General features: G+C 38.4%; 5 protein-coding genes across 6 annotated transcripts; 2 read left to right on the forward strand and 3 right to left on the reverse strand.

Moving 5' to 3' along the window:
• Positions 1-1555: 1555 nt before the first annotated feature.
• On the forward strand, positions 1556-10817 carry slc7a6os (solute carrier family 7 member 6 opposite strand). The gene is made up of 5 exons (XM_041792209.1): positions 1556-1808; positions 4389-4718; positions 5367-5570; positions 8131-8263; positions 9641-10817. Exons 1-5 carry the CDS (start codon positions 1620-1622, stop codon positions 9775-9777), a joined length of 993 nt encoding a protein of 330 aa, XP_041648143.1. The 5' UTR covers positions 1556-1619; the 3' UTR covers positions 9778-10817.
• Positions 10818-14041: 3224 nt separating this feature from the next.
• slc7a6 (solute carrier family 7 member 6) lies at positions 14042-28991 on the reverse strand. The gene is made up of 10 exons (XM_041793571.1): positions 28885-28991; positions 22237-22808; positions 21533-21658; positions 21126-21270; positions 18881-19004; positions 18695-18798; positions 18481-18577; positions 18085-18234; positions 15224-15407; positions 14042-15110 (listed from the first exon to the last, which is right to left on the reverse strand). Exons 2-10 carry the CDS (start codon positions 22724-22726, stop codon positions 15043-15045), a joined length of 1488 nt encoding a protein of 495 aa, XP_041649505.1. The 5' UTR covers positions 22727-22808; positions 28885-28991; the 3' UTR covers positions 14042-15042.
• A 3215-nt stretch (positions 28992-32206) lies between these two features.
• Positions 32207-62681, reverse strand: adgrg1 (adhesion G protein-coupled receptor G1). 2 transcript variants are annotated; one of them, XM_041793633.1, is made up of 15 exons: positions 62323-62681; positions 50350-50422; positions 46691-46950; positions 46150-46336; positions 45936-45981; positions 45069-45147; positions 42221-42343; positions 41974-42087; positions 40105-40147; positions 39955-40001; positions 39277-39392; positions 38924-39186; positions 38736-38835; positions 36026-36300; positions 32207-35458 (listed from the first exon to the last, which is right to left on the reverse strand). In XM_041793633.1, the coding sequence occupies exons 2-15, from the start codon at positions 50411-50413 to the stop codon at positions 35331-35333; spliced, it is 1845 nt and encodes a 614-aa protein (XP_041649567.1). In that variant the 5' UTR covers positions 50414-50422; positions 62323-62681; the 3' UTR covers positions 32207-35330. The 2 variants fall into 2 exon arrangements, with proteins under 2 accessions (XP_041649567.1, XP_041649560.1); XM_041793626.1 differs by having other exon boundaries at positions 39895-40001.
• Positions 62682-76636: 13955 nt separating this feature from the next.
• Positions 76637-89882, reverse strand: syap1 (synapse associated protein 1). Its single transcript, XM_041791161.1, has 9 exons — positions 89591-89882; positions 85186-85304; positions 81646-81712; positions 80257-80330; positions 79996-80135; positions 79764-79915; positions 78701-78750; positions 78448-78604; positions 76637-77411 (listed from the first exon to the last, which is right to left on the reverse strand). The coding sequence occupies exons 1-9, from the start codon at positions 89790-89792 to the stop codon at positions 77281-77283; spliced, it is 1092 nt and encodes a 363-aa protein (XP_041647095.1). The 5' UTR covers positions 89793-89882; the 3' UTR covers positions 76637-77280.
• A 1918-nt stretch (positions 89883-91800) lies between these two features.
• On the forward strand, positions 91801-97892 carry phospho2 (phosphatase, orphan 2). The gene is made up of 4 exons (XM_041795302.1): positions 91801-91846; positions 92215-92292; positions 92539-92633; positions 93807-97892. Exons 2-4 carry the CDS (start codon positions 92222-92224, stop codon positions 94364-94366), a joined length of 726 nt encoding a protein of 241 aa, XP_041651236.1. The 5' UTR covers positions 91801-91846; positions 92215-92221; the 3' UTR covers positions 94367-97892.
• Positions 97893-144179: the final 46287 nt, after the last annotated feature.

Below are 144179 nucleotides of genomic sequence, written 5' to 3' on the forward strand. Positions count from 1 at the left end.
AGTTAGGTAGGGGGCATAGAACACACTACCATGTATGGTACCATACTGCAACTAAAATTAAAAATAAGTAGCTGTCAAAATGAATGCTGCTGATTCGACTACAAGATGGTGTGTTGTAGCTGCTTGCCAGGAGGCAATGTCCATTTAATCTGCCTGCACCTCACTCTAGGTGCACTTTGCTCCCACCAAAGGCAAGTGGCCTGGGAAGCATGTCTGGAGCGCTGCACAGCGCATCCCTGAGTATCTTGATTCTCGAGACTTCCATCAATGGGCTTCAAAACCACAATTTAGAAATGGTAGGTGTTATTGTTGGGACTATGGCCATGTTTTATACAGTCTGGTCATAGACATACAAAGAGAGGCCAGCGGGGGCAGAGCCAGGTTGAGAAGAAGGTTGAGTGGAGTTAAACATGTTGGATCAAATTTATTCAAAGAATCCATTAAAGCCGCAGCAAAATCCCTGTTGTGCACTTCATGCAAGGTTTTTTTTTTTTAACGTCAGGGTTGTTTACTAAGCACTGCATTACACTGTGCTTTTATCACACACTGTGCAAATGATAGGGTTCAGCTTGGGATGATGCCACAGAGCACCATCTTTTAAACAACATGCCACTTTTGTCACCTCCCTCTAAATGCTGTCAGTCTTGCTCAGTATGGGACTGTGCTGTTATGAGAGCTGACTGAGGTGCTGTCGCCTGTGTCTCCCATGCTGAGAAACCAGCTGGGATGCTCAGATGACTCACAGCAGTCAAAAAGGAGCTGATACGAAGGACTACAGCACCTTCATCTGGTACAAACAGAAACAACTGAGTTATGACATTGCAAAAAATGGTTTGCATTTGCCATACAGGGTTAACTCAGGGATGTTTTTTCATAACTCAAAGTGGATCTTAGTGATTGAGCAGATGAACTCTACTTAAGGGAGATACTGATGCAGTGCCGTACATGGTAGATGCAAAATGTTTATATATGTAAAAATAAATGATAGACAGTCACAGAATAATGGTGAAGAGAAATGTCAATCGTGTTGGATTTTGAATTTAGTCTCTGCTAGTAAAGGATTCTTGGATCAGATTAGTCAGACCTTTCCTGCCCAAACCCCTGAAGTATACGCAGTGATAACTGGTTGTAGAACTAGGCTATTGTTTGTAGACACCATATAGGAATGTAGTGCAAGTGCTAACGGTAGGCTATAACAGACAGTGGAGAACAGACTGTCCAGAGAGAAGTTAGGCATGAAGAGTCATCTACAAAGGCAAGATGAAGCTCTTAGCTTTCCTAGCAATGGTGATAAACCGCGCTGGTGAAACTGAAAGAAAACCAGAAGGTACTAAAATTATTGTTGATGCTATGCAACGGAAATTGTTATTAATACAATTAGTTTTATCCCTTCCTTTATTTTTATTCAATTTTCACAGAGTCAAAACAGGTCAGGAGATTGTAGGGTTGTTTGAAGCCACTGGTAGGCGGTATTGTAATATTTTGGATGCCAACCGCCTCTAGTTACCATCGAAGAAGACGACGTTCGCTGTATCCGGAAATAAATGCGGAGTGAGCCCTCTGTCATTTTTCTCCTCCCCCTGCCAGACAGACCAGACAAACTCAGACAGAGGGATAACATGGATCCAAACACGACGATTCTTCGAGTCAAGAGGAAAAGGGGAACTGACCCCGCCGATGCCTTGCTGCTGGCGTGTAAGCGTATCCGTCCAGAGTCATCCCAGAGCCCAGGGGAGACTGTACCGGAGCCAAAAGAGGCCGAAATAGAAAACTCAGTCTTCAAACTCGTGGCGACCGTAGCGACACAGGTGAGAGGCCTGCGGCAACAGAGCGGCTAACTGGCCGAGAAGAGCAGGCTAACGGCTACGCATGTGGCTGGGGAAAAATATACGTTATTTGACTCCACGATACACATATAATGATTATAACCACCCGATAACAACTTGAATTTGACATTTTAGATAATTTGAACGATATTCATTACCTATCATGCTAGTTGCTTTTAGCTTAGCATTCAGGCTAGGCTACGATGTTGGCAAACATTAGCATTAGCATACGTTAGCTTTTATATTGACTATAGAGAGTCAGTGACGTGTGTGTAGGCCTCAGGAACTGGCACTGCTTCCCTCTAAAATTGTTCTTAAATTTAGAAGCATAATGTGTTTTACTACATAGTATAAAACGCGTAAATGAACATAAAAGTACAGTGTATTCTCCCCATATCACGGAAGCTAATTAGGTTAACCCGTAGTCATGATTTAGTTGACCGTAACCAGGATACGAGCCAATGACGTTATGTTTTTGTTTTGATTTAGCCGAGCCATTTTATTTGTTGTTATTCACTCTGTACCATGTTAGTAACAGGCAGTTAATGGTACCGAATAATGGAGACATTTTGGGTAAGTTGGTGTATGTCATCGATGCATTTAAGATGCGTGTTTATTTCATTATGAGGTGCATCTCAGTATTAGCATATCTATACATACACTGCCAAAGTCTTGGCTAATGGTAATACACACTGGAAGATAATGATAATTTATGAAGCTAAGAATTCTGACTAAGCGCTATGCACATTTTCACTGCTGATTGGAGAAGTGGTGTAATTTCCATACCTTTACTCTATTTTGATGAAGCCAGATGTAACTTAAAGCCCCTGTAAAGTGATAAAGAAAATCTTTATTTTAGGAGTGATGTATGACTGGCCACTGTGTTAAGAACCACCAGACCAAATTTCCATCAAATAAAACATCCCTAAGTTTATAAATTAAAGTTTCAGAGTGAGGCAGTAAAATCAGCTCTTGGATGGCGTGGATGTGTCAATTAAATGAGCTGAAGCCACGCCCACTCAAGAAATATGATCCTCTCAAATTAGAAAAGAAAATGCTTGTGATCGGGGCAGTTGCCTGGCAGTGTGCCAGAGCAGAGAGACAAAAGTTGTCAATTAAAATTACTGTTTTCTGGTACAAATCTCTCTGTTATGATGCTTTTAATAACCTGTAGGCCACTGAGGCTGATAGATTTGGGAAATTTACCACACAGTGAACAAAAACGGCATTTAGCTGGCTCCTCATTTTCAGTGAAGACATTGACATCAACTAACATCAGACTGTACTCAGATGAACTGGTCAGGTATAATATATTGTTGTATTGGTGGTGGATGGGGTAATTCCCCATAAAGACCAGTGGTACTCAGATATTTGCCCTGCTGAAATAAAACCAAGCCCGGAAATAGGTGAACAACTTCTAACAGTCTAAATGAAAAAATCAGTTACACTTTCAGCTGCCCTCACATTTATTGGTCCTATTTAAGTGTTAAAAGATTAGCACTTCTGAATTTTGATGACTTCAGGAGCAACATGTTGTACACACGGGGTTTGTAACTCACCTCTGCTCAACCAAGGAGCCAAAAAAAATTGCCATTGCAAGATCCACAATCCAATAATTATGAAAAATAGATACATTTTAATTTAGAGCATGCAAGGAGCTTGCTTTTAACTTCCATTTCCATCTCTTGTCTTTTTTTTATTATCAATATATAAATTCATTTGGGTTTAAAAGCTGGTTTAAGATATCACTTCTAATCCCCATTGTCAACTCTGTCAGATTATGGTTTTCTTAATTTTACAAAAATGAATTCCTCTGTTTGTCTTATTCTGCTTATTTGTTAAAATTCCAGCTGATCTATATGAATTAATAAGTCAGTTATTTAGCTTAAAGTTAGTTGGATTAATAAGATTAGTTTGATGTGGTCAGTTTTAAAGAAGAAGTTAGAAAATCACGGCAATCTGAGATGAGATACTTCAGATGAGTGGATAAAAAGGGAATACAAGAAAATATTGCATTTTATTATTTTATGTTTTTACTGAATACCAGTGTTGTATAACTAAAGACTTAACAATCATCTTAAATAAAAAAGATAAAATGTAAATACATTTTAGTGTTAATGGAAGTCGTATTTTGGCAAAAAAAAAATGTTGGATTAAAAATCTGTTACACACACCTTCTACTTTAGATCTCAACCTATGTAAATATCCACTTCAAATTGTTATTTTTTAAAAAGTACAAAATCATGTTTGAAAAATGTTTTAACCTCTTTCTCAAGAAACAGAGATTTATCTGGCATGTTCTCTCTTGCACACATCCGATGGAAATATACAGACAAAAATAAAGGTTGAAAAACTAAATTTGACATCTAAAGCCTACTGTTTAAGTGTAAACATCCTGATTGATGTGACTTGCAATGGATCATTTATTAGGTCTGAAGAATTTAACTTTTTAAGGTTTCATGGGCAGTCATTTTTCCAAGAAAGACTTCAAGTGCCACAAGTTGTCACAGAAAAATCGCATGTTGGTTGATGGTTTTCTCATAAGTGTCATCTCTCCTCCAGGATGCTCCTGTTCAGACCCAGGTCCGCCAGGCTCTTCATCGACCTCGCATAGCCCACCCGCTGCGCCCCTCAACTAACAGCAAGCAGCGGATAGTTGGGGACCTTCGGAGCACAAAGTGGAGCACACGGAGAGAGGAACGCTACAGAATACTGTCAAACCTTCGCACAGGGGTGTCGAGCCAAAATGAGCAGCAAACCCCCAAGACAGATACATCTGAGGGTGCACAGGAGAGTGGAAAGGAGCATCAGAAATGTTTGGGTCTTGGTGAGATCCAGGTGGTCGATCTTGTGCATGAGGATGTAGAGGAACAGGACAAGTCCTCTGGCAAGGTGAGTGGAGCATTAGTTGTAAATGATTCTAGGAATGATACCTAAACAAGATCAAGTGAGAGTTATCTATACTTTTGCATAGGGGTTTTGCATGATGCTGGATTTCTGCAGATTTTTCCAAATGCACTAGGGATTGACAACATTGACCATTCCCATCATATCTCAATAATTTTGAGCTTAAAAGTTTTGTGCTCTTTTAAAGATGATTAAGTATAGAATAAAAACTTTGAAAATGGGGAGGAAAAATGAATTGGTGTGGAAATTTTTGCCAGGGCACATCAAAATCATGTTCTGGATATTTTCCAACAGCAGCATGTCAGATAGCTGAATTAAATCCAAAATAGTTTGGCAGACTTGTTTTTTTATTTTTCTTTCTTTTCATTTATTTTAAGTGCAAAGCTGGGTTTCATTATAGACCAACTCTGAGGATGATAATGATTTAATTAATGGTATAAGTATTAGACTTTAGGGGTTGCCCAGTCATAACAGTAAGTGTCAGTTAAATTTCTGTCCAGAAACATGCCAAGATAATGTGTAGGCTTTACTGTTGTCTTTATGCTGATTAAGAAAGAGAATTAAAAAAAAAGATGATACAAATTCTTCCTTATGAGTGAAAATATTTTATTATTTCATTCTTTTTTATCAAAGATGCTGTCAGATCCAGAAGTGATCCTGTGCAATAACACCAAGATGCTGCGGGAGAGTCTGAGCTTATCTGAAGAGAGGCTCGGAGAGGAGCATCGAGAGCAGGATGCCGACTATGTCTACGACCTTTACTACCAGGAGACCGTTACGCCAGGCTGGATCCAGGACATCCTGTCTGTCAGGGCCTACGTCGATGAGGGAGAACTGGTGTGTGTTGATGGATGGACGGACAGATGAATGAATGCTGAACTCTGAGTGAGTGAATGAAGACGTGGGTGGAGTCGAGGGTAGACCTGGGAAAACAAGGTGTCCAAAACTTGAGATATTATGTTACTAAAAGTAACCATACTGCTAGTTTACATATTGCCGAGGTTGGGCCAAAGCCTTGTATCTCCTAAATCACCACTTTTCAGGGGATGAAATAAAGCTGTTTTAAAAGATAATTGAACATTAAAAGGTCATGGTCAGCATCTTTGTGACACTTTTTCACTTTAAAATTTATTGAACCCCACTAACAGGTGCAAAGGATGACCAGTAGCACTAATTTGTGAAAAAAATTAAAATAATGAAAACTGGATTAACAAGGTTTTGGCCTGAAACCAGTGATATGCTCATTTACCACAATGACACTTAGTCGTCACTTAATCAGCTCCAATTTAGACTGGTCACTGCAATACTTGTTCCGCTTTGGATGTAGTAGTGAAAACACCTCATCAAAAACCTGTATGTAGCTTTGGATTATTACTGAAGTTTATTCAGAATAATATCCTTGAAAGGGTTATATTTCAGCATTCTTTTTGTTTTAGGGAAAAATGGCAGGAGCCTTTATAAAATGTGTCCTGCATACTTGAAATTATTCTGGATAGTGGAACAGATTGATTAACCTTTAGGATTAAGATGTTATTCATTGTTTATGGTTACTCTAAATCACATGGTACTTTGCCTTTTCTCCACTTGATCTCTCCTTGTCTGCATGTATCATGCATGTTTCAGCTGTTGTATGCAGTGTTATCTCACAGCCTGCTGTAGCTGCTGTTTGGTTAAATAAGCCAAACATACAGCACTGTGCTCAGTCTGAAAGTGAAGATTTATAGTCATGCTCCCAGCTTGTTTTGACTGACACCCATGATAAACATAATGCAGGTGGAGGCAGTGGCACACATCAGCTAAATGAATGGTCTATATTGTAGTGTTTCACGGTATACCAAAATTTCTGTATGTTTCGGTACTTTTTATTTCAAACGGTACCAGAATTTTCCAGTGTTCGGTACCATTCATTGGTCAAAGACAATAAAGTAAAATATAAAACAACAAAATATATTTTAATGTTTGTAATGTTGCTGTACATGGTTTGCAGTAACAATTAGACTATTGTTATTGTAATGATGCAGCTTTTAAGTTTCTATTTTTTCTTTAAAAGATTTAGTTAAGGGCTTCATGCCTTTATTGAGTAAGGACAGTTGATGAAATCAAAGACTAGAGAGTGAGAAGGAAAAGGCATGCATGAAAAGGGCCATAGGCCAGATTTGGACCTTTTGAGGACAATAGCCACTGTACATGAGCTTAAGGATATAACAGCTAGGCTACCGGGGCCCCAAATAATGCAACTTTATAGATTCAAGGCTGTTTTGCATAATTTTTAAAGCAATATGTCAAAGAAGAGGGAGATGTCTTTAATTTAACTTCTTGTGATGTTATTGTTGGAATTTTAAAAATGAGCACAGCCCAAGCTGTAGAATCTGACCTGACAAACCAGATAGAATGTTTCATATATCCATTGCATGGGATATATGTCACAGCCATATCAGAAACCTCCTTTACAAAGCATTTGAACAGGGCAGGACCGAAAAAAAGTTCTTGGAAGTTGATTGGATGAACTCTCTGTCACATTAATTACAGGCCAATCAGAGCTACAAGACAAAATGAATTGGTAGGTATGTGCAATTTAATAAGTACCCTGAACTCAGCAGGCAGGTGCTATTGTAGGTTACCAGCAGTGGAGCTTTGGTGGATAAAACTCTTGCCAAGACCGTTTGGGAGAAATGCAAAAACTTCTTCCCTGCCAAGAAAAGCTTTCAGTGTGGTCCTTCACTCTTGATTTGATAAAGAAATGTGACCCAATTTTAAAAAACTGCTGCTATTCTTAAGCTACATCAGAGATAATCGTTATACTGGCGACAGCCATTGAACATTTGAACATTGAGCTTTTGGTACAACTCAAACCTGCCTGTAACGTCTTGTCACAGCAGGTTGGGAGGAGAGCTAGAACATCTCTTGCGTCATGAAAAGCTTTCAGTACTTTTCTTTGCTCTTTATTTTGCTAAAAAAATGAGGTCCAGCTCTGATAAAACTTCCTGCTCTACCATAGCTACATCCGAGCTCAACGCTACACCAGTGGCAGCTATTGTTCTCTAAACTAAATGTCGCCTGTAGCTACTGCCTCATTCCCCTTCAGTGACCCTAATTAGTCAGGGCCACTTTTACACCTGGTACAGTTGTTTCAGATTGGAGACTTGCCAAGATGGCTCTGCCTGATGGCAGACATGAAAGCTGGCCAATCCAGCTGCTTTGCAGGGTTAATTTGATTTATGTGTTTAAGGTGTAAATTATGAGTAATGGCTAGCAGAGGAGTTGAAAAGTAGTAAACATCTGATCTGTTGACAAAAATCAGATCTGAAGCATGAGATTTATGGTCAGTTGCACCCTTAAACAAACAATGACTAAAAAATAAGGCTTCTATATATAAATGCTTGTGTGTTTTTCTAAGGTTCCAGATGTTGTGGTTCATGAGGAAGAGGTGTATGAAGATGAAGATGACGAGAATGAGGAAGGCAACTGGAGGAATGACTATCCAGATGAAGAGAGTGGCACAGACAGTGACAGAGAGGAGCGCTATGGTGGTATGTATGGATGCAGCAGAGACTCACGCTAAAAGTGGAACTTAAGATTTTAAATTGTATACTGGATGAATAGGCTACTTGTTCAAAGCTTCAGCTGCTGGAATTCTTTTTAAAGACCATATACTTTAAAATGCAAATCAAAGTGTCAAAATGTGCTTAATAAACAGTAAAGTAGATTTTAAACACAGATGAAGACACATAATAACTCTAAAGTGAAGCAGAAAATTTAGGAATTGGTTCCAGAAGACAGAATAGATCAGAATGCAGGAAAATAAATGTTTGGAACTTTAATATTGTGGAATAAGACCTCTACATACATCTATATACATACACACACACAGACACACACATACATATAATGCGTTGGCCAACAGGATGGTGCGGAAGAAATAGAGAAAAATCAGAGAAAAGGTTGTTTTTTTCTGGTCACTAACTTGCCAATTTGTCTTAGAAATTTAATTTAAAAAATCATGATAAAATCGAGCTTGTCATCTGGCCATAAAAAAAATCATGATGTGATTTTTTTTTTTTTTTCCCCATATCACCCACCCCTGGTTTGGGCATTAAGCAGGAATGAGATTCTTCTGGATCAATCAAGAATTCCAGATTTTCAACTTAGAAATTACTCACATGAATTAGAACTTTTGAAGAGGAAACAAACCAAACCGATTTTTTCATCCTGGGTCATGTTTTTCATTTATCATTGTTGCAGTCAAACTATACAAGGCATTCAAATCATGGTATTCCAACTCCATATTAACTGAAGAGGCTACACAGTCTGAAGGAGGAACTGGGGTGGAGGTGGGTTGCAAGAGCGGCTTGCAGAAAGAGCAACAGAGAAAAGCCAGGCAAGAGCAGGTTAAATTAGGCAGTCTGATTATGATTAGCCAATAGTGTGCTCAGAGCAAATCAGCTGTCTGTTAGCTGATGAGGGCTTATGTAAGATCAGCTGATCTCAATTATGATAGTGCCCGACTGTTTTGTCTAACTGAATTAGCGCTATATGATCGTTTTTTTTTTTGTTTGTTTGTTTGTTTTTTTAAGTCAACTGACATGATAAATCATCTTCTAAATGCGTGCAAAAGTACTGGATTTTGGCTTAAATCAATGTAATGTCAAAACAAATTATGACATTAGACGACAAAAGAATGAGACATGACATACTGGTGGACTAAAACCAGAAAGAGGCTGTTCCATCTTGACTCACTGGTTCGCGCTGATTGAGTGTAGAAAGGAAAAGTCTTGGTACAGTCAGCATGAAAACTTTTTGTTTGCTGAAAATTTCAGGAAGTTTGTGTTAGCATGAAAGAGCATCAGTGGCATGTGTGTCTAGAAGACAACATCGATTGTTTCTAATGTTTGTTTTTGTGTGTACAGGTTACTGGGAGGAGGAGCACTCGTACAGTCGGAGGAGCTGGGAGCGCTACCAAAGGGAGGTGCTGCATGAGCTTAGCTGCCAGGGTGAAGAAAATGATGACGATGACGATGATGGAGATAAATATGATTCAGATTGAGCAGTTTCCCATTCCACACCTGTTCATGTATCCTCAAAACATCCCTTTCACAAGGACCACCATGCTCTGTAGACCTCTGTGTAGGGGAGGGAGTTCATCAAGAAACAAAAACCTCCGATCTTATCAAAGTAAAGCAGAATTTGGCGAAAACAAAAATTAGTGTTTTTTTTTTCCAGCTGAACCACTGAAGGAACAGGTTTAAATTTAAAAAGTTACTACAAAGCTGTTGAGTATAAACTTGGAGGCTGCAAGCCAGAGTGCAGCTTTTTTAGCCCAAAAACTGAGTCTAATCCAGTATAGTATATTAGTTCCAACTTAAAACAGTGTTGTTACATTAAACAGTTTGAAAGTAGTCACCTGGATGTATTTTAATGCCAAGCCTGCAACTACAGGTAACTGTAAGTCTTGCTAATTGAACACAAGACAAACTGCCCATGGCCAAAATATGTTGAAATTTACTTCGAACAGCAAAGTCAGATCAGCGTGAGTAGGGAAAAATAAAGTAAAATGTTGTGTAATATTCACTGAAAATGCTACTTTAAGCTTGTACACCATACTAGAGAAAATTGAATCCACACAATTAGTCTGAGTTTTAGAGTGAAATCTGCCCCCCCCCCCTTTCCCACACAGAGTGAAAGAGCTGGTGCTCTCTCCAGTTGGATCCAGAGTGTCTTTTATTTTTTAACCGTGGTGGAGTGAACTTGTGTGTGGGTGTTGTGTTCAAAGTGAATGTGTGTTAGAAATGTTGCATATTAGTGTTAAATGCCCGGTATGCTTTGTGCTGTTAGCACTTCTGTTAGTGAGACGTCTTGAGCTGCGTGTGTTTGCATTTTGTGCATGGTAGTGCGTGTAGGTATAACTGTGTGTGTTCAGGTTTTTTTGCATAATGTGAGTGTGACACATAAGTGTTGTTGTGAGTACGTGTGGTTTAGAAATTCCTCTTTGTTTCTCTTGGATGCTTGTTGAATGAAACTTTTTTGTAAATATGTAGATGTGTATAAAAAGAAGACTTTCAAATAAACTTGAAACATCTGTGTTAATTTGTCATAAATGATATCACAAACTACACAAGGAGACATGGAAAAAATAATAACCAAAATCAAGATGGAATTTAACCAAGATATTAAGACAAATGTGAGTTTTACATCACAGCTGGAGGAGGGAAAAAGACTGAAATTGGTCGTTATATTAATGGGTGTAAATGGACCAGGTCTGTTAAAATCCTGAGACAATGGATATTGTTTTTTAAGACTGACTTAAAGGAAGCCTGTATTTTGAGACTTTTAAAGCATGTTGTGATAACACTATTGTATATGTATGCTGTACAAAGAAACACTAAGTTTGTACATTTTGAGAATATTGAAACACCACTGCTGTGCAATGAATTCTGGTCAGTGATGTCGGATGCTTACATTGTTCCAATTGTATTCACCTCAGTCTGCATTACAGTAACTTAATGTCCTCGTCACTAAAACTGCAGTCATGTGCTTCTCTGTGTAACATGTAAAAGACAACAATGTTAATCTAACAAGGTCAGTGATCTTGAAGGGTCTTTTCAAGCTTTAAAAGTCACCTGAGATCAAAATATAATTCCAGCTAGCTTCAAATCCTAAAATATGACTTTAAAAAATGTTTTGCTCTACAGTAAATCTCATAACCAATGTTTTTCTCTCAACATTATTTCCCATCTAGGATTCAGGAAATATCTATTCTGAGTTTTTTAAATACCCACAACACTCTCAATCATGGCAACAGCAGAGGAATAGTTTGAAACAGTTGATTTAAAGTAAACTTTTCATTGATATCAAGAGGTTGATTTTAATTTGCACTAAAAGCTTACTTCATATGCGAAGAAAAGTACAATTGTGTCAGCCAAGGTTAATATAGTTTGGAATTTTTCATTAGTTTTTACTTTTTGTTGTCATTTTCAGGTTAGTTTTTTATTAGTTTTAACTACTGGTTTGTTAGTTTTGTTTGTTTTAGTTTTTTTATTAGTTTAAGTGTTAGTTTTTCATAATATTGGACACTTCAACCTGGACTTTCAGGGGGAGACCCAAAAAGGGTCAGAAAAAGTAAGCATATAATTCTAAAAAGTACAATCAAACAGGCTAGTCCTCATTTTTTTATTTAATCACTCGAAATTCATCTCAACTCAAGACCTAAAATTAACCATTTTAATAAGTCTTCAGACCATTTTGCACTCTCCAGGTTTGGGTGTACATGCTTGTGAGTCTACTGCTGTCAAAGTCTAAAACTAAGGAGATTTTGTCCCTTATTTTATCTTAGTTTAGTTTTGTAAGCATATAATACAGTTTTAGTCCATTCTTTGCTAAGCTTAGTTTTCCGTTTCAGTTAACTAAAATGATTTAAATTTTATTCTTAGTTATTTAGTTTTGGTCAACCATAATAACCTTGATATCAGCTTAATATTCTTCCTCTTCAAAGCTTCAGTCCTCTAATTTAAAGCTACAACAGGTAGAGTTTTCACACTAAAATGTCATTTGTTAAAACAGTGATTCTTAACTGGCCTCAGTCACCACCACCTTGTTCTCGACAAATTGTGACCCAAATTTCTTAAAAAGTTTCAATCATTACTGAGTGTTTTCAATGGAAAATGGGGTAGTTTGGACCTGTGATGGAACAGAATGGGACAAAACAAAGAGCTGTAGAAAGATCTGTCAAAAGAACAATATTGTTATTGTGCTTCGTTTTTCACATCCCACTCTGGATTGCACCGATACTGCTGAACAGAATCCATGATCCTCTGCTCCACCACCAGCAGCCTGAACAGTCAGGCTTTACACTTCAGAGGTCCATGGTAGACAGCATCATGGCACTTCAGGTCCTCACTGAGCACTTTGAGGAATTCAGTAGAGGGCTGCTTGCAGCCTGCATTGACTTCTATAAGGCGTTTGACTCGGTGAGTAAAGATGCCCTCTAGAGGACTCTGGTGCTCTGCAGGATCCCTCATCCAGCTGATGTCTGCCTTACATTCTGGTACAGAGAGTGCTGTGGAGCTGTAGCTCCATCTCTGACTTCTTCCCAGTTGATTCTGGGTTGAGGCAGGGATGCATCTTAGCCTCTACCTGTATGGACAGGATAATAGGCTGGGTAACAGGCAGTGAACTCTGGAGTGTCATTTTGCAATACCCAGTTCTCTGATCTGGGCTTTGCTGATGATGCTGTGATCCTTGTGGAGACCGTAGATGCTCTTGTGGGGGCTTTGAACTTGCTGAGTGAGGAGGCTGAAGCATAAGGAATGCACTTCTCATAAGCCAAAACAAAGATCCAGGCATTTGGGGACGCCTTGAATGCTGCCATCGAAACTGTGTCTGTGAATGGTGAGAGCATGAAAGTTGTAGAGCAGTTCACCTACCTTGGCAACGTAATCCATCAGTTTACTGACTGCAAGGCCTAGCTCAACTGAACTTGCACTCACGCACAGGGGCTATGGGTTTGTTGAGCAAGACAGAGGCATTCCCGGTATCTGAGCATGCAGACAGTCTTAGGATACTCTTGGGAGGCCTAGTGACTGAGACAGTGACTGATGGCCAGAGGTGCCGACTGGACTCCTTTGTGACAACTTCTCTTCGGTACATTTTGGGTATCGTTGGCAAGATTGTGTGTCTAAATGCTGATGTGTTCAAGAGAGCAACGACGGGAAGGTCAGCTGCTTGATATAGGAACAGGGGTGACCATGTGTGTCATGGAGGTGTCAGCAGGGAGGATACCCTGTGAGATGAGGCAAGGGCCTGGCGCAAGCCTGGACGATGGCCATCAGAAGGCCAGGACCCAGGCCGACGTGGTGAAATGCCAAACTGGCACATTGTTAGTTTCAAAGCATAATTGCCAAAGTCATTTTTTGGCCAAATTGTGTGAGCTGCCTAATTCTACTCTCCTAACTCTGCTGATTCATTGTGCCTTAGTGCCTGAGTGCTTGTTACAGTCCATAATCACTAGACACCCAAGTCATCTATTAATTTTTATCTGTAAAGTAGCTGACAGCATTAACCAAGAAGGTCACAGCTTTTCTCCCTTCTTATTTGAAGTTCAAGTATAACACCAAAACGTTGGTTTACTGTTTAGTAAATCATTACATTGAGTTCTTTGTTGAAAATAAGGAATAAGCCATGAAAATGAACTGAGCTGAGCAGCATGTCTCTGCTGGTAACCTTTATTGTTTTGACTGAGTGCTAGCACAAGTTTACAATCTGTGTTTGAATTTCATCCAGTATAAATGATACTATCTAAATAGGTTCTGTCTGATCATATTTGTTGCATACATTTGGACAGAATCACTCAGCAAAGGCCCCATTTGTTTATATTTTTATTTCAGTGTGCTGGAAAAAGGAGATTTCTGTGAGTGTCTGCAGAGATTTATAAATTGACTTTCTGATTTATCCAAGAAAAACTAAATCTTCATGAGACATTAAAAAACAGAAAATGTGCAAATAACGAATGACAGGACTCATGGACAGATCATTTCTGCTAATACAGAAGATTCTATGGTAACCTGAGTCAGAACTGGTTTTAACTCCAGCTTCTTATACAACTTTGAGAAAACTTTAGTGCCACACAAACAGAGTGGGAAAACCTTCAAGAAAATTCACCCGCCTCAGCCAAAGTGCTTAAGACATTTACAAAAGTTGTTAAATACACCTAGTGGAAAAAAATCAACTTAAAGCAACAAAAGTTAAACTGCAGAAAAAAGAACCCTGATTAGACAAAGGTACTAAAAGTCCATGAAGGCAACACCATGAGGATGATAAATCGTCATACAGCAGCAGAGAAAATATGGATTTTATTCCCTTTCTCATCCAGAACAGAAACATGACAGATCATTTAACAAACTCACGGATGGGTTTATGCACACTCACACATACTACACACATTCTTCTATTTAAATAGTTTTTTTTTTTTCCAATAAATTGTTTTGCATCATTAGTGGGTCCCTGTGCAGCTCCTGTAAAACTTCACAGGCTCATTTTATTTACATGGCTTATATACAATTAAATGAGAAAACTAAAAGGCAAATCCTTTGAACTAGAGGTCATTCAATAACATGATGAGGACATCATACTGTATGCATTGTCTGATCACAGTTGAATTTCCAGGACAGATCTCCAAGTGTCTGTGTGCATCATGTGGCAGCATTTCAGTGTTGTAAACAGTACAATAAGAGTTTGAAATCCCTTTTCTTTCCGTGGTGATGGTTAGTTGGGAGGCAGCAAAAACTTTGGGGTAAAGGTTTCAAGTCTTCAGACTTCATTCAGTTTTGTCCAGCTCTGTGAGAACACAGAAGCAGGTGTACTGAGTGAAGTGAGTCAGAGAACCTGCAGGATGAAGAGAAAACAAAGTGTTACCTTATTAACTCAGCTCTATTTAAATGATATGGTTATTACAGTTTGTGTCCCTGTTGTCTTGTCTGGATTTTTGGTTAACTTACGGAGTAGTTTGGTGATGACTGGGGGTCGTTTGGACTCTGGCAGATAGACACCCAGGAAGTAGACAGGAACTCCAGAAAAGGCGATGCCAATACCAATCAGAGAATTGATGGTGTCACTGTAGAGAGGAACAGCCACCAGGAAGATTGTACACATACAGAAGATCACCGGGTACAACAGCGTCAGCTGCAGGAGGGAAAACAGGATAGAAACCTTTAAATGTCTATAGCCTTGTTTCCCTCAGGGGGTCTGGTTTGATTCAGTATGGTTTGGTACGCTAAACCCCAAAATAGTTTGCATTTCCACAGACACCCATGCCCTCACTTGGTTGGCGGGCTGTAAAAGATATGCATGTGAAGTCACAGTCAGCACAAGTCAGCTGGTCCAGCCGCAGTTATAAAAGGAATGAGTGACAGAAATCAGTAGGGAATAACCATTAAGCAGCTTTATTATAAGTGCTTTTTAAAAAAATAACTACATTTTAATGATGTTAACCGCTGTCAGTAAAGATCCTCAGCTGATGGAATACGTGTACAGAGACAGTTTGAGTTGTAACGCTACGTTAATATGTGAATATATCTAGTCTAGAACAGTTTATACGATAAAATATGAAAGCTTAGAGCTGTACTGACTGATTTTCTGACTCCCTTTGGAGTCGTGCGACTCAAAATTTGTGGCTTAATCACAGGAAAATCGCAGTGTACACCTGGCTTTAGGGACTGTATTGTTCTGAGGCATAGATCTAAAATTAATCAAACAGCGGTCCAGGCAAGCATTCTTGGAACAAATAAGCAACACATGCTGATATTTGAAACTTCAACACTGGTTAAAACAAACCAGTCATTCACAACATGTCTTTTCTTCTAAATGCTCTGGCTCATCCTGCAGTTTAACCAGGGTATTATACACTGCCTGTAATCTAATAAATCGAACCTTTCCGTGTGCTCTCTTGTGGACCCTCCTATAGTTTTTAGCTTAGGACTATGTATGAAATTAAACCACATTTGCAAATTTTGGCATATGCTATTAAGATGAATGTGCCCTTTCCTAATTCAGTGAATGTAATAAAATAAAACAAATAGTAAGGAGGGACATGACAGCTGAAAGCAACGCTTATATGATTCTTTACCGTACCTTGGGGAAATGTGTCTTAGTGCTGCACAAGTTTAGCCACAGTAGACTTAATAAATTAAAAGAAGTTAGCAAAAAAAAACAAAAAACAGATGAAAACCAAAAAGTAAGCCCACAAGTCCTGGTCACAAAAAGCGCAGTGTCAGGGGAAGGGAGACTCCTGTGCAATGATTTTTGCATCATATATTCTCAACCTTGTCAGGTTGACTGATCATTATAGAGTTGGCAATGAACTTGGAAAAAATATAAATGTTTATTCCAGTCAGTCCAAAAGAGCTAGTAAGTTAAAATTGTATATATTACTTTTAAAACCCTCAGTTACAAGAGTTTTACAAATAAATAAAAGCAGGCAGACAATCAAAAATAGAACATTTACACAAGTTAATCAGGGGTGTGTATGTATAGGTGAGTTGTTAAAAGCTTTCTGATGCAGATCTGATGGATTATGGGAGTTAATTCCAGAGGGGGGGGTTAAATTGCAAAAGCATGATGTTTAGTCCTGCAGTTAGAGAATGGGATAGAAAGAAGGCCAAGTTTAAGTAATTTGAGTGGACAAGCGCTGGTTAATGGAACAAGGATGTCAGAAATGAAACTAGGGTCAAGGGAATGCAGCTCTTCATATGTCAGTAACAGGATCTTGTAGTGTATTCTGAATTTTACAGGAAGCCAAACAAGAGGTACAAGAATGGGTGAGATAAGGACCAGTGGCTGGTTTTAGTTAATAATCTGGCTGCTCCATTTTGAACTGGCTTAAAACATTTTAGAGATGACCGACTGAGTCATTGGTACAGAGAACTACAGGAATACAGACAAGAGACAATGTATTTAGTTCCAGATTAAACAGGAAAGAATTTGTCCTATTTTGGTGATATTTTGCAAATGAAGGAAATGGGTTGGTGCAAACTTTGTGAAGTGGTTGTCAAAGGTCAAATGTTTGCTATAAGAAGCCAGGCTTAGGTGGTATGTTTTTTTTCCACTTTTTTGTTGTGGGGGTGGGGGATCAGGTGCAAATTGGCATATTTGTTACCCTTATGTCAGCACAAGCTATTGTGTAGCGGCCACTCTCTCTATCTATTACAGGGCCCAAAGAAAGGACTTGTTTCTGAACATATCTCTGACTTGGGCCATCTCTGAAGCCCTCAAACATTGAATAATAGACAATAACATTATTGTTTACCTGGCCCTCTCTAGTCTTGGATGCAGCTTTTTATGTTGGTATGGTTGTGTTTAAAATGTCATTATATGTCTTAGGTCTCTCTCTCTTTCACTATCATGTCTAAATTGCTGTTTTGCACCCCCACTTTTGTGTTTGCTTTTCTTTTCTCTCTTTTACTTCTGGTTAATTCTTTTTTGGTTGTTGTTAATATCGTTCTGTTATTTGACAAAAAAACCTACTCATACTGCAGTTGCATTATTATATGATACACTGAAAAAAAAACAAAAAAGAGGGGTCAAATGTTTGTCAGAGATTATTCCAAGAGTACTGCAATGGCATGATCATTGATTATGCTTGAGTCCCTTTTTGGTTAGTGGTTACTGTACAGGCTGCACTGGTTACAGATTTAATTCTCAGTCCTGACGCTATTAAGCGCATGTCATCTCCTACTCTCTCTTACCATGGTTTTTCCATAACCATCCACTCAAATAAAAGGTATAAAATCTAGTATTAAGTAAATAAATGAAGTGGGAGAGATGACAGGAATAAAAGAATACTGTGGTCAGATGGTCTCACCTTAAGTGGTCTGGGTCTGTCAGGCTCCTTCCAGCGGAGGTAGATCTGCCCAGCAATGGACAGACCCATGAAGAACCAGTAACTAAAGCTATAGTAGTTGATGAGCTGGAAGACATCCTCCACAGTGAGGTAGATCAGTGACATCACACACTGTACAGTGGAAAGAAGAGAGTAAAAACAATGATAAAACAACTAGTAGGTTTGCATTATGCCACCTCTTTGGTTTCCATTTGTTTTACTCTAGACATAAGTTTAGCTAATAAAAAGCTTAAAATGTAAAATATCAAATGGGACTCAAGACAGTCACCCATGAACGTAGCTACTGTAACTACCGTAATGTCACATTTTCTGTTTATCATTTCCATAGTTATATACTTCACTGATAAATGTCCTTACATTAAAGATGAGAGCGGGAATAGGAGTGAATCTCTGTATGTGGATCATGGACAGAGCATCTGGAAGGTGACCTTCACGCGAGCCAACAAAGAACAACCTGGATACAAAAACATTAATTAATAAGACAGAAATCAAATAACTGCTGTTTAACCCCCCTCATATGCTAGATAACCACAACTGATCAAGAGGACATTAAAATTAGGAGAATAAATACCTCGATGCAGCTATAATGGAGGCGTTGAGACCTCCGTAGCAGGACAGAGCCACAGCAATGGGGATGGTCCAGCTCATCACACCAAGAGTGTGATCTGCAAAAGTCTAAAACAGACAGAAACTGATTTACCTGCTGCCATTTCTGCTTCTTGTAGAATTTAAAGTGCTTTACAGGTTTTTGGCTCACCACTGCTACTGCATCACTGGCCAGGATGGCACTAACATCTAGAACAGCATAATAGGCCACATTGGTGAGGATGTAAATGATGGTGACGATGGGCATAGAGATGGCAATGGCCAGTGGCAGGTTCCTAAAACGACAAGACACTGAGTCATTACCAGGCTAGTTCAAGTATTCCCACATGCCTTCGCACAAACCTACTGAGCTCTAGTAGGCCTCAATGTTATCAATCATGACACATCAAAGTTACAATTTAAAATTTTTTTTTGGACTTCTAATTTTCACTGCATCTCCCTTAAATCATTTTACAAGCAGTTGTGGGTTCCAGACTAGATTTGCTGTACGTCTGTTTGCATTTTTCCATTGGTGATAGTATGCACATCTGACATCTCAGTTTGAGCATGAAGATGAATCTTACAAGACCTAAAATCTAGTTTAAACTTGCGTAAATGTTGTACCAACATCTTCAAATGATGTTTACAATTTTCAACTATTTTTGAATGCTTTTTGCTTCACAGTGGCCATATGCTTCTTTTAAACCAGTGTTAACTTTGGTGACTAAAACTATGACGTAAAAAGTTCATTGAGTACCTTTTTTTCCCATGAGAAAGATTAAACTAATGCCCTATTTCCACAGGAATAGGGACTCTGATAATTTGTAATAATCACACAGGATATCTGTGTTTTTAACCCCATGCAGATCAACCATGTCTGTAATTTACAAGGGAAAAATTCCAGGGCAAACTACCCACCATATTTCAGCCCATACAGAGGTCCACAGGCAATACAAATCCTGTGGAAATCAACATTGCTGTAATTTAGGGTAATTAACTTGTTTATGGTCCATGCAGCTTTTTCTTGCGCCTTTTTCTGATAGAAAAAATACATTTTTGACACATATTACAAATAGACCTTCATTTTAAGTTAATTTCAGCTTATGTGTAAAAATGACTTTATTTTACTTAGCTCATTTACTTAAACTCTGCTGTCCAAATGTGCATGCATGCACCTCCGCTCTCTTCATATGCATAGCACTTCTGTTCTGCTTCATTTCTCCTACATTTTCTCTTTGATCAGTTTCTCCTGATCTAATGTCTGTTATATTTAGCCATACATTTCATGTGGAACACAATTTACAATCTAAAATGTGTAGCTTAACATTCAAGGGTTAGGGCACAACACCTGATCTGTGTTAGGAGGGTTGTTGTAGATGCGTGACGATCCTAAATTTATAGAGCACAGAATAATCTCAACAGCATCACCTGTATAAAAACTGTTTGAAGTAACAGGAGAGGCTCATATTTAGCGGGGTGTCATGATATGGGGGATACAGCAAGACAAGGCAAAGCAACACCAGCTGATGACATCAGCACAGCAGAAGAGGAGCAGTTCACTGATGTCACCTCAGAATTACCGTTCAAGTACAAGACATTGTCTTCATTTTGGACTGGAGTGGAAAAGGAGTACCCACTGCTGGGCAGGAGAGCCCTGGCTACCCTCGCCTTTTGGCAACATCCTACCCGTGTGAGATTGTTTTTTCTAAAGTCACTTCAATCAAGACAAAAATGAATCAAAATTGGACATTAAATATGAACTCAGAGTGGCAGTCTCAGCAGCACCCAAGACTAGAGAAGATCTGTAGCACACAACAAGCCCACAGTAGTCACTGAAATAATTGCTGAACTGGGAGTATAAATCTCAAAAATGTTCATTAAGTTTTTATTTTCAGGGAATTGCTTTTCCTCAGAGAGTCAGATTTTTAAAACTCTGTTCAAGGTGATGGTTGCTGTTATTTCTAAATACATTTAAAGATTGTATTTTGCTGAAAATAAAAGGAATAGCATCTTGTTAGCAAAAGTCATGACTGACAGTGTGTGCATCTTTTTACATGTTGATTTGTACAGTGAGGGGTAGGGGGGGCTGTAAATATATTCACCAGTTGAAGGGGGCCCAGCAGAAAAAGTTAAAATTTAAATTTAAAAGTAAACTAAAATTAAAGGACCGTTTTGACTAAAACTGGACATAAATGTTTTTGAGTTTTTGTTGACTAAAACTAGACCAAAAATATATTGACTAAAAATGACTAAAATGTGACTAAAAGTAAAAGGGATTTTAGATGTAAAGACTAAGAGTAAGTCTAGGACTAAAATTAAAATAGTTTTCAAAACTAAGACCTATTTAAACCTCTTTTAAAAGAAAAAATGTTGGCTGCATACTTTACAGTGAAATTTGACGCAACAGGAAAAGGCACCTTTCAGGATTCCTGATCTCCTCTGTTACAAAGTTGAGGGTGTCCCAGCCAGAGTAGGAGAAGAGTGCAGAGTAGAGCGCCAAAGCGATGTCTCCAGGATCTGTAGACGATCCCTGAAAGGATGATTCAAAGTTGGCAGTATAACCTGCAATGCAGAACAAACAATGCATGAAACTAACTTTCTATAGAGCTGCTTGAGCCCATAATATATCCAAAAAGAAAACTCAGATGAGTTCACATAGTGTTTTCCTTTGAATACAAGCAATAAGTACAGTTTTTGTCAGTAAACACTTCACAAAAGACAGGAAAAAAACTGAAAAAAGAGGGAATTTTTTATGCTGCTGATGTAGTACATCTGTAATCATCATGCCCTCTTAAAAGATGAGAAATGTAGTGTCCATACTCACCCTGACACAGCTTCACAATGCCAGTGATGATGATGACGATGAGAGCTGCAACCTTGGCATAGGTGAAGATGTCCTGCACACGGGTGCCCCACTTCACATAGGCAGAGTTGATGAATGTCAGTAAGCCTGTGGGAGAGGGGAGTTCACTTATTTCACAGGGTAGTATCTACTTCTGTTAAAACAGCTACTGGGACATAGAGCACGTTGAACATAGTGGCAAAATATGGGATTTTTAAGGAAATATCATGATATTTACATATCAAGTAGCTGATTTTGAGATGTATTTTTAGCTCTCTTTGTGGATTATGCTTACATTTTCACCGACATGGCTATCCAAAGGTATTCTGCTAAAATTTTGTCAACACAAAACTCCATTTAAGAGTAAGGGATTTTTTTCATACATTAAATGTAAACTTCTGAGTGAGCAACTGTCGGCTCAGCTGTGAATCTCTGCTGCATGCGTTCCAAACAGAAATGAAAATATCTGAAACTAAATAGTCTATGTGCTATATATTCTCTACTGTACAAATTAATCAGTGACACATTTTTAAAACGGCCCCAGCTTTGATCTCTGCCTCAGATGTTTTATAAAAAGAAGTTTTCTTATTAACATACATTAAAAATAATTGTGATTGGTCCATAGCAGTCTGATAATATCCAGAACATATACTGGTCAGCAGACATCTACAGGCTCTTGTACTTACATATACAGGCTGCAGCGATTAGCCTGGCCGCAGTATACGGGGGTTCACACGTTGGGAAGAGTGGCTGCACCAGGTAGTTAGCGAAAGTGATTGCAATGACCGCCTGGCTGGTTGGCTCAATGATCAGCAAAGACGTCCACAAACGAATAAATGCGATGAAGCCTCCAAATGACTCCAGAATGTAGGCATACGATGCCCCTGATTTGGTGATTGTGGTGCCCAACTCAGCATAACAGAGGGCCCCAACCACAGAGAACAAGCCCCCAATAGCCCAGATGACCAGCGAAAGCCCATAGGAGGCACTGTAGATGAGCACACCCTTGGGAGAGACGAAAATGCCAGAGCCGATCATGTTCCCAACAATCAGGCTGACTCCATTGAGCAGCGAGATTTCCTTCTTGAGCTGCATGCTCTCTTTGGGCTGCTCCAAATGTTGGGACGAGTGACCAGTACTGCCGTTCATCTTCTTGGATTCTTCATTGCTGGCCATGATGGCTGTCTCAGGACTGCACCAGCAGGAAGCAAGGACCAGCTGTGGATGCTATGGGCCCCTGTCCCTCTCTGGTAACAACCTGCCAAACAGAGTGAGAGGTCATTTTTGGTAAAGGGGAAAGGATGTCAAAGTCAAAGAGTGAGTCAGAGCAGCATGTTAGGATCAGGGCTGTACAGTTGATGTCAATTTCCTCATTAGCACTTCATGAGCACTTGCAATGAACACAGTAGAAGTATGACTTTATAGCATTAAAAAGAGGAATTAGTCCAAGTAAAAAAAATTTTCTAACTTTGCATGTGCAGAATTCATCTATTGAATGAAGGTCTGAGATTAACAGTCATACTTTCACACACCATTTTGATACAGTCATTTAAAGCACAACCAAGGCACCAGCTCTCCCCAGAGTGATAGATGCCAATTTAGTGGTGAAAAGAAATGCTTATTTAATTTGTTCAGAATCAGGAGGGACATGTTGCAAACATAGGTATGAAATAAAATATGAAAAACAGAAGATATAAAACTGAGTTATAGTGAATATGTTCTCAATTTATTTATCTACATAATATTATGATAACAATATCTAACAATTTTATCACATGTTGCATATTTTTTCTCATGTTGTGCAGACCTATTTTAGGATACATATTTAATGTACGGACTAAATAGACGAGGGGGTAAATGAGCACTGCAACATCTTTAAAGGTCAGACAAGAACTCATCCTGGTAGCAACAGTCAGTCACAGGAAGACACACCCAAAAGACCATTACATAGCTTTAGTCTTTACTTCCTCTAAAATGAAAACATAGTTTCCCCCTAAGTTATTTAGAGGGAACAACGCTCATCTAAGGAAGCAAGCATCCTGTAGATTATTTCTTTGTTCTCACAATGCTTCAATTGGAAGACCCTTATAAATGGTGCCACATTTGTAAGGAACATGGATTTGTGGGATGAGCAGCAGAGCTGAGTATGTGGGTTGTGCCCATGAAAAATTTGCAAAATCTTCTCTGCCAATGCCAAACAGCTTATTTGTGTTGCTATTGAGCTCCTGGTTCCCCCAGACAATCACGTGCCTGATTGGCACCTGTTATGTTTAGTGATGAGTCCAGATTCTGCCTACAGCAGTTGAATCGTAGGGTCAAAGTGTCATTGGAGGCAATCTCAATACAGAGCTATCGAGATGAGATTCTGAAACCAGTGGAAATCCCTCATCTCCACAGTCTGGGATCAAACTCTCTCAAAACCCTCTAAGATGACAATGCTCGTCCCCACAGAGTGGGGTTTATCAGAGACTACCTCCAGAATTTGGGAGTGGAGAGGACAGAATGGCCTGACCTTGATCCCACTGAACACTTGTGGGATCAGCCTGGGCGTGCTGTTCATGCCAGCGTGACCAACACAACCATGCTGGCTGACTTGCGACAAATGCTGGTTGAAGAATGGGATGCCATCCCACAGCAGTGTTTGACCAGCCTGGTGGAGGAGCCAGGCTGTTGTGGCTGTGAGTGGTTCTTCCACACGCTACTGAGGCTTCTGTTTGTTAAATGAATTATTTGTTATTTGTCTGATTTCTTCAGACTTCATTCATCCAATCCACCAAACAACACCAAACAAGAGTCAGTGGCAGAATAAGCTGTTTGGTATTGGCAGAGAAGATTTGACAAATTTTTCATGAGTGCAACGGAAATACTCCGCTCTGCTGCTCATCCCACACATGCATGTTCCTTACATCATTTAAAAGGGAAATAAACAGGCTTTCCAGCAGGACAGATTTATTGCAAAGAAGCATTGTTACAAGAAAGAAATACTCTATCAAACACAAATGTCCTTACTTGTAGTGCTAAGATTATTATCAACAAAGCTCATATGAAGAGTTTTTATTTGGTTATCAACTAAACCAGCAACTTTGCTCCAACTGCCGTGTGAGTGGTGTGTGAAAGTGTACAGATATATATGAATGGGAACAGTTAAAACTGATGGCCACTTTAAATAGAAGTCTTTGCCATTAGTGTGTGAAATTGGAGTGAATGGGTGTGAACGGGGAAGTGTGACCTGTGACGTAAAAATGTTTGAGTAGTCAGACGACTAGAAAAGTGCTATGCAACCTCAAACCAATTTACTATTTTGAACTTTACAATGCCTGTAACCACAGCTTCAGAGAAGGTGCCAGACAAAGGGCACTGAAGAAACAGGCTTTGTAAAATGACTCAAGAACACTTCCTATGCATGGCAGGACAAGCTTTGTTCAAAGAAGCAGGGATGTCTAATACTGGATATTTTTCCCCAAGTATCCAATGTGCCACCAATATTTACAAAAACCTAAAACTTCAGTTCTGAAGACTTTAAGGGTCTTTTTTAAGGGTCAACAAAGAGAAAGCCTTCATCTGACGTAGGTCTGTTGGTCTTCACCACAACGCCGCATATTTATTCACACATACAGAAGAAATTTACAGCCAGGATATAAATTGTCAAGGTCAGCAGGTATTTTCATATCTGCCAATAGAGATTTTTAAAACAAGCATCTGCCGATATCATGCTGATATCATAAATCCTTGCACAGAGCAGAGGGTGCCAAAATTAACTCCAACTGAAAGATCCACACAGGAGTTTTAATGGCAATAAAGAACGCAGCCAAACATGTAACCTATCAGGACCTATCTGGCAACTGCAGGTAGTATAGTGACACCCAAAATCAAAGTCTGACGTTTATTCAACTCCAACAGAAACGATAAACATCCATGCTGAGACCAAAAACCCATGTGAAAAATGTTTAAAATTTATAGAATAAACAATAAGTTGGGTCATTTTCTCTCTGAATAACATAAAACTGGTCTTTTATTTGAAAGTGGTAGATATCAAATGTATGTTGCTTTAAAGTATCCATTACTCACTGACAGAAAAGGGTGGTAACGACTGAAAAAATGGATTGTTTGTGGAGATGGTTTTATATCGGTGAATAAACTCAGAGTAGACTCACATCAACACCGTGGGCTTTTCTCGTGATCACACATCAATCAGTGATTCAAACAACCAAACTGCTGTTATCCTAGTCTCACTGCAGAAACAGACAAACAGAGAGTAAAACAGCTACTTCCTCTGGCGTGTTCATCCATATCATCCAATCAAACTGTCAGAGGTGTGAATCTCAATGTGAGTGTGTGAACTTGGGTGTCAAACTGTGAAGTGCGTCAAGCACTATACATCTCAGCAAATCTTCCTGAAGATGTTATGTGTGATGTACAGTACACCCTGATACTTCATGATTACATGCTATAGGAGGAACTCATTTATAATATAGGACATAGGACCCTGGTGCAAGAACTTTGTTTTGATCATACAGACTGCACAGTAAATTTAAAAATCACTTAAATACTCAGTATATCCTGTTAACTGCTGCTGCAGAGGTCACAAATGTCTCAAATTTTTCATGTGGAAGTAGATTTAAAAGAGGTCGATCAACTTTGACACGATATCTCTCATCTGCTGCTAAAGTAGATAGCTGAGATAAATGAGAGTGGCAATATGTCCATTACATTTTTCGTACTGCAGAAGGTGCAGTATTTTCTTGACATGATGTGTCAAAATACCAGTTTAATACAATTTTGTGCAGAGATGTTATGCACACATCATACAAACATTTAAGTGTATTTTTTTTAAATAGTTTACACAAAATCCTACTTTCCTTGTTTTTGTGTTTTACTTAAAATGAGAAAGACTTGAAATTATCATGCCCTTGAACAGTTCATATCGAATTTACAATGAATCAAAATGATCTTAGATATTATTTACAAAATTTTAAATTGTTGAATCTACTAGCTAAACATTGTGAACATATTAAATCATAATTGCAATATGGGGGTGGGGGGTCATTTTCCCAAATCAGCCATTTTTTTTTTTTAATCCTCAAAAAATGCACTCAGCGCTCTAGTGGCCTGAACCAAAATGACTCAGTAGTCAGGAAAAGTAACTGACTGAAGATCTGGTTACCAACTGATTAATAAAATAATTTAAGGAAAAAAAAGTAGGGCTTTCAAAGGCTTATCATTTTTAATCATGATTAATCTTAGCAATTCTGTAGTTAATTGCGATTAATCACATCCCTTTTATCAAATTTTAGAATTCCATTATTTTGCATTTCAAACTCTTTCATTTCTGATTTTTCCACTGTCTTAAACTAAATTGACTTCCTGTTTGGAAACAGACCTGCTTTAATTGGTAGATCAAAAATTTTAACATGAACTTAATCATAGAAAAAGGAACTTGTTAGGGATTGAAAATTACACAAAGGAACATTAAAAAGGTTTAGATGACTTCTGACTTGTCCACTGAGCTGAGTTTTTTAGAGTGAAATAAGACATTAAGGAGCAGTGGTGGACTTATTTCATCTCACTGTAACTGCAGTGAGACGCTGGTGTGGATTAACCAAAGTGTGTTGAAAGGGTCGATAAAGCATGCAATTAACCTCGATTTAGAACAAAAACAGTGCACCAACTGTGGACCTTGAGTTTTTGCGATAAACTTGATTAATTTTGACAGCCCAAGAAAAAAACTAAAGCTGTGGGGGTATCTAATAAAGTGTATTTATAGAATTATACAGGCCATTTTCTTACAATTTATCACAGGTAATCGATCACTAGTGACAATAATTTTCGCATAAGTACATTTTTAATTTCTCTGCCAATACTGTAGCTTTCTTTAATTTCAGTGTGTGCCTGTACATATACAGCCTGTTTTTGAGTTCAATCATAATCTTCTTTGGCTGCAAGCCAGTTTACAGTTGTTATCAGCTCCAACTTTATCCAGAGACAGGTTCAGTATGAAACAAGCTGCAGCATGCAAGCATGCTAGAAAAATCATAATAGTCAAATCTAAGTTTCTACGTACTCTTTTTTCACAATCTGTCTCGCACATAAAACAGGCACCACCTGCCTGTTTAAGGACGAGTAATAATGAGCAGGGTCTTCTCTTTACAGCGCCTCTCATGAACTAAACCTCTTTATTAGAGATGTTTATTTTAAGGAGTAGTGATCAGTCTATTTTCATACGGTGGTAATACATAACGGAAGAGCCATGTATGTCATAAGAAAATAAAACCATGACCATGAACAAAGCGTTACAATTCATCTCTGTCAGCGATTTACTGATAAAAATGGCATCAAGGTACACTGCAGTACAAACCACACTTCTGTTTTACCTTTCAAAATAAGTCACAGTTGCATCCACTGATAATTTAGTCAATTTTTTTATCCCTTTCGATTTCTCTTAAATTTGGAGTCAAGGGCATTTGTGCTTATCTTACAAAAGAGGGGTTTAAAAGTAACGCAGCAGATGAAGCTATAGTCGGCGAGGGAGCCCCGGTGTTATGACTGAAAGTGTTACCGTGTAAACTGGCGACTGTCAACCGAATGAGTCTATCTTGTGTAGTTGAAACAGATGTCGAAGACGGACAATGTCCTTACATATCCGTTTTGCCTTTTCCCCGACTTACCAACCTGATGAGTATTTTTTGACATTAAAACAAACAAAATACAGAGGGATTTGTGGTGACAGTCATCCTTTAAACAGACGCATTCAGCCGTAAGTCACCAATTAACAAGGTAACTTTTTACATCCGAACATTTTACAGAAAGATTCTTACAGAAGCAAAACAATGACTAAAACACATTTTCTTTTGAAACTAGCAAATTTACAGTCAGATAACAGTCATGATGGCCTCGTAAGAACAGAAAACACACTTTCCATGAATTTAAACAAGCTCTTGTCTAGGTTTTTCGATTAGCTAGCATTTTTGTCCTTCCTACTCCTCTTTGGTTTTATTATCTGACAAACCCCTCGTCGCTCATTTGAATCCACCGAAGCAACCAAACACAGACAACTGTCTGCTTTAAACATCACCAAAATAACGGCGAAATAGCCTCTTTTTCAGTCATATACAGCATAACAAAGGAATAACTGGTATTGTAGGCTTTCATTTTGAATGTGAAGCTCCTACCCTCCGGTAGCATTTCCGCTAAGAACGGTCAACTTGCCAAAAGACAATACTGACTTGGCTTCCCTTTGTCCCGTATCTTCATATACGACTGTTTATCCCCTGACAGTCACACTTATTGTCCCGTGTTAAGAAAAAGACATTCCATATAAAATTCCCATCTCTTACCTGTCCTGGTTTATCTCCTCTCCGTGGGGGTTTGACAGCCGGCCAACTCGGCGTCCATCCACAAACGCATCAGAGGCACCAGTAAACAACGGCTGCTTGAGGGGCTGACGTCGAGTGACGTTGCAGCACGAGCATCGTGAATCTACACTATTCATCTGTTCTTGATTTATTTTATACATTTTACTGCTTTTTATTCTTATGGTTGTATTTCTGAAAACATATTTTTAATAGCACGCGAAAATAAACCAAAATTCCAAGAAAAAGATGATGTCATTATGGAAAAAGTGGTGGTGAGCGTTTACTATTTTTAAACCCTCTCTCTTTCGTCGAGTTTGATCTCTACATGCAGATAGCCTGAAAGGACATAAAGTATATTTTGTAGGGCTGTCAAGATTATTCAATTTAATTGCGACAAACAGGATTTTCAATTAGTGCACTATTTTTTCATACGACAAAGCTTGATTAATGCCATGTTTTATTGTCCCCATGGCTAGGGCACATTAGTATGTCCCTGCAGTTATAGTGATGGAACGTATCTGGTGTTTTTTTATTTCATTTTTTAGGGCTGGGAAATTAATCGCAAATTAGATTAAATGCAACATGGCCAGCTGCAATGTTCAAAACTTGAAACGTGTAAAAATGCCAGTTTAACAAATCCTTTTTTTTTTGCAGCGGCAGAGATTTTATACACATAATGCAAACATTCAAGTGTCTTTTTTCTTATAATGGTTTACAAAAATCCTCCTTTTGTGTTTCATACATGTTTTTCTCAATCAAAATGAGAGACATAAAAAAATAATGCCCTTAAACAAAGCACATGACATCATATTTGCAATACGAGCAACAATAGTAAGCTCATTCTATCTAAAACTGATGAGACCTAGCGTTACTTAATGAAAGTCATACCCCAGCTGCGATCAACTTGTAGTCAGTCTCACCTCCTCCACCCCAGCCACTTCGTATATAGCTTAAAGCTTGTTGCAACTCCATAGATTCATGCTACTCTGGATTAATTGCTTTGGGAATAATTTCATCATTTTCAATACACATGGTCTTATTTATGGAATTGTTTATTGCTTAAATTTGTCGAAATATACATAATACTAACCCAAGAATAATTGCACATTAAATCGCAATTGGGAAAAAAAAAATCACAATTAGATTATTTTTGCAAATCGTTCAGCCCTATTTTCAATCCATTACAAGTTCCTTTTCTGTGGTTAAATTTATGTTACAAGCTTCGAGCTACCAAACAGTTCTCTATCCAAACAGGAAGTCAATTACCCTAAGTTAAAGAAAGTAGGAAAAGAAGATACAGCAAGAATTAAAATGCAAAATAATATAATTCTAAAATGGGATAAAAAGGGTGCAATCAATCCTAAGTAACTAGAAATTTTAAGATTAAACACAACTAAACATTTTCATCTTTTCACAACCATACTTTCTTTCATGAGGTACATTTTATTGAGTAAATTTTGGATCAGAAAAGATTGATTTAATTCTTTGTTGCCAAAACTGAGAGCCCAAAGTTAACCGAACTTTCTGTACATTTTTAGACCCAAAGCCCTAAAGAGTCTTATCAACTAAAGATTGTCGTATTGTATAAACCTGTGGTTCTCAACTGGTGGGTCACAAAGCTGCTTCAAGGGGGTTGCGAATGTGTGTTAGGAATAAAAAAGGTGGCAACAAGTCTTTGATTCACAAAAACCCTAATAGAGGTATCCCAAAAGGGCAGCATTGATTTTTTTGTTCACTGTCAGAGGGCCAAATCAAAACAAATTCTAGGATAATCTCAATTCAACACCATTATTACTTTTTGCTCAACATAAGCAAACAATCAGCCTTTATCAGTATACACCACCTTTTTTATTCTTAAACTCAAATGCAAAGGCAAATAGTTAATCCAATGAACTAAACACAGAATATAAAGTCAATTTCGGCTACTATTTTTATGTAAAGAACGTCAAAGGTAATTTTAGTTTATTTACAAACATTTCTATTTGTAACTGTGTAACGTAAATGTGAGTACTTAAAAGTACTCACCCCCCCTTTTTTTTATATCAACCTTTTATTGATTTTATGAATCAATCATGGTAAACATAATTCAGATTTTTTTTTTTACAAAAAAACTCTATGTGAAAACATATTTTTACATAGTTATATCAATTAAATATAAAGTCAAAATAAAAGTAAATTTAAGTCTTTTTCCTTAAGATTTCATCTTATATATCTACTTTACGGGGATAGGGTAAAGATATAAGAATACAATTTATGCATTCATGCTGTTCTGTAATGATATGCATTTGTTATTCCCAAATCTTCTTCCATATGTGGTATTTCTCTTCAAAACTTTTCCCCATCTGTTGCACTCATGAAACAAAGTGATACTCACACACACATATATACACACACACACACACACAGACACACATAGACTTTCAACACCCTTAGCCTTGACTAATGCAATATGTTGCACATCTCCTATATTTTCTGTTTTGTTTCCCTGTAATGTTAAGACAGTATAGTTGAGTTTCCTCACGTTTTATTTCTTGCTCGACATCACCATATCCTGCACCATTTTGTTTCCCTAAAAAATGCTTTTGAAAAACATGTTTCTTCTGTCCTGTCTCTTTGCTCAGTCATGCTTTGTTCGTTTTAGAATCCAAACTAACTCTTCTTTGATCAAACACATTTGAGCAGTTGAACATTTTGAAGAATTTGGGTCCATTTCTTGTAAGGAGGAGGTTGGGGGTCCTGATGCTCGACAAGTTGAGAACCACTGGACTAAACTGCTTATCCTTCTTGTTGTAGGCCTGCTCTTTCCTGTTGTTTTTTAATGATACTGCACCAAAACAATACAAGAAGAATGGTCATTCACCAGAATCTTTTTTTTTCCTTTTTGTTGTTGTTGTGAATTGCATAGAAACGACCCACAACTGCAAAGAAAACCTGATGCCTTCATTGTTTCTTTTGCTCTTGGTACATTGTGAAAGATCACCTTATCACACTATAAAGATAAACAAAAATGCTACTTTATCATTAGCATTTTTATTTCACTGGCTGATGTTCCTTTTGCGCCATATTTTCTCTTCTACAACCTATTGACATAAACAATCCTATAAGGTTGCCATAAAGTGTAGTGCTGCCACTGTGTGAAGAACAGGCGTGTAATTAGAGCCGCCCTGTGAGGAGCATGGGGCAGAGGTCCTGCAGAACAGTATGTACCATGATCATGTCAGTGATGTGCAAATGTTCACACAAGCACACAGACGCACAATAAAATGGAAAAGAATTTCATATTAATAGAGGCACAGTTAAGAGGTTTATTTTTTTCCCGATGTTGTCCTTGATGGAGTGTTTCAGGGTTAATACAATTCTGGTGACATATCCGACAAAATAGTGAGTAAAATTCAAGATTAATGTCCATTTAAGATAGAAGATGCCAAGTAACAGGGATTGGGAAGACTACGAACACATACTGGTGAAGGTCACAGGGATCTCTCTGGCTCTGTGCAGTCCTTTTATGATGGAAGAAACCTTGTGATCTTCTTTTTATGGACTTGTATGACTGAATCTTCTCTGAGGCCATCTTTATAAAACTTTGACCTGGCCAGCCTGCCCTGGCTTATTGTGGATAAAAGTTGTAAAAGAGTAAAAAATGAACCCGGATGGTTTTGAGACACAATCTTCAAAGAAAGAAATGTCCATCACTGTGCTGTAGGAATAAATGCTCTGAACACAACAGAGACACTGAGAATTTTGTTGGCAAACATGCAGCCAGTGAAGAGAACAACAACTATAAACTCTCCAGGGAGGAAACACACGGTCAAAGATAAGGAGGAGGGAAGACTGAGCAGGAAAACAACAGACCTCCAGTGTGCTTACTTTGCATCCACGCAGTTGTACTCAGATCTGCAGCCATTGTTACTTTTAAAACCAAAAAGGCATTTATTTAAACTCCATTTACATAAAAAACCCATATATACACAAAATGATTTCAGTGAAAAGTCTCTTTAGAAAATAAAAAAGTGCAAATATCACAGTGTACAAAAACAACTTGAGGGTTCTGCTGCAGATGACAGAAGAGTCTTATTTAGATGAGCAGGAACATGCAGGAAATATAAATTCAAATCTTATGTTGGACCATATTTGGCAGCAGAAATGTACAGTAGATTAAAGTTACACCACTTAAAAGCATTTTGGTCCATTCTGAAGAAGAGGACTCATAGAGGTTCCTTTCTTGATACTATATAAATATATTGATATTCTAGCTTAAGGTCTTGATATTGTTTGTAAAAATGTCATCCTTGAGCAGAGGTGGACTTTACCAGTGGGCAAAAGTTGGCAATTGCCTGGGGCTCTGGACTTCTAGGGGCCCTGTGAACACATAATTAACTTAACCCTTTCTCCTGCATCTACCTGTATTCAGACAGATGCACGTACTAAATATTTCAGAATTGGGGGGGGGTAGGTAGGTTAAACATGACCAAAAACAAACAACCCAAAAAAATGGAACAAAGATCTTGTGTCATCTGTTAATGAAATACACACAGAATCTTAATATTTTCTTACTAATGACATTTGGTTACCATATGTCTATTTAGAGTCTCCAAACTGACATTTTTTGACATTTCTAGTCAAAAAACATTGCTAATAGTCATTCATGGTTGGTTTTACATCAAGTTACAAACTGGTCTTTCTCTAATAAATAAGAATTTTACAGAGGGGTGTGGGCCATGGATGTGAAGGTACACCACTGCCCTTGAGTGATCCATTATGAAACACTCAACTATTATTTTAAAATGCATACATTTTTGCATGAATTTACTCCTTTTATGCATATCAAAACAATATAAAACAAAGCTTGCTGAGGTTCTATAAGTATAAATATGAATCTAAAGTGCTATAAGACAATAGCTCTAAAACAAATTACAAGCACAATACAAAAGAAAAGCTTATCTAAGCCTCAAAGCTTCAATCATAATACCATACATGCCATACAGCAATACAAAATAATGGAAATCACAGTGCAGGAACCTGCATTTACACTCTAAACAGTATCTATATCCACAGCTTACACTTTAAATCACAAATACAGTCTTCCCTTCTTTAACTAGACCCAGTCTAGGCATTTTAGTAACCAGGCTCCTGGCCTGTATAATCAATTCCTGAGTAAGGGTGTCATTTCTTCTCTTCTCCTTAAAAAAATCTACAAGTCAAGTATCCGCTAACAACTTTTAAACTGCAAATCAGAGAAGGTCGATCAAATACTTCCAGCAAGATCAGTACCATCAGTAGCTCTGAAAATGTATGTATGATTGTAAAACATAAAGACTGCAGTCTTGTTACTCTTCCTCACGAGATGACAAATGAACATGAGAATATTAAAATACTAGAACTTAGGAGACTGCAAAGCAGGAATTATGTCCAAACAGCACTACAATGAAACAATAAATTTTCACAATCAGTGGTGCAGCATTCTTCTCCTTTTATCATTAACTTTGATAAGAAGAAGGCAGTTTTACTTGAACAGCTAGACTTCTGCAGTTTCAACCTTTTCTACTGTCTTCTTTAATCCCTTCACCCCGTGGATATCATATATGATATCCTCTGGGAACAGCAGACAACTTCTCTGTAAGTCAGCAGTTAGCATTTAGAGGCGTTTAAAAAAACGTAGACATTCTGTCTGTGCTGTATTGTTTACAATCCAATTCAAAACTTGAGAGGTATGTCAGTGAATTTACATCAAAAGCATAGCAAAATATGCCCCTGCAGGCATCTATGAGACATAACCTCCATAATTTTGGTGGTTTATGTGCCCTCAAAGAGTGAGTGTTTATCTGTTTCTTTTCAGCCTCGGTCCAACTGTGAATAGCCAGTCACATAGCAGCTTCCACCTGGCTCACTTTACTGGTGCAAGTCTAAAAGAGAAATTGACAATTTTCTTCTAATTTACATGCAACCAACAAATCTCAAGTTAGCTAAAATAACCTTATGATGCAGATTTGTAAAAAGAACTATGTCAGCTTTGCCAGATCGGTGCTCAAGAGGAGGATAATAATTTGCAGCTCGTTCTATAAATGGAAGTCAGATCAATCATTATTATCTTATGCATTTCCAGGAAGTTGTTAAAGGCTAAATGCTTACTGACTTTCACAGCACGGCATAAAGAGCAGATTTGTTGCGGATTATTTGACTGACAACCAAATGTTAGCTGCACATGCATGCAGGTTTCTATTTACAGAAATTACTAAATTGGCATCAGATAACCTCTGATGGTTGGCAGCATTTCATGTCAAACAAATCTTGTAAATAAGTGACTGAACTGTACTCCTCCAAAAACAAATACTCGCACCACAAATTACCACAAAAGGAAACCAAAACATTTCCCATACAAAAGATGATTAGTTCTGATTCTTTTTCTGTAAATGGAGATGAAAGTCCATCTAGCTCTTCTCTTGAGCCTGTAGCATGTGTTGTCTGGTAGATCCGGTGCTTGTGCTGCCAAATCCAGAGCCTCCAGTCTGTTTCCTTATCCGGTCCAGAATGAAGAACCGCAGCATCAGCAAAAATCCTGGGAAGAAAATCCAAACAAAGACTCAATCACTCATTTTTATCACAAGTCTGTGAATGTGAATCACTGCAATGATAATTTAAATAAGGGCGACCTACACAAAGTAGCCCTAAAGTTGGACCCATTTTTATTCTTAATAAATACTTTATTCTATCTTCTGTCAATATAATACTTACTTCAGCATTTTCATACAATGTATTTTAAGTATTTGCCTTCTTTTTTCCTCATAATTTTTCAGACAAGTCTAGCAAGAGATGTGTGCATTTAGTTTTTCTTTAACAAATAAGAGAGGCAAATTTTAAATAAAGAGGCAAGGAGCTCAATTGTGTTCCACCACTATTTCAATATGTAAGGCAACAATGTAGATAACACTGTCCAGAGATTGAATATTCATGATTTAACCATTGGTGAATGTTGCAGTGAAGTAGGGGAAAGAATAAACACATGCAACTGGTTATGGTTTATCTCAATGATCCCAAAGCTGAAAATAGCAATAAAATTCAAACTTCAAGTGGCAAGCTGAAGTCTAAATGTGCTCAACTGATACATCATCCCAGAAGAACAGACCTTGAAGAGAGTTGAGAATGCAGAACAGGAAGAGAACAAAGTCGGAGAGAGGTCCAAAGTCCAAGAAGGTCAGACCCCATGTTGTCCCAAAGAGACAGCTGAGGCCCCAGATGCTGAAGAAAGCCACTCGGTTCTGTCTCCATTCATCCCTGGTACGGATCTGCCTGTAGACCAGGAGCAGCATCACCAAGCCTGAGATCACCAGGATGGCCAGGATGGTCAAGTTGGTTAAGTAGTGGGCAAGCATGGCCTTGTCATTAATTTTCATCCAGCACCTAAAAACACAGAATACAGGCATTGAGGGGAAATCAAACTATTCTTAAAAAAGACATAAAAAAGCCAAATATATGGGACTATTATAACACAAGTCCTTTGGAGCAGCTGTTAAAACTCTATCACACACACACTGTGCCTGACATTTAGGAAGGATGCATGAATGGGCGCAGAAATACAAAATAATAGTTAAAAAAAAAAAAAAATTCTGCAACCTCTGTTGAAAGAAGTCTACCCAGTCAGGGTTACCTGATGAGTGAACACAACAGGGAACAGTCTGGATTGAGTAAACAGCGATATGATCCTTAATGCAGAGCTGAGCATCTCTGGTATTTACTTTTAATACAGCTGCCAGTATTTTCTTTCCTACAAGTGTGTTTGAAAATGGTACATTACAGTGACAGAATCAGCCACCAGTATATACTGAACCTCCACCTGCATGCTCTCCTTCCCATCTCTGTGCTGGCATCAGAGGTAGTAACAGAGGCATTAGAGGGGTGAGACGGGACTGATGGAGCCACCAGAGTGGAGGAGTAGCAGACCTCATTCACCAGTATCTTCCTATGTTTTTTCTTAAATTCATTGTTAACAGGATCCGAAGATAGGTTTTAGGCAGATTCACAGAGCTGTTCCTAAACTGCTGAATTGTTCGCGCCTGTGTTCTAAGACGGCTGAATCCCATGTCCTTGCAAGCTACAAGTATGTCCCCATTGGCTGAGCATGTGAGTTTCTCTCTCTCCTTTATTACATACTTTGCAAGGAGAAATGTCTCCTTTATTACCAAATTGAAATATTAAAACAACCATGCATTAGACTCAAGCATAGAAAAATCTTAAATAGTTCTAAAGGGGATGTACTGTCAACAATGATTTAAAATGTCTAAGCTTAAACATGTTTAAGTCAGTCATTGTATATGTAGCATAACATTTAAAGCCTGTGTTTATTGAAGTTATTTAAGTTATTTAATAACATGAATGTGCTTAATTAATGAAAATACAATTAAGATATCATATCAGCACTCTGATACTTAATAGAGTGCTCTGGAGTGTTCTTAGAATTTTTGTTCTTAACTAAGAACAAATCACAGAAAAAGTTTAGAGAATGTCAGAATATTCTTGAAAACTGCGTAGGAGGGTTTAAAGAAATATTACATCTTAAAATAGGTTGGTGAATGAGTGCATGTCTGACTGAGTGTATGTGGAGCTTCCTCTGTGTCAAATCATTTTTATTTAAATCAAAAGCAATTAAAATAAAGATGCAATTAATCATGATATCTCAAATAGTTATTTATGAAATGGGACTTCTGAAGTGTTACACATTGTACTTTTCACCCTTTCACAACACAGAAATGGGCTGTGATGTGGCATAAATATTACTCCACTGAAGAGACATTCTGAATGCAAAAAGGAGTAATGATAAGGGAGCTTCTTTAGGCGCTGTTGTTGTAACACCTTAAAAAGGGCAACTGTTTTCACACATGTACACAACTCCTGAAAACTTCCAGAAACTTTTGGGGTCACACTGAGCCAACTTGTGATTGCAGCAAGAAATATTCTGAAAAACACACTCAAAGGGAGTGAGAGGGGTTGATGATGTTTATATGATGTGACCTGTGTGATTTTCAGACACTCAATTAAGTTGGTACATGCTTTTTTTTTAGCTCACTAGTATCGTTCTTCCAGCCTTTCACTGAAACTCTAAATACGTCACAAACAGAATCCCCTTTCATTTTAGTGTCAGACTGTTGCTCTTCCACTGTTTAGGATTTCAGCAGCATCTTCTTCATGTTATGTCTGGCCTCACCTTCTCAATTACAGAGAAAACTGTGAATAAGCAACTCAGGAAGGATTCAGGGGCAGGCTGTCATAAAATTCTTTGGAAACTTTAAAGAGTGCATGTATGAAGCACATGTGTAAAAGGCTATTTAGTGAAGTTTAGACCTTCAGTGTGATAAAATAATCTTGACATTGTCAGGAGTTCATGTTTAGTAGGGATGCAAGATTCTCAATTGTTGCACATATGCTGATTACAGATCAACTTTAGCCGATACTGGTATTTAAATGCTGTTCAGACCTAAAACTCTGAGGATTAAAAATGAAAAAATGTCATTCCTTAAATCATACTTTAAAGTGAAAGGGATGATGATGATGATTAAAGAAAAAGACTTCAGCTAAAGTAGGCTTGTTGGTCTAGCCCAAAACTCCACTAACGTATTTGTTTGTATGCCCACTATTTACAGCTGACAGAGGCAGATTTTTATAGCCAAATTATTCACTAGAAATATCTGCAAAAAAATGTATATCTGCCACGACCGATATGTCAATGATATGGTGCATCCATAATGTTTAGAAAGAGATTTATGGTTCACTGTTCAATTTTCAGACATCTCTGCTTATGTTTCTGGACAACATGTATCTGTCCAAATAACTCTGCTTACATCTTATAAGGATCTGACAAGTCTTCACTTTGTTCCACCTTTCTCATCCCATAAATGTCTCCAACTCCAGCCAGAATGCTAATCGGGATAACAGGAAGAGCTGGAAAAGAAGAGCAAGGTTAATGTCATCTTTGCCAAAATGTTTTTCTAATTTAGGTCATATTGGAAATGTTTCTTCCCATACTCACCAAAACCGACCAGGTACCACACAAACGGCCTTGGAGAGGGGCTGAAAACCATGTAGACCAACCAGAAGGTGTGGAAAACCTCTATACCCATCCAGCTGAAAGAACTGAGCAGAGTGTAGTGGAGGGCTGCACCCACCCAGGCGCACACGCACTCCCCTCCCACATTAGCCAGGACCCCAGTGAAGAAGAAGAGCAGGTTGAGGAGGCCAAGAGAAATCGCTAAGCCCAAATGGATTGGCAGGGACTGCTCCTTACAACGCCGACTGCAGGAGAGAGTAAAGAAGTTGGTTGAGTGTTAAAGATGTGTTACTGCTTCTCTAAAACTACATAGGCTTTTCAAAAAAGGGTGTTACCTCTTCCTGCAGAGAAAAACAATGAGAGCAATGCAGCTGATCACAGACACAGCACAGCCCAGAGATGTAATTGCAGTCAGAGCCAGGAGATGGCGCACTGGTCGAGGCTCCATTTGCTGTCAGAGACAAACAGGAGAATTTACATTGTTTTATTTTGGTTTCCATGATTCCTGTATCTTTACTTAAAAAACAAAAACTGGCAGGGTTGTCTATTTCCCCCAAAACTTCCAATAAAAGTCTCCAAAATATAGAAAAAAAATGCCCAAATTTTCCATGGGAACACTTGAAAATTTCCAAGCCAGTTCTTCAGAATACTCCCCAACAAACTTATAACATTTCCGTGAAAATTCCTGAAAATTTAGTATTTTCCTACCATTTCAAGCAATTGCTAAAACTTAAATGGACACTGAGGAAAATTTTCTAAATTTTGTAATAGCAGAAATTATTCTATGTTGTAGGAAAGCCAAAATATATTGTCCTCAGATGTACATTAAGGGTCTTAGGAGGTTTAAGCCTTGCCCTACATGCAAGTTCTTAATGCTACAAACACATGCACAAACATCATGGTGCGTCCTCCCGTGCCTGTTTCTTAATTAAAATTGTAGTGCTATGCCTCACCACCAGTACAGTGAAGTAAGTCAGATGGGTACACTCGCACTCAGTTTGTTTTGCTCCAACCTCTCGGGTCTTACATCCGTTGACCACCCAGTTGACTTTTGAGGGATCTGCACAAAGAAATCACAGATGTAAGAGTCATCATCTGTTGGGGTAAATATTATTTTACAGGTGAACTGAAATTGTGTTAGCTTATTTTCTCAGGGTTCTCACCTTCCCTGGTGTCCCATGAAACACAATTCCTTGAGTGACCTTTCTGTGGAAATCAGAAAAGAAACATTTCAGCTGTGGTTATGTCACACTGAGGTCATTTATCTAAAGAGGACAAAGCTTTGGGTTATTATAAGTCTCCACTGGATGTAGTTGTGATTGAAAGAGCAGCTACTATAAAGATCTGTATTCATTAACTACATTCAACAAGCTCAGTCTGGTCTGTCTTTGCATCACCCCACAAATGAGTCAGTGTCAGATTTGTGTAGTTCAGGTATGACACTAGGCTGCAGGCTGCTTTGTGAGAAAAGAAGCCTCAGACTAAAGTGGTTTCTGTGTTCTTTGTTTTGACGAGGTGCACATCTTCAGACAGGCATTGTGTAAAGGATCTGTTTGTTTGCACAACACCATCCGTAACAAACCCACAATTAAGGGTGTCAAAATTCACAATACTCCCATGCTTTTCAATACAATCTTTGTTGTTTTGATAACTGATAGCATCACAGTGTTTAACCAAAAGCTTCTGTTAGCCACAGGGTAAATGTTTAAACTGGAAAATGCAAAATTGCGAATACATTTGGGAAATTTAGTCATTTACAACCCACTATCCAGTGCCTAGGATTTATATTTTTGTTAATGTTGTATCAAAACAGGTATCAATATTGTTCAAGTTTTACCGGTATCATAACTTATTTCAAATGTCTGGTGTTGTAGAAAGTTGAGAAAGAAAAGTTGTGTTATTTGAGATTTTAAGCACACACATGTCGGCATCACATCTTTTATTCCCATTGTGTTTTAGTTAAAGTGAAAGTCCCCAGGCTCTGCAACATTTCAGGAAAAATGTTCAACTCTTTGAAAATGCCACATTAATGTTTTAAACAGGAAATATGGGAACATTTCACTGCATCAGACATTACAATATCAAAGAAGCATCTGCCAAATACAAGATAAATGTTGTTTGTGCCATTAAAAAAAGGGGGGGGGCACAGGTGGCCAAGTGGTTAAGTTGTGCCCCATGTACACTGGCAGCCACACAGCCTGTGGCAGGAAGGCCGTGTGATGCTTTGTTAAAGCTCCACAAAAAAGTATGTGCACTAAAAGTTTGTAAATAAGTCAAAAGGCACAGCTGTGCTCATATGTAGCTATTTGGGGTAAAAAAAAACCACCCCTTTCCATGCAAACTGGCCCTACTGCGTTAAGCCTCTGATGATGAGGAAGGTAATAGCATGGCATAAATAGAGAAAGACTGGTCCATTGTCTGCAAGAGCTGATGGAAGTGCGCTGCAGTTTTTATTATGCACAAACTTTTCAGAGATTGTGCAACAATTTCACCTCTGTATGACTTTAAAATAAATGATGATAAATAGTGTGTAAGTAGTGCTGGTAAATATTACTTTGACATTGCTATTACTAAGCTATAACTAGTTGTTCGATCAGTCTGAGACTCCTAGCTGCTTCATCCATGTGTGGCACTGTTGCACATGACAAGGATGTGGCTGTTTTCTTAGGGTTTCCCTCATTCAGAGAGGAAACTTAATCAGATTGGTGCTTAAGTGAAATAAATATTGCCTTTAATCACATGCACTGTCTTTTATTCAGACTAGTTAAGAAAAGAGACCCATGGGAGCTGTCCACTGTCCTCTATCAAATAAAGGCATGAAAAGGCCCAAAAATAAATCATAAAAAAAACAAACAAAAAAAAAAAAAAAACAAAAGAAAAGAGACCCACAAAGGACGTCAGTAAATCTAATGATTGGCAGAACTCCTGCCTCTGCCCCTTGCAACGATTAAACAACTACGTATCTAAAACTAAAATATATATTTTCACACAGCTGATGCAGACATAAGCGCACAAAAAGCATGCAAACTTACAGGTATGACATCATGGTTGAAACCTATCTTTATTGGCTCAGATAGGTTTTTGATTACATCATTCCCCACTGTGATTTCCACCACATTTAGGATGCTGCCCTCAACTGGACCCTCCTGAAACACACACACGTATTTCCAGTCATGTAAAAGAGCCTCCGAAGTACCACACAGATAATCAAGAGTACTTTAGCTTCTCTGTCAGAGAGAAATGTTGCATTGGAAACAGTGCAGGTAAACTGAGCCTTACCTTGAACTTTGAGTTGTCATTAATGAAAGTGCAGACAACTTCGTTGGTACTACTTGCAGCTTTCTTTAGTGCTTTGGGGATTTGAACAGTGGTTGTGAACTCTGCAGAAACACTTGTGTCAGCCTGGGAAGCAGAATTCATACAAAGAAAATGGTGAAGACATTGTACAGATAGAAACAAAACCAGTGAACTGATGATAGCACAAAACAGCCTAAGACCCAAATAGTCAAATGTCATCTTTTTATTACTTTGTACTATAGGAACAATGATATCAAATAAATGTTTTTAGTTAGCAGTAAATCCATGACACATCTTGTATTCTTTAGGCTTCTTTACTTGATAGTGTACAGCAGCCTCACAGCCTCATGCTGTACACAGATGTAATTAGTAGATCTGTGTGTAGACTGCTGGGTTATTACACAAATTGCTCTATTTTAAGAAAAGTGAGGTGGGGAAAAACATCAGCTTTCAAAGTGTATCCTTTACTTGTCTGTAAAATACTACTATCATTCACTTTCAAGTGGTTAACCTGTCACCTATTTTCTCAGCGTAGTCACCACCACCCTTGACTTAATGGAGATGTTAACACAGTTACTCATTTACAGGCTTAAAGCTGCTTTAAACAAAACTGCTGATTAAAAATGGACACAGAAAAAGAGGAGTGAAGCAGACTCCCATTTCAAAGTTAACACATTTTTCACTCAGAATGTAGTACAACACTTAGACATCCTACTTTTGATTCACATGTGTGCATTGCTGTAATTTACTCCTATTGTTTCTGTTTTTCTTTACTGCTAAGGGAGTGCGGCTATGAGTATTTTTGCCAACAATGAACACATCTTTTAGTTCTACATTAATCCTCTTGGCCTGATTTATCTTCTAACCCGCTAAAAAATAAAAGGAAGGTAAGCCATTTCTGTCCAAGTTAGTCTTTGAGCCCAAGACTTTATACGAAGTTGATGATAAATAAATGTATTGCATTGCATGTAAACCGCAACCAATCTTTCTCTGAACATTGGCAATGCATTATTAACAATAACAAAAAAGAGCAGCTTTATGAATGATGTAAGATGCAACTGATGCCTCTGAAAAATCTTGTGTTTATCTTTCTGTTTATCTCAGAGGAAATGCAGTTTTCAGGATGACGCAAAATGTCTGCGAAGGCGAAACCATTGTGGTCACAAGTCTGCTAAGGTGGCCTGAGCAGACAGCAGTCTTGGTTAAAATGATGTGAAGTTTCATTTTTTTCCAAGTTCAGCCTGTGAAACATCACGTCAAACGTTGAAATGAAAGCCCTTCAAAACGGAACCTGGATGTGAAAGGCGTGATTGTTATACAAGTACGAGACAGAGCTCTTTGGCATAACAGTGGAAAATAAATGATTATGTCATGGCAGGGACTGCACGGCAGCACAGGGGTTAGCGCTGTTGCCTCAAAGTAAGAAGGTTGCTGGTTTGCTTCCTGGTCAGGGCCTTTCTGTGCGGAGTTTGCATGTTCTCTCCATGCATGCGTGGGTTCTCTCCAGGAACTCTGGCTTCCTCCCACCACCAAAAACATGCTCATTAGGTTAATTGGTGATGCTAAAATTGGACGTAGGTGTGAGTGTGAGTGTACCTGGTGGTCTGTCTTCAGCCCTGTGTTTGACTGGTGACCAGTCCATGGTGTACCCCACCTCTCGGCTAATGACAGCTAGGATAGGCTCCAGCCCCCCCCCCCCCCCCCCCCCCCCCCGAACGGGATAAGTGGTATAGAAAATGGTGGATGGATGTTATGGCAGTGATGGGATGGTTGCCTCTCTGGAACCTCGCTCCATCTCCACACAGGATCAAAGGATCTCTGGAGCTCAATCAGAGTGAAAATCAGGTTGAAATCAGGTCTCCCCTGGTTATCGAAAGACCAGCTCTCACAAGAGTCCTGGTTGAACCAAACTTCTTCCACTGGAGAATTATGGAGGCCATTGTGCTCTTGGGAACCTTCAGTGCAAGAGTCCTATCTCTGAGCTCTGCAGGCAGTTCCTTTGACCTCATGGTTTGGTTTTTGCTCTGATATGCATTGTCAGCTGTGAGGCCTTCAATACAGGGGTGTGTGCCTTTCTAAATCGTGTCCAACCAATTTAATTACCAAAGACATGCAAAGTTTGATCTTATGCTGAGAGTTTAGCAAAGTGTGAAGTGAGGTGTGAAGCCATCAAAAAGACAAACACTGATGTTTCGTACTTTCTCAGGTCCGAACTGCATCACTGTTTATCATATAAATTTGAGTGGTTAATCGTTATTTAAGTTTTAGTTACAGTTTTCATCATAAAGGTAGGACTGGGTTCTGAGGCTAGACCAGCTGAGAACCACTGGTCTGAAATATGAAGTAATAACAATGTTATGGTCTGAGCATTAATCAGTGATGTTACTCAAACTAAGCCTACTGTTGTGTTCAATGTGATGTCTTGAGAGTTGTTGTGTTTGTTATTTTTTTGTCTGTTTATAAATGAATCGTGTTTTTGTGACTGGGGTTTTTTTATTAATAAATGTTGTGATCATTGTGTGGAAGAGTCTAATGTGAATCTGTCCTGTGTTGGGATGAACTCTGGGAAGAAGAGCCGCTGATTGGTCAAAGCTAATGCAGATCCACATCAATGAGAAATGGAGAAAAGGTGATGTTTATTACTTCAAATTCTTTTAAGTTAATCTTTTAAGTCATTAGTAGATAGAAAGTCTTTAACTTACTCAGACAAACTTTAAAAATTGTGCACCCTGTCATATGTACAAAAGACTAAAAACAGTGGCTAAATAACCTCACACTTCTCTTTCTATGTTTTGCTGTTTGTGCGTTTCTGTGTCAGTTTTTTACTCACTGGTGATGTGATGTTGAAGCCCTGGAAATCCTTCATCATCTGAACTTTAGCAGTGCTGCCGTTCATTTTGTCCTCGATACTGCAAAAAAACATCAACACGCACCATTGAAAAAAAATGGATTAAATGGCCTTTTATACAAAAAAGCTTGAACACTGACCCAATCTCAACATTCACACTCATTGTTTTAGGGACTTTATGGCATAATTCCACAAACTGTGTGAGGGTTTTAGGCTGTATATGAAAGTGTGATTTAGACTTTTCAATGCTAAATAGCACTTTCTCAAAAGACATCCATACGTTTTAGTTTACAAAGTTGAATCAGAATATTAAATGAGAAAAAAACTGACACATGAAACTGGGCTACTGCCTCCCATAAATGTAAACAAACCAGATTAACTCTGATACTGTGATCTGTAAGCAACAACATGTGGTTGATCACTTATATGGTTAATCTGCAGAGGTATTGATGTCTTTTGTTAACAAATCAGGTCTGGATTTTCATTGGGCTTCACTTACTGTCTGCTGCTTGCTAAAATGTTTAAATGCTGTAGTTTTACAGACACACAGCATACAGGAAGTGGCTTTCTTTCACTTAAACAGTTATAAAGTTGTCCCCTTCCTCAGTTTCACACTATTTCAACTTTATCTTTTATATAATACATGACAGTAAAGTATGTGAGGGTTCATGCTCAAGCCAAGAGATTACTCTACAGCCACGGTGTAAAGAGCTTCCTGTTTGTTGTCAAATTAATTACAAATCAGAGAGCCCAGCAATCAAAAAGCAGCACATAAGAGGGGATGATGGCAAAAACATCCTGTTATGCTTCCACAGAGAATGTAAACAAATGAAAAAAAGAGGAAATTACTATGTGACTCGGGCAGATCCCAGGTTAACTTCATCATGTAATGTTTCTGCAAGAAAGGGGGAAAAAGACAATTTTGAGACCTCCTCTATTCAACAATTTACAACTGACAGAAACATATACATTTTTAAGGAAAATCTTCCTAATTTCATGCGCTGCTTAACTGTTATGCTGCTACACTCAATAAACAGACATATCAACATTTATTCTCTCTTACTGCAGGCGATGGGCGTCCCGTTGAACTTGTAGGCTGTATGCACTTTGTCGCTGATGACATCTGTTATGACTTTTCCATTCAGGATCCCATAAGTCGCTTCAGGTGATTTGGGGCCATTAGACAGCTGGGTGCAGCAGGTGCCCCACAGGCTGGCAGGCGGGCACAAAGTGATGTTTTTTCCTTTGAACTGTACAACAACATGAAAACCACATTTATCTCTTCAGACAAAGAAAGGAATTTAGCTTCTGTAGCATCAACAAATAAATACATGCTGTTAGTTCTTGTATTTCATGCTTTTCATACATCAGTACAGTGAGCGTTACTTATTTTGTTGATGTTTCATTAACACACGTCTTAGTCAAACATGGTACTATTTTGATTTTATAAGCAACACTGCTGAATTCAGCTACAATCTGTGTTTTTTTATGGACTGAATCAGCTTGGGATAGAAAAAAAAAACATATATCTTTTGTTGTTGTTGGAAAGAAAGAGGTTTTAGCGGGAAAAAATATTTTTAAAAATCCTTATCAGTCCAGTTTACCTGCAGCTTGAGCTGGTCCAGCATCGGCTCCCAGAGCAAACAGAAGTTGCTTTCCAACTCTGAGCCAGTCTGATGAAGGGGGATCACTTTAGACTGGCTGCAGAGCGCCGTGATCTGCCCATCAATGGACAGAGAGTTCTTGCTGGCTGAGATTAAGACACCCTCACACCCAGTGATCAGGTTCAGGCTCAGACTCAGGGGGCCGTTACCATGGCGCCAGGTGCCACAAAATTTCAAGTCCTCGTAAACTTCAGCTGAACCTGAAGGAGAAAAAAACAGGCCCACGTTATCCCACGCCCATAGTTATTTAAAAGAGGTAGAAGAGATGGAATTTCTAGTGGAAGGCAGTTTCAGTCCTGTCTTAAGTAGACATTTTCTTCTTTTCCTCTCTTTGATTTCTTTCGTTTGATCTTTTGTAGGTTTTAGTAGCTGTCTAGTAACATTTTTTATAACATACAGTTAAGCTAACCTTGCAAAGCAGATGGATATGCCCGTTTCCTTGTTTCTCACTGGCAAATCCATCTTGCAAAGCTCCCGTCTGAACCGTTTGGGTCCAGTTGGAAACTGACAGGACCAATCAGCGACGAGGGGCAGTACTTTCGGGTGCAGCGGAGTCATGGCATAAGCAAGCAGCAACAAGAGGCCGGTGCCGTTATGGCAGAAGACATTAGCGTGGATGCTGCTAAAGCGCCAGTTTTATCAGAACTTGACAACATTTCTTTGTTAAAAAAAGTACAAAGAACAGCAGTGAGTTGTTTTCTTTTCAAAAACAACAAAAGTCGTGTACTGACATGTCTACAGTCGCCTTGTTTTGCGTTATGCAGTTCCATATGGAGTTTATTCCTCGGTAGCTGCGCACACATACCTAAGTATTGGCGACAACGTCACGCGTTTTGTTGCTCTCATTGGCCCATAAAGATGGGACAGACAGAACAATCACCCTCCGGGATTTTTTTTTTTTTTTTCATAGGCTCTGCCTTTTCCCAAACGCTGTATATCGAAGGTTTCCCAGATAGATGTGTGAAACAAATCCATCTGGCGTGTCAGGTTACAGTTTAGCTGGTGTATTTCTTTTTCTCTTTGTGAAGATCAGGGTAAAGTCAGCTGATCCCACATAGCCCTACAGGGAAAGTTAAAGACCTTATGGTTACTTTGTTTATCAAACTTAGCATCACAATGAATATTGTGTTTGTGATTTAGAGGAAACAAGTGAATGTGGCTAGCTGTTTGCTACATCCACAGCAGAAGCATTTTTGGTCCAGCTCCCTCCCTTGTCAGTTTGATGGTGTTATATTTTACAGTATAGTAGTATTGTATAAACACTCATGTTGTTGCCACAAATCAGTTCTTACATTTCTGACATCCATCTCACTTGCTGTGTCTTGTTTACTATCACTGCCGTCGCTGTGTTTGCTGTACTTCCTCATTCGATCAGCCTGCCATCTTATTGGCTGTTATTCTGTCCCACAATCCTGTGTATGTCTATTCAGCTGCCTTCAGTTTTCCCCCAAAAAACAGGATTTCTGATTGTAAATACTGAACATTTTTGATATTTACAATTTTGAGTAGTGGCTCCTATAGTCATCAGAGAAGATTGCGGATAGAAACATCACCCTTGACACACCACAGGAAAATCCAAAAAGATAATCTTTAGAACCATTTAACAATGGGCCTTTGCTGAATTTAGCTGAAAGGAAATCAGGCTGAAAATCTGCACAATTATTGTGTTGTATGTGCTAAGCTATTATTACCTACATGATTTGTCTGAGTTATCTACTGTTGAAACCACAAATTGTACTGTTTAAAAATGTTTAGCTTTACACAGTATTTTGGCATGACTCATTAAAGTGAAAAAGATGTTAGAGTGCTGCCAGCACGAACTTGGATGGATCGTAAACTTACAATAGTTAGGGAGCTATAGTAGAAATGCTGTATGACTCTCGATTTTCATGGAACTGTTTCAGCTTTTTTAAACACACCTGTATGTTTTCTCAAAAGTTGACACTTTGGGATAAAAATGCGACTAGCAAAAGCACACTGTGTGGCCACATTAGCCGATTTAAGACAGTAATGAACAACAATCCAAACATGAATGAATTAGTGATCTAACAGAGGTTTGTTGTTGTCATTGCCCCAACACAGAACCAAGAGTCTTACTGCAAAGTTACACATGCTGAATTTACCAATGCAACATGGATGTGCAGATGAAATGTGTTGCTCTCTCTTTTTTTTAAATTAAAAAAGGGGTTTATGAACAAAAATATGCTTTAGAATGGTTTGTGAACATCTTCACAAAAATACCAATTCTTCTGATTCTCACTGGAGTCTATCTATCCTGCCTTGTTTGAAGCTACTGACCCTCGGAAGGTTTTAAGTACAAGTGAAACTGCAATGACGGCAAGTTAAAATTTCTTTGTGTCTGCAAAATATATTCCTTGTTTTTAAGAAGCTCTTCAGGTGGCTTAACACAAAGAGCTACACCACTATTTCCAGCATCTGGAAACAACTAAATAAAATGTCTAGGCAAGCAAAGTAAACAGCCATAAAAAAACACTTTCTGTTGTCATTTTCTGACCACTGTTAGTTTATGTGAGGAAGGAAGTAAAGAATTTTTTTCTTGCCTTAACCCTCAAATTAATAATAAAAAAAGCTGTTAAAGTAGTACCAATAAAAATAACATCAAAAGACACATACTATCAGAAAAGCAACAATTTTTACAATTTGACAAAGAAATTTTGTGTCCCTTATTGTTAAATGCTTAAAGTACATGTAAACATGAAAATTGTTCTAACCTAGACTGAAAGGCTGGTCTTTGTCAGAAATGTTTCAGCAATAACATTGCAAAAGCATTTAAAAATGTTTTTTCCCTTTAAGAAAAATGTGACTGATTGTGCAAAATAGCCAGGAAATATTGTCTGGATTTGATGGAAATGAATCAAATATAAATTGGATGTTGGCAGGCTATGACATTGTCAAATACTGTACAATAGCCCAAACAATCATTTTTAACAGCTTTGCCCATAAACTATAGTACTTAATTGTGATATAACTGATTTACACACCTGGTTATTTTTGAGATTTTATCTGACATAAACTTGCCAAATATTTCACATTTCCATTTCTTCTCTCCAGCCACTACAGAGTAACACCCTTCACAGTGGTTCTCACAGCTTGTTTTGGAACTTTTACTTTCTCTTTGCCTACAAAAATCCCTCTCAGTACTGCTTAGTTACTGCTGTTTTTTAACTCTTTAACTCATCTGAATTGATCTGTAGAGGGCAAAGCCTTAAAATTTGATGTATTCAGTTTGATTAAGAGTATGTCCATTGATTCTCTGTTAAGTGCTTTTTGATGAGCCCTGCAGCTCTTTAAAAGGATGAAGAACACATCTGTAGCAACCAGAAAACATTTAGAAAATGAGCGTTTATTTGACTTATCAAATAAATCATTTTTTCTTTTTTTTAAGTGAGACGTGAGCAGTGGTTTCCTCTCTATGGGGAAAAAGAATGAAGCTGAGGCATCAAGATCTAATCCCATTATCTACCCCATAGTAGAAGTGTGTCAGTCATTGAAATATCTAATCTTTAACCCTTTTTGAATTTATATACTTAAATTCTAATGTACATTAAAAGACACGCTGAGTATTTTTCCCAACTTACCTGTGGAGAGGAGGATGATCAAGATGAAGCCAACCATCAGGCTGTCTGTCAGTCGGTGCTCCATCTGTAACAGCTGTGATAGAAAGTGAAATGCATTAACAAAGAGGAACAAACACATAGTACACATCTGAAGTGGCAGGGAAACACTGCATGAGAGAACTGCAGATGTGTAATGTTAGTCAAATGATCTAAGGTAAGTCATGCTGCCACTTCTTTAATTTTTGATGAGAACCAAAACTGCAACTTTTATGTTTTTTATGACTAACCTATACCAAAATCCTGTCTGGTGTCACTTTAGTACTCACAGAACCAAGAACTGTGCCTTCAGAGTCTGTGTTTCTCCTTTATTTACATTCAGGATTCAGGTGATGCTGCTATCACAGATACACTAGCATGACACTCAAGGCAGTTACATGAGGCTGATAAGCAAGTGTACTCACAAAGCAAGCTGGGATCACTTGCACTGCCCCTTTACAGGGCATTACAGGAATGAGCTTGAGAGATTCAAGTCTCAATTGATGGCAGCCACCATAAGAGGACATGTCAGTTTTTCGGTATTAAAAACTGTTGGAAACATTTGACTTGAACTGAGATGAATATTGGAATTTCTGAAGTTAATCACAATTTACCTCCCCATTTTAAATTTGGTTTAAAACTGTATTTGTTTCATTATGGACTTTTGTAATATCATAAACTAAGGTTAGCTGACTTCTTGTTTGGACACCTACCCACTTTATTTTGAAAGAAAATTAGAGACCTTTACCACAGGAAAAGGAACTTGTTATGGACTGAAAAGGAAATAGGGAAACATTAAAAAGTTAATGCTTGGTACCACACGGTGCAGATGACTCGTGACTTGTCCACTGAGCTGTCTGTGAGTTTTTTTTTGAAGTGAAATTAAACATTAAGGACCAGTAGTGGACTTATTTTACATCACTGTGGCTGCAGAGATACAATGCAGAATGTAGATAAGATGCTGCAATATATACACTTAATGCACTAATCATAGACCTTAATAAATCATGATTAATGCATTAACTCTGACAACCCTGATCCCCCATAGGAGTTGACTGACCTGATGACTTCTTAAAATAATATAGGTATCCCAGTGCAAAAATACTCCATAGTGTAGTTTTAAAAGGTAATTGCACGTAAAAAGGCTCTGCATTTATCAAGTCTGATCCCCTTTTTATTACAAAAAACACAAAACATATCAGAGAAAGAAAAAATATCACAATGTTAGTTTTTTTCCAGTATCATTTGGTCCTATTGCAAGGGATTTACTACAAAACTGTGTGCATGTGGGGCAGCTTTGCAGTTTTATAAGGTCAGTTTAGTATACACAAACCCATATTATACCATCTGTCTATACAGAAAACATACATCCTAAAGAAAGCAATAAGGCCTTATCTGGCATATGCATGGGTTTGACATAATACGTTTTTTTAATGATACTTTCCTTATCCACATGCCAGCTTTGTTATCTACACTCTCCTATCAATGAATACAAATGAGTTCAGCCCAAAATACACACAGAGACCTTTCTGTGCTGTTATCAATGGAAACAGTCTTCCCCTTTAACTGACAAACGAAAACATTTACATGCCAACATTTCTGTTTTCCCCTCTTCATTCTGCAACCTAATGCTCTAAAGAAGCAGAGGCTGAATGGCACATATCGATTGCCACAATTGCAAACAAAACAACTTTTTTTGTATATAAAGAAAACAATTAAGTCCCCTTAAAGAAAACAGTTTGCATCACAGACTCAGTGAGAAGCATGTGATACTCCTCACACATACAGTATATGTGTCAATTAGCTACATATGTGTCATCGATCACAGTCTGGTTACATTCAGTTTCTTTTTAAGAAGTCTGCTCATCCCAGACAGTTTTCATCACACAGACTGAAGGATTTTCCCACACGACTAAATGCTGCTATGACAGTGTAGAGTGTGTTTGTGCGTGTGTGTGACAGGGTAAACGTGCATTAAAATGCAGATGCTGATCTTTGTGGGGGAAACAGAGCTGAGGTTTTATCCTCTACATCACAAGACAGACAGGAACTAGCTGAACCGCAGACAAAGCAGAAAAAAATGGAGAAAAGACAAGAAAAAAAAAAAACAGACAAAGAGAAACAGTGAGAATGAACTCCAGCTGCACAGACTGAGATGTCCGCTGGCTATTTATAATTACTCGCACTGAAACACACACCTGACACTGGAGAAGGATTTGAGCCTTTGACCAGCACAGCAACACTCAGAGACGCGCTGATAAACAAACACAAACAGGCAGGGGGTGTCTGACCATGTGTGCTGAGAGCTTTGGGACCAGCCTCTGTTTTTTTAATACAGGCAGATATTGATAAAGAAAATAGCAAGTAATGGTGTGTGCAGAAGTGGGCATACTCTTAATTTATACACTTTTTAGAAGAGGACATACTCTTCATTTTGAAGTGGATATACTCTACGGAGACAAGAAAATAAGTGGGTATACTCCGTATACCAGCGTAAACCCTACATTACACCACTGTCTAGTGTCACTCACTAGTACTCAGATTATATCAATTCAGGGACGGTTCTAAGAGTTAATCTCAAACCCATGGGAGCACCAGTTCTGCACTTCCCCACATCATCCTTAGTCCTGTACTGCTCTGGCCTCCTGATGGCCATCCTTTAGGCCTATGCTTCCTCCTCTTTTAACTATCATCTCAATGCTGCAAAAACTAAAATCTTAGGTTGCATATTTGTCTAATTTCTAGTAAAAAGACATATTTGCCTGACAAAACTGTAAACATCTACTTTCAAAAAATTTAAAAGCATCTGAATTTTTTTGCACATTAACCGTAAAAAACAATCTCGTGGTTCTGAACATGTTGCACACAGACGCTGAAAACTTTGTCCATCATTATTATTTTTTCAGAACAGGATTGATTTTTTTTTTTTTTGCATTTTTTCACATTAGTCCAAGTCATTTTGATGCTCTCTCTCCCTATCTTGCACTGAAACCTCACTTTTACCACCATGATTTTCCAGTGTACTAATGGAATAATATGACCAAATTATACAACACATGAAGGCATAAGTCTGTTCTCACAGCCATGTAACAGAGGCTGGATTAAAAAGTTGCTCCTCATCTCTCCAACTTTGCACAGCACTGTGATGTGCAAACTGATGCTGTATGACGCTCTCTGTCAGGATGGATGGATCCAGTGTGCTTTAAAGGAGTGACAGAGCAACAGTATCACATTCACTGCTTATTTTTGTCACACTACAAACAATTTGCCACATTAAACTAATTCTGACACTGAAAACAAGTAAATGCATCAGACTGCAAGTTTTTTAAACACTTTTAAACACATCAAAAAATAACAACTCAGTGTGTAAAGACCCGAGTGATGTTGACTAATCTAGATGAAAATATCTTCATAGAGATGCAAAGATGTGTCGGTTTAACATCGATTTCGGCCAATATCTGCCCTTCTGACAAACATCAGCCATTGGCCAGTGTTTTTCTTCTTTTTAACTGCTGACAATTCCATATAATGTGCAATAATCATTAACCAGATGTTGAAAAGTCAAGTTCAAGTACTCCTAGGAAAAAAGGGACCAAAGATCTCAGACTTACAGCCACAATAACAAAATATGTCCAAATCACCATTTTAAACTCAGTAGATAAAGGGTTAAACCCAGCAAACTCAACTTAATGACTAAAGCAATACAATTTATGTTTTGTTTACTGTTCCATGTCAAAAAAGGATTATGCACTGAAATAAGAATGATTCATGCTACTTTCACTTCAGTTTATATGAGGCCAAACTTTGTAAAGATGCAGCCTCTGTATATTTTAAACAGCATGACTTGGCTGCTTTGTGGTTTCACACTTCTCTTTTTTTATAATTCAAGAGCAGCATACAACAGTTTTGGGGAATAGGTGTTAAAACGCGCCTTCATTGTGGTTTTTTGAAAAAGGAACAGATAATTATGCACTCCCACCCACTGAAAAGCAAACTCAGATATCTACACAAATATCTAAAGCAATTGCTTTTTATAACCTTCTAAGCCAAAAGCATATTGAAGATTCATATCCATTAGAAATAGCCTCTCTAGCACTTGTTAAAGTGTGTTTAGTTATTATATAGATGTAGTAATAATGTATGGTTGAAAAAATTCCCAAGGAACAACAAACTTCTCTGAAAGCACACTATCAGTGAGCCCCACCACATCATTTAAAAACTGTTGATTGAAAGCATGTAGAGCCACAGAAGGAAAAAAAAGGTACAACGGCAGCGGTCCACAATCTTAGGACATGCAGAAACTTGCCATGGCTGCATCACGAGCTCCGTACCTGAGCATGAGACACAGGCAATGAGGGTTTACATAACAATCAACAATCCCATTGTAAGGCTGTAAAACATTTAAAAATCAGCACATAACTTGGAATATAGCATCTTTTTTGCTTGAATATCAGCAGCTTGTCATGTTAATTTTGTCTCAGTGTAAAATCCTTTTATTGAACAAATTCCATCATCTCATAAAGACTGTCATATGTGATTAGGAATTATAATAAAGGAGTGTGATTTATTCAAGTCACCTGAAAGCTGATGCTCCATCAGTAACTTGTAGTCTCTTTAAGTGAAGACATCTACTAAATCAGCCTGCTCAATGATATAGAACTAAATATAAAGCTACTTGTTATTGCAAACTGACTATGAAATGGCCTGGTGATGAGCTCAAATGGGGGGTAAAATGATCCTGCAGCATCATCAACAAGGTTGGTGGTAAATTTTCAATTGTTGATGATTCACTGGTTACACCATTGAGTGCATTTTTTTATGCTGTATGTGAACGTGTCATTGTTTTCTGACCGGAAATGGATTAGGAGTGATTCAGCTTACATCCTTATCATCTTTGTTGAGAGCTGTCTGCAGCGACCATGACTCAGCACAGAAACAGAAGATAGAAGAATGGCCGCATCCTGTACAACACTATTTCGTCTTAAAACTTGTAAACTCTGAAAGCATTTACCCCCTCGATGCAAATAAAAACACTAAAATTCCTGCCTGTCCTAACTACAGTCAGAAAGCACAGTGGAGACTTGTTTGTCTGCTTCAGCACCAAAGCTAACTTTAGGGCTAGCATCATTATTTAATACAGTGGTTCCAAACGTTTTTTCCTATGCACCCCCTTACTTGTATCGTAGAGGAGCTGAGGACCCGCAAAATCCACAAAAACAAAAGATGATGTCAAAAAACCAACAAATTTAAAGTTTACGTGGTTCAAATCTATATAAAATAACACCACACAAAGGTGTCCTTATCAAAAGACATTTGGATGAACTATTTATACTATGAATCTAATTTTGGCAAGCAGACAGGGCCTCACCCCCCCCCCCCAAAAAAAAAAAATCTCTAGCGCCTCCTCAACCCTGACCCCAGGCTGGGAACCAGTGACATCAGCAGCAGCAACGAGCCGACATGGAAGTCTTTATGAGTTGGGGACATTTATTTTTGCACACACAACTAAGACAATGTAAATCCCTCTCTGTCTCTCTTCTCACACCCACATTCACACTCATACTGACACACTCCAACCTCCGGTCTCACACCTCACACATTTGACCACCTACACTGTAGTGCTCAGCTGGTCACAAACAAACATGCTTCTCATATAACATAAAGATTACTTGTGACATTTGTTAAGTGGATCTTGCTTATTGTGTGAGCATGTTGATAATATACAAGTACATGAAGAGCAAGGTCAAAAAATATTGCTTGAATATAGATTTTGCATGGCATATAACCCCAACAAGAGCCAAGCAATTGTGCAAAAATTTGAATCCAAATGGACACCTAATTGTCACAATAGTAACTGACTAGTCCACAATCAAAATAGTCATTAGATGCATCTCTACTCGCCAGCTTGGGTTTACAAACAGGGCCAACATAAGTGCTCTTAACTGGTGCCTAAAACTTCAAAGCTGTATGCACAAAAAGGAAATTTGAATGTCTGCTTCTCAGACTTTCAGACTCCATGAAACCAGAGGTTTGAAACTCTCACTGCATAAATTTGAATAACAAACGCACAAAAACATAGCTGCTAAATGTACATTATGGAAACTTAAGAATTTGTTTTATTCTCTCCTCAGATACATGCATCCAGTTTTTCCAACACAATCCACCAGTAGGCACTTGGCAGTGTAAAGATTTGAAAAAAGAGACAAGAAACAGAAAGTGAATTTACAGGCTAAAAGCAAAGACATCACTTTATAAATGTTATATTGGATTTGTTTTGTAAGGTAATCAGAATCATGAATCAGAATTATGTGAAATTATGACTCGATAGACAGACTCTACAGTCATTCAGCATTGCACACTGAGGGTACGTTAATAGTCACATTGAACATTACTGTGTGACTCACGTCGGCCTCGACCAGATCCACCACTATTGCTTCAATAGCTGCACTATAGACAACTCACTGATAAGATGACTTGTAGCTGTACTGAGGGAAACAGTAAAGCAGTGTCATCCCACCCATAGACAGCTACAAGCATCCACACACAGAGAAAAGGCTCAGTTCTCCACAAATGTTCGAGACAAACCTAAGTTTTCCCCACCAGTCAACACTAAACCTGTAAATGTGCTCTTACAAATATTCTGCAAAGATACGGCTGCATTGTGTAGACACATTACTAACCATAAAAAGGCATTTCTTTTGTTAGCGGCTTGACAACAGGTCCATATTTACTCTTTCTACGCTCAAACCTCTGTATTCACCCTAGCTTACTCCACCTTTTCACTCGCTGAAATGGCATGACATGTAAACTAACTCTCTCTCTGCCCCCACACCCTTTCTATTGTCCCTGCACGGCGCCAAGGCATCAATTCAGCACAAGAATTTCCCCTTTTCTTTCACTTGCCAGCTCTTGTGTGTGAGAGAGGGAGGCATTCAACAGGACTCGCATAAACGCTTGTGCTGTGTGAGCTGAACGAAACTGAATACTACGCTCATAGTGTAAGCTTAGCATTTCTCAGTTTTCTGTATTGAACCTGCACTCATCTTGAAATGTGTTGCTCTGCAGCACTTGTCACTCCTACACACATGCAGGTTGGATACACAGACACGTAGACGCTTCTGGCAGCCTTCTGAAGTGTGAACAAGACCAGCCCGTTACTCCCTGACCTCCCGCTCTGTCGCTTCGTGCTTTCCAGTAAAATTTTGCTTACTTTCCCATCACTGCGTCTCAAAAGGAGTCTGAGTCACCCTGTCACTCAGACAAGCGCACATATATTAATCATCTTCACAAGTCTAGTGTGACCTCACACACATAGAGGCAGCCAAAACAATGTGGCAGAATGATCAATTCAGTATTCATATACATTTTTAACACTCACATGTTAAAACCCATGGAGTTAGAGCCTGGAAATTTTTCCTTTTTTTGTGAGATGTCTCAACAATCATTGGAGATTGGATCCATCCACACACTGTATTGCCCTATTTTGTTTTCCATTATTCCTATATTATAAATACTTACTACTTAAGTATCACTGCCTTTTAACCACAGCAGTTGTTCTGTATATGAGTTATAACATTTAAATCTTCTTGTTTGGCTCTCTGCACTACAAAAGAAAAAAGGGATGACACAATGACTGTGTATATAGCTTACATGAACGCAGGTGAAGTGACCTCACCCCTTAGTTTTTGGGGAGACTTTTAAAGCCCATTGATAATGGCTGCCATAGTGTAAATGTAACCTAGTAAAAGACAAAGAAGTTGGGCTATGAGCCCTGTCATAACACTGGTTCCCAACCTGGGGTCCGGGACACCCTGAGGGGGTGCCAAAGATTTTGTGGGGCCAGGTGTTGTCTGCTTTGTGGTTGTCAAAATTAAGTTTGCATAACTAAAGTTAAAGCAACACATTTACGGGGTGGCTCATAAAAAGGTCTTTTTTAGTGACAGATGTTTATGGGCCCAGTCAAAATTAAGGCCTTACAAACCCCCAGGGTCGACTAATATCGTCTTCAGGGCTGATACCCATTTTAAGTAGTTAATGGAACTGGTATTTATTTTTAAGCTGTTATGCATTTCTTATGACAAAATGAGCTTAATGTGACAAAAGTAAAATCATGTAATCAAAAAAAAGAAGAAGGAAAACCAACACTTTAGCAATCGCCCTGTTGACACAAGAAACAGCACAGAGCAACACAGCAGCAGCAGAAAAACAGGAAGTGAGTCCATGTGCTCTGTCAGTGGCACCCAGCCCTCAGTGTTGATTGGCCAGGACTTGTGTAAAGTCAGGCCAATCAGATTGTGTTTTGGGCGGGCCACTAGGTGAGACTGTGGAGAGTGAAAACAGAGCCAGAGGGGAAGATACACCTTACAGTGGATCCAAAGTAGAGTACTTTTAGATTAGTTACTTTATCTGCAATTTGCCAAATGCTCAAAATTGGCCCAGATAATCAGCCAAAACCAGTTGACCCCTATCCTCAGTGTGTGCTGGTCATGAAATGCTCTTTCAGACATGCTTATTTCTACCTCAACATTTTTTAAAATGAGTGTAAAGGGGATGTCTTTGGGTGTTGCTGTCAGCCAATAGTAGTTACTTCAGTTTTTGCACTTTCAAAATGGTACAGTGTTTTCAACACTGAACAAAAGTGAGTTAGCATGCATCATCATTGCAAGTATTTTTTATCAATAAACTTTAAGCCAACTGTGCATTAGTGTGCGAAATAAAACACAAAGCTCATGTAAAATGAAAGCAAAGACAAAGGCACTTGTAAATCTATGCCAGTGGTTTATAAATTTGTGCACACAGCTTTACAAGCAGCACACATGGATTTGAAATGCAAACTATAAAAAAGTTGGAACCATAACTGTACAACATGGGTACAGATTTTCTCATTCTTTTTCATTTCGTCTTTCTTGACTCTTGCAGGGCTGGTTAATGGTGCAACATCGGTGAACCACATTTCTTGACCACAAGCTCAGGAAACTAAATGAGTACCCACCAGCTGAAAAAAGAATGGGGGTAGGATGCAGCAGGTAAAAATGTTAGATCCCCAGCAACCAATGCTGATAATATTTTCTGATTTTAAAACATCTTTTTGAAATGCTTAAGTGCAGAACGGTCAGAGACTTCAAGCAGTAGAGGACTGCAAAAGAGGACCAATTTATGTTAATAAACTAGGGAAATATTTGATTCAGGACCCTGAAAGGGCTGCATATGCCAATGCTGTTTTGAAGTACAAAAATGACTTTCAAGTTTGACAGTGAAGCATATCAAAAAGCTTTACTTGATGTACCTTACATCTTGGTTTTAAACCTGTGGCATCTACAGGATCTGTTCTCTGTATAGTAAAGCACCTTATACACACCACATCCTGTCCTCCTTTATAAGCACCTGATTTTCACATCTTTCTTTTTTAAGGTCTGTTGTTTTTGTTGCTGCAGGCTGACTGAAAAACTTGTATCTCCTATTCAATTTCAGTGTAAAAGATAGATTCTGAGTTGTTGTTTGCATGGCACAACAAACCCTTGAAGCTGACATCATTATCCTACAACCACATTCACTGATAATTGTGGTTTGGATTTTGTCCTGCAACAGCCTGCTCCACTGCAAGCAGCAGAGTGACGGAGCAAAGAATGTGCATGGAAGAGTAATCTGGGGAACAAAAGCAGCTCTTTGTTGTCGGGTCTTAGAGCTGAAGTGACAACCAGCTTGAATAAGGGTCAAAGTTCCTTGGCTGGTTTGGAGGCTGTTTAAGCCAATTGATGAGAGACACACCGACACACAGACACTAACAGCTTACACTACAAAACTTCTGTAAGTCAAAACAACAGGCAAGGTAAAAAGGGGTGAGACATCTCGAAAATACTGAAATGAAACTTGTGTAAGTTGATCAAAAGCATGATTAAGGGTGCCAATTTAGCTCAGTTGAAGAGCAGGCATTCATAAACGAGACTACAGTCCTCAACGCACTAGTTGAAGATCTATTTCCCAGTCTGAGTGCATGTTTGGTGCACGTCTTACCCACTCTCATGCCCATATTTCCTGTCTCTCTTCAGCAGTCCTATCAAATGAAGGCAAAAAACCCACACAAAAGTATTATTAATAATGTCGATATTGTGTTAAACCGGTTTTTCCAGTTTCCTCTTCAATCACATTCATGATGTCAGGTGTGGAAACACATCAGAGGAATTTAAAGAGGATTCTCTTTCACTTTCTCAGTTGTCTTTTTGCACAAGGCTTTATCATGGGAATATTGTACCTTACCACGGTGTTTGGCACTCTTGCCAGTGTGTCTACAGATAAGATTTAGATTGTTTTCTTTAGCCTCCAAACAAGCAACAACTGGCATAATACTGTCACTGTCTGACGTGTTGATTTACAGCATGAAGTAGTTACAGCTCAGGACTTGTTTCTGTGGGAAAGACAACTTTACAGTCTGAGTAATCTTGTGAAAGTGAGACTTTTAACTTATCATCGAAAGTATACATAATCTGGAGTTTTCTCTTCTCACAAGACCAAACAAAACACTAAAAAAAAACCACTGAAAGAGCTGTGTCAAAGCTGGAATGAGCATCAAGGACACCTGCACAGAAAGGTTTCAAGTTGAAGTGGAAGACTAGAAGGAATGGGGCTTCGGAGGAATTTTCCCTGGGCTACATTTGTGAAAGGACCTTGCATTCTTTGTGAAAGCACCATAGTGATGCAGCGTGCATGTCTGCAGGAGCGTGTATGTCTTCCTTTATCTGTATGTTGACGTCTTCTGAGAGGAAATTGGAGGAGCAGGTGGAATGCTGCAGATATTTCCTTTGGGGCTATGAATAAATCAATAAAACAACGCACACACAGGCACACATGCACAGACAAAAGCCTGCATGTTATTGAGCTTAAATCACCCCCAGTGTGGCCATAGGTAGACTTTAAGGTCATGAGGGGCTTTCTGTTTCTCATTATGAAACATGTATAAGTGTCTTATCAGTCACACAGTCCCAGAACCTGTGCTTTAGGGCATGAAATTAAAAAAAAAAATCCCCCCTTATTTGTCATTTGCATGATAAAGTACCTCTCTTTCAGCATGAGCTGTCATATGAAGGTTTAAACCAGGGCAATTTCCCACTATGCATTTTTTTAACTGAGTCAAGTCTTTTGATTGTGCACGCAAGCGCAGTCAGGAAACCACAAGATAGGTATGTGACAGAAGCAAGAAGGTGCATAAAGTATGTACCTCCTGCCTCTGATGTCTGCCTTTAAACACCAGCATAAACCATACTGTATATTCTTTAAAACTGGTGGAATTATGAGGGGAGATGGCACAAGGCTTCGCACATAAATCCGTTAATGAAGGTGCATTCATCTCATTAAGGCAATCTTTTTTTTCCTAAAGCATACCTAAGATCGTGCAAAAATCTAAAGGCGCATCATATCCATACAAAAACAGCATCGGCAAAACATGTTGCAGTAACTTAAAGTTGTAATGTACTTGTAAAACACAACATGGTTGTGCAATTTAACACAGAACACCAAGACTTGCCTTGCCACACCATTTAAGAAAAATGGTATTAAGGCACAAAATGCATCTAAACGTGTGTAAATTAAAATCTATTTAAATGATGAACTTTAACCCAAAGCTTTTACATAAGCTGAATACCATGTGAAAAATCATATCGCTATCAAATGTGTAACTTGAAACGAAGTGCTAGCATAAAACCTAGCCTGCAGGTCCACGTAACGTATGTCAAAAACCGTGAAAATTATATTATTTTTTTTAAAAAGACGCCATTTAAATGTCATAATACTAACTAACAGCACCGAAACTTCCATAAAACATTAATCAAAAGATCAAACAGATCAATACTGAAGGTGTTCATGAACACTAGACATGTTTTAAAATGAATTGTTGTTGACTCTTTAAAGAGAGGTGAGGAAGAATATCATGTTGAAATTCTTTGTCCAGGTGTGAGGGCTTACCTTGACTAGTTTTCCTGCCAAGAGTCGAGTTTCCTGGTCTCCTTAAAGGATTTTCCAAAGCTCAAATCTTCCAGTTAAAACTTTCTCACATCAAAACAGCGCAGAGACCATGTACAACACTGATGCCACAGCTCGGTTAATCACACAAACCGACGCGGGGTTGACCAGAAGAGGAGAAAAACCCCAGACTTCACCGTACACCTGCTATAAGGGGAAATTCATTCTACAAACCACTTAAAGAGGTTGAAGATAATCTAACAGTGGAAAGTCAGAAGGGCCAGACACCGGGCTGGGGTGTTGTCTGAGCCGCAGTTACACAGCCCCGAGCTCGCGGAGGGTCTGTCAGCGCGAGCGAGGTGAGAGTTTCGGGCTGCTGTCACCCGACCATAATGACAGGACTTTATTTCCGGTGAGGACTTTCAGAATAAATTAGACGCTGACACAAGCAGCACCTTTGCGGAAATTCAAAGACTCCAGTTACCAGAGTGTCCGAAAATCAAGGAATGCTTGATCCGTTTTGTATTAAAATGCAAATATAGAAGTAGAAATAGCATGGAAATAACCAAGGTCGGCCTCAATAGCTCACTGATGTATTTAAACATACTGCATGGGGGCTTTTTTTTTTTTTTTTTTTTAAATCACCCATTCTTTTGGATTACATTAAGAATAAAATATCCAACTTATCCTAGACAATGTCCTGGTAGTTCAATACAAAATGCAAAGTTAAAAAAAAACTTGAAAGCGTAAACAAATTTACTTAAATCAAAACATTTTGTATTTGATAAAAAAAAAAACTACATTAGAAAAACACTGACTAAACTAAACTAAACTATTATGATAAAAATATACAAAAAAAATACAAAACAAAATTACAAAGTTAGAAGCATGATAGAAAAATCACAAAGTCTGAGACACCCAAAAATGTTCTTACATTTCATAAATCAAATTTAACATTTGGAAAATTGAATTCAAAATCTATATTTTACAGTAGAAATTTACAAAACGCTTCTACTTGAGCTTAGACAAAATTATAAATTTTACAAAACTTTTATAACTTATGAAATAAATTTACAAACAGTATCTTACTGAAAAGAAATGTTCCAAATGTCAGAAGTGACTCAAGATTCAAGCTTTGTAAAATTGTTTCAGACTTTGTAATCTTGTATTCCCCTTCCAGACCACATGACACTATGTGCCAACTGTGGGTGAAACTTCCAGTTTCATCTGTCAAACAGGTATTTTCCATAAGAAGACATTGTTTCAGTTATTATAGGGCTCGACAGTGCAGTTCTGGAAGTGAAAATCCCACTCATTTTCTCCATAGCCGATTTGATTATTAGCCATACTATAGGAAGTATTGTATGGCTGGACTTACAATGAGTTGGGCTGCCTGAGTGTGAAGCAATGGTATATGCTCCTGTAAAGGACAAAAGGTCATAAGATATGACCTGTTTAAGAAAAAAAAAACAGAGTTTATTTGCAATTTCAGCCAAAAATACAACAATATCCACAGTCCTTGAGTGTCACAGTGACTTCCCTGATTGGTGGGGTCTCCAGTTGCCATGGAAATGTCTACTGGGCCCATGAGCGATGGCTGTCAACAGTTGATAATGTTGCTGCTGCAACATGAAATAAATGCTCAAACTACACATTTTATGACGGTATAGTTCAAATATAATCATTACAATAAAGATATAGAAAGCTTGAAAAGCTATCATTAACAATCAACAAAATCATTCACAATGGATTGTGGGATACATAGTTCCGGCCTCGTTGTAAATAAATATGTGCACAGTCTTGTACCTTTGCCTTTCTCTCTGTTTTTGAACAGCATTTTTGCACCTAATCAAACATTTTACAGTCATGAGTACTCAGATTGCTGTTTAGCTTGGTTCATACATTCAAAACGTTGTAACAAGAATTTTACAAAATGTCTATGGGGCATTTAAATGGTAGATTTTATTTCTGGAATCAGCGCTGCCAAAAAAGTGGGCGGGCAATGTTAAGCTCTCTATATAAGATGAGTAAAGACTCTGCTGTTTACTTTTTGTTTTGAATCAAGGACTCTGATCAATGAAAACAGCACCTCATAGGATGTTTTTACAAAACAAAAAACGTTTTGTTTGTATTCAAAAGTTCTCATCATGAAGGAGAAGTGCACTGAAAAAAGGCCCTTCCGTGTTTGTGCTGGAAGTGGTCCAATAAAGCCCATCTGATCTGATTTTATTACAACAGTTTTAACATGTATTTCTGTTCCGAATCAAACAGCATTTCAGATGAATAGTCCATGAGAGTGGCCTTCAGAGATTTACAGTCTACAGCCATACTCTGTACTTGCATCAATTAAATGTCAATATCTGCCCTGGTGACAGTCATCAGCCCAATCTACAAATAAGTTTGCATTCACCAGTGTATCTCCAAGATTAGTAAACCTGACTGCTGAGGTTTATAGGGCAGAAGAAGTACTCTGATTCGTTTTCATGGTTGAATGTGAAGGGAAGCATTGATAGTTTATGAGTCTAACACTTGAGAAAAGAACGAGAAAAATCAGCGACATGCAGTTTGCAAGACAAACCAGTGACTCTAAGAGTGAAGGGACTACTGACATTAATGAAATACAAAGAATCACACAGGTCATTTGAGAAACAGACACAAAGAACTCAAAAGAAGTAATGGAAAAAACCCATCAGTTTCAGGCAAAATTATTATTTCAAGCATCTAAATTGGTAGAGGCTCTGATTTCACAATGAGTGCAACTTTAATTAATAAGTTTACACTGTTTCAAACTTTAAGACCTTTACTGTATCTCGTCTACATATTGTAGCCCTCCATATATAGTAAATTTTATTAACTGTGGTACGGCTTGTTTTCATTATCAAGGGATTTGGTTACATTAGAGCTAAATGTAGAACATTGCATAAGGCCACATGAAGTGCCTGGACACTGTTGGTTCTCTGCCTCAGGGTGCATGGACTATGATACCCTATTATCTGTAAAAATTATCTCCTTAGGCCTGAGCATTGAGCTCAGTGTAATATGTGTATTATTGTTCTTGTGACAATGATATCAGCGGGCAAGATAGTGCTGCAGCTGAACTCTTTCTGTGCCAGGGGAAGCTGGCATGCTTTCAGGTTTCACATATCACCGCAGACCACAGTTTCATCTACAACAGACTTTGAAGCGTTAGGATAAAGGCATTGATTACTGCAAACATGAAGCTCCTTGTCAGTCATGAAAGTGTAAAAAACACAATTAAGTGTCCTCTAGGGTGTTTTAATGTATGACAATTTTTTGTGTGCTGGACCCCACTGCACTACAGAGGCCCTTAATATTTTTGCCCCTGCTTTTCTGTACCCTGAGTCCATCATGAGGAAGAATCTTTAAATATAGAAGACGATTGGACAACATTCTGCCACAGTTGTTACAAGTCAATCAGAGCACCAAAACATATGAAATAGTAGACGTACCCCACCCCAGAGATTAAACTATAAAACCTGAGCCCAAAAGGCATTGTTCATTGAGTTCACTACTAGTGGAGACAGTTGGTAAATCAAACCATTGCTGAAGCCAGTTGGGAGAAGAGCAAAAATATATTTTCCTCCAAGAAAACCTTTCAGTGTTGTTATTCAGTCGTCTTTTTTTTTTTTTTAATTTAATAAAGAAATATGGTCCAATTCTAACAACCACTTTAGCTGCATCCAATCTAATCTCTTGACTGATTGCCATGTTTACATGGCTTGCAGTACGACCAAATCCCACCAGTAGCTGCCACCTCTCTCTCCTCTAATGACGCTGATTAGTCCAGCCCCTCTCAGACAAGGAACAAACATTTCTGCTTGGAACTTCAGATGGCTAACATCAAATGTGACCAATTCATTGGCTCTGCAAGGTTAGCCCTATGCACAAATGCTCGGAACTCCTGAAAACTTCCTGACTGGCAGAGACAGTGAATGATAAATCTGTAATGAAACTGCTTCATAACACTCTTCTGTTTGCCGGTATATTCTCCACTGCTCGTTTTGTTGATTCTGTAAATATGTTGAAGTTTTTTGCCTGGTAAAACGTAATCATTTTGCCATGTTGTGCTTCCTGAGACCCCTCCTTTGTCACAGGTATTGTCTTACACTGTGAGATGCATATAAAAACAGATGACTTGAGTGTTTATGTGCAAACAGCAAGGATGGAAAGAAACTGTTTACTCAAGTTACTGTAACTGAGGATGTAATGTGCTTCACTACATTTTAAAAAACATTAAGAACTGAGTAAAAAAAACAACAAAACACCAAGCTAAAATAAGGCTCAAGAGGCCACAAACCTCTACAATAGGGTGACACTGACTGTGAATAAAAATCCACTTTTACTGAGGGGAATACATTTTTAATTCACCACACCATAAATGAAGGAAAACCCAAAGAGGGTTAGTGTTAGACACCTGAACCCTAAGGGGTAGCGGTAGGGGTAGGGGAATACAATTAAAAATACACCACAAACTAAGGAAATACTCAGCAAGGGTTAGTACAGACGTCTGCAACAGATAAGCCCAAAATGCCCCACCAGCCTCTCAATGCCTCTCAAATGAGGAGGTACAAGCTTTTTGCTAAAAGCATGGAACTGGCTGATTGTTGACTTTTAACCATGTAAGATTATATGTAGAACATAGAAAGACAATACGTTCACATTTTATCCCAAAACAGCTGTTGCATTTTAGTCTAGGTTGAGTCACACCTTATAATTAACAGCCTGGTTGGAGATACTTATTTCTCTGTAGTTACTGCACATGAAAGAAAGATCATATTTCACTGTGAAAGCCCCCTGAGTATCAAAGAAGCTACTCAGTACTTTGAGTAAACGTTCGGTGATTTACTGATTACTTTCACTTGGGTAGATTCATAGACAAGCATTACACTTCTATTTAAGTAAATGTGGTCAAAGTAACTGTATGTTTACATAAGCGGAATAAGATAGCTTCTTATTACTTAGAGTGAACTGCCACTTTATCAGAGCATCCTCATACTTCTGTTAAAGAAGATAAAAATGTCTTGTTATTATATAATAAATTTACTTTGACTACTAAAATCTGTACATTGTGCACATTACCATAAGAACATATCATGTTAACTACAAATACATTGATTTCAGTGGCTGCAAATACACTGTATAATCCCATTAGTTCACTCAACAGCATTTCCTTCAATAACTGAGTGAGACCATAAAGCCTGACATGAACTTGCTCTGGCTATGCAGTCTTCTCGTAAACATTACAGTTGACTTTTCCGCTCTGCTGTTTGTCCTGGTAGCTCCAAATGGCACGACAATAAATCTCTGAGTGTGTCACAAGAAAGGAGCCAAATAGGTCTTTCAGGTTTTCTGGTATTGCCATACTGAACTGAACCAACACTCTAAACAAAGGAAGCGAATAGCCCTTTTGCAAGACCTATGTACATACTGTGTACCTGCGTGGCTAAAGCACTTGCATCCACCTCTTTTTTTCTACTTTCAGATGTGAGATGCTGACATATTTTACATTAAGCATGTGGTATTGTCTTTCAAATCAAACATGAAATTGACTTTCATTTTTATTCTGCTTGCACATATGTGTGGTGAACCTGCAGCAGTCTACAGCTTTTATGCTTGGTTAATGTTTAAACCTCTTACCTGGAACCATTGTTGATGCCCAGCCCACAGTTAGAGGGAAATTTTCCACTATGAAGCATGTAACTCTAATTGAGGCTTACATCTTATTAGAACATAAGAGGAAAAAGATTGAGAAAAAACAACAGGGAGAGTGGAGGTGGGGGGACAGGAAGTGGCTAGATTGAGCACCTGGCTCCTCTCTTCTCTTCAACTGTCTTTGTGTGTGCATGTGTGTGCGTTTGTCTGGAGTAGGATTTGTCGGTTGATTTGCGTGGGTTTAGGTAATAAAAAGCACATTGTCTCTGTGGCGACAGGTGTGCTTGAAGCTGCAAACATAAAACACACATTCACACAAACAGACAAAGACTATGGTTTGAGATAAAAGTGAAGCTACATGATACGTGACCAAGAAGCCAAGAGCGAGAGAGAATGTGAGGCTGACTAAAGGTGAAATGAGGAAATGTTATCTCATTATCCATCTCCAAGAAAAAATGTCAGTTTTGCCTGTGCATGAAGTCTCTAAAATATGAAGTTAGTCATACAGCCATGAGGGTAAGGTGCAGCAGAGCAGAAAGTGTTTTAGAAGCCCTGTCAGCAGTGAATAGTACGCTCTCATTGTACTAGCCTGCACTGATATCTCATAATGGTACTTTAAGACCATTGCGGTTAACGTTCAGTCTTACAGGAAATAAAACAGCACAATATGATTCAGTCATTCAGTACTTCAACTAATATCCTGTAATTATGGTTTCCCACCAGCAACCTCAAAAGTCTTATACCTGAACATTACTTTCTCAAATCCAGTGACCTTTTGTGTTATTTGAGGATAAATATGACATACTTTCAAAGTAGAGCTCTATCTGTAAATGTGTGTTTTCTGTGCAAATAAGCTGCAGTGCAAGGGAAGAACACACCTTCATCAAGACACTGCCCATCTTGTTAACAATGACACATTGTGTACAAGGAAGCACATGGATATTACTGCACTTTGAGAACCAACTCTAACACTTTCTGGTAAATACAGAACCTTGAGACTCCAATCTTTAAATGGAAAGATTATTAAGACTGAAACCCCTCAATACCTCATTTTGGTCAAACTGTGGCCATTTTTAAACACAGCTGCTTGTGTTTTCTTGGTGTAGGCCACTCACATGAGCCTTTTCTTGTTAAATTCAATGTTACAATAGTGTCAGAGCCTTTTGGGGTCTCAGAGTTACGCCCTCTTTAGTCTAAATGACTTTACAGAGCGGTCATAAAGGCAAAGACCAAGCATTCCCGATGAAGACAACAGCTTTACAGGGCTTTAAATCATCTGCACCTAACACATGTTCAACCATGCATTCATCTCTGCTTGTGTAGGTGCTACCATTCCCACCAGTCCTGTGGATAGAAAGTGTATCTGATCATTGTTTTTTTCTCTCACTTTTTAAGGTGGCTGTGGTTAACACTTACACTGAGCTGGCCATGGACAAGATGTCCTATATTTCACAGATATCTTTTTTTTTAAAATGCATTTCAATCTGTTTGTTTTTAAATCTGAAACATTTAAATAAAATGTTAAAGTCACTTTGGTTGATTGGACAGGTACATTTCACATATTAGAATATAGCCTAGATAAACAAACTAAATCAAATTACATAGACTGTACATCATCAAGTCAAATACCCAGAGAAACTTCAGACCAGATGCAAGAAACCTTTGAGACCTTAATTGACAGTCTGAATGCTGAACCCAAAAAGAAAAGATACTGACAATACAAAACCTTTTATTCAAGTTTCACACCAGGGAAACCCTTTATCAGAATTAACATCATAAATGCCCACAAGACAGGGAAACTGCAGATTTTTTAATTCATCTGTTTCTACACAATAAGACCAAACAGTTGAAGTTTGTTTAAAAAAAACATAGCTGCATTGATTTAAAAATCTAAAATAGCTATCTCAGTTTTATTCTTCAAGAGGGGTCTGGCTGCAGACTATACATTTCTGATAGCCTCTCTCAAAGACCGTTGATCTGAAACACCTTTTTTTTAGGAAGGAGATTCCATAATTTGCCTGTACAACGAATTTCCAGTTTTAGATGTTTTTTTAAACTAAGATTTATTCATAAACAAAGTCTGACAGTTACATTCATGAAATGACTACATTGCAAACATTACAGACTAAGAAAATTTTCACAAATAAAATAGAGGAAAAAGAACAGATGTCTGATCCAGGATAAAATATAGTCCTGTTTTAGAAGTAGTTACATGAATGATGGCTCGCTTTAGCTACTTTAGCTTAAGCTAAAGCTAACATAGCTAGCAATGCAGTTTAACTTACTAGATAAGCCAATGTAGCAAAGTTAGCTTTTGCAAAGGGAGCTTAGGCACATGTAGCTAAAGCTGACTTAACTATGTAGACAACATACCTACATAGTTTGTATAGCTGCTTTGTAAGCTTAGTTTTAGCTACATTAGCTAGGTAGCTATGTTAGCTATGTAGCTCTGTTACGCATAGCTAAGTTAGCTTTAGCAATGTGAGCTTTAGCACACATAGTAAAAGTAGCTTCTGTAGCTGCTTTTGAACTTATCTTTAGCTATGTAGCTACATTAGCTAAGTAGCTATGTTAGCAATGTAGCTCTGTTACCTGTTGCTAAGTTAGCTTTAGCAATGTGTGCTTTAGCCCACATAGTAAATGTAGCTTGTCTGTATTTTTCTAAGATGATAAAACACATTTTTAGTTTTAAGTAACCAGTACTCAATTACTTTTAAGTGTTTTTTTTTAAACTGTACTCAAGTTATTTGACACTCAACCCCTGTTCGGCAGGGCCTCCAATCCCCTTCTGAGTTTTTGAAAAGTCCTGCCCTTCCGAGACACTTTCTCTGGGAGCTTTCCCAGATGAATGTGAAATATATCCATGCAATCAATATCTGAAACAGTCAATCTGGCATCTCAGGTTATGTTTTTATTTTAGTTTCAGTTAACTAAAACTGTTTCCCATTTTATTTTAAATATTTAGTTTTAGTTAACTATAATAACCTTGACTGCACAGGCTCTGAAAGGTGCACTATATTCTGTATTTATTCTCTGTTGGCTAAATGGGAGCTGAAGTATCTTTGCGGACATCACAACTCACAGAAACTCACAGATACTCTGTAACCACAAAGCCATCTCTGCCTATTGGTTTCTCTTTTCAAACCTTCCTTCTGTATTTATTTATATGTTCCTATCTCTTGACAGTCCACACACCCTTATCTTCCTCATTTCTTTCTTCTTTGACTGCTCAATTTGGCTTCCTTTATACTCCTTCAAAGCCTTCTTCCTCTTCTGGGTCTTTTTAGACTGAGAAGGCAGCAATGACCAATACTTTTAAAAAATGGAAATTAATTGGGTGTTTATAAGGGATATTTGTGCTAAACTGAATATCAACTACCACTCACTGTGTGATGTTTTTTCTTTGCCTTATCATCTCTTATCTCTGTTTATTCTTCGTCTCTTTGTCTGGAACGCAGACAAGAAAATCTGCGGGCTATGTGGGCTAGACATAAAGACACACATACACAAGGAAGCACACATACACAGAGCTGCCTTTATGCATTATTAAAACATTGTTAAACCAGCATCACACACCAGTAGTAAACCCCCTCACGCACAGGTCCTCAGCTGCCGGGCCCGTTACCATGGTGACAACAGTGTGTCCAGCTAGACACCAGCTGGTGGACCCTGACTGTGATGGGAGGGCTGTGTGTAACAAAGACACCAAACAAAGAGGAGACTCATTTCATGGCTGGACACACACCTGAAACCCAGGAGGAAGAAAGAATAATTAACGTATTGATCTGCCGATTGATCACTACTTGCAAATGAGCATTTATTTTGCAATTCGTTATCATGGTCTATACTGTGGTGGTAGTTGTTGACAATCCAGACAGTGTACCATCTGTTTCAACCCTCACAGAAACGTAAAGAGCGTGCAGAGACATGTCTGAGTATCTGGCTGGCACAAGCAGTGTTATGTGTTTGTCTCATTTAAACATGATTATAGAGTTTTGACGAGTGAAACATGCGGGCCTCCTCTCCATCATTCCTCTTAACTGAGTCACTCTCTCCGCTGACTTTCTTCTCCTCCATCTCTGTGCTCACTTCAACCTCACATTAAACCAGAATAACATACATTAAATACAAAACTATCACTTGACAGCAATTCAAACATTTTTGCTTCAACTAGCTATCAATATAGGGATAAACAATGTCCTACTTATCAAATGCTTTGAGTTTGATATAGATTTATTTTCAGGGTGTATTTGAAATAAAGAATAATGAGCGAATATCCAACAAACATGGGTGTAAAGGGAAGGTATGTGTCAGGTTGTGTACACCTATGACCTGTGGTTGCCTAGCGATCAATCAGGAAAGTCTCTCCAGGCATGTGACAGCTGAGATCAGCTCCAGCCCCCACGACCCCAAAGGAGACAAGCAGCATAGATGATAGAAGGTTTATATGAGTGGCCATTGACCCTGACTTGTGATAAATGTTTCAAGTCTGCAGGAAGTGGAGGTCACTCATTAGAGCAGCATTTAGGTAGTAAATGCAGTTCCTATAAACATATTTACCCCCTTGGATGTTTTACCCTTTTGTTGATTTTATAAATCAGTCATGCTCAATATAATTTGGCTTTTGTTTTTTTTTTGTTTTTTTACCAAAAAGTGGCAAAGGGGTGAATATTTATGCAATCACTTATTATACCTTACATATTTTTATTTCAATGTTTTGTCAAAAAAGCCAAATTATGTTGACCATGATTGATTAATAAAATCAATAATAGGGCAAAACATCCAAGGGGGTGAATACTTTTTCTAGGCACTGTAAACATCCTAATTCCAGGTGGTTTAGCCGTCTGGTTTGCTAGCAAATGCAAGTCATGATGTGTAATAAAATAACACTTCTTCAGTTATTAATAACAGAGCTCAGAGCTGTGGGGTTTTTAACATCCCACCATCATCTAACCATTACAGTTGTCAAAATAAAAGTGGCTTACAAAGCCCACACTTGTCTATTTTCCTGCTCTAAACAAGGTCCTTAAGGTCCTTAATGACCTTAACATACAAGCTGAAGGACAAAATGTCCCCCCTTCTGCTGAACATGTAACACTACTGACAGGTTTTATTATAAAGAGATCATCTATATCAGGTGTCATCAACTACATTTGGACGAGGGCCGGCTTTTTTCAGTACAGGCAATTTTGGGGCCTATTTTAGAGATAGTCTCATTAACATATTTTTGTTTAAACATTTTAATTTTCTTTCATATATATATGTAATTGTTAGGCCCCTTACAGTGTGATCAGTCATATTTATCACTGCTAGCCACAAGGGGGCCATTGTAACATTTTAGCTGAATATTCCAGAAGCCAAAAGTTAACACAGGTAATGGCGGTTTTATCAGAAATTGACTGATAAATTTGTGTTTAGCATGCATCATTTTTGCTAGTAACGGCTGACAGGTGGTTTTCTGAAAAAAGAAGCTGAAACATAAAGTCATCTTGATGAAACTGTTTCAATTTCATTTGGATTCAATAGGATTCCCTTCACCTTTCAGTGGTCATATTCTTAAGGCTGATGAGTATAGTAGTGCCTGTAAATGCTGGCACGGGGGCAATGTGAAACAAAGTGACTCATGCAAAAACAATTGTTGTTTGGTTTTGTTTTACAACTGTCACTGAAAAAAAAAATCGCAGGAAGTTATACGTAACAAAGCAATGCAGTTAGGTTGTTCCCATTATTCGGAAACAAGTCCCCCAGGCAGGCAGGTGGGCTGAAGTCCAACCTGTGGTCTCTTTCCTGTCATTTCCCATTTTCCCTTCTTGATTTCTGACACTATCCACTGCCTTATTCTCTCTGAATGAAAGCAAAATCTCTAAAATCAACCATAATAATACTGTGTGTACAGAAAAAGATCAGCAAGAAGATGTAACTTTTGTTTCCAATGAGTCATCAAAATCAACACAAGCAGAAAGTTCCTCATATTAGCTTTACAGTTGGTGACTGAGGAAGTAACTGGAGCGCTACTGCTCATTTTGCTGTCAATATGAGTTTTTAACTCTGTAAATACAGGATTCCACAATGACGTGCTTTGTTAAATGACACCCTTAAAATGAATATAGACTTTATTCACAAATCAAAGGTTTAAATGCTATGTAAAATGTTTTGCCACAAGTACGTTAATGTCATATCTAATTTTTCATGTCAAATGAAGCTGCTGTGGTGTGATACAGATTTCAAACAGGCTTGATGATAAAGTCTGTGGCACATCTTTTTGTAAGAAGCCCTTTTTCCAGGATAAATGTTAAATAACCCGTTTTAGTCGTTAGTTCTATAAAATACTACATTATGACAAAAATTTCCACTTGCATGCACATTCATAACAAGAAAAATATATTAACATTTTTAACATTTACTATATTAAGATTTTCAGGATCTTAACCCTTTAGATGCCATGCGTTTTATATGAAAATAGATAATACCATCAACAACATTCATTTCCAATATGACAAATGATGGGAGGATGGGAGATGAATAACAGTATTTCAATGTCAAAGATTAGCTCTGAAATTGATTTTGATGCATGTCCAATATAAAATCTGCTGAATTTTAACATTATTAAAGACAAAAATGTCCACTTCCAAAAACTGCAAGAGAGACATTCAATTTTTTTTACTCACTTTTAGAGTTAATCCTAATTTCTTACCCTAAAAAAGTGGACTTTTTTATTTCACATTTTGGAATGGGACATTTTTGTCCTTAATGACCTTAACATACAGTAAATTTTTAAATCAGACACAGCACAAAACTAATGAAGAAAATAAAAATATATTCCCTCAGCCCCTCATTATGTACTACATAGAAAATAACTCATTTGTGTGTTTGTTTTTTTTTGTTTTGTTTGAGTGAAATCATTGAATTAAGCTTGTACTTAACCCCTTTATGGTGCAAGGAACCATATATGGTCATCTCAGTCAACTTCCTTCATGGCCTCCCCCAACTCTCGATGATAAATTAGAACCAGAAGGATTTTTCTCAGCCAATCAGAGGAGATCAATCAACATCACAGAAAGTGACGTCTCACTGCTGACCAGTCAGCAGTGGCCCTAAGAGTGTCAAAGTTCCTGTTTCCTCCAGAAGTTGAAAAATGCAGTTTTCTGTCTCTATTGGTCCCAAACAGCCCCAAAGTCATAACTAACCATGAGAAGATGATGAAACTCTCCAGTGTAACGGTAAATGGTAGAGCTAAATACTAACAATACTAAGTGTATTGGATGAATAACTCACTATAATAGAGGTTGATAGTACTCTATAGTCGAGTTAGATTTTAAACAAAAAAAAAAGTGAGCCACTAATAAATTTGACTAATTTGTAGACATTTGCAAGGTAAAAAAAAAAGGGAAATAAGTGGGTTTTTGGCGGGTTTCAGAACATATCAGTTTTATTATACTTTCTATTAGTTTTTGTTTTTTCTGTTAGTCTTATTTCTGCTGAAATTAATTCAGACATTTAACCATTTAATATTTGTGATGTTTCTTACATTACTGGGTGGGATTATAAAGAGAAATCATGAGAAATAATGAAATATATATGATTTTAGTCAGTTTTACAACAGCATAACGGTTTTATTAAACTGAAATGGCATAAATCAGATCTCATTTTTATTATAAGCCTCAGTTATTCAAAATCTTTGATAATTGTAGGTGTTCCATTGGAATTACTGGATAAAACTAGTAGTGCCACTATTACTTATACAGTTTTCTGAAGCCAGTCATGTTTGCCAGAATTTAAAGACAACTTCACGATGCCTCTACATTATTAGCATCTTAATATGCATACAAGTGATGGATTTTTAAAGCATTATTTTCATGGCACATTTTGGAAGTGGACATTTTTGCACTAAAAGTCCTTAATGCAAGAGAATTGAAGTGATACTGGAGGGTTAAGTCAAGCTCTTCCACCGATCTTTGCGTTTCTGCAAGTTTTCATAATTGTAGATATTATTTTGATAACTGTGTGTATTTCTGCAGAACTGAGGAAGTACATGAACATCCTGACTATCTTTTGGTTACATGGGGGCAGCACGTATCTTTCACAACTCATAATGTATTTTTTTTTGTAATATGTTCACTCAGGCACTACTTAAAAGTGCAGTTCTTTATTTATGTTGTTTTGCTATGCCATATTATGTTCAACACACTAATACACTCATGCTGTGGTACTATTTTTGTTCAGTAGCATCTCAAATGCATTTATGGTAAAATTGCATGTGCTCTTTTACTCAAGATGCATGACATTACATGTGTAAAAATATCCAAAGGCCCTTTAAAACTCAAGAATGCATAAAAAGTACTACAGTTTTCTTAATACCTTTTAATCTACCGCTTTTTTAGTCAATACTCTGGATTGGAAAAAGTGTGGCTGATGTTATTCAGCACAGCATTGCTGAACAATGTACACTCATTAGAAAGGCATTTCCTTCAGTTTTGTTCTTCTGGAGTTGTTTCCATGATTTTACATCACAGGCTATTAAAAAGCAGCTTTATGAAAGGACTTTGAAGTTCTGCTGAACAGAATCAATACAGACTATTATTTTAGAGCCATGTGCCCCAGGCTTAGCATCCACCTAAAAACCACTTCATGTGTACCAACCAAATTAACAGATAAATATTTATTAAAGGATGACAAATAAAACAGGAAATGTACAGTTTTAGTTGCAGAAAAGGAAAAGTAGACATGCTTGAAGTCATTCATCAAACTGCAGTACAAAATGTAAAATACCAAGCAGCTGTAGAGAGGGTGAGATGCAGATAGGAGTAAGGAAGTGTTAGAAACCTCTTTATTTACATTAATGTATCTTTACATTTGACTTTACTATAACTACACTAAGACTTTACTGTACAACCCAACAGGAAGCAGCAGTGGAAACAAAGATAAAATCTGATGTGATCTCAAATACCCCCCCAGCTCTTATAAAATTCAATACACTTGAACCAGAGCGCCCTCTAGGCAACTGCTCTCCATTAAAAAGAGAGAGTGTATGGGAAACAAGTCAATAAAACTAATTCAGGAGGGTACATTGACATAGCTCTTTACTAAACACCTGAACATAACCGTGTTTCCAGCAGAGGGGAAACTCTCTCTATGAATGGATCTACACCTTCATCATGTACAGGAGAAGACAGTTGCCAGAGTTAGGAGTGGCAGAGGATGAGGATGTTCATCCCTTCATCACCACCGATGGATACTCCTCCACTCTGAGCCAGATCATTATAAAGGAGGCAGACACACGGTGGGTGTCTAGCTGTCGTCGGCCTGGAGCATCTTCTCGATCTCTTGGTCCCACTGGTCGTCTCTGTTGTCCGTCTCAGTCACCACCTCATACTCCTGGAGCTCCTGTTGCAGCTCCTTCTCCCAGTCTGCTGACTCATCTGCATAAGAGGAGGAGGAAGGTTAGTAAATCCCATCAAAATATTACAAAAACATGTTGTCAATTTTCCAAATCAGGCTCATAATGTGCAATAAAGAACTCAGTCCAAATAAAACCTCCTGTTTGTGTTCAGAACTTTTGAGTATGATTAAGATTACTAAGAATCATGCACAATGTGTGCTAATTTAATTAATTAGTTCTCTGTCTTATTCATGGTTGCTGAAATAATGATAGGTTCTTGTATTTCTGTGTTTTAACTAGGGCTAAACGATTTGCAGAATTAATCTAGTTGCATCTAATCTCCAGCAGCTGTGAGGATTGGGTGGAATGTGATGCCCCCAAGTGGAGATAGACTGTAGTGCCAAGGCACGTTTACAACACTGGTAATCTGTCTTTTTTGTATTCCTAAAAATGTTATTGCCTGGAACAAGATGATCCCACCCAGCTTATAAACGTGATCTAAATAACAATATACATTTCCTGGAAAGAAGAAAAAATTGATTATTAGACTCTGATAATATTATCTAGAAGCCTTTGAACTATTGAGGCCTGGTTTATTACACCAAGCTTGACTCAGCACTTCCCAGATTCTCCTTTACATTCAGGCTGCTTATTTATTTATTTCTCTGTCCAGGTGATCTAATACAGTCTCAATCATATTAAGATCTGAATTCTGTGGAGGTCAGTCCATAAATTTCGTTGTTTTATCATCTGTTATGCTCTCCAGATATGATTCCACTGCACTGTCAGATTGTTTGGGATGATTTTCTAGATGAAAAAAAACTGCTTTCCTGAAGGAATGGCACAAATAATTTCAGCATCATTATTAAAACAATCTTATGCTGACCTAAAACTGGCACAGTTGTGCAGTTATGGAGATAACACACTGCTGTAAAAACACTTAGGAAAAATACATATCTTGACTTATTTTACTGTTATTTAATTAGGCATGGTTCCCTTGCTAGTCTCTTTTTAAATGTGTCCCTTTGTTTGTCAACTGTATAACTTTTTTGACACAATAATTTAAAGAGTCAAACCATCAGGAGTGGAGACGCTGTCCTTCTTGTCCAGCACCAGCTGCTCCATCTCTTTCCTCAGGTCCTCCTGGTTAATGCCGGTCGAGTCAAAAGCATCGCTCACAAACTCAGAAACACCTGGACTCGTCGACATTTCCTCCTCTTCTTCTTGAGCTGGCTAAGAGGCACAAAGTCAGGACAGAAGAAGACCTTTAAATGCTATGTTGCATTTTGGGAAAACTTTAAGTGAACTTTTTTGTTTTATTTGTCTGACCTTCTGTATGCTGCTGATGGAAACTGGTGGAGTTTTTGGTCTGACATTATCTGCAAAGAGAACACCTGTTAGTTTTCTGTACTCCAATCCTGATATGTTGCTGTTCAGGCCAATGACCTCTAACACTGCACTCACACTAGGAAATCCTTAGCTGCATCGTGTTGCTTCTGCTATTTGACCTGTATTTGACCTTTTTTACCTGTACCTCTCACCTTGCCTTATAACTTTTAAACAACAAAGTTATGTTCTAAACTGCAAACTCTTCACCTGCTTTCACCCAGACAGCTTCTGAAAAAAGAAGCTGTCTGAAAAAAGAAATATAATTATATCCAACAAAAGGTCAGAGCAGATAGTGCAGCACTCAGCTTACAGAAAAAAATAGCAAAAAATTGTTTTCTTGTCACATTGATTACAATCATCTCTTTCAGACTTGGTGTATATTTGCTTCATTAAAGCCAGGTCCATGCCCACTCCAGCTTGTGCTATCATTGCTCTCATAACAGGCGCATGTGTGCAGCATGTTGGCTGCATCTCCCTGCTGTCACAGCCCTGTCTTTCTACAGATTTAACTTGATTAATCTCAATACAAGTTACTTGATTCGTTGTACGGATGAACTGATCTGGGACCAGGCTTTTACTTTGAAAAGCCCAAATGAGAAATGTAATCGTACTGCTTTTATCTTGCATTTGATATACTCCATCAATGTGGAAATGGAGAGCTCCAGCAGAATTTGAGGTGTGAATGAATAAACTTCATCAGAGTCATCTAGAAATTCTGTGGACATCTAGTACATATCTGCTAAAACAAGGTAAATATGGCTGTCTATTATTTTCCTGTCAAAAGACATAAGCCTGCAGAAAGAAGGCAAGTCTTCCATTCTTTACATTCCCAGAGCCCGAGACACAGCGCTCACACAAAAAATCTGAAAGCCCTGACATGTTTACATGCAAGCTTAAAGCTGTGACACAGTTGAGAAGTAGCATCCACGCAACCTGTCTGAAACAGCTGTTATTACTACAGATTTGTAATCAGGTATCTCTACATCACCATTGGGAGTCTGACCTGTTAACACAACATCTTCTGGTGACACACTGGGCCCTCTGTCCTCACCCTCCTTCTGCTGCTGCTGAGCCGCTAGCGCTGTGAGCTGAGCCGACTGCTTGATCAGAGAAACCCGGTAGAAATAATTCCTCCAGAAAACCTCCTCCTTCACACTTTTAGAAACAAAAAAATCATTGCCCATTTCATCAGGTGAACTTAACACAAAAAAAAGCTAAACAGGAAGAATACTGACTGTTTGGGAACCAGGTCAAAGCGCATGCGGTTGAGGAGCTCGTCCTCCTCCAGCATCACTGCAGCCAGAGGATACATATGCTCCATGTCGAAGTGGAACTGAACACCAGCGGGAGGGTCTCTCAGGAAGTTCCTCTTGTCCTACAGTCAGCAAAGACAAACGCAAAGATGTTTTCATAGGCATGTTTTGGTCAAAGAGAGAAATAATGCAACACAAAGGAATAATTATCATATTCATGTCATGTATGGAGTCTCTGCTCACAGCTGACAGAGCAAGGATCTGCTGCTGGATCGTCTCCTCCTCATTGTATCCGACCCAGGGAGGAACTGCTGCTTCTACACACAGACACAATCATCAAACAGGTTTGAAAAGCACATCTTAACAGGAAGGACATGCATGCACACATTTTATTTTACTTTGCTTTCCTGGAAATTTGATCATTTTTTAAAGAACTCCCCCAATATCCTGGGAAAAACAGTTTAATCATACAGGAAAAAGAACATAAATAAAGTGAAACCTTGAGAAAAACACCTAATTTTGTTCCATCTAAAGTCCCAACCGCTCCATTGTCCATTAAAACAATTATGTGTGGTTGAAATTTTTTAAGGATTTTAGATCCTGATTTGTCATTCAGGAGGTGGTAGGTCCTGAGGCTGGACTAGTTGAGAACCACTGGTTTAAAGTTTCAATATTTTGACTGGCACTTGGGCAAGTATGCCAATAAACATCTTTAGGGGTTTAGAAAATTGTCAGTCTGGACACTAAATCACAATAAGTGCTTCATGAGAGTAAAGATGACTGTAAATCTTTATAACTTTATCTTTATATTCAGTATACACTTACATCTGCATCTCTACAGAATTTTTCAAAGTGTACATCCTGCATTTTAAGAACACATTTTTCAACAGGTAATCTGTCATGAACCCCTATAAATAACATATCTCTATCAATCAATCAGTCTTTATTGTTTAGAGACAACTGATGAAAAATGTTAACCAAAGGTTATCTGTATTGAATATACACACCCTGCATAATTTCACCATGAACAAACATTTGGCAACTTGGCACAAACGTTGCCTTATTTAAAAGGCCATTAAGAAGACATTTCACAACCTTATGTGTAAACTGAACCTATCTCCTATTTCAAAAGCAGAGTATAAATAACCCAGGAATAAAAATCTCACACAGATACAACTGAAACTCAATGAATGATTAAATGATCTCCCCAAAAGAGGGTTGCAGTGGAAGTTGGCTCACAGCTTTGTTTCTGACAACAGAAGCTTTAGTCAGCTTAGATCAACACTGAAAACGATGAATCCTAATAATAACAGGCTTAGGTCAACAGATATATCTCCCTAAGGAGCCAGTAAAGCATGTTCAGTCTTCTGCAAACTGTAAAATCTATCTCTGTTTATATTAGCTTTAGCTTCTCTCTGACAACAAATATGACTGTAAAGTTTCATGTTACTTTAAATGACTGCATTTCTGATGGTTTCTAACAGTGCTTTCTTGTAAAGACCTTGGCATTTTTTTTGCTAGAACATAATGTGCAAAACGTGTGAATCACTAAGGCGAAGGTTCATTTACCTATTCAAAAAACCCTCTAAAGAAATAAAGTGGATTCTCTTTACTGATTTATTTGGGTTTTACCTGATTTCTTTGACTTCTTCTCTTGAACAAACTTCTCTTGCTCCTTTTGGAAATCTCCTAGAAATGTCTGAAAACAAAAACAGATACACGATGAGTGAAGGGAAGTGACAATCAACTTTCTTTGTTATGTCAGTGTCTTAGATAGCGATAGATGAGCCTAGATTTTTGTCTTGGACCATAAACTTTGCCGTTTCAGGGATGTGATAATGAAGATATGTTTTTATTTGGCAGGTTCTTTATAAAAATACAACCAGAAATATCAGGATTATTGTGTATGCAGGGCATAATTTCAACATTTTCCGAAAAAAATTAAGCTTCTAACGGTACGATACGATATGGTATGATATGATACGATACCACACGACACGACACACACGACACAGTATGGAACGATATGATACACCCTACAGTCATGGATGAAACTATTGGCACCCCTGGAATTTTTTCCAGAAAATACACCATTTCTCCCAGAAACTGTTGCAATTACCAGTGTTTTTGGTATGTGTTTATTTCCTTTATGTGCATTGGAACAACACAAAAAAGCAGAAGAAAAAAGCCAAAATTGACATAATTTTACACAAAACTAAATAAATGGGCTGGACAAAATTGTTGGCATCCTCAACTTAATATTTGGTTGCACACCCTTGGAAAAAAATAACTGAAACCAACCACTTCCTATAACCATCAGCAAGCTTCTTACACCACTCAACTGGAATTGTGGACCACTCTTCTTTTGCAAACTGCTCCAGATCTCTCAGATTTGAAGGGGGCCTTTTTGCAACAGCAATTTTGAGATCTCTCCAAAAGATCAATGGGATTTAGATCCAGACTCATTGCTGGCCCACTTCAGTCTCCAACCATTTCTTGGTGCTTTTTGAGGTATGTTTCAGGTCATTGTCCTGCTGGAACACCCATGACCTCTGACACAGACCCAGCGTTCTGACACTAAGCTCGACATTGCGGCCCAAATTTTTTTGATAGTCTCCAGATTTCATGATTCCTGGCACACAGTCAAGGCAGTCAGTGCCAGAGGCAGCAAAACAACCCCAAAACATCTTTGAACCTCCACCATGTTTGACTGTAGGTACTGTGTTCTTTTCTTTGTAGGCCTCATTCTGTTTTCAGTAAACAGTAGAATGACGCGCTTTTCCAAAAAGCTCTACCTTAATCTAATCTGTCCACAAAATGTTCTCCCAGAAGGACTGAGGCTTACTCAGGTACACTTTTGCAAACTCCAGTCTGGCTTTTTTATGTCTCTTTGTCAGCAGTAGGGTTCTCCTTGGTCTCCTGCCATAGTGCTTCATCTCATTCAGATTACGACGTATGGTCCGAGCTGACACTTTTGCTCCCTGAGTCTGCAGGACAGCCTGAATTTGTGTGGAAATTGACTGAGGATGTTTATCCACCATTCCAACTATTTGGCGTTGCATTCTCTTGTCAATTTTTCTCTTCCGTCCACATCCAGGGAGATCAGCCACAGCTCCATAGGTTATAAACTTCTTGAATATATTATGCACAGTGGACAAAAGGATTTCAAGATCTCTGGAGATGGTCTTGTAACTTTGAGATTGTTCACATTTTTCCACAATTTTGCTTCTTAAGTCTTCAGACAATTGTCGACAAATTCTCTTCTCCATGCTTGGTGTGACACACACAGGCCACAACACAAAGGTTGAGTCAACTTTTATACATTCTAACTGGCTTCAGGTATGATTTCTATATTGCCAGCACCTGTTACTGCCACAGGTGAGTTTAAATGAACATCACATGCTTGAAATAAAATGATTTACCCACAGTCTTAAAAGGGTGCCAATAATGTTGTCCAGTCCCTTTATGAGTTTTTCCTAAAATTATGTCAATTTTGGCTTTTTTCTTCTGTTTTTTTGTGTTGTTCCAGTGCACATAAAGGAAATAAACGTGTATACCAAAAACATTTGTAATTGCAACAATTTCTGGGAGAAACGGCATATTTTCTTTAAAAAATTCCAGGGGTGCCAATAGTTTTGTCCATGACTGCATGTCCCCTTGGGGAAATTTGTCTCGGACTCCAAATGCTGCCTACATCCAGCTGCTATTGCAATTATAATAAAATTACATTGGACAATAACAATATGCACAAAAATCCACCTACATACACAAAATCCACAAGTACATGGATAAGCACGTACCACTAAAGAAGTACATACCAATGAGGACAAACAGCCCAGGCAAATTACACATTGTACCCATATTGCACAAGATATAATAAAAATATTTCAAAAAGCAGAAATGTCAAGTCACACTGAGGAAAAATAAACCAAAAAAAAAAAAAAGATAAAATATCAAAAAGGTCAAGGAGAGGAGACAGAACATTAAGTTATTGCACAAAACCTCCAGCTTCAAGAAACATTATTCAAAATTTTAATCAAGGTGGTCACAAACAAGTCTTTAAACCTGCTCAGTTTAGATTTGGGGACTCTGTATCTCCTACCAGATAGTAAAAGTTCATACTCAGGGTGGAGGATCAGAAAAAACCTGCTGTGCTTGCCTGAGAAGGGCAAAGTTCTGGTCCTCCCTACAACAGTATGGTGGTCTGCACCAGACAGAAAAGTTCAGATTTGGGGAGCAGGTGGCCTAGTGGTTAAAGGCGCTCCCCATGTATGCGGGCGGCCTGGCCTGAGGCCCTTTACTGCATGTCTCTCCCCCACTCTGGACCCTGTTTCTGACTCTATCCACTGTCCTCTTCTATCTAATAAAGGCACAAAAATGCCCAAAAATAAATCTTTAAAAAAGAAAGAAAAGTTCAGATTTTAAATGAACACAGAGATTACTGCACTAGACTGACATCCTGTACTGGATTATGGTCTCCAAAAAAGCCTGATAAAACAAATACAAGATCCTCCAATCAACACCAAACACCCTGAGTCAGCGTAAAAAATACAGCACTTTGTTCCCCCTCTGGCTCTGCTGATCGAGTGACAGTGGATCCCCCTATTAGCCTCTGCAACATACACAGTAAAGGCAAAATTTTATAGGGGTGTAAATGTCACGGCTTCAAACATCACTATGTTGCCTTATAAAGGAATTATGTGATAACCTCATCTAAGAGAGAAATAAAGGACGATCTCAATCTAAAGAATGACTCTGGGAAGTGCTGATGGAGGCTTGGTGTAATGGAACACCTTCAATCAGCACTGTTTATCGCCTCATCAGCCATTTAAGTCATTAAAAGCAACTCTACAGAAATAGTAAGACTTTAAACTGATGGTCTTGTTTGCCTTTTACGAGGGGCATCAATATTCATTTTCAATTTATTAAAATTGCAGAGAAAAATCAATCTGAATACTTGCTTTGGCCTGCAGAGGTCAATCTGTTATGAAAACTTAGTTTTTTCCCACATATTTTCTGAATTTTCTGAGTGTTTAACTAAAGAGACTGGGTAACAACAAAGCCAGTTGTGGCCTCAGACTTTATGCATAGCGCTGTCATTCCACAAGTAAGCCATTGGGTTGCGTTATCACAGCTGCCAAACTTGTTAAACCAGTATGAAGACAAGCATACCTTATCTATAATGCCATCGATTTTTCCTTCTTCCACACTCTTCTTGATGGTCTGAGCTGTCTCTACCACTGACTCAGAGATCTTCTTTGTGGCACTGGAGGCAAAGCTGAAGATGTAACCTTCACATGGAAGAGACACATGAGGAGACAGAACAGTTTTTAAAAACTGCTACAACTGTCAGACGTCCTATTTGCAATGAGTGACAAACAACAAAGCTGAAGACAAACACTAGTGACAATTAAGTCATTGTAATCATTTAATGAATAGGGATGAGTATCCAAAACCAGTATTGACATGGTACCAGTACCAACACATCGGATATCTACTGGACCAAATTACAACACAGATATCTATACTTCATTTTGATACCCTGCCACCCCTATGACACCCTACCCCTCCAAATATATGGCAGGAAATATGTTGTGAAATTTGTGTGATTTATGTGTTACATTGTTTTGCTGTCTGGAGTAATCTCTCTGATCTGTTATCAAGGAAATAATCACATTGATTGGCACTTTCACTTTTTTCTTCGCCTATGACACAACACCTCTTACATAAAGAAGTTGCACTGGTTTACTTTTCTTATCCCATGTTCTGCTGGCATCTTTTAAAACTATTTTGGTAGGCTAAATCTTTTATGATACCCATCATCTCCTGCCATTTTTCAACACACCTTTTCTTTCAAACACAGTGATTCGGGCCCCGTTTATACACCGGCACAGTATAAAAAGTATCCATTTAGCACTGGTATCAGACAAACCCTGAACAATACCCTACCCTACTAATAAGTTTATGAACACACTCTGGTATAAATATATATCTCACAGTATCAAATGATATTGACACTTATTTTGATATCATGGCAACAAAAATAGAAGTCCTAAGCACCCTTGGTATCTCATGTAAATTTCTGGTTCACTGTGGGAGTATCGGCTAATATTAACCCTTTTGACAATCCAAGCCATTGGCAAACTGTGAGTGAATGAATGTAGCAGATGTTTATCTGTCGTGCTGGTATCAAGCCCACGTATAGGCTGATTCAAAGAAGATATTTAGCATTTCGCAGAAGATGTGACTCGTTGCGGTCATATGAGTCAAAATGTTGGCATTTTGGGAGTTTAAATTCATTGACAATGTTTCAGTACCGAAACATCTCTTTGCTTGTGATGTTTGATGGACTTATGCCGAAGGAAATATGAATGTTTTTCAAAGCTTCATTACTTTTGGTTGCCTTTTATCTGATAACAAACTGTTGTGAAACCCAGAGTTTTGAAGAAGAATCAAAATGTCTTGAATTTTGACCACCTTAGTGAGCTTGGTCTACATCATGGGTAATGAGACCTGGTCATAGAAATCCATTATTGGATAACTTCTTGAATTTGATAAACAAAAATGTCAAGGAAAACTTTTTAATCAATGTCTAAGTTGCACATGTACACTGTTAATACGTATAAACAGCGTGCAGGAGATATTAGGTAAGTGTACCCATTAAGCCCAGGCACCATTTAAGCCCACTTGCAACTTTGAAGTCAATTTAAAAAAAAAGAGAGGGGCCTGTCTAATGTTATACATTATTTTGTCCAATCACACAATTTCTGAATTATATGTCAGTTTTTGTTTGACACCAATCACATTTGTTGATACTGAAAAAGGCTCGCCTACATTCGTGCAGTCTCAAGGAGGCTCAGATAAAGTCGCCTCAAAACGTTGGTGTTTTGGGACCCCTCAGAAAGAACCTCTTTTCAACTATTTTCAGCCACTGACTTGATAAATACTTTCATTTTATGTAATTTGAGAGATTATTGATTCGTTTTTTGTGTATAAACAAGTAGTTTTTTTGTCATTTCTTACTAGTTAATTTCATGTGAAAAGATGAGTCATGCTAACTAGCGTAGCGAGTGAATTACAAGTCAATACATGTAGCCCTACTGATAGATACACTGCTTAAGGATTAAAAACGATAAGTACACAAACTAAGTGTTTTCTAATTCATTTTACATTAAATCTTCAAATTAAGACACCAAAAAATGGTTTGGGTGGGTGAAATATTTTCAAAAAATGTCTTTTTTCCAAGGTGGGCTTAAATGGTACTGTGACCCAAAAAACAGCTAGCTGAACAAGAATTCCTTGATAATTCAGAAAGTTTGGCAAAAGAGGGATGGCAAGTTTTACAGCATATTTAGGCTACAGACATTTCTTTACACATTTTTTTTCATTTTGGTGGGAAAATATTATCTTTATTTCCCTGGAAGCCACTGTAGAACCATTTAAGCCCAGTGTGTTCCATTTAAGCCCATCTTATGTGTTTCAACAGGAAATAATGACATTTTTGATAGCTTTTCACTGTAATCCTGTGTTGGATGTTGTTATACTAACTTTATTAACACCAGTACATCACAGATCACACACTGCCCAGAAGAATTGTTATGTCAGTTAATTTTGCATAATAATTTGTTTACAGTGAGAAAAATGCCAACAAAATGGAAGAATTACAGCAAATGTCCTAAAATCATCATTGTTACAGCCAAACATTAAATCCAAGTTCAGTAAGATATTGTTGATGCACTGAAATGGCATTTAATACTTTTAAAAACAATACATTTTTTTATTTTGTCAATATTTAGTCAAATTTTGTAAATATTACATAAAATGTTCAATGAAATGTTAAATACTGAAGCCAATGAAAATTAGTTTAAGGCCTACTTAGCCATGTTTGTGGTGGTCCATTTTTACAAGCCAAACATTAAATCCAAGCTCAAAAAATCAATTTTGTTTAACATGTATAACATGTTACTGAATGAATATGTGTTTACTACCTGAAAAATATAATAATTTTTAATATTTTTGTCAATAAATGTGGTTGTGGGCTTATATGGAACACACGTAGGCTTGAATGGTACTTAGGTACCAATTAAGCCCATGCCAGACTTTCGACTTTATTCATAACATTTCTTTAATTTTTTTCTTTAAAATATGCATAAGTAAATAAATGTACTTTCAAATGAGAGATTAATTCTTCGTTTTAACAAATGATCATGTTTATAAACCATCTTAGTATCTATGAAAAATACGTGAACTTAGATTTTGGTGGGCTTAATGGGTACACTTACCTTTTATTAAAACCTTTTGAGACACTGCATGCACATGTGAGGACATTGTTCGTTTTAGTAATAATGGAGTATTTCCTTTAAAATTTCGGGAATTTTCTTCAGAGTATTTTGGGAATATAACCGTATAGTTTAGACAGTTTGATTTAAAGTTTTTTTTGAGAAGAGGAGCAGAGTACTTTATTAAATGTTGGTACTTTCATAGGATTTTGAGGAATTCATTGTTATAATTTTTTGAGGATTTGATTTGAAATTTGGGAAGGGTATTTCCTTTGAAATTTTCCAGATTTTCAAAAGGAATTTTTAGTGAATTTGGTTGAATTTTTGGGGAAATGTGTTTGGAAATATTCAACATAATATTCCATAATATTCAACTGAATTTGGGGGGATTGTCTTCTGGGACACAGGGCTGCACAGCTAAAAACAAGACAAGATAGAAAGACAGTTGGTTTAGCCTTTTTGCTGCCAAAGGAATGATTTTTTTTCCAACTAGAAAAAAAAATCATAAACCAAAATGTTTCTGAACAGAAGCATGGATTATTGAGTTTTTTTTTAAATCTCCTTGGTGTGGAGCAAATAGCAGATATGTTAAATGACATTGATTTCAAAACAGAAACCATTTGGAACCAGGTGTGGAGGTGTAACCCAGTATCACAAATATTAAGTTAAATCAAATCAGATCAATTACTAGAAATCCTTTGTTTTTATCTTGTTCTGAATCTTGAGCAGTCCTGCATTAGAAATGAATAATTTACTAGGTGGTAGTGCATGAACCCTTTTCCCTATACTTTGTGTTGTTGTGAAATGTGTTAATGTCATTTTTGTTTTATTTGTCTGTTGCTTTTTTGTTTTAGTCATGGTGGTGGTTCAAACCTGGCCTTAACAAGTTCTCGTGGGCCATCAACAGAAAAAGGACTACACCGTACGTCTCTGAGTGACTGACACCATTTCTTAAAGACTGAAGGGCCCTTAACAACGGGGCAAAGCACACTGAAAATGTATAAAAATAAAGAGAGAGGAGAAACTAAAGATGCCCTTTAAACTAACGCTCAGGTCTCAAAATAATATGATGGACTCGTAAAGTCCTGCCTTGGTCAATAGTTGAAGCTACTGAACGCTTCGGAACGTTTGATCATCAAGATAACAAAAATAACTCGTGGTATTAAAAATGTTGACATCCATAATTAACAAATACAACAGAGACAACCAAACATGCGGGACACACAGCGTAATGACGTTAATTAGGACAGGTAATGTTTAAAGTCAGTAATAGCATTGTAAAAGGAGTTTTATCTCACCCCCGAGTCCTTTGCCCTGCTCAGAGTTTTCCTGCTTCTCCTCTGGTTCTCCATCCTGGTCAGCTGGTTGCTGTTTGTTTACCTCGTTCTGTGCCTCCACCACCTTTTCTTCCTGCTCCACTATCAGCTCTTCTTTGTCGTCAGACGTCTTCGTCAACGTCGGGGTCTCCAAACCCAGCCACGTTCCCAAACCTTTAAACATATTTATCTAAAAAGCTTAGCTTTGTGTTGAAGAATATTACACTGTGTACAGACTGTCGACTGAACGCAACCAGGAACTGAACCGACAGGATTTCTTCTTCTCTGTTTGCTGCTGTGTCATTCATGATGAATACTGCTGCCACCTGGTGGCCAAATCACTGAACACTGCAGGTTACAAAGCATAGCCATACTAGGATTGCATCAGATACAGACCTTTCTTTACACAATCCCCACAGTTCACACAATGTTGGAAATTTGGGTGCATTGTTTGAGGATTTTGGTAAATTCTGGGATGAAATGTGTAATGGCCAAAACTGTGTTATAGAACCTAAGCATGGTCAGTTAGGGAAAGTTATGAGCCTTGGCGAGCAAATTGTCCAAAGAGAGGGAGGGAGATGAAAAGCCTTAACATTAGATGAAAAACTGAGGTCAAAACATGGGCAAGAAAGATGAAAAGTTAAGGGCCCAAATAACAGTGAAACCTGGTTTGTCAGAAGACATGAAGAATACTGTTCTGTGAAGATAAAATGAAGGAGGTCTTAGCCTCGCTGCATATGGCGTTAAACCACACTGCTGAAACTGAGAGAAAACTAGGGGTGATTGAAATTGTTCTGGGTGCTTGGAGAAACTTCTTGGTCTATGTGGGAGTTATTGAGAAGAGTGGTATTTCTACTTTGTTTTATATTCATTTATGTATTTTTTATTTGCAAGTTTAGGATTGTTCAGAAATTGTAGATTAAAAAATGGTAGGAGGGGGCAATGCACCATTTTGGATGCTCTTTAAAAGCCACAGAAGAAGAAGGAATTAATTTGTTGTTTTACTGGGTTCCTGATTGGTGTAGAACCAGACTATTCAATTGGAGACCTTGGGGCTAGGTCAGACCCTCAAGGTCATTTCTAGTGGGTTTTGAGTAGGCTACTAATGCTTGAAATTAAATTCAATCTTATCATGTTTATTATATTTGTAGGATCATCTGTCACATGAATTCCCCAATTAGGTTGTACCCATCATGATGTCACATTTATCCCTGTACACATCTTTTTCCAGCACATATCATTTCACACATTTTAACACCTGTAGCCAAAAGCATATTGGTGTGCAAGGAATACAACTTCCCAAGATATTTCAAGACAATGCTTGCTGACTTTGACACCACTTTCTGAATGTTTGCCACATTAAAATTTGAGGTAAAGAAGTCACACCACCTGTAGAGAACAGTATCAGTACATGGCATGGATTTTAGAACAAAAGAAATAGGCATTAACAGACATAATGTAATAAAATAGCAAACCACCTGCTGCGTTGGGCTGCCATGCCAAGTCAAACCAAGTCGAGCTGAGCCGCCCCTTGTAATGGAAAAGCCTCAACAGAGACTGTTTATGCATATTTTTGTCAGTTGAGGAGTTTGTTACAGATGAAAAAATCCATAAAAGTTTAACTAGTCGAAGCTATCAAATTTATTACACATATATCATGAGATGTCTCCCAGGCCCCTTATTTTGGATCCTTTTTCAGGAACTGGTCCCTCTTCCAACCGAATGAAAAGCCCTGGAGGGTAATGGCAAAGTGGATGAGGTGCGGGGGCTAAAAGAGCACTGAAATTAAATGACAATGATAACATAGGCCTAGTTAAAGTTTCCTGTGGCAAACTTGAGGCCAAACAAGAGAAACATTGTGGATTCATGGCAGAAGAATTTGGATGCTAATTTATAAGGAGGACACTTAATCATTCACAAATAAACTAACAAGGATTTGTTTCTGTTTGTTGTCATGTTGGAGCTAATAGAAATACAAGGTTGCATATATTAATTAAGACAGAGAATGAGTCTGGACCGGTGCGAGATAAAATTGAGGACTATTACAAAGAGATACAGGTTTGTGTTATACTTTGTAGACTATAAGTACATGTAGCCCTGAGGTTACACCAGCAGTACAGTAGGTGGCGGTGTGCACCTTTACACCTGTGTTCGCTACCCACCATTGACAAGAGAAGGAAAAGAGGGAGGAAGACGAAAAAGAAACAAGACCGGCAGATTGATGTCATACAGGATAAGGTCGGTTTTTTATTCTTAGCTCATCAGTATGGTTTTTCATGTTTCTATCTTTTATGAATATTGCAGAACGTGTTTTAACCGTGACCTGGAGCTTAATTTCACAAATTACTCTGTATGCTACTTAGCAAATTTAACAAAGTACCTTTAAACTTGAAGTTAAAGTCGAACAGGAAATAAATGGGGATTTCTCAGGATTAAGTTATATTTTTAGTTTCATTTTGTCTTGTAGAAGAGAGTGCATTATCGAATATTTAAGTTTAGTGCAGACCTAGTCATTATCCTCCTTGGCGGAGGTAATAAATGTGTTTGTGCTGCAGTTGTGCCTCTACATTGTTCTTATCGGGAACTTTTTCGTCTCATTATTTCAGTTGAAAAATGAAGACTCTCATGGTGTTTGATTTCGACCACACAGTTGTTGATGACAACAGTGACACATGGGTGATAAGGTAAAATTATATCCTTGTTATCCGATCAGTAAACTATGCATGAATTGAAGTAGAAATGAAAGACAAGGCAGATATTCGGGCAGTGTTTTTACTGCCTTAAATGGAATAAAGATGCATTTTTGTCACAGTATATTTGTACTGGGATATCAGAAACAACACTGATAGGATGACTACAAGATTAAACAGAATCTCTACTTTAATAACATCAAGATCACCAAAGTGGGTTTTTTGTCTTGGTCCTCTCAGATGTCTGCCTGATGTGACTCTTCCTGACTCTGTGAAGAACTCCTACAGAAAAGGTTACTGGACCGAGTACATGGGCAGAGTGATGAAATACATTGGTGAGAATTATTTATCCTGTTTATGAAAATTCAGTCTTTTAAACATAGAGTGCTTTCAGAAAGTATTCAGATCCCCTTCATTTTTTTTCAATTTTGTTATGTTGCAGCCTGATGCTACAGTCAAAACATTATTTTTATCCTCATAAATCTGCATGCAGTAACCCAGTCATGGTCAAAAACAGAATATTAGAATTTTTGGTAAATTTATGAAAAAAAGTTAAAAAAAAAAAAAACAAACAAACTGAAAAATCATATTGACATAAGTATTCAGACCCTTTGCAACAACACTGAAAATTTAGCCCAGGCTTCTCCTGTTTCTCTGGATCTTTGCTGAGATGTTTCTACACCTTAAATGGAGTCCACCTGTGGTAAGTTAAACTGTTTGGGCATGATTTGGAAAGGCACACCCCTCTCTATAGAAGACCTCACAGCTGACAGTGCATATCAGGGCAGAAACCAAGCCATGAGGTCCAAGGAACTGATGCAGAGCTCAGAAACAGGATTGCTGCATGGCACAGATCTGGGGAAGGTTACAAAAAATATCTGCACTGAAGTTTCCCAAGAGCATAGTGGCCTCCATAATTCTCAAATAGAAGAAGTATGATTCAACCAGGACTCTTCCAAGAGCTGGTAGCCCGGCCAAACTGAGCAATCAGGAAAGAAGGGCCTCAGTAAGAGAGGTGACCAAGAACCTGATGGTCACTCTGATTGAGCTCCAGAAATCCTGTGTGGGGCAGAGTCCCAGAAGGACAACCATCACTGCAGCCCTCCCCCAAATTTAATTTACCACAGGTGCAGGTGTAGAAACATCTCAGCAAAGATCCAGAGAAATGGGAGGAACCTGGGCTGGTGTGGCCCTTGGCCTTTATTGATGATAAAAATGGCAGGCTGGTAAGTAAAGTGATGTTGTATGCATGAGTCAGCAGTTGTTAGCCATTGTTTTGCTTATTCTAACTTTAGGTGGGGATATATGATGTGATTTCAGGCATTTGAATCATTCCCAGGCATAGACCATGTGTATACATTAATCTGGTTAGAGAAAGGTTGAGTAAAATACATAAAATTCCCAATTTTAGAAATCAATAATTGTGATTCTGATGTAAATCAATATTTTTTCCACACAGCACATTAAAAACATTCTTCCTCCTTTCTTTTTTGTGCATGCGCCTCCAGGAGACCAGGATGTCAGCCCTGACAGGGTCCGCAGTGTGATGGAGACCATCCCCTTCACAGCAGGAATGACAGACCTGCTGACTTTTATATCAGAGAATAAAAGCACCATTGACTGCATCGTCATCTCCGACTCCAACACCCTTTTCATTGACTGGATCCTGCAGGCATCAGGACTCCGCTCAGCTGTCGATCGGGTTTTCACAAATCCGGCTAAGTTCAATGAGCTCGGGTACATGGAGGTACAGTGCTACCACTCTCACAACTGCAACCGATGCCCTGTAAACCTCTGTAAGAGAAAAGTTCTGGAGCTTTATCTGTCAGAGAAGGCTGATGGAGGCGTAAAGTATGAGCAGATATTTTATGTGGGGGATGGGGGAAATGATCTCTGCCCGACTTTCTGTCTCAGAGGGAATGATGTTGTGATGCCAAGGAAAGGCTGCACTCTGGAAAAGCTGGTGTCCAGACTGGAAAGTCAGACAGATGACTCTTCCCTGAGAGCTAAAGTCAAAGTGTGGAGTAGTGGCACAGAGATCCTTGAGGAACTAAAAGCCAGTATGTAGATTTAGCTAAAACCATGGAGATCAAATTAAGAAGATCAAATTGTAACTAAAAAAAATGCACTACTGCAAATAATGAGTCCGTGTTGTTAAGGCATAATGCTGCTCCTTGTAATTGTAAAAAAAAAAAAAAAATGAAAGTATACTTTGATTTCTAATAGCACAATTTGGATGCTAAATTATGTACATCACAAGTCCTTAGTAAGATGTCCTCAAATGATACCTCTAAGTTTTAATGACTTTTGTGTTTTAACTACTGTGCAAGAACAAAGGGAACGGGTGCATCACAGCCCAATGAAAATATCAACCTTAGAAAAAACATTTATATGTACACTGATGTGGGACTCTGTTTCAGTCTTGTTATTGAATCAAATTAATACAGTTTTGAATATCTTATTTATTTTTCAGCTTTCATGGACAGCATTCAAGGGCATCACAGTCCAATAAAAGTGGATCAGTAAAATTAAAGATTAAGACTAGAAAAGCACTTGGAGAGCGCAGACCTCCGCCATTAGCCCTATCTCCCAATAGTAAAGAATCCTTTAAAAAATTCCTGGATCCAGACGGTGATCCGGATCACTCCCAAAATCTAATCAGTTTTTCCTTATGCCATTTGTGACATTTCCTGAAAATCTGAATAGGAGAAAATAAAGAGGAGAAGAAGACATGACACAGATGATGACATTTAAAATCGATCTGCTGGAATGAACCCTTAAAGATGACTTGGCCTTATTGGTAGACTATTCAAATATAAAAGTGGGATCACTGTGTTTTCTAAAATGTTTCCTAGGTACACTGAAGACCCTTGATTGAGATCTCAGCTCTAACTGTCAGGATTCAGATGGGGATAGTTGGGGATGGGGATAAGGGATAGTTCAGTATTTTTTAAGTTGGATTGTATTTGATAACTTGGCATTAGTAGTGAGCATTTCCTCTTTTAACAGGATGCGCTTGGGGAAGCTAGCCTTTACAGCGTAGCATATGGGTAAAGTTACAGTTGTAATTTAGGGAGTTTTGGGTGAAAATGGGCCAAAAAACAATGCTGGCTAATTGTATGCCATATTGAACATGTCTGAGGTGTTTTATTTTTCACCCAGAAAGCCTCTATATTTGGCCCGAATTTGCAATGCAAGCTTGGACTACCAGCTACATGCTCTACTGCTGTAGCGTATCTGATCAGCTGTTTTGGGCTAAACTAAAACAAGTTATTTCAGCTCATGTTTCCTCTTCGACAACTGACACAATGTTTTCAGAGGGTAAACTTATCCTGTAACTTGTTCTGTTAACAGATATTAGAAGAATAAAGCAAAAGCCATAAACTTGCCTTGATGACAAATGTCCATTCAGCTCTTCTGGTTGGTGTTGGTTTGTCCAGTTTATCTACCGAAAGTTGAAGAAGGTATGTAAAAGAGCAACATTCAGGGAGCCAGGGAACTCTGGATGGGTGTTGATGCAGGCTGCAGGCGTCTGTGAACTACTATCCTTGATCAGAAATAGCCTCAAGAAGTGTTGTGAAGTCCCACTCATGACAACAATAGCTCTCATGGGCATGGACTCACAGTTTACACACCTAAACCACCAGGTAACTTAGGATCTCTCCTGCTAACCCGTCTCCACTAAAGTTTTTCTCCCTCACTTTCTCCCCGCTGTCTTCATTTGCACAAGTTGTTCCTCTGTGTACTCTGGCTTATAAATATATCAACAGTAAACACATGTCATTGCCACTTGAGTAGAAATCACTCATTTTAGTTCTGTTTTGGCTAAGTTTGTTGTTTTTGTCTCTGAAGAGACCCACAGACCTAAACAGCTGATAGGAAGATGACGATACGCTGGAAGAGCTGAAGCTTCCATTGCAAAATACTGTAGTGCCAAACCCAGAGGCTTTCTCGGTGAAAATAAAACACTTCCAAAACTTTCAATATAGAGTGCATTGTTCTTTGGCCCATTTTTACCTAAAATGTGCTAAATTAAGCCGCACAACTGTACCTGCCTGTAGCACTATAAAGCCTAGCTTCCCTGCCAGCACTACCAGCCCTTCTTAAAGGGCCAGCGCTCCATGAAATCTCTGGAGGCTAATGCCACTACTATTGCCAAGCACCTTCTACAGTCTTGCACAACCCAACTCCAAAATGAAGGAAAGCAATCCTCAGAAATGTCCTAAGCTTACTCATGGAAAGGAGGCCCTAGTATAATGAACATGCTTTTACCACGCTCCCATGGTGTCAGATAAAAATCAATCTGCTATCAGGTACCCTCAAATTACATGGTGCTAATAAAGGAAAGATGCTTTCTTTATTTTTTTTAGATTTAGCGGTTCTCTGTTGAAACAGCTAAAGGTAAAGCTAATAGGAACTCTTAAGTGCAAGTATTTTTAGCATTTTTCTTGTACTGTGCAGGAATGAGTTAAAAATTTAGTCTTATGTATAAAGTTATTATGAGTACTAAAGGCATTACCCATACTTTAGCATACATAATCTCATTTTGTTTGCAACTTTCAGTATTTTTCATATCACAGTTCACAGAATATCCAAGCGGACAGTGAAGGAACTGCTGTTTTTGCACCTTCACATTGGCTTCAGTTTTCAACATTGAAGGTTGCTTTTAGAAAACAAATTATGTAAAATGTGTTATGATGTTGAATTCAAATGATCTTTGCTCTTTTTCTTCTCCCCCTTTATGAAAAGAGAAAAGAACAAGTATCTATCGCCCAGCAACTAAAGGATTAATTTTCAATCATACATATTACTATAACACAACTAACACATATAATTTTGTGGTGTTATAGTAAAATAAGAAGACAATTTTGGATCAAGTCTCCAGTAATACTTTATAAAGAAACATGTCATTTTCAATGTACCTCAGTTCTTCCACAGAGTCAGTAAAATTGTCATTATTTTAACTGCTGAAGCATTTTTTTTCTAGTTTATATCAGTGCAAACTATTAAACACATAAAGATGGATGTGCCATTGCTTGATTTTTGTGATGTTTTGTGACTAAATGTCAAAGAGGTTTAACCAGAATTGGTATTTTAAAAGTAATTTTGTTTCATTTCATTGTGGTGCTCTGATTCTAACTGTTTAACATCTCAGGTTTACATTTTCTATTTATACATGTGAAGCTGTCCTGATCGTGTGATCCAGGCTTTGATTAACTTGATCAGTTTTAATGGCTGTAACTGTCAGTGTTTTAAGCTCCAAGTACAAAAAAGTCCAGGTGTTTTATTTTATGATACCATCCAGCTACAATGACTTATCTGGATAAAGTTCCATGTATAAACACAGAAGCTCTGCTTTAAAATCCATCCAAGCTCCATGTGATACAGAAGATTCAGGTTTGATTATTTTGTGTCCTCCAACTAATGAAATAACCCTGAGATTTAATCCAGGTTTCTTATGAATGTCTTTTGTTACTTGGACAGAGTGTTAAATCTAAGTATTCATGAAATAAAGGATGTATTCAGATACATTGTTTGGCACTGCCATAATTCAGCAATTGAAATTTATATTTTTAACTTAATTCATTGTTATTTAAAAGATGCAATTAAAACCATAAATCTCTTGTATCAATTGTTTCAGTCTGCTTTGTTCAGTTACTACAGCTTTAGATGCCTTTTTGAAAATGTGAAAATGTAATGGTGGCCTGCCATTCTTTTTTTAATGGTTATAGTAAATATTGATTATGAAGAAACGAGTCAAAAACAGAAACTTCTCATGCAGTCATGGTAAAAATAGGAACCTGCACTATAAATGAATATCAAAATATAATTTAGCACAACAAGACTGATTAAACTGAGGTGAAACTTAAATGTAGAAAATCCACAGTGAAATACAAGCAAAACATGTCCAGCAGAGTCTACAGCAGGATTGTCCAAACTATGGCCCCGAGGGTCAAATGTGGCCCGTGTTCCATTTTGATTGGCCCACAGCAAATTCTAGAAATAAAATGAAAAAATGGCCCACATTTGAACATGAAGCATGTGCTCGACTATATTGTTAGTTTCAGCACAAGGTGGTGCTGCCATGCTAATTCTGTAAACAAACATTTTGACAAGAAGAATTTATTTATTTATTCAGACAGCACTCTACATGGTGAACATACTGGCAACCATTATAATAATTTCTTATCTTCTAACTCCCTGATGGGTTATGGCAGCAAACAGCAGCACCAATAATATTTCAGAGGCGGAGGCAGTGGTAGTTAAGGCCAAAAAGGGCCCCCTGAAATCTGATTGGCTTCCCCAAAAACCTGGAAATGATTGTCTTTTTGCCTTGTCAGTTGTTAAATAGAGCGTATAGCATTAGTTCAGGCAGGCCCTGGGTCAAGCACTGCCATACTCATGCAAGCCCTCATTGGCTGACAGGCACGGCAAATTCATGAATTTGCGGAGTCTGAGCCAGCCTTTAGAAGTTTTCTAAATGACAAAGAAAAATATCAGGACCAGAGGCCCAGTGATCCTGTTAGAAAGCATATTTCACAATAGTTTATCCAGAAGTTTTTGTGTCAATATATCTTGATTTTGGGGGGAAACGGGAATAGACAGTTCATTAGGATTTGATTATTTTGATCACACTCACAGGCCACTTTTTTAGGTACACCTTGCTAATACAGGATTGCCCTCAGAACTGCCTTAATTCTTCATGACATGGTTTTAACGAGGTGTTGGAAACATTCCTCAGAGATTTTGGTCCATGTTGACATGATAGCATCAGGCAGATTTGTTGGCTGTACATCCATGATGTGAATCTCCTGTCATCTTGACCACGTCTGCATGCCTAAATGCATTTAGTTGCTGCCGTGTGATTGGCTTATGAGTCTTCTGTGTTGAGCAATTGAACAGGTGTACCTAATAAAGTGGCTGGTATATCTGAGACGTTTTATACATGAAACCTTTGGGCTGCTTGTGGTACTAGAGTAGCTAAGAGGACACAGAAGTCAGAAGGCTTGACAGATATGAAATATATAACATTATTGATGCATTGTAGTTGGGTTTTTTTTTAATCATTAATGCCACAGTGTTTCTGGATCTTCTCTTCACAATGCACAGGTTTTCCTCTCAAGTGTGACCAGTCATATAAAAATGATCATGTAATAAAGGCTGGGCTTCAATAAGACTTTTTAGGGGGTTGCAGGCTTACCGTTTAGACAGAAACTCAGTCCAAAGGTCTGCCCTAGTTTTATTGTCCAAGAGCCATTAAAGTTCTCTTACCCCCTTGAATTCCCTCTTGGGTAGGATTAGTAAAGCCCCGCTGTGTTAAAGGAAGATCCAGATTTGCAAAAGTAACAGCAAACTACAATGGTGTGGCTGTTACACTGGAATAACATCATGGATGTTCAGACTTCCACTGACAGGGTCTGGTCTATGGATGTCATTTTTTATTCCATTTGACTGCAAAATGTTGTCTTTGTTGGTCAACTCAAGGCTTTTGGTCACTCATATCTGAATTGCAAAGGGATAAACCAATAAACATTTTATAGGGGCTTTGAAAAGATAATTAAATCTGAAATTACCCAAATAAACCAGCATACAATACAGGAAGAGCTTTGGGTATTTTTCCCACTAGTATGATAGAAAAGAGTTCTGCTTCTCCACATTGTTTCAAGGTTGTTCAGCCTCACAGAGAAGACAGAAAAGTGCAAACAGACGATTAAATAAACTCGACGTTGACTTCATTAGGCTTTTCTATCTTTCTGCTTTCATTTCACTATTTCAGATTTATCTCTTTTTATGACCCAGACACAAAGCTGCAAGCAAAAACGTTTTACAGTCAAGCATCTGCCAGCCAAGCACAGCATATGTGTGTAAGTGAGTTTAGGAAGAAACTTAATATGTGTACTTGTAGCTGTTGTTGATTTATATTGTGTTTATACGTAGTGTGATGTTGTGTGGAAACTTTCACAGCTTGTCTGCCTCTGACAGGCACCAGATGTTGTAGCTGTAAAGGTTTAACACATGCTGTCCACACATACATAGTCAATAAAGTTGCTCATTTGAATACAACAACTTGTAGACAAAGGAAAACATGAGGAGGAAGAGGATATAGTATGAGCAATAGAATCTGGTGAAGTATTTCATGTATAACACTGCTGGAGTATTATGATTAAATGCCTAGAAATAAGAAATGAGACCTTTACTGGGGTGAGAAGTGTATTCAAATGCATTAAAAACAGCATAATAGATATAGATAATGACATTTTATACATTTTACACGTGGTAGAGAAACAGAAGGTCACTTGAAGTGTTATAAATTTATGGGCATGTCTGACAGCACTTTAGCAATTAGGTCAAAAGTATTTTACATTCCCCTGTCCTCTGTAGGTGGTCAACTCTCCACTCCTGGCACCAACCTGCAGACTTTCAGGGGCAGAGCCTTCAGTGTGGCAGCCCCCGCTCTCTGGAATTCCCTTGGAGATACCCACAATGTTATATCCTTGGACATGTTTTTATAAACCCATCTACTCAACTCAGCTTCTGGTCTTGGTTAATTTGTGTTGTCTTTGTGGTGTGGGACTAAGGACCAAAAGCCTTTTCAGGGTTTTCAGTGATGTGCGAGCATGTGCCAGAATGGAAAAGGAGAATTACGCCAATTAAAGACAGCAAAACAGTCATGTTTGATGCCACGCTGCAGGCACGGATACTGACTCACCTTGTGCTTTTGCATCAACCTAATAAAAGTCCTATAAAAGTCTCAAGGCACTCCTGTATGCAAATATGTATGCATGACTATCTAGAAGACACTTCAGGGATCAGGGTCATATTGTGGCCTGCAGCTGTTGGTATTTATTTATACACATAAGGACGTGTGGCAAATTAAATGATTTAGAGAAGCTGTGATCAGCGAGGCTTGTAATGGATGGACTTGTGGGACTTGTTGACTCATCACTCATATTGGCAAACATCTGTGGAGCCCTTACTTTAGGAGAGAAGATGGAGACTCAGATCACTATGACATCACTTTAAGGCCTCATTTCCACTTACAGTTCAAATCAACCAGAGGTCCATTCATGGTTTTGGATAAGGAATCCTAAGAACACTATGCAGCACTATATACAGAGAACCAAGCACCTTAGCATTACAGTGTTTTGCACACTACAAAAACAATAGAGCAACATTTGCCCCTGATTATGGATTTGTCTACCACATGTCTTCTCATAAGCCTAAGACAAAGGTGTTTGGTTGAAACCCCTGGGAGGAGTGCAATCAAATATCACCAGTGCGGCTGTCCAAAAATACAAGAATTAATAGGAAAATGGCGGACCAACTGTTGGTTTTGCAGAATGGGTCCAAAAGTTTTTTTGAAGGTCCTGAAGTGATTGATACGCTATTTCAAAATCCTAGGTTCAACCTGCAAATAAAAAAAAAAAATTTGAGGGAGCACTATTAAGCCATTATGACAGATCAAAATCCTATGGTCTTATCTTTCACGTGTGTTAAATTTGGCGTATGTACGAACATAAAAACTACTTCCTCCGACCTGCACTGCATCACCATGGCAACAGGGTTGCAGGCAGACCTCCAGGCTTTGGATTGGCACAGGGCCCAGGGTGTTAGGATGATGTTCCACAAGAATTTTGAAGCAGATCTGACCAACCATGTAGGAATGAGACGTCATGATCCAGAAATTTTTTTTGCCAACAGGGGGTACTGTGACAAAATGAAAAATATTCACTTTGAATGTCTTCAGGCTGGAAGTATTATCGTGGCTGTGAAGTTTTGTGATGATTGACACAACTGCTGCTGAGGTATAATGAAATATATTTTTGGCACAGTGCCAGTTATTACTGTCTGACTTTGTGGTCTTATTGTGGCCCTGTCCTATGGTAAAAACTTGTGATTTTCAAAAGTTCAGATGTCCCACTTGTCTAGAATCAGGAAAAAAATTAAAGTCTATCAGATAAGATCAGATCAGATTCCCCTCAGTGGAAATGCATCAGATGTGACAGCTGTAAATTTGCCTCAGCAAGCAAAAAATGGATCTTTACCCTTCATAATCTCGTTCCTATACATATATTTAACAGAGAGTAAATCTGTTTTTTTTCTTTCATCTGGACATGACAAATATGTGTACCAGTTTTCATTTATGTAGCTCAAATTTTCTTGAGGGGACCCAAAAAAACTTTAATTTTTTTTTTCCACTAGAAGAAATTTGTTACGTTTGGGGGCATATCTAGGCCTCCAAATTAGCAATATACTGTATTTGCAAAAATTATAAAAAGAAGAAGAATAATTCCTTCAGTTTAAATCAGAAGGGGGTGACTGCTGCAAACTGCAGCAGTTTTAGGACCACAGATTCAGGACTGCAGAAGCAGGACCCTGCTTGCACACATGCATGTTGTTGATAAGCATTTGTTAAAAAACTGATTGCTATCTATTGCTACCACTAACGACAGCGATGGGCGATAAACAGAGCGTAAGTATTTGATGAATTAAGTTCGATCCGTTTAAAACAAGAAATGAATTTAATCCCAGCAAAATGAACATGTTGTAGCATAGTATTGTGTAACGTTATTGACAAAACAACATTACTGATACTAAGGGAACTTATGTTGTCTTATCAATAATGGTACACAGGTCATTAGTAACTAGCTAACATTACCCTAAATATTATATTTATATTTCCTTGCATTTCTGCCTCAGGTGTTCCTGAAAACTCCGGCAAGCCCTGTATTCCACTTATCCCCTGGTTCTGTTCTAAATGTTCTGTTTGTTTACTTGTTTTTTAATCTTGTATTTATCCTGCCTATCAAAACCGTGCTAACTCAAGCAACTTAATTACAATGTTCATTGACTTCGCTGGGTGGCGCTGTTGTGAAAAACACGGGTCCTGGTTGTATGGTCCTAAATCTGCGGTCCATCTGAACCTGCTGTAACTTGTTTGATTGCAATGCTCCTACACTTCAGTTGTGGCGCTGCTGTGGCAAAGCATGGGTCCTAGTTCTACGGTCCTGAATCTGCAGTACTGAAACTGCTGCCTGCAGATAGGGTCTATTGGTTTAAATAGGGTCCTCACTCTGAAGTTGGTGCTCGGGCCCTAATAATTCAGGTGTGAAGGCACCCTGAAAGAGTGATAATTTTTTGTTAAGCTGCATCATGTGTGAATGCAAATTCTTTTTCACCATGACATCGGTGTAGCCAGGGCAGGCGACTCATACAGAGGCAATAGTCCTTCATGCAATGGTTACGGGATTGATTCCCCATCTTGCTACTATTTGGTGTATGTCTTCCTCCACTCACTCTCCCGGTATTTCCTGTCTCACTATCCTATCCAAATAAGGGCAAAAAAGCCCAAATATAACCTAGAAGAATAAAAGTTTTCTCCCAGCTTCCATAGTAAAATTTCCATGTTAATTTAGACTAAATGTTCCTTTAAAATCACCCTTTGTAAAATTGAATTATTTAAAACCATCAGTGCCTTAGACACAATTTATCATTTAGCAAAATGATGATGGCATTTATATACTGTTTAGAGAATTTATTATGTGATACCTTAACTCTATCTATTTTGGATCTCTCTTCCCAGACAGCTGGTGAAGGAGGATTAGGTCATTACAGACAACATTTCTCCTCCAGATTTACTGTAACCCAGCTGAACACTGAGAGCCTGCTGAATGCTGTAAACCTGCTGTAGTTCAGAGCAATGAGCAGAGCCAGAGAGACCCTCTTGTTGCACGAACTGGATGTGGACAACTGCCGGGGCATGGTGTCTTTGTCCCTGCTCCACAAATACCTCACCCTGGAGAGAGAAGCCTGCAGGCAGCTGGCAGACGGATCAGAGATCAGTTCTCTGTACTTCATCATCTTTTGAACTGTTAGAATTGGATTTTAAAGCCAAGATTTCTTGAAAACTGAACAATTCTTTCTTGAATTATAGATTTCCTTTCCTTTTGATGTTGTCCATTGCATTAATATTTAAAGGCCCAGTCTTTAATGTGCAATTATTCAAGAATTCAAGAGTACAGATAAAATAAAATCAACTAATTATGGTGCTCTTCCCTTGGATGGAATCAATGCCTATGCTTTATTTAGACCTTTAATGCATCAGTTGATATTTCTACTGCCAAAAGAGCTTTGTCTGCACAGTACACTAACTTATTTATCTTAATAAGGGCTAACTTTTTAACCACAAACATGAATGATTCTGTCAGTCTCATTTATGCAGCTCTGATCCTCAGCAAAAGTTTCCATTTATACTCTACTAAAAAGTAAACTGCCTTTCTGAAATCCACGGTTCATTCTTAAATGCACATTATGCCTATTAAAATCCTGCTGGCAGAAGAACATTTTTGTACTTTTCTGTCAAAAAAGCCCAATTATATTGACCATGATTGATTTATAAAATTAATATAAGGGTAAAAATACAAGGGGGAGAATATATTTTACAGCACTGTATAGTGATGAAGGAAAGGGCTGCTTTTTGAAGGGGAAGACATGAAAAGATCCACCAATGCAATAGAATTGAAATGCTGTTTGACCTGCTGGATTTCTTTTGAGCAGGTTAAGAATTTGTTTCCTCTGCAAAGGTACATAGCTTTTGGGTCAAAACTTAGGTCAGCTTCTCACAACAGGTACTTTGCCGTAATCTATTAAATGTAGTATGCTTTTGAGTTATACCTTGTACAACTCCACAATAAAACCTCCCAAAAAATAATGGAGCAATGTCTTCAAGCTAGTCAGGCAGGCAACCTGAGCTGCACTGATTTCACACTTTATGTGTGTCATTCTTCCTAATCACCTGACAGAAATTTTCCAAATTTGCAGCTTATTTAAGCTGAAAGATTTTCACTCTCTCCTTTGGATCTGTCACTGTCAGCTTCTGCCCCTGGACAGTTCTATACTTGGATATAAACCCCACCTATTATCCAACTTAAGGGGGAAGTTTCAATACTTTAGTGGAAGGCAGCTCAATAATAGCTCAGGATCCAGACTCCTGTAACAACCTGCATGCAAACAACAGGAACACAGATATTCATAGCTTTTACTTGACATAACACACTGAACACACAGAAGTTGTTGGTCTCAGTTGCTGCCTGTGTGTGTGTTTGCCAATTTAATTTGTATTTTTTTAACTGCATGCACTAACTGATGACACGCCTGTGTTATACTTGTACAGGACCCCACCACAGAAAGATGGTTGCTAGAAGCCATAAATAAATTTTTCACAGAAAGAAAGAAAATTTTAAAAGAAGTTAGACAAAAACAGTCAAAACTTAAAAAAAAAATGTTTGCAGATAAGAAAGAGCTATTTGAGCTATTTAAACAATAGCACAATCTAGTTTTTTTTTCATAAAGCTGCAAGAGGATATTAGAATCTGTTTTCCCACCGGACTAGTAGTGGCTAATATCAGAGCAATGTAAGGAAAACAAAACATAAAGTATCATAAACACTTACCCTGTCCACAAACAATGCATAAAAGCATAATCTTCTACAGGATAAAAAAGATGTTGCAGAACAAGCACTAAAATGATCACAACTGATTCTATTTACTTTTTTTGCTCAATTATTGCTAAAAATCAGTGTTTACATCAAAAGGCCTGCACTGAAGCCCATCACGTCATGTCCTTGCTCCCTACAGATTCTTGATCTTCTTGGTGTCTTTGAAAAGCAGCCTGTTCCTGGTAGGGGGGCCAAACCCCCCGCCACTGAGGGCTTTAACTTGGACACAGAGGAATAGATCCCACTCAGAAGCTTCAAAGAGAAAAGGATAGAGTTGTTCTGCAGAGCCTGAAGAAATAAGACCCTCATACACAGTGCGTAATGTTAAAGAATGATGATATACTGCCTTAGACTCATTAAACATGGACATTTATTTACTCATCTAATATTTAACATGGACATGTTAACATTGATGCTGTGACATTGAATCATGCACAGGAGTCAGATGCACTGCTTTAAATTTTTATAGAGAAATGCTCATTTTATCAACCTGTCCACAGAGGCTTTTAGCGGTTAAAGATATAGATAAAGGAAACTGACAAAAGAACACAGATACCAAAATAACATGATACATTCGAAAATGCAGTGAGATTAAAATATTCAAAACATTTAAAATGCATGTGAACAAGTTAGTCCCAATGAAGCTGTGCTAAATCAAACATCTCAGCCAGATTCACAAAGCTAGACAATGTAGCTGAAGATTGATTTACTGAGATTGTCTTTACATTTGTTCTATGACTAAGTTTGAATCTGACCAAGACTGAAGCAGGGGAATTGCACTCCTCATATGGTGAAAATAAATCAAATGGACATTTTTTAGAGTATTTCTGGGAGTTTTTTGCCTTTATTGATAGGACAGCTGAGGAGAGACAGGAAATATGGGGACAGTGTGGAGGGAACATATGAAGCAAACAACGCCAAGACCAGGAATCCATCAGTGACCAGTGCGTTAAGGACTACAGCTCCTGTATACAGGCACCCGCTCCAACCTCTGAGTTGAACTGGCACCCAAAATGAACATTTGTCTCTGCAAAAATGCTGACTTGTCATTGCAGAAAATACATGTCACTATAAACATTAATGAAAGCACTGTTTTTAAATCACTGCTCTAGTGTGCCACCATCTCTTCACCTTAGTCCTTTCTTAAGCCTGCCACACACATTAAGTTTTTTTTTAATCTTAACTGAGTTGTGTTCATACAGTGTGTGGGTGTAGAACAAGGGGATCAACACAGCACACCTCACACTGACAGATTCTGTTCACTGACAACCACAGTCTTGGCCTGGTCTTATTCAAACATCAAATCTCGCACAGTCAAACGTGACTTTGAAGTGAAGAAGTCACTGTGGTTAGCTGTTAGCTACATGCTATGTATGATTATTTTGACTGATTCCAAATTTAATATGAATTGTCCTATTGAAAGGAATGTTGATTTTAAGTCTCTCATTATTATTTGGACAATAAATTATTCTAGAAAAAAATGACACTTGAATTTCTGCATGATGTCTGGTGCATAACACCTCTGCCTCAAAAAATGTATTAAACTGGTATTTTGAAATATAATTCAGGTCATAGAAATACTGGAACTTCTACTATTTGAAAATTGTAGTAGGACATAGTGTGACTTAATCTAAGTATCGATTAGCCCTACCTCAGATCAGGTCATAGAGGAAAAATCCACACATAACACTCCACACACCACAGGATAATCTTAAGAACCACATAATCTTAAGAATCATAACCATAATTGGGCCTTTGCTGACTTGGTTGAAAGGAAGGACTAACCTTGCAGATGGAGAGCAGATGGATATGCCCGTTTCCATGTTTCTCACTGGAGAATCCATCTTACAAAGCTCCCATCTGAACTGTTTGGGCCCAGTTAGAAATTGACAGGACCAATCAGCGTCAAGGGGCGGTACTTTCGGGCATGGGTTGTGACGTAAGCAAGCAGCAAGAAGAGACCGGTGCAATCATGGTGGATGAGATTAGAGTGGATGCTGCTAAAGCACCAGTTTTATCAGAGCTTGACGACATTTCTTTGTTAAAACAAGAACAAAGAACAGCAGTGCGTTGTTTTCTTTTCAAAAACAACAAAAGTCGTGTACTGTCATGTCGATAGTTGCCATGGTTCACGTTATGCAGTTCTCTATGGAGTTTACTCCTTTGGTAGGGATGAACCTATGTCACGTGTTTTATTGCTCTGATTGGCCTGTAAAGATGTGACAGACAGAATGTTTATCCAATCACCCTTGTCAAAGGCTCTGCCCTTTCCCAAACGCTGTCTATCTAAATGGTTTACCAAATGGATGTGTGAAACAAATCCATCTGGTGTGCCAGGTTAAGGGAGGACAGTGTGACAATCAGCATGGTTATTGTGTAGTGTTAGGCTCACTTTAGTCAACCTTCACATTACTCACCAGTTAGTGCCCTAAGCCACAGAACTCTTTTTTTCATACCCCATCATTTTAGGATAAAAACTGTGTCATAAATTATGGCTTTTTACTATTTAAAGCACAAAACGTAACACAATAGGTAAAGACTTAATGGTAGCGTTAATTTTGAGGTATCAGGGTGACAGAAGCATCTCAATACCATCGTGGACATGTGATGGTTCAAACAATAGGTCTTCAGGGCACAAAGTGGAGTTTTTTTTATGGAGCAGAGCGAAGGGAGGCGGGAAGTTCAGTTCAGTTCCCATCTGCTCTTGCGTGCCCATCATCCTTTGTGCTAGCTTGATCTAACAGCACACAAAAAAGGTGCCAGAGTTTGTGCTTCGTATATCATTACAGTGTAGTGAAGTCCTCAGTGGTAGGCATGTGATTCTTGGGATGCTTTTCTGAGCACAACTGCACCCAGTTACACAAATGAATAATGAAATCAGATTAACTGATCATTTTTCAAATTCCACTTTTAATTCCAACATAAATCCCCACCCACACACACACACACACACACACACACTTAAAGTTTCACAAATCCCAGTCTGAACTAAAACGACAAATTCTTAACCTTTTCTTCATAATGAAGTCTTTTCTCATTGTCCTCTTGGACAATAATGTCCCAGATCTAAATCTCCTTGACCCATTTTGAGTTCCTCTGCTGGGCTCTGTGGGCTGAATATTTAGCAGAGTGGGTTTACTCTGCTCTTTCTTCCAAAAGTTCTGTGCCCTCTGCAGCACATATCTGCAGGAGTAATGAACAGAGTCTACCAGAAGATGGCAGTGTTGCTCCATGCTGCTCAGCAAACATGCGTAGTGTGAATACAAAGTCTGTGAGCAGGAGCATGCTTTGCATCATGCTCCTTTTGAGTACTTTTTGAAAACCAAACCAAAAGAAGTTTTGCTCTTGACAATCAAGGACACAGGAATTGTAAAATCAATGAAAAGGCTGATGGACAAGAGAGCCCTGCCTCTGGAAGTAGCCCGGGTAAAGGTTCATCCTTCATCAGTTATGTGGTGGGGGGTAAACTCCCTGCTGCATCGAAAACGCTTTCTCTCACAGAATACAGTTTTCCACCTTCTGAAGGCTGGGAAACATGCAGCATTAACCCTCCTTTAGTAAAGTTACTTCCAAGCAAGGCTCACGACCCTGAGAAGCAGGAGTGGACTCTTGTGTGTGTAGTATTGAAGATTAGATCAAACTGAGCTCAGCCATTTCTTAGAATAGGGCTCTGCATTATCAGTGCAACCCCTGCCATGATATTAACCATTCTTCCAAGGATTCCCATAACAAAGAAAACTTCTAATACTCTTGACCTCTTTACAAGATGTTGTGGTCGCATCTAATAAAAACAGTTGCTCAATAGGGTGAAAGGGTCACTGGTCTTGAGTATGAGCAGTTAAGAATTGTGGGGAGTTTCAATGGAGGCTGATAAAAGCCAAAGAGATACTTCATTTATCCCTCAAAGAGGAAATCCAGTTCATGCACTCTGTTATTGAACATGCTACACATGCATATGATGAAATACATGCACAAACAGGCTAGATGGCAATACCTATGAAGGAGTATCTGCCTGGTGCTTTTCCTCAAGGATACCCCAGACTTGCTCAGACTGGGATTTGCACCAGCAGCTCTCCAGTTCCCAACCTGAGTCCTTAAAAACAGAGCTATTGCTGCCTCACAATGGAAAAATGCTTCATAAAATCATCCTCCTTTCCCTTCCTTTCATCGCTCCTCTCATCTCCGCCCTGTCAATGCCCTGCTCCTCGTTGTTTTCACCCACTTAAAGCTGATAATGAAATGTATGCACAGGGCGAAGCAGGCGATTAATCAGAGCAGATGTGTATCTAGGTGAGCGCCTGAGCAAATCTCCGGAGCGCAGCAGAGGCCCGACGCCTCAAACTCCACACTGGCTTTGGCGGGGAAGCTGAGCCCTCGCCTCTCACCCTATCGCTGTCACTGCCAACGTATGTGCCAGACTGCCTGATTACAATTAATTAGCCCGGCCTGAAATGTCCTCACACTTCAGAAGGGATCACATCTCGTGTCGGCCAATGAAAAGGCTGCTGGTGGGCTGGTGGCGTGATAAATCAGGGGTGACAATTTACCAGCCAATTCAATGGCTTACAGCCCCCCCTTTAAGGAAATACCATGGTAATATGTTTTCATGTTTTACGCTGAAATAAATATATTGTGAGTCCTGACAGTGTTTGAATAATAATTATAACCTAGAATTTTTTTTGATTAGCTTCAAATATATCTGTTTTGTTTATACCATCATAAAACTCCTTTTAAAACGGAGTTATATCATTCTTTTTGAAAGAAAACGAGGATGAAAGCTGCTTTCAAATAAATTGTACAAAGTTCATATTCCAATGTAAGACATACAAGTAAATATGGATGGATTTAAATTGATATAACCCTTAAAAAAAACTGATAGCTGCCCTTTCCTTATTCCATGCCATATGTTCTCACCATACTGAAACCAATTTACAAAACTTGTTTCAAATGTTAACAAATTATGGCTCAATTCCTCTGGCACTGATGGAAACACTGGCCTTTCTTAGATCTACAGTGGACACTGTAAGCTGTTTAGTGTCCAAAAATTCACATTACGCTGTTCGTTGTAGAGCTAAGGATTATTTGCCATCATAAAGCTCAAAGTCAATCAGGTCATCACACAAACACAAGCTGTTTTTTGACTTTTAGCTGACATTGAAAATATGCAAACCAGTGTGGGTTGTTGCTTTCTAGGAAAAATGGTCCAAGTGATAACTGTAACATTTATTATTTTCACTTGAAGTGGGTATATCTAATCAGATATTTGGTCAGAATTGGTATCCAAAGAAAAATACCCTAAAAGGAAAAATTAAAGGAAACGATAAAGCAGAGATATTTTGCGATTGATGTTCCTGTGCTTGTATTGAGAAATCCCAGTGCTGACTTTGTGTGTTAAGGCCTGTGTCCATCATCACTGTTTTCACACAGTCAATGCTCAATTTCCTCACAAAACCAATGCCATTGTTTTTCAGCACTCAATGTCCTGAGTGAATTCTCTCTGCATCAGCTGTTTGTTGTCTCCATGCTCACAGTGCTCTCCACTGAGAAACAGTTCAACTGTTACCACTGTGCTCATCAATTTCACATCTACCTCACTAGCCAATCAAAATCAAGAAGGAGCTGTTGACAGCAATGGCAGAGGTGATTAGTGATGGGAATTACGGCTCTTTTTAGTGGATTGGTTCATTTGGCTCAGCTCGGCCCTTGACTTGGGTACCAGTTTGGCTTCATTTGACTTGCCACATTTAGTAATGTCATGACCTATGATTGATGATTGATTGGGTCGGATGAAATCTGCTCACTGGCCGGGCTGTATCACACCCAAAATGAAAAAAAAATGACACTATCAAGCTCGTGTCCCTGATGTGTGGTGTGCCTGTGGATTAAATAACACACAGACACAACATTAATGTTGTGGGATGAAAATGATAATAATAATGCTGGCGTTAGGCCAAATCCTTGTATCTCCAAAATCATTACTTTTTAGGGAATCAAAGTAAAGGTTGTATTTTTCAATTAATTTGACACTGAATGTTTGTAGTCAGCATGGTCAGTAGTCACCAACAGAACTGATTTTTTGGGGAAAAAAAAGAGAAAAAGAGATATGAGGTTTTGGCCCGATGCTGGCAAGAATAGAAAAAGGCTCTCAAACAGAATCTGCTGGATCCTATTGTTCCCGTAAAAGAGTCAGCCCTTTGTACCAGCTTGTTCACGAATGACAATCACTATAGGAGATCTGATCTGTCTTTTCAAAGGAATTCCAGGACATGAGTCCTTTAGCTACTTTGTGTTTTTAATGGTTATTAGTTTATATACAGTCCCCTCCAAAGGTATTGGAATGGTGAGCCCAATTCCTTTATTTTTGCTGTAGACTAAAAACATTTGGGGTTACGCCCTTCAGACTCCTCTTTAGCAGGTCAAATGTATGCTCTATAGGGTTTAAGCCTTGAGGATGACTTGGCCAGTCTAAAACCTTCCACTTCTTGCCTCTGATGGACTCCTTTGTTATTTTGGTAGTGTGTTTTGGGTCTTTATCTTGCTGCATGATGAAGGATCTCCCAATCAGTTTGGTTGCATCTTTCCTTAAATTGGCAGACAAAATGTTTCTGTAGACTTCTGAGTTCATTTCTGCTGCCATCATGTGTTACATCATTGATGAAGATGAATGAGCCCGTCCCAGAAGAAGCCATGCAAGCCCAAGCCATGACATTACCTCAACTGTGTTTCACAGATGAGCTTGTATGTTTGGGATTATGAACAGATCCCTTCTATCTCTAAACTTCAGCCTTTCCATCACTTTAATAAAGGTTAATCTTTGTCTCATCAGCCCTTAAAATTTTTTTAGGCTTGTCTCTGTACTTTTTGGCAAATTCCAGCCTGATCATTTGATTAATCAATGCAATAGGACACACCTGAGCAACAAAACACACCTGTCAGTCACATGTTCCAATACTTTTGCTCACATGAGAGACGGCTGGGTTCAAACAAAGAGTGCTATCATCAAAGTGGTTCTTTAGATCCTGAAATAAAAGCTGAAATATTGATCTCTTGTCTCATATTCATCTTTTGATGTCAAACCCCAGTGTTTTTAGTCTACAGCAAAATGAAAGGAATTGGCCCACTGTTCCAGTACTTTTGAAGGGGACTGTATATGAACTATTCATTATTACAACAATGTAAAAGGGACACTGGAGAAAAAAACGTTAGGTAATTTTCAAGAAAAAAACTTAAAACTCGTAAGTTTATAAGGTCATTAATTTACAGGAAAAAAACCCCTAGAAAATTTAAACTTTAAAAGTTGTTAATGTGTGTCAACCAAAACTTTAAATTTTTGGGATAAGAAAGTTAAATGGTTAATATCCAACAGCTGTCTTGGTTTGGTTTTTTGTAGATTTTTTACTTTGAAATGTTGTAAATGAATTATTTAAAAAATAATAATAATAATTTAGAATTTTTCACTTAAATTCATGACTGTTTAAACTCTGGGTTTTTTACCCCAAAATTGTCACTTTTTTGCCCAAAATTGAATGAATCTTCTTAACTTTTCATCTGTTAGGGTGGCCTTAATACACTGTTGTACATTACTTTTCTTACCATGATTTTTGAAAATATATTTACATCTAATTTTGACAGCATCAAAGCAGACAAGGTCCCACACCCCTTCTAAGATCTTTGGCGCCTCCCATAGGTGCCTGGACCCCAGGTTGGGAACCCCTGCTTTGGAAGTTTGCACTTTAGTCTAACCACAAATATACCTGCACATCTGCCCAGTTTCTCCCATTGTGCAGTTTTGGACATACTTTTGTAGTATTTATATTGTATATAAGATTTTATTTTGCTGCTGTGCTTTTTGTAGCCTCTAGATATTTTCGTAATAGGCCTTTTAATATTTACATTCATCTTCTTATAAACCAAGTATCATTTTACCACACTTATCACCCAGTAGAGATCAGTCAATGCATTGTTTCTCAATGGTAAAACTGGTGCTAAGCAGGGATGTGGATGTGCAGGGACAGATAATACCCCCAGATTTCTGATGCAAAGCAGACATTCACCTGTTTTGTTTGTCAGGGCAGCAACTTAGAAGATGTGGGTGAGTTCTGCAACAAAACATCAAATGATAGTTATTTAGTGGTAAGAATTGTTCACGGTTCACCTGACGTCTCCCATCTCTTAGCATTAAGTATATTACGGTACAAACAACCTTCTATTCCCCTTCATTGCCCTCTCTGCAGGCTGTTGTTAACTCTCAAATCATCAGATCCTCAATGACCTTATAATCTCTCTCTCTCTGACACATTTGTATCGTATCTCATGGTAGACTTGCAGTATTTGCAATGCAAAAGCTCCTAGGTACCACTTTAGCAATCTGATGTCAACATTTTAAATCATAGGCCTTAAATTAAACTGAATAATCCTCAGGTTTGGTTTGACAAATTAGCCATCATCATTATAGGCTGTCAAGCCTGTTTTTTTTTAGCACTTAAGCTTTTTACTCTGTCCTCTCTCTTAATGTCAATCAACCTCTCTCAATTCAGTCTGTGTAAACCACACAGTACTGTGCAAATTTACACTTTAAATTAGTGAGCTAGAGTCTAATTCACACAGTATGAAATTAACTAATTAATGCTCAGTCATTTGTTTTATATATTTTTCTTTCTTTCTTTGTTTTTTTTCAAATGTATTTATTTTTTATAGCCAAACCAAAGCCAATGGGACTCATGTTAGAAGGTCTAAGCAGCCTTTTCTGGGGTTTTGTGGATGTATTTCTGCCCAATCAAAGTCACCAACAGTCCAGCTGGAAAAAGCAGGCCTAAACGTGAGGGTCTATGTACTTTACTGTAAATTAAAATTCATACAATAAAATATCAATAAAATATTGATATAAGTCGATTCCTGCTTTTAGATGACAATCTTATTTCCATTAAAAATGAGGGATTTAGTTTCCTGGGAGGAAATTTTACCTGGTCATGAAACAAACTAAAATCAGTATTGATTCCTGGAAACCTGACTGAGGCCGGTCACATACGAGATGATTTTAAAATCTGAAACGATTTTAAAAATGTGGGAGACCACAGACATCAGGACAATTTCAAAAGATTTTTCATCTTTAATCTTCTGAATGCACGCATTAGACGACTCAGCCAGACTGTCTGATCACTGGAGACCACACACCTGCCCACCTGCCAATGACCTCGTGTGATAACGTGACTTCAGAAAAAAAACTAACAAACAAGGATGTCTGTCAATTCTCTCTTGCTGTCCCTCCACAACAGGCTTTCCTGCCATGCGTTCAGGGCGCAGCAAAAATCTAACCTTGCAAAGCAGATGGATACGCCTGTCTCTGTGTTTCTAACTGGCAAATCCATCTTGCAAAGCTACCATCTGAACCGTTTGGGCCCGGTTAGAAAATGACAGGACCAATCAGCGTTGAGGGGTGGGACTTTCGGGGGCGGCAGATCGATTCATGATGTAAGCAAGCAGCGACAAGAGGCCAGTGCAACTTTGGTGAAAGGCATTAGCGTGGATGAGGCTAAATTGTCAGTTTTATCAGAACTTGACGACATATCTTCATTAAAAGAAGAACAAAGAACAGCAGTAAGTTGTTTTCTGTACAAAAGTCGTGTACTGTCATGTCTACAGTCGTCATATTTTGCGGCATTATACAGTTCTCTATGGAGTTACTCCTTCGGTAGGGGCGCAGGCACACAGCTTGGCAGCCGCTGCGTCATATGTTTTGTTGCTCTGATTGGCCCATAAAGATGTGACAGACAGAACGTTCATCTAATCACCCTTCGAGTTTTTTTGTCAAAGGCTCTGCCCTTTCCTAAATGCTCTCTATGAGTGGTTTTCCAGATGGATGTGTGAAGTAAATCCATCTGGCATGTCAGGTTAGGGTCACTAACTACAAGACTAGAATACAATTCCCTTTGAGTGATGAAATCAAAAATGTTTGATATTTACCATTTAGGGTTTGGGAGTATCATTTAAACCACATACATGAGCATAAATGAGCCTTTAAGGTTTAACCTGTACACCAGCTGGACTGAAGCTCTGTGTAAGTTATGGTCTAACGGCCAATTTAGTCAGGAGAGACAAGTGACTGATTTGAAGATAAACATTTATTTTACATAGATGTGATGTTGAATTATTGTCCTTGAACTCCACAAGGACATAGCATGATCTAAGGGTGTCTGCCATGAACCCCCATGGAGTCCAGACACTGGTGGTGGTGGTGGTGGTGGCTGATCTAATCTGAGGCTGATTAATCTGAGGCTGATTAATCTGAGGTTGAGCGCTGATCAACTATGAGGACCGGGGTTGAAGAGATGATGTCTGGAGGTGTTATCTGAGGATCATGGAGTGAATAGCCTGACTACACTGCAGAGACAGTGGATGATGGCCAAGGATGTTGTCTTGTAGACTTGGCAGTGATGGGGGGGTGGGATCACTTGTGTGAATGTCATGAAAGAACTTGTGGAGGAGGAAGCCATATGTTTAAAAGGGGCAGCAGTGATATGATAGGCTAATGATGAGGGAGTGGAGCAGAGCTATTGGGTCGATGTGACCAGGTGATGTAAACAGCTGTTGGAGAGAGCCATGTGTATCCCTCAGCCAAAATAGACTGGAGATGATAAATAGAGACATCTTTACCTTGTTTTCACAAACATGTATGTCCACATTTGTAGAACATGTTTGTAACTTGTTTTTTAACAACCCTGATGAAGGTCACCAGCAAAAACATTCACTGTGTAATATGTGTAATGTGTTTTATGTTGTGGGGAGATTAGTTGTGGTAAGACTCAAGAGAGACAAGGCTGTGATAGCAGGGAGACATCGCCAACAAGCAACACACATGCGCCTGGTAGGACAACCGTGTTGGTGTATGAGCCAGGGCAAGTGTGCAACAGCTGTCATGCAGCCGTCATGCAACAAACACAAATCCAGTCTACCACAAGTGTTACTTTAATGCATTGGATGGGGCAGACATTTGGTAAAAATCCTGGACTTAATCAGTGTAATAAGTACTGAAAGCACACACCAATGGTCTTAAACTGTACAACACTGATCATCAACTGGCAGCCCGAGGGCCATATCAGGCCCCCCAAAGCTTCCTGATGGCCCCCAGAAGATCATTAAATTCAGAAAAGGAGGAAAAGATGTTGTGGTTTTACGAGTATTATTTGGCTTTAAATGTCTGCAGCTGTTAAATCCACCCTCACAAACAATTAATATTGACAGAGTTTTAGACTTACCATATGATCTGTATTTACAGAAATTCACTTGTCAACCATTATCAGTAAAAATAAATAAAAAATGGGTTAAGACTGGCAGAGATGTTGCAAAAATGGCCAGATAAAGTGGTGAAGGGGTTTGAGTGTGGCAAAAATGGGTGACAAATGTCAAAATGGGTTGTGGAGTGGCACAAAGGGACAAAAATTGACAGGAAAAGAGGTGAAAAGAGGTTAAAACATGGCAAGAATGGGTAAAAGAGGAAAAAAGAGGTAAAAAGTATAAAAATGGGTTGTAAGTGGCATAAATTGATAAAAGAGTGCCGCACAGAGGATAAAACATGCAGGAAAAGTGGTTTAAAAGGGGTTAAAGAATGGCAAAAAAATTGGGTTAAAGAGGCATAAAGGGGCAAAAAGTATCAAAAATGGGTTTAAAGTGGCAATAGAAATTGCCTGACAAATCAGTTCAAGAGTGGCACACAGAGACAATAACTGGCAGGAAAGTTCCAAAATGGGTTTAACAAGTGGCAACACGGGCGAAAAGTGGCAAAAATTATTTTAAAAGTAGCAAAAATAATCAATTATGGGTTAGGGGTCACAGAAATTGCAAAATGAAGTAGTGAAAAGGGGTTAAAAAGTGTAAAAAATGAGTTAATATTGGTGCTAAATCACAATTGGGGAGAGTCCTATCTCTGGGATTTTTAGGGGCTCAGCCAATCCTGTCTCCTTGTGGCCTGCTGCATTATAGATAATAGGGTTACATCTCTGGTAATGCCTATAAATTTCCTGCGTTTTGAAAAAAGACCAAAACAAAACAAAACAAACAAACAAACACAAAAACCCCAAATACAATAATGTGCCAGACCAAAATATTTATTCAATTCTTGTTTATTTGAAAGTCCGACCCTCTCTTTAGTCTCTGTCAAGACTAAATCTTGCCCTTGTGCAAATGGACTTGATGACTGATGTTCAAGAATGAAGTAATGGCAGCAGATCTCATTTATGGTTATTAATGAAAACACATGTAGATGAAAGAGACAGTCATATATCATTGAGTTGAGTTGTTGAGTCATCAACTGATCAACTATAAAACTGATGATTTCCATGCCAATAAAGCCATCTGAATTGTATTGAAATTGCTATCTATGATCAGCCAGAATATATAGAAAATACTCAGGCAGGGAGACTATAAAGATTGTCTTTCAGCTGATGAGCTGTGTTTGAATAAACAAATGAATTTCCCTTCAATATGAGATGGAAGACAGAGACATGGAGCTCTGCCTGCCCTGCAGGGGTTGATTGCAAAAAGAGGTGCCAACATTTCAAAACTTTTCTCTCTCAGTATCTCATAAACATCCATTTAAAGAAAACACATAGTATTTAGTAAAGAAACCTTGTGAGGCAATAATTTGACTGAACGACTCCTCAATTCAAGGCAGCAGTGCAGGACAGGTGTGAGGGGCATTTAAAAAACACATTAATATTCATCAGATAACACCATGCTGGGCTCTCAGAAGAGTTTCTTTGGCTCCACAGAAAAGAGATAAGTTCCTTTCTTTTTCTTTGTGTTATCTAAACATTAACACAATAGTTTGATAAAAATCATAACATGATGGAGGAGTGTTACTTGGCAATACTTACCTCTTCAAATTTTTACTAAGGAGTTCACAAGTAACTCTAAGTCATACTTGCAGAGTTTATTTGAAAGGCTTTTGCCTTTCCGGGTTTATACTGGTCAAATTGATGGACAAGTAAATGGTCAGTGGACTGCACTTAAATGGCACCTATTTTCTTGTCTCCAAAAAGCAGAAAGTACACAACATGTCACTTTCATTTTTTCACACACTGATGGCTAAAAATGTTATGGAAAGTGCCCATCTGCCCATCAGGATCCAAGTGCATGCACAAACACATCCACACTCTCTGGTGGCTGTCCCTTCCATAGTAATTTGCTCAGTTTTCTCTCCCCCAAAAAGGCAGAGATTAAACCACCGACTCTAAAAACCTTTACTGATATTAAGAGACAACGCACCCCATCACTAAACCTTTCCTCTGTTTAAGACTCCTGAATGTCCCCCCACTCTAAAGATGATCTGCATGTGTAAATAGAAATGGCACACTTTTTCTTGCCAGCACCCATGTAAATTTTCCCCAGTTAGTTAAGAAGCTGAAGTGCAAACACAGTGGGAAATATTCAGGAAAATCCTTTAAAAGCAAGTGGGCGAGCTAAGGACATTTTTATCCTGATATGTAGGACTATTTCAATCATCCTGCCTGTAACAAAGTTGCTTCATTGTCAGTACTTTCTTAGCAGATGACATCACACAGCAGGAGAGAACTCACCTTGGGGGCAAGAAGTGATTTTTTCATGGAGAGACACCACCAAAAAGGACATTTTTTGAGCTGTTTACAACAATGCCAAGCATTAAAAGTCTGAAAAATGGAACATTCTTAATTCTTAAGCTAATTTTGTGTCACAAAAGTAAAAAAAAAATAGTCAGGAAAACAATTTAAAACGTTTTTTTCAGAGTCACAGAAACAGCAGCAGACAGGAATTTTAATTTGCCTCCATCTAAGGCTTGGAAAAAAAGCTTGACTCCTGTGTGGTCCATTTTCACAAAGCAGTCCGGTTTGGTTCAGTACAGTTAACAGTTTAGCACATTTAACACTGATCTTACATGATCATGTGACTGCAACAACTATTAATCTAAATGATTAAAAAAGAATCAGCTACAGAGAAGCACATACAATCGCCCATCCACGGAGAGCGTCTCTCTCCCTCACTCTCTCTTTCGGAGCTGCAGCTGTCAGTCAAACCTGCCGTGTTACAGCACCAAGGACAGTGCAAAATCAACACCAGCTCATTTAGCCACTCTCAGCATAAACATGACTAAACACAACACAAAAACCTGCCTATTCAGTTGAAATATTATTTATGAAATTGTACCTGTCATGTTATTAGTATTCAGTAGATATTATTCTGTTATTCAATCAGGGCTTGTCTGCAAAAACTAAACTTTTCTTTCAGTTGACTGCCCGAGTAAATGTCCACGTCTATGGTCCAATCATCTGTCTCTCATCTTAATGCCTTTTCATTCAAAGATCTGTGGACTGCTTCTACAGTTCATAGCACACATTCCAACATTAGAAGCCGTGGGAATTATGTTAATCATATACCAAAATAGACAGCAGAAAGGCTAAAACCAGAGCCTGCAGCTCACATGGCAGAATTCACACACTTCAGGTGTCACTGAATGATCTGCTGACAGCTTGTTTTTATCTCGTAATAAAGCTATAAATGCATCCAAAAACAATTATGGGCAGCGAAAATAAAGAGCTCATGTTACGGCACGGTGGCCAAATTTATAAATAAAACATCGTCTTACCTTAATATAGTAACATGTGACACTGTGACATGGATGAAATGCCGTCTGTCTCTCTCAGGGCTGTCCCGTTAATCCTACTTTTATTCAGGTACCCAGTGATAGCAGCCTGCTAGCGGATGTTGCTAACTCTTCATCTCAGCTCTCATCTACCTGTACAGGTGACGGTAACTCAGTGTCTGCAGGTGCATCAGCTGTTGTTTCAGCGATTGCCGCAGATGACTCCTTAGTCAAAGCTGTTTTTATCTTTTACCTTCATAAATGTTGGTTTGTCCATTTTGTTAGCTGAAATTAACCCTCTGCTAATGTTAACTTTGAAAATAGCGCTTGATCGTCTGTGATTGGTCAGTTGTTTACCAATATGATGCTTTTACGCACAAGTCAGGATGTGATGGGTAATATGACATTTTTTTTTTGTTTAGCCTGCCTACCCATAGGCTGCAATATACAGTCACACACAGTCAGTTTTTTTTGTGTTGATAAGTAGATTTTAATAATTGTTATAAAAGTACCCCTACAGAAAACCTGGGATAAACGCATGCAATTTCCCCAAGTAGTGCCAAATATAGAAAGATGCCTAACATTTGTTGAAGAACAGGAAAAACTGCAAATTTGAAGGAATGACTCCAGAATAAAAGCCTTGTATCATTAAATGCATGTTCTTTTTTTTTTTTTTACTGTGATGGCTAGGGACCAAAAATTGTGGTTTTAATGGGTTGAATACAAAAAGTATACAGAACTTATTATTGACCCGCTTCATTTCACAAAAGCGATACATCATCATGTTAATTTTGCAGAACTATTAACAAAGAGTTAAAATCATGGTAGAGATCTTCAATGAGTTCTCCTGAAGCCCACAGAGCTTGTTGTGGAGCTGGACAAGCACCACTGGGAAGTCTGCAACCATGTGAGCTGTGGCTCATGTGGAACTGACCAAGCAGAACCGGAGAATAGGATGGACAAACGCTTATTCTCTTACAGTTCTGTGGCCTCGCTGTCACCAGAGATCATCGTACGGGTCAAAGACTGTGATACAAAAATGTTGCATGAAGAGACAAAGAGGTGGAGACCTACCTTGACCCAGGACAGGAGACAAAGACCCAGACTCTGAGACCAGATGAGCACACCTGTGGCCAAAAGAGCATGTAAGGATCAACTTCAGGTGCAAGATGAGTTTATACCAAGAGAGTAGAAAATATGCAAAAGGCCTCTTTTTGTTTTCGTGGGAGGAAAATCAGGTCAAAATGCTGGTTGTATTTGTCTCTGCTCTTTAAAGAGAACATATGATAGAATGTGAATATGACATTAATGTCCTCACAAGCAGTCTCTTGATAAAATCAAGATTGACAAATCTTTAAAAACAGCTTGTCCTTGTCTGGTTCATTCAGTTTAATAGGATCAGAATCGTAATGTTTTTGGCCTTCAGCTGCAAACATGTTACTTTGTGAACAAAGTCAAACTTTGTAAATTCATTTTACTTCCAATTCTGACCTTGATGATGACAAAGTGCCAACTGATTTACAAGGCAAACATATCTAAGAGAGAGAGGCGTCTTCTGATTTGGCGATTTACTTACTGTATGCAAATAAAGGCAAAAAAGCTGTGAAGACTAGGAAAGTGCTATACATGAGCTTAAACACAGTAGTTATTTTATATTAAATTTGTTTTTGTGTTAAAAACCTGTTTCTATTTCAACTTGTACTTTTTAAGCCACTTTATGCACTGTACTGCTGTAGTTACCTTTTGTAAATATACATGAAAACATGGTCAAAGGTCAGGAATTCACTTCTAATAACACAACATTGTAGTGACGTTGTCATCATTGTCCTCTGTCAAAGTAAAAGAGTATGTGAAAAGTACTGAAGGATATATTGATTCTTTCTGCTGCATTAACATGCAGAGGGGGAGCTGAAAGTGCTTGGGCACCTGCACTTTTGCAACTGATATCCAAATACCTTATTCATGCTTTTTTTCCTAAAGTAGTTTGATTTTCTTTTGAATGGACAGGTATAAAGACAGGTTTTTCCATTATGAAAAAAACAACAACGAAGGTAATAACTGCTGTGTGCTCCAAAGTTTCTATAGGTGGGTCGTGAGAGGTCATTTATAATAACTAAAAATCATCGAAATTTAAAAAGTAAATAATCATTGTTTTAAATGATCGGAAAAAATGTAATTAATTTTTTTTTTTTTATTTTAAGACTCAGAAGTAACAAAAGACAGCCAGGAGTTTAAACTCATGTCACCTTTTCATCTTTTATTTTGTCTGATGTATACGGCCGGTGTCACAGTTTGTTTGGGCTGGATGGAAGCTTACCCTCAGTTAATACACATGAAAGCCCGCTTGGAGTTTGCAAAAAACAAAATAAAAAGCCAAGTGGGCTTTCGTGTGTGTTGCACTGAGTCCTGGTTGTGCCACACTTCTTCCATTCCTGTCTCTGAGCTCCTCATCAGTTCCTTTGACCTCATGGCTTGGTTTTTACTCTGATTTGCATTGTCAGCTGTGAAGCTTTCTATAGAGAGGTGTGTGTGTTTTCAAATCATGTAGCTCCCATATGAATGTGGGCTATGTGATTGGTCAGTCTGATGCTGGAGTGATCAGGAGAGAAGTAGTAGGATTATCATAGTGAAATGAAAAGGTGTGGCTGTGAATAATAATTTAGCACAACCCACATAGACTCTTTTAAGTATTAAAGCAGAGATACAATGTTAAACAGTAAAAGATCTTGTTGCTCATGCTTAAAGCTTAAAAAAGGCATTTACACTCACCTCTGTGGAATCACGATGATGATCAGAAGCTACTACAATTTCTTCCTCATCAACTTCATCCTTGCTCTTTTTTTTCATGCTTTTGAACAACAACGAAGGTACATTCATGTGCAGATTCCAATGACCTGGCATGATGCACAAAAGTACTGCAGAGTGAACCACATGGACCTGGCTGTTTTTCAAAATAAGACTGACTGTGACAAGTTACTAAGTCAATGCAATGTAAGATACTGCTGGATTGGTCTCCACAGAGACAAAGCGGTAAACACTACCTGGACCTGGGGGAATGGAGAGGAAGCCAGCTTTACCAGCTGGGTACCAGGTGAACCCGATGGTCCCCCTCAGAACTGTGCATGTATTTTAACAGGGAGGTATTGGTTTGATGCACACTGCAAGACAAAGTTTGACTTTTTGTGCTATGAAGATGATGTAATCTTGGTAAAAGAGGAGAAGACATGGGAGGAGGCTCTGGACCACTGCAGGAGTCTTCGGACTGACCCTTTTGCAAATGACTCACACAGCAATCATCGCTATGACCTTCTACATATGGACGTGAACACTGACAATTTGAATGTCAAAAACTTGATCCAAAAGGCCCAGACAGACGAGTTGTGGACGGGACTACGATTCCTGGCAGGAAAGTGGCTGTGGACGACTGGCTTCCCTCAAGAGCGACAACTGTCAGTCTGTCCAGTACCTAGGATGCACTGTGGGACGATGACAAAGACAGGAGGCAGTTTTTCAACAAGTGATTGTTCAGAGAAGAGGAATTTTCTTTGCTCAAAAAGAAACAAGTAGTAATAATACATCAGCTGAATTCTGTGTTTGATTGTGTTGATGAATAGGATAGCGAGTGTAGTATTTACAAATTTAATGATGTAACTTCTTGATTTCAGAATGCCATTGTAAACTTTCTGATTGTGTCAGTTATTGCAGCAATTATTCCAATGATTTGTCATTTTTTAAGATTTGTTTAAATGTCTTGACTAAAATATACATTTATGCATTCAAAAATGTTTCCTTTGAATGGTTAAAGCTTCTGAATTATGCTTTTTAGATGTATTAAAGTGAGTTATATGTATTTTTCCCACCTAAATAAAATGCAAAGAATATGACTGCATCCTTGTCATACCTAAGAGTCTTGATCATTTATTATCAACCTTTGGAAACTTTTAAATCAGATGGAATTATCATGTGTACTCCCTTCTTAAAGCAACAGTTTTAATCAGACCTGGGTGGAATTTCTTTATTGAAGGAGGTGTTTTGGCAGTATTCCCTACTGGCCTCGGCATGAGTTTTATCCAACAACAAGCTCCACCATTGGTACACCAAAACAGCACCTTGATGCTGAACTTATCATAGCAGCTCATGCTTACGACTTTCTTTTTTGTCTTGTCACTCTGATTGGCAATGAATTTGACAGACAAAACTTTCATCCAATCATCTTCTGAGAATTTTTCTGATAAGTCCTGCCCTTCCCAAACCTTTCGCATGGTAAGTTTCCCCAATGACTGTGAAACATATCCATGCAATGCGCATTGCTGGCATTGGGCCAAACCATTGTATCTTCATTTTTTTGTGAGTTTATTTTTTTTTAATAAACCAGTGCTATCAGTCACTCTTTACTTCTGCTAGTAGGTTTTAACAAGTTATAAAGCATAAAAAGTGTCAAACAGATGCTATCACTTGTTGGAGTGAATTTAATGGTAAAATACTGTGTTTTTTTTACATTGCCTAGAAAGTGGTGATTTTTGGAGATCTGAGGTTTTGGCCTGATGCTAATGATATATGAACCAATCATCTGGCATGCCAGATTTATTTATTACATACTAACTTTACTTGATATTTCCTCAAAAGGGCATAAAGGTTAGGTGTACTCTCTCATGAGAAATTAACAGATGTTACCTGTGGAGATTCCTTTTGTTGCTATGAACAGATTACCATTGATACATTGCTATTTCTGCTCTGGAGCTGAGCTGCAGTCACACAATTATAACAGCAGGTGTAACTGAATTTTTGCTTATTCCCCCATCTTTGATTACTTTTGCTACGTCTGTCAAGCTTTTTCGCACCTGCCGCTCTTTCTTGCTGTAGCGAAGTACTCCAAGGGAAATAATGTAAGATTTCTCAAGAAAAGAAAAAAAAAAGGTCTGGAAATATCAGCAAAGTAGACAGAACATACTTGTGAAAGCTACATTTGCAATATCATTTGTTGACAAAGTAGTAAGAGAGTTTAAAGAAGTAGTGAACACTTTAACTTTTTTTTTCATCTGTACTCTGAGGTATCTGACTGAACTATGATAAAACACATCAATGATGGTGTTATTTCTGATATTTGCACCAAACTGATAAAAATCTGCATTTTACAACTTTTAAATAGCTCAAATGGACATCTGCTTTAAAAAATCTTTTCTGAAAAGGTGTGGCTTTTGTGACATAGAAACGTCACAAACTCAATATAAAAGGTAGAATGCTACTGCCTCCAACTGACTTTACCATTCAGAGACCGCTCCCATCCTCTCATGTTCCTGCACTGCTTCTGCTCAGAGAGCTCCGGCTTTAGTGATGCCGGTGCTGGAGCCAAGATAGTACTCAGGACTACCACAGTCCACCCCCACTCCGCATCCTGCTTTAGGGGACTCTGGAGGGGAACAATCCTCCACCTCTAAAGATCGCTGAGGCAGCAGTGCTGCAGGACTCTGTCTGTGTCACTCTCTTGCAAGGGGACATCACAGTCACTCCCACCTCATCTGGAAAACTCTGTCCTTTTCCCCTCCCTCCTCTCAATAACAAAATGCTCACTTTCTGTGCATTTTTTTTAATTACTGAAGTGGGCAGAGTTAGCTCTGAGCTGGAGGTTCACTTACACTTTAAGTTAACTGGTATTTACCTGGAGGACTGAAGACAGCTTAGCAGCATAAACATGAAGCAGCAACTATGAGCCCAACTTCAGCTGCAGGACGACACATGAACTAGAGCAGTGGTTCTCAGTGTTTTTTCAGAGAAATACCCGCTGTCAAATATATATATTTTTTTTTTAGCCAAGTACCCCCTACACAAAGCAAAGCTTTTTTGGCTGAAAAGAAAGACATTAAACAGTGCTGTGACAGCAGTCTGATTTATAAAACTTTTTAACGGATAAACACTTTCAAATTTCAAGTATATTTTTTCTCAAACATTTTAAGTGTTAAAAATGCATGACTAGATTCATGGCAAATCTTCTCGTTACTACATATGGGTATTCAAACTAGTGTAGTGAAAACAGTGCCTGGACTGGCATAAAACCATCCAAATCCATCAGTGTGAAAAACACTGCTCAACTGCAGCGGTCTCTCTGGAACTAATTGGAAATAAAAACATAGAACAGGAATAAAAAGCAACTGAAACTAAAACTATTTTTGTGTTAAGACTGAAACTCTGACTAAATCTAAAATGTGACTGTCAAAATTAACACTACTGAGTACAGACTGCTGATTAACTTCTTTTGCTAACATAGGACTGGACAGTGGCTGTTTTAGGGAGGGGCTTAGTGAAGGGTCAAATGTTGCACCATTCAGCTGGATTCACCTCTAATTACCCTCATTCAGTATAGGTGCTTTTACAGTGCAAGAGCTGAGAAGTTTCACTGTCATTACACCTTGAGACACAGGTACTGATACTGTAGACAGTGTGATATTATGTGTTCCTTATCTGTTCATTACCAATTGTAGAAAGGTAAGAGAGAGCACAGCAGGGCATGGCATGCCACGCCATGGCACAGCGCAGTGGGAGCTCCACATCCATACTTTCAGACATGCACACGGTGCTGAGCTCCCTGCTATCTCGGCTGATTACGTTTTTCGCCTCTTTTAGACAGAGGGGAATCACCTTGTTCCCCACCTTCATGACACTCATGGTGAAAGTGATAAGTATTAAAGGTTTAAACATTACGTCTTCAAAGGCACTGTAAATTGGACTAATATATGCCCAAGACAGTGGATCTCTACGTTCTTGAATTCAAGAATCTGTGACAAACACAGCATACAGTGGATTCAGAAGTATTCAGACCACCTTCACTTTTTAAAAATTTTGTTATGTTTAAGCCTGATGCTACAGTTGAAAAAAAAAACCTTTATTTTCATCAATCTACACTCAGTACCCCATCAACACAAAGTGGAACCAGAATTTTAGAATTTTTTGCAAATTTATTAAAATCAAAAAACTGAATTATCACATTGACGTAAGTCTTTAGACCCTTACTGAAAACACTTGAAATTTAGCTAAGGTTCCTTCCAGTTTTCTGGATCTTTAGTGAGATGTTTCTACACTATAATTGGAGTCCACCTGTGGTAAATTAAATTGGCCGGACATGATTTGGAAAGCCACACTCCTCTCTATGGAAGGCCTCAAAGCTGACAATGCATACACGAGGAAAAACCAAACCATAAGTATAAAGGAACTGCCTGCAGAGCTCATAGACAGCAGTATGCAGGCTTTCATGTGTTTTACACTGAGCAAAGACTTCGGTCTAGCAACTCTGCCATAAAGCCTAGATCAGTGGAGGGCTGCAGTGATGGTCATCCTCTGTCTCATCTACACATTAGATCTCTGGACCTCACAGTGACCATCAGGTTCTCAGCTGTCAGCTGTGAGGCCTTCTATAGAGGTGTGTGCCTTCCCAAATCATGTCCAGTCAATTTATTTACTAGAGCAGGACTCCAATCAAGGTGTAGAAACATATCAGTAAATCTGCATTTAATTTTTTGGTATGAAACCCCAGGTCAAATTTCAGTCAAATAAAACATCTCAGAGTTTATAAATGAGGCAGTAATTTCTGCTCCAGGATGGTGTGGGCGTGTCTGTTGAATTAGCTGAAGCCACGCCCACTCAGGAGAAATACAATCCTCTCAAATTTAAAAACACTACCATCTGAATGGAGGACAGTCTGTTTTCTGGCTCAAATCTTTGTTATGATGCTTTAAATGATCCACAGACAACTGTGGCTGATAGATTTGGCAAATTTACCTCACAATGAACAAAAAAAAATACAGCAGGTAGCTGACTGTTAAATTTCAATAAAGGCAGTGACATCAGCTAATATCAGACTGTACTGAGATGCCCAGCTGACAGCCCTGTTGTTTGGGATGCTTTCTTTACTTTACAATCCTATGGTTTTAACTTATCAGCAGTGTTCATCTTCAGTACCCATCTAATATGCTCACCTAAGCAAGAGACTAAGTTCTTTCAGTGACCTTGACAATGATAATGGTGCCACTATTTACAAAGCAAACTCATATTTGAGTATGACAGCCTTAGCATGTGTCTTTGATTTACTTAAACAAATGAAGCACAAGAAAGCAGTACAGAAGCCTTTGTGTGTCCTGATACCTCCCATGTTGATATGGTGATTTAATTGTCCAGGTGGATGTTGGAGTGATCAGGAGAAGGACAGTAGGACTGACCATCCAGAATCCAGACTCTGATTGGTATTTTATTAAATGCATCAGTGAAACTGAACAGGCCCAACCCACAATTTCATATTCATCTGGTATTTAACCGGAGATATTAAAGGGAATACAATACTCCTGTTGCAGACAGCTACAGCTGAATAAGAGTTATAATATTTACATCTGGGGAACCATAATGATGACCAGCAGCCTCTTCATCCTAAACTTCATCCTGACTCTTTCCATTCATGCTTTTGAAGAACACAGGAAGTACATTCATGTGCAGACTGAAATGAACTGGTATGATGCTCAGGGGTACTGCAGAGAACACCACACTGACCTGGCTGTTTTTACAAATGAGATAGAATATGAAGCACTCCAAAGTCCATGTGGTCCAGACAAGTACTGTTGGATTGGCCTCCAGAGAGACGATGCAGATCCCACCAGTTGGAGCTGGGCTAATGGAGAAGAAGTCAGCTTTACAAACTGGTACCAGGGTCAACCTTCTGACTTGAATCAGAAGTGTACCGTAATCCGAGACAAATTTTGGTTTGATTATTTTTGTGATGAGGAATCAGAATTTGTGTGCTTTGAGGATGAACTGATCTTGGTGAAAGAGCTGAAGACATGGGAGGAGGCCCTGGACCACTGCAGGACTCTTGAAAATGACCCTCACCTTAATCATCAGTATGACCTTCTACACATGGAGAGCGGAAATGACTACTTGTATGCCAAACACCTGCTCCAAAGGGCCCAGGCAGATGAGGTGTGGATAGGACTACGATTCCTGGCCGGAAAGTGGTTTTGGGTGAACGGTTTCCCTCTGGTACAACAACCACCGGTCTGCCCTGCACCCAGGATGCACTGTGGGATGGTGTCGAAGAGAGGGGGAATGTTTTCAACCAGAGATTGTTCAGAGAAGAGGAATTTTGTTTGCCTGAAAAGGAATATTTTTAACCAATAATTGGGCTATTTTGTATATTTACTTGTGTTAAGCAGTAGGTAATAGCTTGTTTTTAAATTTTTGTTGGATTTCAGAAAGTAAGTAGCAAACATGCTGATCCAACCAGGCTAACAGTGTAGTTACTTAGTTATTTCTGTGGATTACTGTAGTTTTATTCCTCCTTCAGTGTAAACTGTGGAAGGTAATACAGAGATATAATCTCACTATGTCATTATAAACATGCTAAATCACAGTAGCTAATTTTTTTTATTTATTATGTATTTGACCATGTCTTTTCTCAGATAAAAAAAAAATATTTTTTTAATGAAGAAAAATCTTTTTTTCTTATTTGGTTCATGTGTCAGATTTATGCCTTAAGATGTAAGAATTAAACATTTTGTTGCATTATAATAAACAACTGAAAACATGTTATACTGTCCTCTTCATTATTATAAAGCAGACACTCTCCATCCAGTCACAGTTTCTGTGATTCTGGTGTCGTTAAAATTATATATGAAAGACTTATTTGAAAAACATTTAAAAGACTGTTTGAAAGACTGGACTGGAAAAGTTGGAGCAACATATTTTAGTTTTTTGACCCTATTTATTTGGAAATAAAAGAACTAGTGCTGGTCCAGTCAAGTTAAAGTCTAATTATAAAGCAGATTTAAACAGCATACGTTGACCAAATGCCTGTTCACGCAAAGACAAGTAAATAAAATAGGTTAGATATTAGGACAATTTTAAAAAATTAAGAGCAAAAATAAAACTAATCAATATCATTTTAAAAGACTATCTGGTCAATATAAAAAATAAAATTATAGAAGTAGTGGTAGGTAGTTGATGGAGTTTATGAGGGTTAAAATAAAGAGGTATAGGTTTTTAGCAGTGACTTTAAAGTGCTTAGGGCAGATGAGGTAGACTTTATAGGGATGGGAGACTGTTACTCAGTAGTTGCCATTGCAAGGGGTCCATCCCCTCAGTTTTTAAAACTGAATCTTGAGACCTCCAAGAGCAACTTGCTAGCTGGACCAAGTGGTCAAGCTAGGTTTTGGTAGTGCAGAAAGTCAACAAGCTTTGCAGGTGCTTTTCTGTTTAAAACCTTAAAACCTCAATGAAATCTTGAAGTCAGTCCTACATTTCTCAGGAAGCCAATGAAGCGAGGCTAGGGTGCAGTTATGTTCTTTATACTTTTTTATTCCCACAGAAGAGATGAGCAGTAGTGTTATGCACAAGCTCCAGACAGCACAAAGAGGGCACATTATGCCTTTTTAAAACACATTTCCTTTTGATGGAGGTCTTAGCTGGAAAAAAAAGCTTGTTTTAACTGGTTACAGAGAATGGAATTTGCAGTAGTATTTTTCTTCTCAGTAGATATAGCTTAGTAGAAGTGGCAATCCATCAGTGTTTCCTATCTTACCTGGATACGTGCAGCTTTTCAGTCAAGGTTTAATTGTAGCAAAATCATCATTGGAGGACACTGCTGAGCTGAATGCTCTAACAATCCTAAAATAATCTAAATGTATCAAAAATAACCTTGTTTTCTGTCAAAACGTGAGAAAGTGTTAGTCAGATGAATAGTCGAAACATTTCCAATCACAGAATGGCATCTTGAAAATGATAAACCTTGACCTGTACATCATGTTTTCATTACTGTTGTTCGCATAGCACCTTCATGTCTGTCGTCAGAAATGTCAGTAAGTATGTTGACATTAACTTTTTGTATCTGGTGCAAATGTATCTCACCAAACACTGATGTCCCAGGGTAAATCATGAACTATCAGAGGTCAACAGGTAATACTAATCCTGTGTGAAAAGCACTGAAGACTTAAAGAAATGGTGAATCTGGACTGTCTTTACAAAACGCCTTGTATCGATGAACACGTGAAACTATACTTTGGATTGATCAAAAGAGATTCCTTTTCTTTGAGCTCACAACACAGTTCTAAGCTCTGTTGTTTGTTTTAGTAAGCCTTGACTGTATTCTTATCATTTCAGCTTTAATCTGAAAAAGTATTTTAACTTTATTCTAAACATTTCAACTTTTTTCTTGTGATTTAGACATAAATCTTGAAGTGGGAGCATTAGGAGTTCAGTTGCAGGTTGAGTTTGTTGATTGTCCTTCAGATTATTTCTTTTTTAATAAACAAGTATTTCAGTGAGATTAACCAGTACAATAGTAACAAACAAATACAAAATATATAACTGCATCTCCCCTCATCTTCATAGGACTTCAGTGTGTTCAATGTCCATTTTTGAACTACTACTAACCTTGCAAAACAGACAGATTTGGCAGTCTACCATCAGGCAAATCTATCTAGAAAAGCTACAATCCACATTTGTGCCAAACCGAACACTGTTAAGACCAAGCGGCAACCTCTGGTCCTGAAAAATGATGCCAGTGTGGAAGTGCAAAACATTGCAATATGACCAGTGTCCTCTTGAGGCTAGCTGCAGAAATGCTGGACACATGTTAAGAAGCCATTTGTTTACACTAGAAATAAACTGGTTTACAGCCTGGTTCAAATAAACAAAACATGTCTCGTTAGCTAATGTCTTCATGAACACACAATGTACAGAGGGTGAATTTTTTGTGTACCATAATTGATTTGATTATATTTAGGTAAAACCTAACTGCGCATTGATTGGCATGTCTCATTTGACTGATAGATAGCTTAACAGGCAGACATTACCTATCTGTCAACCAGAAGGCTGGCTTTAGTGATAGCCTAGCTGACAGGAAGCCAAGCTCAGTGTGCAGGCTTATGTCTGGTGTTAGGTTGATCCAAAGTTTGGTTGAGACAGCGGTTTCAAAGTAAAAGCTGCCAAGGATTGGCTTCAAGAGCTGTTTGAGTCTGCCTATTGTCTCAGACATCAGGTTATAATACAACCTGGCTGAGTTAGTGAAAAGCTCTCCTAGCTGGCAGCTCTGTTGTGAGGATTTTTACTTAAAAAGAGTCCTGTAGTGGTCCCACTTAGACATTTTTCATCCTGATATACTGGTCTAACATGCTGACCAAGAGAGCAAGTAAATTCTTTCAATGCCGAGTTTGACCTTGACAATGATGACGGTGCTGATATTTACAAAACAAACTATATTTGAATATGATAGCCCTAGCATGTTTCTTTGATTTACTTAAACAAATTAAGTACAAGAAAGCACTGAGCTACCAAAATCTGACTCTACATTGACCAAAATGAGTAATTTGAACCTTTTTCCCCCCTCAGTTTTACACCTAGCATAAATATTCACTGGTACCTGCACATTTAAGATGCAAATTTTTTCTCCTTTATGTCTTTTGCACTGATAAATCTTTTCTATGTCCATCCAACTATATGTTATATTCTCTCTCTCTTAATGCGCTGATTTTGGTATTTTATGTATTAAGTGGAAGTACGAACAGGAGGTTATTTAGTAAATCTGACAATGATGACAGTGCTGATACACAATATTGCCAAAAGTATTGACTCACCCATCCAAATAGCTGAAATCAGGTGTTCCAATCACGTCCATGACCACAGGTGTATAAAATCAAGCACCTAGGCATGCAGACTGTTTCTACAAACATCTGAGAAAGAATGGGTCACTCTCAGGAGCTCAGTGAATTCCAGTGTGGTACTGTGATAGGATGCCACCTGTGCAGCAAGTCCAGTTGTGAAATTTCCTCGCTCCTAAATATTCCACAGTCACCTGTCAGTGGTATTATAACAAAGTGGAAGTGATTGGGAACGACAGCAACTCAGCCATGAAGTGGTAGGCCACGTAAATGATGGAGCTGGGTCAGCGAATACTGAGAGGTGCATAGTGCGCAGAGTTTGCCAACTTTCTGCAGAGTCAATCTCTTCAGACCTCCAAACTTCATGTGGCCTTCAGATTAGCTCAAGAACAGTGTGTGGAGAGCCTCATGGGATGGCCAAGCAGCTGCATCCAAGCCATACATCACCAAGGGCAATGCAAAGCGTCGGATGTACTGGTGTAAAGCACACCACCACTGGACTCTAGAGCAGTGGAGACGCTTTATCTGGAGTGACGGATCATGCATCTCCATCTGGCAATCTGATGGACGAGTCTGGGTTTGGCGGTTGCCAGGCGATGGAACTTGTCTGACTGCATTGTGCCAAGTGTAAAGATTGGTGGAGGGGGGGATTATGGTGTGGGGTTGTTTTTCAGGAGCTGGGCTTGGCTCCTTAGTTCCAGTGAAAGGAACTCTGAATGCTTCAGCATACCAAGAGATTTTGGACAATTCCATGCTCCCAACTTAGTGGGAACAGTCTGTGGATGGCCCCTTCCTGTTCCAACAAGACTGTGCATCAGTGCACAAAGCAAGGTCCATAGAGACACAAATGAGAGAGTTTGGTGTGGATGAACTTGACTGGCCTGCACAAAGTCCTGACCTCAAGCCAATAGAACAGCTTTGGGATGAATTAGAGCTGAGACTGAGAGCCAGGCCTTCTCATCCAACATCAATGTGTGACCTCACAAATGCTCTTCTGGTAGAATGATCAAAAATTCCCATAAACACACTCCTAAACCTTGTGGAAAGCCTTCCCAGAAGAGTTGAAGCTGTTATAGCTGCAAAGGGTGGACCGACATCATATCATACCCTATGGATTAAGAATGGGATGTCACTGAAGTTCATATGCGAGTCAAGACAGATGAGCGAATACTTTTGGCAATAGTGTATTTACAAAACAAAATCATATTTGAGTATGATAGCCTTAGCATATGTCTTTGATTTACTTAAACAAATGAAGCACAAGAAAGTAAAGAGCTATCAAAATCCGACTCTGCAGGAGCCTTTGTGTAGTGTGTCCTGATACCTCACATGATAAGGTGGTGATGTAATTGTCCAGGTGGATGTTGGAGTGATCAGGAGAGGGACAGTAGGACTGACCATCCAGAATCCAGACTCTGATTGGTATTTTATTAAATGCTACAGTGAAACTGAACAGGCCCAACCCACAATTTCATATTTATCTGGTATTTAACTGGCTATATTAAAGGGAATATAATACTTTTGCTGCAGACAGCTACAGCTGAATAAGAGTTATCTGGAGAATCATGATTATGACCAGCAGCCTCTTCATCCTAAACTTCATCCTGGCTCTTTCCATTCATGCTTTTGAAGAACACAGGAAGTACATTCATGTGCCGACTAAAATGAACTGGTATGACGCTCGAAAGTACTGCAGAGAACACCACACTGACCTGGCTGTTTTTACAAATGAGATAGAATATGAAGCACTCCAAGATCCATGCAGTTCAGATGAGTACTGTTGGATTGGTCTCCACAGAGACATTGTAGCTTTCACCACCTGGACCTGGGCTAATGGAGAAGAAGTCAGCTTTACTAACTGGAACCAGAGTGAACCTATCACCTTGCTTGAGAACTGTGCTATGATGAAAGACAAATTATGGTTTGAACATATTTGTCTTTTGGCCAAGGAAATTTTGTGCTATCAGGATGATGTGATCTTGGTAAAAGAGCTAAAGACATGGGAGGAGGCCCTGGACCACTGCAGGACTCTTCAGACTGATCCTGATTCCATCAGCATCATAGTTGATCATCGCTACGACCTTCTACACATAGAGACTGAAAATGACTACTTGTCTGTCAAAAACCTGCTCCAAAGGGCCCAGACAGATGAGGTGTGGATAGGACTACGGTTCCTGGCTGGACAGTGGTTTTGGGTGAACGGCTTCCCTTTGGTACAACGACCACCGGTCTGCCCTGCACCCAAGATGCACTGTGGGATGGTGTCGAAGACAGGAGGCAGTTTTTCAACCACAGACTGTTCAGAGAAGAGGAATTTCATTTGTTTGAAAAGGAACATATTGTTTTAACCAATAATTGAGCTATCTTCTGTAGATTTGCTTGTGTTAAACAGTAGATAATAGCTCATGTTTTTTTTTTTTGTTGGATTTTGGAATGTAAGTAGGAAACATGCTGATCCAACCAGGCTAACAGTAGTAATATTTAGTTATTATGTCTAAGGTTTACTGCAGTTTTATTCTTCCTTCAGTGTAGGAGGTGATACAGATATATAATCTCACTATGTCATCATAAACATGCTATATCACAATGGTTATTTTTTAAATTTTGTTGCATTTTCTATATTTTAATCAGACTTTTGCCTTTCCTTAGATATAAAACACAAATACGTTTTTAATGAAGAAAAAACATTTAGTTTTGTGTGGTTCATGTAAGATGTAAGAATTCAACATTTTGTCACACTATAATAAACAACTGAAAACAAGTAAATGTGCTCGCTTTAATGTTATTAGAAAAAAAAAAACCCTCTCCATCCAGTCATATGGAGCCAGTCTCAGATGTGTGACTGATGTTACCAATGAGGTGGTTCAACTGACAGCAGTAATGATGACAAAGACTTAATCCAAAAGCATTTAAAATGGTGTTTAATAGATTGGTTTGGAAAAATTTGAGCAACATGTTTTAGTGGTTTGACCACGTGTTCATTTAGAAATGAATGCACAAGTGCTGGTGACAGGCAATGGACTCTTTTTAAAAAATACAACACAGCAATTCAGCTTCTTACCTAGAGCTTTTCAGCTGAGGTTTAGTTATAGCAAAATAATCTATAGAGGAAATGACTAAAATGTTCAAATAAAAATGTAAAACAAATGTAAAAAAAAAAAAATGTAGCCATGTTTTAAATTATTATTCAATAACATGCTGTCATTCTAAGTCTCAGAAATAACAAAACCCAGTCAGAAGGTTTCTAACTCATGAGACTTTTTTATCTTTTGTTTTGTGTGATGTATACAACCAGTGTCACAGTTTAACTGGAGTTGGATTTTCTGGTGACACTCATGAAACATTCTGCTAAAGTGCTCTTCCACTTTGGAAGAGTTTGCTGGGCCACAAAGTACATTTTAGTGGTGGGCGATACGGCAAAATTTAATACTGATCCAATACCAAGTAAATACAGGACCAGTATCACCAAGCAGCAGTATACATAATTATTAAATTCATATAAATAAGGCCAATAAAAACTAAAAAAATCTATCATTTATTTATCAGTCTTATTAAGAACTAGTTTTTTTTGGAGTTATCTTTAACTATTAACTAAGTATTCAGGTTAAAACATATTTCAAAGCAGGATTTTAACTTAATATTTACATTTTTTAGTAATGTGGGACCTGTTTTTACCTATTTTGTAGGCCACACTGTACCTAATGGTTAGACTGTTTAAATCAATTAATTAATCTGTGTACTATTTAGTGTGTGTTTAGAGAAAAGGCTGCTAACATTGATCCATTTTTTTGGAAAAGGCAGTCAGATTATTGGTGAAAAACTAGTGAACAGTAAGGGGAACAGATTAGAAGTACGCTCTCAAAGTAAATTAAAATAAATCGCACATACATCAGAGTCAGGTACAGAACTTATTTCTTTCCTGGTTTTTATGACTAACAGCACTAGCTGTGGCTTTGGCTCAGTAAAAAATGCCGTCAATGTCTTTAGTTGGAAAGTGAGTGGTGCAGATTAGACGTCACTCTAACATCCTCTCCTTGTATCAGTTTTTATAACTTTGAGATGAAAAGTTGCTAGACACTTGAAATGCTGACTCACCTTTGCATTTTTGTGGAAATTTATCCCCCAAAGCTGCAGCAGTTTATTTCTGCCATTCTGGCCAGTTTGATACAGACATGAGGACTCTGAATAACCATGCATGTGCTGATGCCTTGAGTGTGTATGTGCATGTTTGCTCCATTTGATTGGTCGCCAAAGTCACGTGACCTGAAAAGCAGTGCAGCAGCAAACTTTTGGCACAACAGACAGAGGAGAATGACTGCAAACAAACGGATGGGGTGCATGGTTAGACATTTTATTAAAGTACTCATCTAATATCGATACTTTTAAAAAGTACTCAATATCAAATGAGTACTTTGTAAATATCAATATAATGATACTTTGGGATCAACACGCCCACCACTAGTACATTTACAAAGATAAATATCACCAAAAACAAAAAAAAAAAAGGCCAGAGTCTTTGCAGATGCCTGTTCAAAACAAAGCAAAATAAATGGCAGTGGCTTATTATTTATACTTTGTGACCTCAAAAACACCTTCTGGTTAATGTTAATGTATTTAATGTAATCTAAAGTAATGTCTTTGCCAGGACACTTTTTAAAATGAGATTCTTAATCTCAATGAGGTTTTCCTGCTTAAATAGATTTAAATAAAAATCTGAAAGTAGAGCATTTGCATTGAAAATTCCTCTATATGAAACAAAAATATGACAAGTAAAAGGTAAATATTTGAGTCTCATGTTAGGGTTGTTTTAGGGTTTTTTTTTTTTTTTGGTGGGCCCCAGAAGGTTTTCATGTCTCCAATTGGGCCAAAGCATACTGAAGTATAAGAAAGACTGCTCCAACCATCCCAAAAATACTTTAAAGGTATGATGTGTAATATTAAGCCTGTTAGCATTTAGCAGAACAAAATGAAGCATTATGTTTATAAGTAGGGATATCTACAGTAGCATTAAAACACCTGAATATATGAAATTATTTTGTTATCATTTGGTCATTATTCTGTGGAACTGTAGAAACATGCAAGATGGCAAAATCCAAAATGGTGGATTCCATGGAGAGGACCCTCCACATGTATGAATCAAACATATTTAACTTAATATGGATTTTTTTTTTCATATCTAAGCGGTTAAACACTCATTAGAGCGGCCAGGCTAAATACACATACTGAATCTTTAAAGAATGTGACAAAAATAAAACCCTTTTCTTTCTAAAGGTGGGACAAATGACAGTCAAATAAGCAGCAGAAACATTTCCAATCACAGGATAGCATATTACTTGTAAATGTTAAACCTTGATATAAACATCAGCTTTTCCCAAAAATAAAAGATAGAAAGGGGACATGAGTTAGAAACCTTCTGGATAGGTTTTGTTATTTCTGACTTAGAATGATAACATGTAATCAAATATCTTACATCATTTAAACCTTGATTTACTTTATTTTTTTTTATTTATTCATTTATTTTTTAAGATTTGTTTTTGGGCTTTTTTCGTGCCTTTATTAGAGAGAGTACAGTGGATAGAGTCGGAAACAGGGAAGAGAGCGGGGAGAGACATGCAGGAAATAGTGCCACGGGCCCGATTCGAACCCAGGTCACCTGCGTACTTGGTGCACGCCTTAACCACTCGACTACTGGAGCGCCCCAAACCTTGATTTACTTTTAAACCTTTTTATTTGTCACTTTTTTTAGTTATTGTGAAGGACCTCTTGTGGCCCATCCACAATACTCCTGGGCCCTCGCCCACACTTTGGGAAGCACTGCTGTACATCATTTCACAAAGCCACCGAGAAGAGCAGCTGGTCAATAGATGAAAGAAAGAAAGGAAGACTGAATGAAAGAAAGAAAGAACCCAATTTCCGTCATGAAATGCATCTTCCCTGGATGCCAGATTTTGAGGAAGTCGGTCATTTCAGTTCACTGAGGATAAAGAGGTCAGTGTCCTCAGATTCAGAATCTGATTTTGGTTTTGGTGGCTCAAACATTTAAGGCTTCACAGCTCCAAAAGAACAGATAGATAAACCTTCACTGTCAGGTTGGAGTGCTTTATAAATGTTACTGTTTTGAAACTTGAGTTATCTTAACTAGCATTTATCAGTAAAATTTGATTTATTGGTTTAAAGCACAGTCTTCTGTCATTTAACAAACATAAAATATATTTTCATTTTATGATGGTTTACAGTGGGGCATTTTCTCAGAAGGGGCAGTTTCTCACAGATTGAGCATTTTGATGCTAACACAATGAAATAACAGGCTAACTGTAAACTGTAAACCACAAAAAGTGTATTTTTATTTTTTGTGATGCAGCACAGAGGGAAGTTGAAACTACCATTCCCATCAGCCCTCCACACTAGAGTTTGGTGGTCAACTTTCACTCGAATGCAAATAAACCGAATTAACTCAGTATACATACTCGAGTTTGTTTCAATCGAACCAAACAGATTCGGTGTGAAATCCCTTGCTGTGTTAAACTAACAACATGAGCTTTATCAGTAGGCGATTTTTTTTTTTTTTTTTTTTTTTTTTTAACAAGGGGGATACACCTTGTTAACCCTGCCACCCCCACCAATCGCGGTCAGGTGGACCTCATAAAAATGCTTTGCCTGTGAGTCGTCATGGTGCCTTCAAGTGCAACTCAGAAATCTAACTTATACTTGACTGATAGGCAGGTTGTTTAAAATGGGACAATCAATATTTTTTGTAATTTTCCTTTGTAGAAATGCGAACCTTGTTGCCCTGCTGCTCCTCTCTCTCCTCCACCTTGTTGCCCTGCTGTTGCTGCTGTCTGACTTTGTTCATTCTCAGCAAAGTAATGACATGAACTTCAACAAAAAGGTTATTTTCTACAACACTTGTCTGAACAATACCAGCGGATTTTGTGCCCACATGCTTGGTTAAAGAAACTCAAATATTAACTTAAAAATGTGTGTCCTCTCTGACTGATCCTACTATGTAACTGCTTGCTCTCTCTCCCCCTCCTCCTTCCTTCTGGCCCTGCTCTTTGACTTTGTCCATTCTATACAAAAGTTATGGTATGAACTTAAAGCTTTGTTTCCCACAGGGCTACAGTGTAAATAATGCTGCTAGTGGACTGTATAAAATTATTTGTTTACTAAAGTTTTCCTTTAGATATGTTTTAAGATGTAGGCCTATATTAAATAGGCTAGGCCCACCCTACTTTGAATCTATGTCTGATATGATTTTTTCCACAAAAAATAAATAAATCTATTGTTAAAATCACATCTACACCTTCTGCCTCATTAAAAATTATTGATTCCATAATCTATTAATTTCATTTCACAAGTCTGACTGCTGGACACAAGACATCTCCTCCTTCACTGTAAAGTCCATTCTTAGTGTATGTGCTCTGGAGACTTCAAGTTTCCCAGCACAGTTATGTAAGCTGAATACTGGACAAATCTGGCTTCCAAACAATTTGTGAGATCACAAATCTTGCACATACTGTATGCCCACCCTTTAAATTTTGGTTTTCAGTGAGCACAGAAAAACTTTCCACTTTCAGCAGATTAATGTGAAAACAGCCTACAGTGTCAAACTCCGAGCTTCACTGTACAGAATGTAATGTTATTATGTGCAAACATTTAACTGAAAGAACAAGAAGAAAAACACATTTTTAGTTGTGGAAACTTTACAGATATTTAACGTTACTGGATGTAAAGCAGTCACCAAAGAAAAGGTAAAAGTTGCACCGGCAACGTTACCTGTGTAACACGGGCTAATTTTCATGCATAGTCTGGGCAGGAATCAAATCCAAGCTAATTTCTCACCTGTCTTTTTCTTTCTGAAAAATAAACGAAGGTCAACCTGTCCTCTTTTTCTTTTTGACACCATTCTGGCGATGCTATTAGCATGCCCGTGTTCCTGGTGCTGTTGTACTTCCGTCTCCCCCCTCCACTCTCCACACACCCAGGAGGAGAGAGGGAGGGAGGTGGGGTAACGGCGCAGCATCAGCGCATTGAACAGGCTGTGTGTCCATGGGACAGTACAAGTTATGCTGAATGGGAATGCCAATGTGAAAACAGGGGGGCTAATTAAACAGTGGCGATCCACTGCAGTTTAATACATAAATGGGAAACCCTGTAAAGGATCAATGAGTCAGGCAGAACATACTCAACTAAGCATCCCTGCTCTGCCCTGACAGAGAGGGGATGGCAGGTTAACAAAGGGGACGCATTTTGGCCATTTTGCTAACAAGGGGGACACCATCCCCCTTCACCCCCCCTCAAATCACCTACTGAGCTTTATAACAAGCCAATCATTCACAAAAACCTGATGTTGGGTTTTTTGGCACACGCTTAATTTTAGTATGGATTCTATGATTCTATGCTAGGTTTTGATTTATATTGATGTTGATAAATTATTATCTCATCCATGTTTTTGGTTAGTTCTTTTTTAAGTGTTTGGATTCTGCTGATGTTGTCTGCATGTCACATTATGTCTTCTTGTCTTCTGTTTGGGTTTGTTGCTTTGTTTTTCTGCTTGCTTCTGCACTTCTCAAGCACTTTGTAAACCCATGTTTTTAAAAGTGCTATACAAATAAAGTTATTATTATTATTATTATTATTATTATTATTATTATTATTATGTCTCCACTTATGGTATTATCTCTCTTAGCCCATCTTACTCCAAACATTGCAAAGCAGATGGATATGCCTGTTTCCGTGTTTCTCACTGGTGAATCCATCTTGTAAAGCTCCCAACTGAACAGTTTGGGCCCAGTTTGAAAGTGACAGGACCAATCAGCGTCAGGGAGCAGTACTATTGGGTGTGGCGGAGTCGTGACGTAAGCAAGCAGCGACAAGAGGCCGATGCTGTTATGGTGAAAGACATTTTATCAGAAATTGACGACCTTTTTCGTTAAAAGAAGAACGAAGAACGACATTGAGTTATTTTCTTTGCCAAAACGACAAAAGTGTACTGACATGTCTACAGTCGCCATCATAAACGTTATGCAGCTCTAATGGAGTTTACTCCTTTGGTAGGGGCGCAGGTTGCTGGCAGCTACATCACATGTTTTGTTGCACTGATTGGCCTGTAAAGATGTGACAGACAGAACATTCATCCAATCACCCTCTGAGTTTTTTTTTCAAAGGCTCTGCCTTTTCCCAAACGTTGTGTATGAGTGCTTTTCCAGCTGGATGTCTGAAACACATCCATCTGGCGTGCCAGGTTATCTTACTCCTATCTTTTGTACTTAGGGGGAACACATGCACATGTGTAACTTAAAATGAGAGTTAATGGAAGGACCAAATATAGCGCAAGCCAGATCATGTGATCAAGAAGCGACTTTAAAAATGTTGAGCTTGTGATTCTAAATTTTAACGTTATGTTAAGACAGTTTAGCAAGTGGATCAGAACAGCTTCTGTTTGGTAGTTTGGTCGTGAACACCAACACTTTTTAAAGCTAAAGTGTCTTTGACTGACTTTTTTGGCCTTGATAATAATGAGGCTGACCCAGTTTTTACAGGTCAGCCATCATGTATTTGAGTAGAGAGGCTTAACTTGATTCTCTGATTTACTTAAACAAATAGAGGCATAGAAAGTTGTTGACATGTTGGAAGATGAGACACACTATTAACTTTACAACAGGACAACTTAAACTTTTTATTTTCTTGATCTTGCATTTTGCACCTCATACTTTTATATTTATTTAAGGTTTACACTATTCTAGGTGTATTATCTAGGTGTGTCTGGTTCCTCCCATGCTAATGTGGGCCATGTAATTGGTCAGTTTGATGATAGAGCGCTAAAGAGACTGATCAAGTGGTTGCGTGTGTGAACAGGCACAACCCACACAGGCTTTTATTAAGGTGTTCAACCTGAGATTCCACATAGAGACTGTGCTGCTGATATCTTGTGGCTGACACCTAAAGCTAAAATCACCTCTGGGGAATCACGATGATCAGCAGCCTCTTGATCTTCATCCAGGCTCTTTTCATTCAGGCTTTTGAACAACACAGAAGGTACATTTATGTGCCGATAGCAATGACCTGGGATGATGCCCAAACATACTGCAGAGCGAATCACATTGACCTGGCTGTTTTTGTAAATAAAAGCGAGTATGCAGCTCTACAGAATCCATGCAGTTCAAAATGCTGGATTGGTCTGCGACGAGATGATAAAGATCCCACTACCTGGACCTGGGTCAATGGAGAAGAAGTCAAATTTGCAAGCTGGGGCAAAGGTGAATCTCAGTACCTACAGGAGGAGTGTGGTTTCTTGGATGGGAAAATCTGGCATGATACAAGATGTAAATTCGTACTGAGAACTTTGTGTTATGACGATGATGTGATCTTGGTAAATGAACTGAAGACATGGGAGGACGCTCTGGACCACTGCAGGACTCTTCAGACTGACCCTGATTCAAATAACACAGCTCTCAGTCATCACTACGATCTTGCACACATTGACTTTGAAAAAGGCAAGTGGTACGATACAGACCTGATCCAAAAGGCCAAGACAGACGAGGTGTGGACAGGTCTACGTTTCCTTGCTGGAAGGTGGCTGTGGGTGAACGGCTTCCCTCTGGTGAGACAACTGTCATTCTGCCCTGCACCCAGGATACACTGTGGGGTGATCCAGAAGACAAGATTCAATTTCTCATTAAGAGACTGTTCAGAGAAGAGGAGTTTTGTTTGCTTAAAAAGGAACAAATAGTTTCGACTAATACTTGAGCTATATTCTGGGGGTTTGCTTGCATTAAGCAGGCGCTAATAGACCATGTTTTATATATTTGCTGGATATAAAAGCCCAGGTGGTGAATAGAAGTAATATTTAGTGTTTTCTGTAGTTTACTGCAGGTTTTAATTTTGCTTGATATAAGATGTAGAAAGGTGATAGATATACAATTTCACTGGCATGGGAAACAAGCTAGATCAGTTATTCTTGTAGTTTGCATGAAATTTCTGCACCGTCTTTAGACATAAGACATAAATATGTGTGAAGAAAAATCTTTAGTTTTGAGTTTCATGTCTCAGAATTAAACCTTAAGATGTGTAAGAGTTTAAGAATTAAATATGTTGTAATACTAAAATAAACAAATGCAAAATAAGTAAATGT

Source organism: Cheilinus undulatus, linkage group 1 (assembly GCF_018320785.1).
Source record: "Cheilinus undulatus linkage group 1, ASM1832078v1, whole genome shotgun sequence".
NCBI lineage: Eukaryota > Metazoa > Chordata > Actinopteri > Labriformes > Labridae > Cheilinus > Cheilinus undulatus.

Coding starts and splice junctions, on each gene's coding strand:
- adgrg1 (XM_041793626.1), bottom strand. CDS start 50,413: ATGGAGCACCGACTGACAGACAGCCTGATGGTTGGCTTCATCTTGATC. Junction 45,148..45,935: donor GGATCTGCCCGAGTCACATA/GTAATTTCCTCT, acceptor GTTTTTTTGCAG/TATCGAGGACAAAATGAACG. Junction 36,301..38,735: donor TTGTCAGATCCTTATAAGAT/GTAAGCAGAGTT, acceptor CTGTGTTTTTAG/GTGCTGGATGAAAATTAATG.
- slc7a6os (XM_041792209.1), top strand. CDS start 1,620: ATGGATCCAAACACGACGATTCTTCGAGTCAAGAGGAAAAGGGGAACT. Junction 1,809..4,388: donor TGGCGACCGTAGCGACACAG/GTGAGAGGCCTG, acceptor TCTCTCCTCCAG/GATGCTCCTGTTCAGACCCA. Junction 8,264..9,640: donor CAGAGAGGAGCGCTATGGTG/GTATGTATGGAT, acceptor TTGTGTGTACAG/GTTACTGGGAGGAGGAGCAC.
- phospho2 (XM_041795302.1), top strand. CDS start 92,222: ATGAAGACTCTCATGGTGTTTGATTTCGACCACACAGTTGTTGATGAC. Junction 92,293..92,538: donor AGTGACACATGGGTGATAAG/GTAAAATTATAT, acceptor TGGTCCTCTCAG/ATGTCTGCCTGATGTGACTC. Junction 92,634..93,806: donor CAGAGTGATGAAATACATTG/GTGAGAATTATT, acceptor ATGCGCCTCCAG/GAGACCAGGATGTCAGCCCT.
- syap1 (XM_041791161.1), bottom strand. CDS start 89,792: ATGTTTAAAGGTTTGGGAACGTGGCTGGGTTTGGAGACCCCGACGTTG. Junction 80,331..81,645: donor GAAGAAGTCAAAGAAATCAG/GTAAAACCCAAA, acceptor GTCTGTGTGTAG/AAGCAGCAGTTCCTCCCTGG. Junction 77,412..78,447: donor CAGCGTCTCCACTCCTGATG/GTTTGACTCTTT, acceptor CCTCTTATGCAG/ATGAGTCAGCAGACTGGGAG.
- slc7a6 (XM_041793571.1), bottom strand. CDS start 22,726: ATGGCCAGCAATGAAGAATCCAAGAAGATGAACGGCAGTACTGGTCAC. Junction 21,271..21,532: donor CATTGTGAAGCTGTGTCAGG/GTGAGTATGGAC, acceptor TCTGCATTGCAG/GTTATACTGCCAACTTTGAA. Junction 15,408..18,084: donor ACAGACCCAGACCACTTAAG/GTGAGACCATCT, acceptor TCCCTCCTGCAG/CTGACGCTGTTGTACCCGGT.